The following is a 144,179-nucleotide window of genomic DNA, read 5'->3' on the forward strand; positions in this document are numbered from 1 at the left end:
ACACCGGCTTTGTAAGAAGGTGATGCCGGATTGTGCCTTGTCTGAGGGACCGGCTGCAGGAAACCCAACTGGACTAGCTTCGGGAACAAAGTAGAGTATGGTTCACCGATAGGCGTGAAAGTCCGCCTTCTAGGTGGTTCCTGAGGGCGGAAGTTATTTTGAGGAGGCTGTGGGTTATAGTGGTTGCAGTATGGAGGCTGATTTCTGGGAGGTGGAGCTTGGCCTCGGTTGGCTTGTTGTGGCGGATGGACATAAGGCTGGGTGTTCATAACCATGTATGGTTGAGGAGCATATGCCATGTTTTGGTGGGGGTAGTAGTGTTGTGGAGTCCTTTCTGAAAAACGGGGCCTAGGATTACGATATTCCCTTGCTTCTGATGCTGCCATGACCGTTTCCTCCTTTTTCTTTCCTCTTGCCATTCCTCCGGACCCGCTTTGGACGGCTTGGGAGGTTGCCCTTATGGCTGCTTGACTCAAAATCCTACCTGTTTTCAAACCATTCTCCACCATCTCTCCAATCTTAATCGCTTCTGCGAACGGCTTTCCCATGGCTGACATCATGTTTTGGAAATAGTCGGACTCTTGAGCCTGGAGAAAAGTAGTGACCATTTCTACCTCATCCATGGGAGGCTTCACCCTCGACGCCTGCTCGCGCCACTTAATAGCATATTCTCTGAAGCTTTCTGAAGGTTTCTTCTTCAAGTTCGACAGAGAATTTCGGTCTGGTGCAATGTCGATGTTATACTGGAATTGTCTCACAAAATCTCTAGCGAGATCATCCCATATATGTCATCGGGACATTTCCTTGTCCATATACCATTCTGAGGCTATCCCTACCAGACTTTCCCCAAAATATGCCATTAGTAGTTCCTCTTTTCCGCCGGATCCCCGCAATTGGTTGCAATATTTCTTGAGATGAGCAATGAGGTCACCGTGTCCATCGTACTTCTCAAACTTTGGGGTCTTGAAACCCACTGGTAGGTGCACGTGAGGGAACATGCATAGATCGGTGTAGGAGACGCTTTTCTGTCCGCTCAAACCTTGCATGTTCTTCAAACTCTGTTCAAGGCTTCTCATTCTTTTGGCCATCTCATTTTGTTCAGCAATTCTGGGGTTCTGATCCTGCCCAGGTGCAAGCTCGCATTGAGGCTGTGAAGGATGAGTGCTGGTGGCGAACCTAGTTGGTTCCATTGAGAAAGATGGTGCTTGGAATGTAAACGAGGACGAGTCAAAATTCGGCTTGTATGCAGCAGGTTGTGCCGTGATCGGGCAGGGTGGTGCAGTAAAGATGTTTGTGTTTACATCCGTTGTTGACACTCGGGGATAAGAATTAGAGGGCGATCCAGCAGAGAAGGCCGAAATGGCTGGGTACCCGAATGGGGTGGAAGGATAGCTTATGGGGACATTAGAAGTCCTGCTTGTCCTGGAGAATAACTCAGGGAATCCAGGGACGACGCTTGGTGGCTCTTTTCCGTTATTCCAGTCGTCCAGTATTTCCAACATGCGGAGCCGCAACATTCTATTTTCCTCCGCAGTTGCGGACTCGGGCGTGAGGACAGCCGAGATCGAACTCTCCTCGGAAACAAGAACTGTTGGTAAAGGAATTTTTGCAGACATTTCTATGCTTCCTTTGGACCTTGTGAAATAAGTGTGAGCACCGCCTCCTGACTTAATAATAGGTAATTGAACACTCCCTTTCGACCTCGTGAATTATGAGTGCGAGGCCAGACTTTCACCAAACCAACCGCCTTTTCCAAAAACCTGGAGGAACTCAACGACAAACGAACGGTTAATTCGAAACAAATAACAGATAGGCAATCTCACGTTGGGGCATGATGCACCTATACAGTTAAGTGGATTCCTACATGTTTGCGACGAAAGCATGCGTCATTCCAGCTTCCTTTTTAGGATTTATTATTATTTTTTATTATTTTTTTTATTATGTTTTTATTTTTCTTCCTTTCTCCTTTTGTTACTGTTTTCAATTTTTGTGGTTAAAATGCGACCGGATCCGATGAGGATTGCCTACGTATCACGATGCCACGTGAATCAAATCATTACGTAGTTCAAAACACAAATGAGCGTAAAAAGAAACACACCTTTTATTGCTGAAACGGTCTATTACAAACTACATTTTGCAAAAAGGAAGAGCAAACTTTGAAAATAAACCTAGACTCAAACAGACTAAAACACCTAGATGCGAAAGACAGACAGAAGATGCTAAGATACAGACTCGACTTATAAGTACAGTATGTTTTTGAAAAATGGTGCCCGCGGGACATCGTTCGGCCTCGCCGCGGTCCTAGGTGTGAGATCCCTTTCAAGTTGTTCCAACTCGTGCATGGTCTGCTTGACATAACCCATTACTGCCGAAAGAACGGTAACACTAGTCATGTTCTCACACCGTAGACACCGCCTGATGATGGCATGGGCAATGGTCCTGATCTTATCTCTCGTTTGCTTCTTCTCTATAAGCAGGCGTTTTATCTGATCACTGCACATCTTGAATACCTGAGAATTCTGTATATGCTGATTCTTTAGTTGCTGAACTTCTAACTTCATCTGGGCTAACAAGTCGTAACAGTATCTGCTCTCAATTTGGAAATCCTCGGCCTGATTAACTGCTTTAAACTCAAGTGTAGCCATCTCTCTCTTCATTTTGGCAACAGTTTTCTCGTGGTCGCCTTTCAATTGATTCAAGTATCGGCGATGTTTATCTGCTCTTGTATCCCACTGTGCCCTGAGCTCCGCCGTGATGTTTTCAGACTTCTCTAAACCATCTCGCCATTCCCTGACTTCACTTTTCAGCCTTTTTATCAACTGCTCGTCTGATCGACTCCTTGGCTGTTTATCAGCGTCCATCCTCATCTGTTTGATCTGGACTCTGAGCATTTCGTTTTCCTGAGTCAACCCGTTTCGCTCTCCCAGATCGGTAGCAACTTGCACGTTGTGCTCATATTTCAGGCTTTCCACTTGTTGCTTTAACCTGCTGATTTCGGCACAATAGCCTCTTTCTTTCGCCAACCAATCCCACTGTTTTTGCGACGACTCGGCGAAATTCAGGATGTGGGGTCTTTTAGCCGGCCTTTCATGTTCGAGTTCTCTTCTGTACCATGCAAGGTAGCCTGGTGCCATCTCACTTTTGGCCCAATCCCGCACGCAAATATCTGCTTTCAAATATTGACATTCATTCCAGATCTGGCGGATTTTTGCTTCAGGAAATTGTCCGTCAGGACTTATCTCAATTGTTTGAGCACTAAAATCCTCCTCGTGTGGTACTATCTGGTATCTTCCCAGCTGTCTCAAGACTCGGCAGGGCGCGTAAGGTTGAATGCTCCTAAGTCCCATTAGTAGGAAATGAGTTTTAGTTGCTGGCATATATATGACCTCATCAACAGGCAACCATCCCAGTGTCCACTGTATTTGACTGGCAGTAAGAGCTTGAAAGAATGAGGTCCATGCCATAACTCCTTTGGGCAGACTGATCTCTTTGGTTCTCATGTAAAATTCTTCTATGCAGGTTTTCTCCGAGGAACCATGGCCCAATAGCTCGGAACGATGGCAGAGATGTTCAGTCATCCACATTTGTAGCAGCAAGTTACAACCTTCGAAGAAATTCCCCCAGGCTTTGCAAGCTGTGAGAGCTCGAAAGATATCAGATACCACCATAGGCGCGAGAGTGCTATCGTTTTGAGTGAGCAAAGTACTGACTATCCCAGATATTTTCAGATCAATATTCTCATCTTTCCTTGGAAATATTAAAAGGCCCAAAAATGTTATCATGAAAGCCACCCGTCTGTGCTTATCCCACTTCTGACGACTACCTTTGCTGCATAGCTTGTTAATCGGATTGTTGAATCCTCCTACATGACCATACCTGTCGTATATGAAGCATGGATTACAAAAACCGGCGGCCAAATCTGGGTTGCGGACCGTCCTGGGTATTTTTAGTGAGTCCAGGAATCGATGTACCGTGACATCTCTTGGGGCGACCAGGTATTTTTGCCTTAACGGAAGTTCAGCATTTCCGATGTACCCAGCCATTTCTTCTAGAGTCGGGGTGAGTTCAAAATCAGAGAAGTGGAAAACATTGTGCGTCGGGTCCCAGTAGGTAACCAAAGCTCTTATGATATCTCCCCGAGGCTGGATTTCCAATAAACCCACGAGACCTTTCAGATATTTCTTGACCTCATCTTGTCCTTCAGCACCTAGATCATTTCACCATAGCCGTAACTTGACAGGGATTTTAGTCATTATCGAAAAGTGTTCATTTTGCATCGTGCTCATCCTGCACATTTATTAAGGTGACTTTTAAAATTTTTTAAAAAAAACAATAATAATATTTTGACTACTTTTCAAAAAAAAAAAGATTAGATTTTCGAACACGGCCTTTCAGCACTTCGGGGATGAAGATTTTAAGGCTGTGTGGGTCAATCGGACAAGAATCCTAAACATGACCCAAAGGTGGTTGTTTATGCAAAGTCAGCCTTCCGGCATCCCTTTTGGGAACATTCGACTATTTATGACAAAACATCATCACCTGACTTATTTTGACACACATATTTTTTTTGTTTATTGGTTTTGGCTATCTTAGCAAAAAGGTGGGGTTGAACCCGATGGGGGTTGCCTACGTATCTCACATCCGGTGAGAATCAAACCGGCGTAGTTCGGTACATCGCGAATAGAGTAAATCAATTAGACCCCCTTTTTTTTTGGAATACAATTTTTAAAGAAAAAGCAAGAATATGTTTTTTTTTGGATTTTTATATATTATTATTATTTTTTATTTTTCTTTCAAAAAGAGATAAAGAAAATATTCTTAAGGACTGCTAAATAGCATGTTTTTTTTGGATTTTTTATAAATCAAACTAAAAGACAATTTTTTTTTTTAGAAAATACCAGTGAGGTTTTGACATTACTTGGACATTTGTTTTCTTTTCAAAAATAAACAATCAATTCCCTAACCGCTATTTCTTTTTTTTCAATTTCAAAATATTATTCCTGATATTCACAAGTCAGTCAACACACAAGTCCGAATCAAATAAATGCGCAAGTAGTAGCAAGTAAGATGCATCAGGATGGTCATTTTCATTTTTTGGTACACCTGTCCTAGACAGACCCAACCCCTGTGTTGAGCCTCCAAAGTCAAATGCACGTGATGCAAACAAACGTTCCTACTAGGGATCCGGCATGAAGCTGAGTTATTCTAGGTTCATAACCTAGGTATTTGTTCTAGACTGTGTACCCGAGCGGACAACTCGAGTCGAGGAGGGGGCTACGTACCGGGGACCCGCGGCGTCGTCCGGCTTTGTAACTTGTCTGACCTCTTTCTTATTTCAGGTATTGACACTAACAGAATAGGGAGTCTCGACCAGCGAGTTTCTCCTCGGAGGTAAGAAGAGAAGGGTTTCGGCACAGTTTATATGTACAGTTCAAATAATATCAAAGCGGTAAAAGCAACATTTAGCACATTAGGCTCAAACATGTAAAAATCAGATAAAACCAAATATAACAATTTATCTGAGCTCGAATTTCTAACCCTGAACCAGTGGTTCTGGGTCATATTTATCCCCAGCAGAGTCGCCAGAACTGTCACACCTCCTTTTTGCGCGCCCGGCCCCAAAAGGTAAAAATGCGCGAGGGAGTTTCCAATTTAAGTGACAATATTCGAAATGAGATTATTTATTAATTCAGAGTCGCCACTTGGGAAAGGTTTGACTTTTGGTGTCCCAAGTCACCGGTTTATCTTGAATCCCGAATCGAGGAAAATATTCGACTTTTCCAAATGAAGTCTGCGAACCAGAAATTCTAAGTAAGGAATTCTGTTGACCCGAGGGAAGGTGTTAGGCACCCTCGAATCCCGTGGTTCTAGCACGGTCGCTTAAATTGTTATAATGGCTAAATATCTGATTTAAATACATGTTGTGACTTATGTGCTTTTATTAAGTTTAAACCGCTTTTATTATTATCATTTATTTTTTTATAGAATTGCAACGTCGTGAAAACGCATCTCGAACCACGTCACAATCAATGCACTCGTAGTTATTAACACATTTCGACTCCGTTGAGATTTGGATTTGGGTCACATAAATGCGCACCCGAATTTAAGAATGTAATTTAATTAATTCGCGCCTAAAGAGTCTAACGCGTTATTAACTTTGGGGGAAGACTGTGAAAGTTCACTAAACAGTCCCTCCCAAATTCTAAGTACTTATTGTGATCAATTATTGAGGGCCCCGCAATGTGCATCTTTATTTGACGAGACTCGTCTCATTATTTTTAAAAGGGATATCCTAAAGTGACTACATTTCTATTATGTTTGTCTCTAAAAAATAAAAAAAATACGTGCTAATTCAATTGCATGCTTTTGGCCAACTCCGGATTCCTGTTAATCATCTGATTAGTTGTTTACGAGATGAAGAATGCTATACCTCGTGGAACATGCTTTTAATTTGATAAAAATTGCATACAAGCTGATGAAACGCTACACTTACTCCAAACATTTCTTGAGTTGAATTTAACTAAACTTGTTTAGACTAGATTAAGGGAATTAACTACTAGAAATTGTTACTAATGGGATTCGAACGTGATCCTACATACTGCCTAACGGGACCCGATAAAAGACCTAAAAAATAAAACAGAATTGCTTTGTATTTAATAAAGTCGAAGCATTCTACCCTATACATACCATTATAGCTGAAAGGAATCTGGCTAGTCACTATGTCAACTATCCATGCATTCTGTGAATTGTACAATTACATCCCTCGTACCAACAAACGACTATAAACCATAACAAAAAAAAGACTAAAACTCAGTTAAGTATCAATTAACTGTCCTTTCATGCTATTGAATTACAAACTAGCCAGTTATACGAACCCATCAATATACCATGAGTATTACAAAAAGTATTTAAACTTCTTCAACATCTTTCATTTCATCTTTCAAATGTTACAGTTACACCAATATGAGACTCGAAATGTGTACCTGGGATGCTGAAAATGCAAAGGAGAAGAGGAAGAAGATAGGGAAAATCAGCAGCAGCAGGAACAAAATAGCAGCAACAACAAAGCGACACAACAGCAATGACAAACAAGTAACAGCAGAACAAGTTCCAGTGCAGAATGCAGTTATGGCCGATGGAAAAAGTAGCAAATGACAGCAATAACCAGTAACGTAGGATCAGAACTCAGACAGACCAAATCCAGGAATAAACTAAGGCAACACACAACCAGTAACCTCAATTAGGACTTGGAAGAATCAGTATTGATTAAACAGGTTGAAACAAGTGAAATCAGAACAACAATAGGAAGAACAATTTCTGATTTTTATCTGTATGTTTTCTATCTCTTGCTTTCTATCTCTCTCCTGTATATATCCTCTCTCAATGTGTATCTGTATATGCCTGTCTTTTTTTTTTCTCTCCCCTAACTAATGGAAGTTCTCCTCTTTTATAGCCTAACATCAGCCCTTTACAGCCTGTTGGACAAATCAGAACCCTCTCCTTTCCTGCTGTCTTTCCGCTCAAAAAAATTAAAAAGTAGAAACCCTCCCATGAGATTCCCTGACAGCCTTTACTTAGATATGGTTTATTATTTCTTAAACAAATCAGGGTGTGGGCAGCCTGAATATGCCCTGACAGCACATGCTGTCAAATTATTTTTAATCTCTAAAAGGGCCTTAATGCACATGTTGTGCACAAGTGCACATGCCACCAATTCAGACTGCAGCTAACAAACCAAATCCTTAAATTTCTGATTCAAATACAACAACTATAAGTAGTTATACTCGATTCTTAATTTGATTCAAACAAAGTTCAGCAGGAAAACAAATCAAATTGTTATCGTTCAAACAGCTGAAAACAATCGACGACACGTATCGAATCGACTATACTAGTTATAACCTATACAACCAATAGCCAATGATCGGAATCGAACAGTATTTAACAAGGGATTCATATTTGCACTGTCAAAATAGGAATGAACCTGAGAAATAATTAGTTGACCAATTTCAAATTCAGTCAATTATACAGTTTACATACACACACATTATCAGTGAATGAAAAAGGACTTGACCAAATGCAGAGGTCCGGGCAAGGTGGACAAGACAGTCGACCAAAATTCAAAAACAAAATCAACCAAACATTTGGGGCAATGAACAAACATTTAACTACAACAAACACACGAACTGATAAAGAAAAAAAAGGGAAAGCAAAAATACCTTAAAGTCTTGGAAAAATCAACAAACCCTGACTCGGATTTGAATCGACCTTTCTTGGGGTCGAACAGACTTTAATTGAAGTGTTCTCTACTGAGAACACTTCGATTAAGGTCCATTAGACCCTAATCATTTAGTTCAAACAGACACAGATTGGGCTCAGGGTTTCTAGGGTTCCTAAGGGGCAGATTTGGGATTTGTGTTTTCTCTAGTTAGATTCGGACCAAACCAAGTCTGGTTTGGTTACGAGGGAGGTCAGGGGAGTGTCTGGTATGAATCTGGGGTAGATCTGTGTGGATCGAGTTTTGCTCGAATCTTCAAATGAAGATTCGAGAACCTAGGGTTTGATTCGAGGCAAAAGGACAACAGATCTATGTTCAGGGTGGTGAAGCGGTCCTATGGTGTTAAGGTGGGGGTCACCGGCATTCATGCCGCCGGGATTAATGGTGAGGGGAAAGGGGGCGGCTAGGGTTCTAAAGGGTTTGGGTCTGTGGTGAGGACGATGAAGGGGGGGGGGGTGTTTGGATGGGGCGTGGGGTAAGGTTTTAGGTTTATATAGTTAATGAGTGAATAGATCCTGGCCGTCGGATGAGGCGAGATGAAATGCCAGGATCTTTCAATCGGTGGGGAACGGTGTCGTTTCAAACGCCAGGGGTTGGGTTGGTTTGGGGGTTGAATGAGTCGGGTTCATGGGCGTGACCTGAGGCCGTTGGATAGGATTGGATTTTAACGGTTGAGATGAGACGGCCTCATACGGCGTCGTTTGAGTAAAGGATTGGCCAGATCTAGGCCGTTCCTTTGAATCAATCAACGGCTCAAAGAGATGATGCCTATACGGTGTCGTTTGGGCGTCTTGTAGAGGGCCTAGTTGGACTGGGTCGTTTTGGTTTGGGCTTGTTCCTATTTAAATTGGATTGGCCCAATCCGAAAACCCTTTTCTTCTTAAATCTCTTAATTAATTTGTCAAATAATACTATAAAAACAAAAATTAACACATAATTAACATTTAATTAAAATAACAACACTTAATGACAAAAATGAAAGATGCATTTTTTGCGATTTTTCCTTTTAATAACCGGATTACGGTTCAACTACACACGATACATTTTTTTTGTATTTTGTTTTATAAAAATAAAAGTGGGCAAAATCACAAATAATTAACAAAATGCCACGTAAAAATCCAAAAATTGTACAGCAAGACCATTTGCTATTATTTTTTATTTTTTTTTGGAGTGATTATCGCGTAAACAAAAATCACGTGCTCACAAATACAACTATATTTTTTTTAAATTCAAGTGGCTCTTATTTATTCAAAACAGTGCACCTTTCTCCTGATTTAATTAGTTCCACTCAAAAGCCAAACCAACCACCCCACACTTTAACTTTTGCATAAATCATCACAATTCAAGTGCTCATGAGAGGTTAGAAGGTTCAAATAGATGATTAATTCAAACAAATGGGTAAGGCTTGTAATGTGGTTACCAAAGAAACAAGATTACAGGCTCAAAGGGGTTAACTACGATACATAACAATTAGGTGGATAAAATATACATATCTGGCTCAATAAGGAAACGCCTATATCACTTCCAAGACTGAACAACACTACTATTTCGCTTTGCAAACACACAAAGCAAGTTCTAGGCATCAAATACAATGCACTGAATAACGCAAAACCTTACACACACATGGCACATAACTCACTCAGGATTGGATTCATAGACACTCTAGTCAAAGCAGTTAAGCAAAGTTAAGATAATACAATTTAAGGTACTTCTACAAGAGTCAAAAACTGAGCCTAAACGTCACAACCAAAGTACTCACTATTCTCAAGGCATAACCAAGTCAAGAGATATTGCTTCAATTCAAAGCACAACACAATGGCTCCTACTCCCAAAAAAAACTAACTACACCCGGTTCAAATAAAACCCTTGGAATAGAACCGTGCTTTAAAGAAAAACCAAGGGGTAATTGCTATATTATCTAACAAAAGAAAATCTTTTTTTTTAACTTAAATCCCTCAAGAAAATTGTCTACGATATCCATCGTCGGGAAAAGTCCAATCTTTTTTTTTGTTTTTCTAAAAAAATAAAAAATAAAAATTCAATTAAACTAACACAACTAAAATAGCATAGAAAGTCACCCAGATAATCTCCTCACCCCACACTTAAAATTGTGCATTGTCCCCAATGCACACCATACTAATAAAAGGGTAAAAGAAACTTTCTAGTAGGCTAAAGGCCGAAGCACTAGCAACTCATGAGGTACTCAGACTTCTCTCAAGCTTGGTCCTTCATGCGGGTACCTCACACTTAGTTCCAACCAGTTGGTTTGCTGTTGCATCCTTCCAATACCTTTGTTTTCCATGCTCCTAGAAAATAAAAAATTAACACTACAAAAATAATACAATTAAAAAAAATAAAAAATAAATAAAAGAAAGTAATAAAGCTGGGTTGCCTCCCAACAAGCGCTTGATTTAACGTCGCGGTACGACGTGAATCACTTTCTGCCTCCACTTTGAACTTATGAATCGGAGCCCAAGTTTTGATTTTGCTCTATGATCATGCTCCTGGGATGGTAGAACGAATCTGACTGGCCCAATAAAATAATGTAGTATTCTGCACTTCTTGGCCTTTAGATTAGGTGTGTAATCCCGACTTTCTGGCAAGAAGAATTCCAGAATGTAAGCACTTTATACCTCATTCCTTGACTCCTCAAATGGCTCAGACGACTCTATTTCCATATTATCATCTAAACACAATGTGGAAAAATGCTTGGAGTGAGGACCAATGCGCTCAACTACATGAACATTGGGACTGTCTACATTCTCAACACTAATGACAATAGAGTCAAGTAAATATGTATCCTCAATATCCTTGGTTGACTCTAGTATCTCTTCTACAGCATCGACATCCTCAAAATCTAGTGCGATTGATTGTTGGTGTTCTACTCTAGCCTCCTCCTCTAGCTTATCCTCGTATTTTTTTAAATCCTACAGTATAATGGCAATTTCTACAGCCAATTCATGCTCATATTGGCTACTATCCACAATGTCAACTTGTTGCGCTTTACAAGGTTCAATTAATTTATTCGCTTGAGCCTCCAAGTTGTGAATAGTTGCCCCTTGCCTTTGTACCCGCAGTTGTATCTCATCATATTGTTCCGTAAGGCACTTTAGCATATCCTCGATCTCTTTCAGGTCCTCAGACCTGGGCTCTTTGTTACTATTAACTTCACAAGAAAAAGAAGAACCATCAAAGTAAGGGGTTGGGGGAAGATAAGAACTATAAGCACAACTATGAAAGTGACCATCTTGACCACCACACATATCGCACACATTTCACACATAAGATTGAGTTAGTGCACATAACTCGCTCTCGGGAATATTTTGATAATTTTGCTCTGGGTGGTTTCCTCCACTAAACGCATAAGAAGGATGAAAAGTAGAATTACCAATATCAAAACTCTCATAATTCCAAGATGCCATGTTTTTCAAATTAATAAGTAAAACAAAAATAAAAAAACAAAAATAAAAATCAAATACAAAAAAATAAAAGTTCAAACTTGAAACGTAGCAATATGTACACCTACAACTACACCGTTAGTTCCCCAGCAACGGCGCCAAAATTTGATCACGTCCAACTATGCCTTATAAAAAGGACTAAGCGGTCGTTGCAAATATAATCCGTTTTACAAGTCCGGAGTCGAATCCCACAGAGAACTAAGGCTTAGCTACAACTGTTCAATATTGCTAAGAAGACAAGTTCGAACAATTCCTAAGTTATAAATATTAAGATTCTTATATCTAATTAACTAACTAATTAAATTAGTAGATTAACAATTAAAGATGCTACGGGTTAGAGACAAGATTAAGGAGGTCTAGAGTTATGATTTCCCCAATTGTCGGAATCCTTTCCGTTATGTCTTCTATAATTTCGCCTAAGTATTCTCTACCGATCATGAGCGCTCTGCGTATTGTAATTCTCTCCCGAGTAATTACGACAATTTACTAGACATACTCTCCCAAGTTACGCTAGCTGGCTATAATTACAGCTCACTTAGTCGCACCCAAGGTTTCGTTATCCCTAATCCCACCTTTAAACCCTTGGTTATTGATTCCTCATATACGTCGGGAGTGATGTTGTTCAACAATTACCTAAATATGCACTCTCTCCCGAGTAATACATACTAAATAGGCACAGCTAATTGAGAGCTCTTCAACCAACCACAATATAAACGTAGTTGAACAAATAGAGAAAATACTACGGCTCAATTATATGAAAACATAACAAGAATTTATCCTACAAAAGGTTCCATCAAAACCCTAGATAACAAAATAGCTATTCATAATAGTATGTAAAACTACTATACTAAAAGTCATAACCAACAATGAAAAATAGGAAGAGGAAGGAAAAACTCGTAGAAGAATTCTCCGCCTTGCTCCTATTGTGTCTCTGCCTCCTTAGGTCGAATCTGTGTCAAAAATTGGTCTCCTCCCCTCAAAATACCGTTTTTCCATGTATATATATCAAGTAGGGTTGGACCCAAATAATTATACCTTCTCCAATGTGAAAAAGGACACTTTTCCCGGGTTTGACTAGCGCGGCCGCGCTCGTGACTGCGCTAGCGGCTGCGCATATTGCCTAGTATTCTGCCACACGAGCGCGGCCACGCTCTTGACGCACACTTTTCACCCTGTTCCTTTTGGAATTTGGAAAAACGTAAAACATGTAAGTTGTAACCCTTATAGTTAGCTTTCCAACCATATATTGTGGAGCCCAAATGTAGTTTTGAGCAGAAAGTTATGTGCATTTTACTAGACAGTGCGCAATATGCCTACTCAAGTCTTCGTTTGTTCTTAACTATCAAAGTTGACCCCTGATACGATCCCGACTTAATTCCTTGGACTTTTGCTCAGACTTCAAAGCTCCAAATCACTTGAATTCATTCCATTACATCTATATAGCTCGGAATCACTCCTACAAGGCATAAAACACACAGTTAGCGCAAGACACTAGCGATTAAAGTTCAAACTCAATTAAAGTGCAGTAAATTAGAGTGTAATAAGCGACTAAAATACGTAATTATAGCCTATCATCAGTTTTCCTCATGCTGGTTCTTATTTTGGGCAGTGGTAATTAATTTCTTGCGTCTCCCTTTAGTCTAGATTTGACATTTAGCTAACAACAACAATAACGTATCTAAGGTGATCTACATTACCCCTATTTTGTGCAGATAGAAAGGCTGTACCTGATAGACCCTAGGCTGAAACTTAGCTAGTACATTCATCTGGTATTCCAGGAGAGGGAGGGGGTTTGGGGGGGACGACACTTCAAAGCTAGATGTCTGCATTTTCATTTTCCAAGAATTTATTAACCAAGTCTTTTCCTTTTTCGGAATTAACTGTTATTTTTGGAGGTAGAAACTCCCAGGTACGTGCAAGGACACAATTAATTAAGCTCTATCCCAAGAGCATCCACATCCTAATTGACGTACATATATAGTTTGTTTTGATCCTACAAATTAAACATTTTATTAAGAGTATACATTTCCTTAAGGAACGTTCATAGGATCATGAATAAACTTAGCTCTCTTCTTTCCATCACATAAAAGTTTGAATTACAATGATATAACTCCATATTTTAAGTACAAGTATAATCAACACTTTAATTTCTATATTATAATGCGATATATTGGTTTCTTGGATGTGTGCAGCTATGAGACCAGAATTGGTGGAGGCAAAAAGATGCAAGAAGCGGAGCCAAAACTTCCATGGGCGGTGCCGCAGCCGGAAAAAATGTGCTGATATTTGCCACACTGAAGGCTTTGAAAGTGGCCACTGTAAAGGCTTCTTGAGTCGCCGCTGCATCTGCACCAATCCTTGCTAAATCGTTATAACCTCATGAAAATAATGAATGTGTTGCTCAGAATTGGAAACTTAAAAAAAAAAAAAAAAATGTTCACCTTTGCTTGTGGGAGTTAGGTGGACTCTTATATATGTTAATAATATGCAGAAATTCTTAAGTTGCTGTATACTCGAAGCTATCCAGCTTGTTATCATGAAGTGAATAAACCATCACATTGACAGTAAAAATCACTTCCATTATGTCTCTCTTCATAAGATTTGGTACGTCGGCGCTGCATCCTCAACTCCTCAATAGTCTCTAAAGTTTCTTCGGGGAGAATGATTATCTTATGACATTGTTTGGTCAATTCACTTGTAACACCTACCTACCTCCCCCTACCAACCAACCAAGTAGTGAAAGTGTATATAAAAAGTAATATTTGACCTATTATACACAATATTTTGGCAAAGGATGTTCAATTGGTCACCCTTCGTCGACTATAACTCCGCCGTACGCCCAACACACCCTTCGATCTCATATTAAGGAGATTTATGAACATAATAAAAGAAAAAGATACGGCAGAGTGCAAAAGAATGATTATCTCCTAGGCAATTAGAGAGAACGCACATTTGGTTATGGAAAAACACGCACAAAATCAGCAATTTGGCCAATATGAACAAAGAAAATGGAGAAAGACAAATGACCATTTATACACTGAATTTGTATTACCTTTTAAATAGCAGCACTAAAATAAAAGAGGGGAGAAATATTTACATTTTGGATCAACTGATAATGCGGAAAACGAAAATGTGACATTTACTGTCCGCATCTAGTGCATGCCTTTGATACATTTGTCAATTGTTGGCCCTAGTTTTGGAGAGTTTTCATGAGCAACAACTACTCTGTGTTGTTTGGTGTTCTTGTTTCTGTTTCAAGATATTTTTCTTCCCTGGAGCAGATCCTTCTTCTAGAAGACTAGGTACCTCCATTATCTGGGTACAGTAGAAGATTAACAAAAAGGTGAATCTTGAATATCTCGTCAACAATAACAAAAACAATATACCTAGTGTATTCCTACAATGTGAGGTTCGGGGAGGGTAATATGTACGTAGACCTTACCCTACCTTGTGGAGGTAGAGACACTGTTTACGATAGACCATCATCTTGAATATCTTGTCAACATCTAGAAATGCCCGGAAAACATGTTCTTTTGTGATTTTCAAGTAATATTTTATAGTTTCTTAAGTGTAAAAAGATGTCATGGGTTTTTGAATACTTGCGCCAACAGATTCTTAAAAAGTCAAGGTATTACCCTTGTGTCATGAAACAAAATGGGTGAATGTAAAATTAGGACAGGACACAGCAGCAACTCAAAGTTAGGGAGACAAAGGGAACAAAAGGGAAAGCAAAAGGAAGTGACTACAAGTTTACAAAGTGTCTAGACCAATCATCAGTTTGGACTTTGGTTGGGGTAATCAGGATTTTCCAAGCAGTATGAATAAACTTGCTTGTCATAATCTTCTGTCAAAGTCTATATAATGAAACCATCACCAAATATCTCATTAAGGTAACATTTTTGTAAAGGTTTTCCATCAAAGGTCAGTTAGAGCACCTATAAACTGATCTAATACCAATTACCAAACATCAAAATTTTTAGATCTGTATCCACCATGATATTAATTTGAATTTGATTCACATATGATGAATATAAAGAGATGGTAGCTACATTTGCTCATTCACAAAAGCGACTGATTTAACCTAAATCATAAAATAGGAGAAGATTCACAATCCAATTTTATATGCCTAAGTGACACTCGTATTCAAATCACGAGAATCAGTATCTGTTCATGAATATGTCTAGAATTAATTCTTGTATATCTACTTCTATTCATGTGGGAGAGGAGTACTAGAATTCTATTTGTTTTATGGGTTGGAAAGGTGAAGATTTTCAAGAAAGAGAATCATAAGTCCTCGGACTGTATTTGCAATTTATTTACATATTCGACCAAATTTATGAGGTGCAAATTCTGCAGATTTATATGTCAGCAACAGAAGTTCAAGCTTATGGAATCCTTTTTCCTTTTCTTTTTCTATTTTTTCTCTATTGATATCTCTGGGTTGATAAACCATTTTTCCCTTCAATGTGTGGAAAAGAGTATTGGGGCCATGACAACATCTCTTCTGACTCCTACGGAAAGAGTGAAGGAGTATTATTACCTTTAAGGTAAGCTCTTCAAAGCATTGCTCTACATTTGCTCGGGTTTTAGCACTGCACTCAAGAAATAAACTTCCAAGCTCTTTTGCTAGAGCAGCACCTTCCTCCCTGCTCACAACTCTCTCAGATTCCTGAAATTCCATACCAAAAAGAATCAGCTAAATAGGTCCTATAATTCATCTAGATTTATACAAGCATCAAATAATCTTATAGTGAATGGAATGAACGTAATTTCTAATGTTAATGTTAAAGATTCTAATTAACACATGGATAATGAGAGCAAGATACACCAAGGGTAGAATAATAGTTACGTTCACAAAGTGAGACAAGAGATGTAATTTATAGTTCATATTTGGTTTGCATATATAGGCAGAGAGTAGCCTACAACTCAGCTCCTAAACGGAAGAAATCCTGTATATTCATGTTTAAAAGGTAGTCTCATTATTAGTTTTTGCTAGAGCAGTATATCAATTGTCTATCAAGAGTGATGGTTTCCTATTCTAAGAACCTTCTAAAGCAGCTAGACGCTGCAGCAGGATAAAGTGCACTCCAAGCATTCAAGAGCATACACAAGCATATTCACTCTAGCAGGACTTACTCTGTCAACTTTGTTTCCAACCAGCATTTTGATACAATCCTCGTTAGTACAGCAAAGCTCCACCTCTTTTGCCCACACATCAGATAGGTTTGTGAATGTGTCTCGCCTTGTCACATCATAAACTGTGATTTACAGTAACAGCAATCAGATATTATGAACACAGAAAAGAAATGCAATGACAAATTTAGACAAGACATAGTATTGCACAACAAATAAGGCAGGAAAATGCTTCTTTTGCTGATGCAACTAGGAAAGCTTAATTTCGTTGACAAGTATTTGAAGATTATCCAGATGAAAAATGAAAATCCATCATTTGCATGTCTTCATATGTTACCGTTATGTGCTCGTAAGAGCCCATCAACATGGATACATGATGCTCTGATAAGGGGACTTAGGAAGACAACAGTCAGTTCACTTTTCTGTTGCAAAAAGCTTCTAAATGTTTGTGATGAAGAAAACTTTTTCAGTGTACTTTGCTGGACAGAATTCCAACAGGGGAATATAGAGAAAGACGAAGAGTTCTAAAATCATCCACTCTTAACAATGAAAGCATGCTCGATGTAGGTTCCTTAAGCACTAACATTTCATTAGAAGCATAAATAGAATTCTAAAGACAATAACATCCGTTTTCACCAGTATTATAACAAAAAAGAAAAATTCTCTATTCACAACATGCACATAAACTGAACACGAACAGAAATTTGGATGGCTCTCAACTCAAAGAACAAAATGGCATGTAGTCCCTCTAGAATGGTATGTAATATTTCTTCATCTATGACATACCAAGAATGATTCCCTGAGCACCTCTGAAGTAGGAGCTTGTCAATGTCCTGAACTTCTCCTGTCCAGCTGTAGAAAAATGCTAATAAAAGTTACAACCTGGCCATGGCATCTAGGTAAGCCTAAAAAGTACATGCCTTTATGATGTTGCTGAGGAAAAGATGATGCAAAAATTTGGGTTATTATGTTGGAGTAGAACAATGACAGAAGTTATGTCCATGATAAACTACTATCATCAATTCTGTTAGAATTTAAACTCTACCACTCTGATCAAAGCAGAGCATTATAGGTTTCATTCACTGGCAGTGTGATCACAGTGTTGCGTATTAACTCAATAACTTTATTTCAGAATCCAAAACTGTAGCAGCCTTTGGCGCGCCGAGTATAGGTAGAAGATCAATTCAGCAGGTCATTTTTGGCAAACAATCTTGCTATGGTGTATATTACTGGAAGACATGTGACCAAAATAAGCACATGAATTCACCATTGCATTGAAGTGGACAAGGTGATGATTCATTAACTTGGTTTCACTGTCTCTCAACACACAAGCAGCAGTGAATTCTTAGTTGCTACTATTAATTTGATCATATGTAATCGAGATATCATGATGGGTGATATCAAACTTAAATGTCTAGAAACAATTTAAAACTTCTATAGCCGGAAGTACTATGCTTTTGGCTTAGTCATCAAAAGTAACTTGAATTCAAAAAATACTGAAGACAACGAAGCGCCTTCCTATTGAATCACAGGACAATATTAGGAACATGGATACTTCACTAGGCAGACTTAACAAGCTCCCCTTATGTTTGCATTATTAAGCTTGATAGGTAAGATTTTGAGGCTATTAAGTGGAGAAGAGTGGTTTCTAGTCCACCTTAAATAGGAGAAAAGTTAGCTTTGTGTTCCGGATCATCATGTAGTAGAATGGCTTTGATCTCTCTGCCAACAAAAGATTCATAGGATCTGTTTACGATCTTCCCATTGCTTTGTTTGCTGGTTTTGTTTTGAGAAAGTATTTCAATCACTCTTATGATTTTATAATAAAGTTTCTCATTGCATGGCCACATGTTAACATATTTGGACATGGACAAAACTTCATTTTCTGTTGGATAATAATTTCACTGTGGGCGCAGATAGATTATGATGAACACAGGTAAAGCCTCAGCTATTAGAGAATACAGGAAAACCATTACCTGTGTCCCAAATGGTAAGCTTCAATCTATTCCCACCAACAGTGAGCGTCTTGATTTTAAAATCAACACCTAGCCATTAGGTCAAAGAAACAGAAAATCATTGGAAAGTCGATAATAAGAAATAGTATCATATGAGACCAATATCATAAAAATTCTTGAAAGTATTAGTATACCAGCAATCAGCAATACAGAGACAGACAGGAAGAATAATTAAGATTGGTTAGTTTAATTTCTAACTTGCTTCTCCTTCTTCATCTTCTTCTTTTTAAATTTATTTACTCTTACATTCTTTTGCCGATCAGAGGTTCTTTCCTGAAGATTTTGATACTAAAGTATCCTACTCCAAAATTGTATCATAAACAACTCAAACATGGCATATTCTAGGAGTAGGAGTCAATTCAACCCAAAGAAAGCTAAAAAATCTTTTTGGATGAAGTAAAAGTTTCATTGCTAGCATCAAGTAGATGCAAAAAGATAGTGCAAGGATATTACAATTGAGCTCACAGAAAATGAAAATTAGCTCCTTAAAGAGGTGGCTATTCTAAAACCAGGGAGCTAATAAACTGGATGAACAAGGAATCATTGGACTAAAATTATGAACGAAAACGGTGTAGTATAAATTCAGCATGAAGCAATGCAACAAGCAACCATTACAAACCACGGAGAAGGTTGATTTCTGCCTGAAGAATAGGATGAAAACTACTACAATATACTATAAATTTAGGGGTGGCAAATGGGCGGGTTGGGCTGAATTTGGGCGGGTCAAGATGGGTTAGGTGAATAAATGGGTCATTGCCCAACCCAGCCCAAAGTGTACTCAAGCTAAGATGGGCTGAGTCAAGATGAGCTAAACAATGGGTCATAACCCAACCCGCCCAACTTGACTCATGTTTTAGAACCATGCTCATCTTGCATAAAAAAGTCTTTTACCTTAAAATGTGTAAGTTGAAGGAGATGGGAGGGGGGTAGGTGGTGCAGAAAAACGAAAAAACAGAAAACAGAAAATTAAAAATACAAAAAGAAATTAAAAAAATTGTAAAAATTTTGAGGGGGTTTGCGCAGGGAGAGGGGGTGGTTGGTTGGTGAAGAAAAACAGAAATTAAAAATACAGAAAAAGGTAAAAATAAATAAATTGAGGGGGTTAGCGCGGGGGGTGGGGGTAAGGGGTAGGGGTGGATGAGTGGTGCAGAAAAACAAAAAAAAAACAAAAAATTAATTTGCAGTGATTAGCACGAGGGGGACGGGGTAGGGTGGGATGGGCGGTGCAGAAGAACAAAAAAAATAGAAAATTGAAAATATAAAAAAAAATTAAATTTTTTTTGAGGGAGGTTGGAGGTGAGTGGGTAGGGGTAGGTGGGTGGTGCAGAAAATTAAAAATACAAAAAAAAATGGAGCAACTAAGTAAATTTCTAGATAAGTTGGGTTGAGATCCCTTTATTTTGGGTGAGTTTCATGAGTTGTATTTAGGCTGCTCAATTGGTCGGAATGAGTTCTAAAAAATAATGAGTTAACTTGGGCTAAACTCAAATAGACCCATGAGCTAAAATGTGTAAATATAGCACGGTATAACCAGTTTTCGGACTGGTCATTCAAAAATAGTCAGCGTTTACCAAGTCAATAAAAAATAGCCACTATTTTGCTGCAACAGAGACTGGTCCAGCATAATATACTGGAGTTCGGTGCACCTGTGTATGAACTCCATCATATTATGTTGGACCGGTATACTTTGTTGGCTCCAGTATAATATACTGGAGACTAGAGCATCGGTGCTCCAAACTCTAGTATATTATGCTGGACCGGTATACTTGCTGGAACTCCAGTATATTGTGTTGGAGTTCTAGTGTCCCCAGAGTTCCAGCATACTTATCTTGGAACTCCAGTATAATATGCTGGAGTTCAAGTATACTTATGCTGTAACTCCAGCATAATATACTGGCGTATTTTTCGGGTTTTGAACACTGTTTTTGCTCAGATTTATCTTTACATGAAAAGTGACTAAATTTCGATTACTTTTGAAACTGGGCTATTTTTGAACGACCAATTGTAAATCTAGCTATTTTTGAATTTCTCCCCTAAAATGTTTGTAGTTCAACCCATTAATCTCTGGATGGGTTGGGCGAGTTGGATGGGTTTGGGCTCAAATTATCAGTCCAACGGTAACTACAAGAAAGAACCAGTATATGTAAAACCACTATAAATCACTCAAACAAATTACCAAAACCTATAATGAAATTAATCACAAGCATTCTTCTTCTTTTTTTTCCGAAGTTCAATTTAGATGCTTAAAAATAACAGCTAAAAATCCAGCAAAATCCAAGCACAGGATGGAGAGGAATTAGTTTCTATATAAGAACTAGTAACTTTTTAAGCACAAAAGTCAAACTTTGATGCCTCTGATTCCCCAAAAGAAACGCAGTATTTACTAAATTTAGATTAATCTGAAGATTAATGATAGTGCACACAAACTCAATTCCCTCTTAATTCAAACGCCGAGATTTAATGCACAGTTGATAATTGAAGATCGTATAATCCAAATCTAAGCGAAGCTCAAATCATGAAGTTAGACAAAATAAAATTTTCACAAGTTTAGACACCTAATTGAAACTATATGTTTATATAGATATAATAAATTGATACGGCAAAACATATGGTAACTCACCTATCACAACATGTCAAATACTACAGATACAGTGTTTGGAAACTTAAATCATTGAACATTAGATTGAGACAAGTTTAATCTGAGCGAGCGATGCTCATTTGAAAAGATTCATTCAGGCAACCCTAACTAGCTTGGATTGAGACGTAGTAGTAATAGTAATTGTGTAATGTTTCACAAATTGATGAAGAAGAATACCAATGGTAGGGGTAATATCGTCAATAGCATTAGAAATGAAACTGAGGAGCAAGCTGCTCTTGCCAACTCCTGAATCACCGATCAATAAGATCTTAAAAGACAAATCATAACTGCTGCTGCTCTGCGCCGCCGTTGATGATCTCATTCCCTGACACTATCTTTCTCTCTCAATAATGAAAAACTTTCTCTCTCTAGCTAGCTCCAAGTACGGTAAAAGCCTATGGCATGATTCACCCTTTCTGTAGCTATATGTATACTTCATAGAGAGAGAAAGGAATATAGATATCTATATGTATGTATAGGTTTTGGAGAGAGAAATTAAGAAAACGGCAAGCTGAAGAATGAGGACAATGTCATCATTGTCATGCAAGTTATGCTTTTATTCTTTCCTTTTCTTATTTCTATTCTGTTATTTTGCTGAGTAGCAAATGTAGAGATTCATTACAGAACATGATTCGGTTTCTGAGTGACACGCATTGCACCTGAGAGGTTGAGTGGCATTGAGATAAATAAAGAACGAACCAGGGGTGAAGAATTAGTGCGATTGGGCTCCAGCGTCGTCTTCTACTTTGGTGGTGGGTCAAATCAAAATATCTGTGGGCTTTTTCTACTGTGCTTAGGGATGGCAATATGGGGGCGGATGTGCGGCGGGGCGGCGCAAATGTACGCGGGTGCGGTGCGGGTTTGAGTTTTGCGGGTGCGGTGCGAGTTAAAATATTGTTATTTAAAATTCAGGCGGATATGAAGCATTGCGGGTTGAAGTCATGAATTGACTTCATACTGCAGCGGAACATAACAAACTTGTCCTAAACCCATTTATTTTGTTGTTTTGTCCTGCATTATAAAAAAACTCTAAATTGATGTACTTTTATTGAAGTTTTTTAATCCAATCTTTTAAGTATTACTGTAGTTTCTAAACATTTCATTTCTTTTTCTTGTTATACCCAAATCAAGCAATGAAAAGTAAACGATTTTCCTCCATCTTGGTAGATATTCTTCCTTCCTCTTCCTTTTTAGATTTCTAGTTTTCAAATAAAATAAAAGAAACTTAAACATGGAGGTTGCTGGAACTTTTGATTTCATAAGAATTTTTCCATGCCCTATGGAGATGTATGGAGGCTAGCGGTGTTCCGGTGGCGTACATTAGGGCGATTAAGGACATGTACGAGGGAGCAAAGGCTCGGGTGAGGAATGAGGGAGGACACTCGGATCATTTCCCATTGGAGATGGGGTTACATCAAGGATCGGCTCTTAGCCCGTTTTTATTTGCCTTAGCGTTAGATGTGTTGACGCGACACATACAAGGGGAGGTGCCACAGTGTATGCTATTTGCGGATGACATAGTCCTGATAGACGAGACGCGAGGTGGAATTAATGCTGAGTTGAAAGTTTGGAGACAAACGCTAGAGTCTAAAGGTTTCAAGTTGAGTAGGTCAAAAACTGAGTACTTGGAGTGCAAGTTCAGTGATAGGATGCATGAAGAAGAAGTAGAAGTGAGGATTGGTACTTGGGTCATCCCTAAAAGAGATAGTTTCAAGTATCTTGGGTCTATTATTCAAGGCAACGGGATGATTGACGATGATGTTACTCATCATATTGGAGTAGGGTGGATGAGATGGAGGCTCGCCTCGGGTTTTGTGTAATAAAAATGTGCCCCCTGGACTTAAGGGCAAGTTCTATAAAATGGTGGTTAGACCGACTATATTGTATGGAGCTGAGTGTTGGCCCATCAAGAAGTCCCGTGTCCAAAAGATGAAAGTAGCTGAAATGAGGATGTTGAGATGGATGTGTGGGCTTACTAGAAAAGACAGGATTAAGAATTAAGTTATTAGGGACAAGGTAGGAGTGACATCTGTGGAGGACAAGTTGCGGGAATTGAGGTTGAGATGGTTCGGGCATGTGAAGAGGAGAAACATAGATGATCCGATCATGAGGTGTGAGAGGTTATCCATGGCGGGTTTAAGGAAGGGAAGGGGTAGGCCTAAGAAGTTTTGGGAAGAGGTAATTAGGCAGGTCATGTCATTGCTTCAGCTTACAGAGGATATGACCCACGATAGGAAAGTATAGGGTTGTAAGTTGACAGATAGTAGTGTATTCCTCCTAGGCCGACCATTAGTACCAGGACTATTTTTGTAATTTTCTATTTATGGTTTTTTATTATGCATGTTGTGGCATTCACGCTCGTTACCATGTTACATTGTTGTTAATATTCTATGCTACTTGGTTGCTTTATCTTCACTGTTACTTGAGCCGAGGGTCTATCAGAAACAACATCTCTATCTCTATGAGGTAAGGGTAAAGTCTGCGTACACACTACCCTCCCTAGATTCCATTTATGGGATCAAACTAGGTTTGTTGTTGTTGTTGCAGTACATATGGAAGTCCATACTTCAATATAGTATTAATACTACAAATTTATGTTAATGGAATTAAAATTTGTTCTGTCCTTCCAATTCAATTATCCAAAATGTTTGAATTTTTTATTGATTTATTAGTAGTTAGATCATCTTATCATCTCTCCTATAGTTTAATGCATAAGAGTCCAAAATCCTGGGTATTTTGCACTTAATTTCATTTCCAACTGTATCAGAACTCAAAAGAATATTGTTTTGTGTCAATCGTATTTCTTGGGGAAGAGACTTGGTCCAAAATCTAACAAAATTCAATTAAAAAAAACTTAAGTTGGGCGGGTGGATGGGGCGTAGGTATGGGGTGGATGAACGCGAGTGCAAATGCTATGCGGGGTAGGGCGGGGTGGGTTAAAATTTTGCGGGTTAAGACAGAACACGCATCGCACCTGCACCGCTTGTCATCCCTAACTGTGGTATTGGGTTGGACCCAAGACGTTTAGTTGTGATGAAAATTATGTCGGATGGATTTTTTTTTCTAGAACAAGGTTTATATTTTGGCCCCATTAAGAAAACTTCAGTAAAATAGCCTTGTTATCAGAATTTTGAAGCCACTGTCAGAATATTTTCATATAAATAATTTTGATGATTGCCATATTTGTGTCGAATCCGTGTGATCACTATATGAAAATTTCTAGCAATTGCCTTTGCAAATCCTGGTGATGACCATATGAAAATTTCTGACAATTATCATGTTTTGTTGTAAATCTTGATGACCACTATATGAAAATAGTTTGCGATTGCAATGTTTTTGTAGCAAATCCTGATGATCACCATATAAAAAAATTCTAGCGATAGCTAAGAACACTTTCCAAAATTCTGGTGAAGGCTATTTTCTAAGACTTACTTATTAGGATCAAAAAATTAAGAGTGACAACGAAATATCTTATTGTTTCCATTCACCTTACTTGTTACTGAAGGATTGTGTATAGGTGTTCGTAACACGCAGCGGAAGACAATAACAATCCTAGGCAGATCTTTTCGTGTTTAAAATTTATTTACATGTCAATAGATCAGATCTAAGACGTACCTGGTGAAAAAGTCTTATTTCAAATTCTTCGATAGTGCGAAGACTCTATGCGTGTCCACACCGAGACTGATCCTTGCTATCAACTCTTTGATCAATGAAACCCGCGAACAAATTGAACGAAAAACTTGTGCTGAAATTTTTCTCAAAACTCCAGCAAATAATGCTTTCTTGTCAAGAATATATCTCCTAGTTTTTAGTTTCTTCAAAGAACTCCTTTTAATCACACTTTCACAAAGTGTATTTTTCCTAGACCACCTACGGCACTTTTCCACTACCTCTTTTATAACATCACCTAAACCTTTTCCTTTTGGTTAAGGTAGTCAATTACCTTAGGCTATAAATCTAGTTCCAAAAATAGACTTCATAAAAGGTTTTCATTGGAAATTCTTTATCCCATTCCTAATGGGATCACATGCACATCGGCGGCAGCTATTCCTTTATGAACTTTAATACGTGAATCCAATTTCACATTGGATTTCACAAATAAGTTTCCATCAACTTTTTATTAACAATTTATTCATATTTCATATACATTCTGATATGAAATATTAATTATATATCATATATATATTTCAACTAAGAGATATAATTTATTTTTCTATTCCAAATAGAAAACTTCAATTTGTTCACAACATTAATTATATCCTCTGTGCTAGCAAAGAATATAATAATATTTGATTTGGACTAATAATTTATTTATTTGACTAATTAAATTCTTTAATTTAATTATCAAAGACTAAAGCAATTAATCCTTTAGCAAAGATCAGAACACTTGTTAGTGTGCGATCCTATAGGTTCAATACTAAGTAGGTAGTAAATTGATCACATCAATATACTAATCAAGGGTGGCGTCTAGCAACACTCCTTAACGACCGGATAGCATGAAGTATACAATTTACTCTCAAGAACCAGTAGAAGAATAATGTAGTAATTTCTTTTGTCTTTATAGCCCTGGATCACCCTAGGATATGGTTCAACTGTCAAATCCTAATAGGCGACCAACTATGTGTTCATGTCTAATATAATCGACCATTGAATGACCTAAGAAACTCTTTTCTTCTTTCATTCAATTGCCCTGGCCAAGGTCTTAATTTGGTCATTTATAATTCATAATAATATGGAGCTTAAACTCATTACCAAGAGTTGACAGATTCCATCTTGATCAATCACTAATTCTACAAGTATTCAATTGTACCCACTATCCTTTCAATCGCCCTAGGGCCGTAGGTGTCTAGTATTAAAGCACAACAAATAACTTGTCAATTACTGTGACAATCTTAGGTCAAAGGAAATTCTTGCATCACATTCTTCAAGAGAATATCTTATTGACAGTTTATGGTAATTCTAACCATTAGGAAGTATGCAATGAGTCGGTTCAATGATCATATCTCTATATGCATCATCTATCTATGTGATTTAGTTAATGAGATCAACTAATCTTTATTCCATAAAGATGATCAGATAAATATTAATCTAACCGGATTACTAATGTCCAAATTAATAATCCTACAATCAAGAACAAATTTAGATTAAGTTGTAAGAGACTTTGCTCTCATTATCATGATCTCTATCACAATGACAAGTCTCAAAATTTAATCAAGGACCTTATCAAATTAATCAAACAATTAATAATAACTATGATAAAAGAATGCCATATATTTTTATATCGAATAACGTTCACAAAAATATGTTCAAATCATCAAATATGAGATTGGATCTAGGGCATATCTACTATATCCCTAACAATCTCCCACTTGCACTAGAGCCAATCGCTCTTGTACTTCATTCCCAATTTTCACTTGCGTTTGTCAAACTCCTTTGCACCAAGAGCTTTAGTGAATGGGTATGGAGCATTTTCCTTTCCATCAACCTTTTGAATCTAGACATCTCCACGTCCAATGATTTCTCTTATCAAGTGATCCCTTGGCAGAACGTGTTTGGATTTTTGGTGTGATTTTGGTTCTTTTGCTTGAGCAATGGCTCCAGTGTTGTCACACAACAATGGAATTGCACCTTCTATCGAAGGAACCACACCAAGTTCAGTTAAGAAATTTTTCATCCATACAGCTTCCTTAGCAGCTTCACTAGCTGCTATATATTCTGCTTCAGTCATTGAATCAGCTACTGTAGCTTGTTTGGAACTTTTCCAACTCACTACACCACCATTTAAGGTGAATACATAACCAGAAATAGATTTACTATCATCTCTATCTGAAGAGAAACTTGCATCAGTATAACCTTCAAGTTTCAACTCAGAATTTCCATAGATGAGGAATTGGTCTTTAGTCCTTCTTAAGTACTTAAGAATGGTCTTCACCACCTTCCAATGGTCCTCACCAGGATTTGCCGGATATCGGCTAGTCACTCCAAGTGCATAAGCCACATCAGGACGTGTACATGTCATGGTATACATGATATCTCCCACTGCACTAGCGTACGGGATCCTACTAATGCGTTCTTTCTCTTCAGGTGTTTTAGGACAATCCTCCCTACTGAGAGTAATTCCAGTGCCTATCGGTAGATAGCCTCTTTTGGAATTATCCATATTATACCTCTTTAAGATAGTATCAATGTACAAAGACTGGGAAAGTCCAAGCAGCTTCCTAGATCTATCTCTATAGATCTTTATTCTTAATATATAAGCTGCTTCTCCCAAGTCTTTCATGGAGAACTGTTCAGATAGCCAAATCTTGGTATTTTGCAATGCCGGTATGTCATTCTCTATGAGCAATATATCATCAGCATACAACACTAAGAATATAATTGTGCTCCCACTAACCTTTTTGTACACACAAGGTTCTTCTTCGCATCTAACAAAATTGAACTTTTCAATTGTCTTGTTAAAGCAAATATTCCAACTTCGAGAAGCTTGCTTTAGTCCATAAATAGATCTTTGTAGCTGTAACAACCCGACCGGTCGTTTTGAACTTTTGCACTTTGATCCCCAGTTCCCAGGTATGACTTGCCCCGTGTAATGTATTATGACTGATGTAGATCGTTGGTTTTGGTTTTCAGGAAAAATCAGAATGAATTTGAAAGAACAGTCTCAGTTGAAAGCTTTGAATTTGAAAGGTTTGACTAAGAGTTAAATTATTTGTATATGAGCTCGGATCAGAAATTTTATGATTTGGATAGCTTTGTTGGGTGATTTATGACTTAGAAGCGCGATTGGAATGCATTTTGGAAGTCCGTGGAAGGATTTGGCTTGAATTGGCAAAGTTAATATTTTGGCAAATTCCGGTTGATAGGTGAGATTTTGATCCGAGGGTCGGAATGGAATTCCGAGAGTTGTTGTAGCTTCGTTATGTCATTTGTGATGTGTGTGCAAAATTTCAGGTCATTTGGACGTCGTTTGGTCGACTTTTTGATAAAATTCGAATTTCGGAAGTTTTAGAATTCTTAGGCTTGAATCCGAGGGTGATTTGATGTTTTGAGCGTTCCAAAGGTTGGAACAAGTTTGAATTATGTTATGGGGTGTGTTGGCATGTTTGGTCGGGGTCCCATAAGGCTCGGATATGTTTTGGAAGAGTTTTTGGAAGATTTTGCCGTTTTGAGCATAAGAATGTAATGATCCAAAGGTCCATTTTTAGTTCTAGAGATAGAAATTTGATTTCGAGACTTCCTAAATTTTGATAATGAATTATAGGACTGATCTGGAAAGTTTGGTCTAATTTCATCAAGTCGCAATTGGTTTTTTGACACAAAACATGAGTTAATTGTTTAACGAGGGAAATGGGTATTAAACTAAGCAAATGAGCTCCGAATTGAGTTTTGACTGAAGGGATATGTTCGTATTATTATTTTTGACTCATAGGAACAAGAATCATCGAATTCCGAGTTCGTATGATGGAGTTATAGCCTTTTTAGTGAAAAGAAAAACTGCTACAATTTTCTGGGCAGTTTCTGCATTTTTTGCACGTGTGAACAGAAACCGCACCTGCGTGAACAATATCCGTGTACAGTACCATATACAGTAAACATGAACAGTATCCGTGAACAGTACCCCTGTATACAGTACCCATGAACAGTATCCATGAATAGTAAAATGTGTGAACAATATTTTCCATTTTTACCAAATTGGAGCTCGGGGAGAGGCAATTTTCGAGAGATTTTCAGAGAAAACCACGGGGTAAGTGTTCTTAATTTAATTTTGGTTAGATTAGCCGAATCTATTACTAGTTTTGGCAGTTAATTGGTCATTTTAATTGGGAAAATCTTGAAAACCCTCTTGGTTTAATTTGAAGATTTGAGGGTCGAGTTGATGTCGGATTTTAGTAAAATTGGTATGGTTGGACTCGTGGTTGGATGAGGTTTCATATTCCGTAATTTTGTCGGGTTCCGAGACATTGGCCCCACGGGCGAATTTTGAGTGCAATTTCGGATTTTTAATGGAAAATATAGAATTTCATATGGAATTAATTCCTATAATTTTTTATTAATTGAATTGAATTATTGTGGCTAGATTCGAGGCATTCTGAGGTTGATTTGAGAGACAAAGGCATCGCGAACTAGAGGATTAGCCGGTTCGAGGTGAGTAATGATTGTAAATAATGTCCTGAGGATTTGAAACCCCGGATTTGCACATCGTAGTGCTATATTGAGGTGAGGCACGCGCTGGATGATGAGCGCAGGGTCTTTTACTACCGGGGATTGTGACTTGGTCCATCCTTATTGATGATTTTACCGCATATTTGATTGAAACTTATATCATCATGATTTGGGCTGATTGCCATACTTGGGTTTCGTGCCAATTATTTGAATCCTTTGGAAATTTTTATACTATTTCCTCACTGTTTTGACTTATATTTAAACTCAGTCATGTTGATAATTATTGTTTTACAAACTCAGTCGCTTTTATGCAGATTTAAAAACTCAAATGATATTTCTAAATGGTATTTTGGGCTGAGAACTACTATTTTACAAATGCTCGAGGGGCTTATGATGATTTCGAGACTGAGTGAGGCCGAGGGCCATATGTGAGGATATGCTGAGTGATATGAGGTCGAGGGCCTGCGATACTATTTATGCCACGAGGTGGCTTGAGTGATGTGAGGTCGAGTGATATGAGGCCGAGGGCCTGAGATACTTTATATGCCACGCGGTGGCTTGAGTGATGCGAGGATATGCGGAGTGATGATGCCACGAGGTGGCTTGATATAGCGCTTGGGCCGTAAGGGGCCCCTTCGGAGTCTGCACACCCACAGTGAACGCGAGTACCCATTGTTCTGAGTGATTGATACAATACCCGAGGGGCTGATATGAGTGATTGTGAGGTAGCCCGAGGGGCTAATACTATTCTGAGAGTGAGCCCAAGGGGCTGTTACTGATCTGATATTGAGCCCGAGGGGCTGTTACTGTTCTGATATTGAGCCCGAGGGGCTGTTACTGTTCTGATATTGAGCCCGAGGGTCTGGCACTGTTCTGATATTGAGCCCGAGGGGCTGGTTCTGTTGATATTATGCCCGAGGGGCGGTTTGTTGTACATGTTTTGCCCGAGGGGCTGTTTATATTTCTATCATTTTTGTTACTCACTTGTAAACTACTTGTTTTACTTGTTGGAAAAAGGGATTTTCACTTGATTTCTCACTGCTTTACTGTTTAAAGTTATTTTACTGCTTCAGTATGGAATACCTTGGGTTTTTGCGTGATTTCTTGCCTTCAGTCTTTATTTATTATTATTACTCACTAAGTCAGAGTACTCACATTACTCCGTGCACCTTGTGTGCAGATTCAGGTATGTTTTGGCTGATTGGAGGCAGAGTCATCAGGGTTTAGCAAGGTAACTGCCGGCGTTCACATCACTATTTTTCTCTCTCCTCATTTCATTAGTCTGTATTTGTACACTCCAGGCTTTCAGTTGTATTTATACCCTAGTAGATGCTCGTGACTTGTGACACCCCAGTTAGGGCTGTGTCGGGTTGTGCTTCCGTTAATTATATCATTAAATCATATTTAAATTGTTTATTAATGTTTAACTATTTTTGAAAAGGCGATATGAGTTTGTTGGCTGGCCTTGTCTTCACGAGAGGCGCCATCACGAATGGAGTGGGGTTTGGGTCGTGACAAGTTGGTATGAGAGCCTAGGTTACTTAGGTCTCACGAGTCATGAGCAGGTTTAGTAGAGTCTCGCGGATCGGTACAGAGACATCTATATTTATCCTCGAGAGGCTACAGAACCTTTAGGAAAACTTCACATTCTTGAATTTTTATCGTGCGTCCTTTGATTCAGCTTGAAATGTAACTCTTTGAATTCCTTCCACGCGTTCGTATGCGTGCATGAGCGTTCAGTATCAGATGTGCCTTGATGGTTTGTGATTTCCCGATCGAGGGGCGATGTGTGATCTCTGTAAGTTGATTTTGGGCCAGTCTAAAGGACTTGATGCCGGATATTTGCCTATGGCTTGAGCACCGAGGTGCTGATTATGTAAGCAAGTGTTTTGAACTTATATGTTCGATATTGTCCCTATTAGTGGAAGTGACGGTTGAGTAACTATGTTATGAGTATGTTAGTACAACGAGATGTATTCATATGATTTGGAAATGACAAGAAGGGTTTGCTGGAGGATAGAAGAACTATTAGGTGCTTGAATTCCATCTTGATTCGAGGTATAGCCCCGAGTTATAAGCGTGCGAAGAATCTTTTCATGTTTTCCAGTTGTGAGTGAAGTAAAAAAAAATCATGTTGCGGTATGAGTTCAGACTTAGGAAGGCTAAGTGACTGCGTTCAGTTTATGATGGTGGAAGGTATACATAAATGTTAGTTAAGGCGAAGCAAGTGGGTTATCTCCTGCAAAGTGTTCTGGAGTTGTGTGATCTTTATGTTGTCTGTTAGAAGATCCCATTTACAAGTGAAATATATATATGAATTTAATTTGGGTCGCTTAAGAGAGTGGGTTTAATTGTTATGAGAGTAAATACGAGATTTGTAGAAGATATGAAGTACTAGATGGTCTGTGTTCCACGAGCTTATGAAAGATTAAGTTAATCTCACTATGGTATTATGGCAACAATAAAACGTATGTGTTATGAGTTATGGTGCGTGTTTGACCTATGGCTTTGAGCAAGTGGGGGAGTCCGCTATTGAATAGTTGATTGCACGGTTATGTGCTCTAATGGTCCCAGTTCGAGGCGCATTTGTGAATCAGTTATGGCTCGAGTAAAGGAAATTTCAATAAAGGCTATCTTATGCTTTATGGGTGTACGAGAATCGGGGAATGACTTGAGTTATGGTTGGTAAGGAATGCTCGGTGCATAGGGCAAGAAGTTGCTTGGTTATATTGGAATGAGGTCACATTCTGCAGTGTCGGAGTGCTAATGAAGCACATGTTGTTCGGTTCATTTAATCAATCTAACTACGGTTTGAGTAGTGTGGATGACTCTAGAGAATGGTCCTATTGTGTTCAAAACTCTACATGTAATAATTGGAGGCTTCTAAGTTGTACTTATGGATAGAAACTGAGTTTTCAGTGGAAGATGGAAAGACTTGTGGTATTTTCTATGGGATTCTATATATCAGTATCGGGAAGGTGAAGGTAATGGCTTTGGGGAAAACTTAAAGAGTATTCAGCGGCTTAGGAGCCCTAGACGGTGTAGCTTTATGCTTGGGTTTCATGTGATAAGCCTAGGTTGAGGAAATTGTGGTGCTACAACAAGAAGGAATATTAAGTTGAAGATGAATTAGAAGGAATTTAGATAGATGGGGTATCTTGATAGTAGACCAAATCGGTATGGTAAGGATATGATTAATTTCTTATGTGTGTTCGAGGTAATGAGTTCCTACAGCTATTTTGCAACAATGCTCTTGGGTTTTGATGGCTTGTTTAGCTTGGTCTAGTTAGAAGGATTCAGTCCTGGCAGTTGAATTTGTGCAAATGGAATTGGGAGAGTTCTTATTGATTTCTACCGTGGTTAGAGAGGTGCAATTTCTCCGAGTGTGAGAAGCATATGATATGTAATGATTTTTCTTCTAGATAGGATCAATGGAAGTTCTTGGCTAGATGAGTTACAGTTCAGTTCTGAAAGGAAGTTCATAAAACTCTTAGGCAGCGGGTAGCCTCAGATGATTAAGGAAGTGGTACTGCTAATTTGAAATGATTTGACGAGAGTCTATGTTTTAGTAAAAAGGCAATGTTATTAAGTTGATAGCACTTCGGTAGTATTGCAGCACCTTCTTTTTAGATCGACTGGTGATATTCAGGTTTGCTTGGTGGCACAGGAAAATTTTAGAGTATCTATAGTAGAATGATTGGGTATTGTAGGTGTGGCATATATTCGGACGGTGAAATTGGGATAGGATTTGGTGATTCATGTGTCGTATGGACGTGGAGATGGAAGTTCTCTTATATAGGCTATGTTGTGATTGTAGATCGTGTGTATCAGCACTGTTTAGTGACTACCGAGATTTGGAGGCCCGAGTGGATATTTCTTTGCTTGGTATGTTAGATTTGGATGTGATGTTGGGGATTTAGACTGATCGTCTCAGTGTTGGGTTATTCTAGACTATTGCATTATGGGCTAGGTTGGAAATGCCAAAGGTTGAGTGGCGATGTGTGTCGGGTTATGTTCTAGTGGAGTGGTTTATATTTCATAGACCCAGTGGACGACTGGGAAGGATTTCTTTTCTTAATTGGGCCTTCGTGATGGATGTCAGTGCAGAGGTTTCTACCATTGATTCAGTTTTGGTGTTGAGGGACTTTCCAAAAGCGTTTCTTGTGGTCGGGCATGTCGTCGGGCGAGGTTGTGGATTTCGGTATTTATGTGATGTCGGGCACCGTATCGTATGGCTCCAGCATGAGTTATGGTATTTGAAGGAGCAGCTTTAGGCTTCCTTGGTAAGGAGTTTGTTGGCAGGCCAATGTGGATGCGTGTTCTAGCTCGAGTCGGATTGGTTGGCCTCGAATTGTATTGTTGAGGGATATGTTGATTCAAATGTTATTGAGCTTATTAGTGATCTGGGGAGATCTATGAGTTGCCTTTCTATGTTGCGAGACATTATGATTTATTGGTTATGGGCACATATGGTGCGGTTCTAATGGGGTTCATAGTGGAAGTTGAGCGGGAAGAGTAATCGGGTGTTGCTCGGTGAATGGTGTAACGGTTACGTCCTATCGGGTTTGCGTGGTATATGTTACTTGTTTCACCATTGGGGTAATGATTTGCTTTGGTTCCAGATGTCAAATTGTGCGTGGTTGTCAATTTCGAGCATAGTGACTTGAGGTGTCCCATGCGGAGCAGTGTTTGGATAGGATCGCGCATTGTAGCGAAGCAATGTGGAGATATGACCTTGCGGGTTAGATTCGTGTGCCCTATTCTATGATGTGATACGGGTTCTCAGCCCTGCATTGTGGTGGTACTGGTGAGCTTGAGGTACAACTCTTTCATTTGACTCATTTTCATGATTTGAGTATGTTCGGACCGTTGCTTATTGGTGCGCGTATTATGCTAGATGTGGCTTATGCCTCTATTGGTGTGACATGTCACCAGGGTAGTGTGTTGGGTCAGAGGAGATCGTTGGGATCATTAATGAAAATAAACGGATTTGATTTCAGCATGTTTGATGGGTAAACATCGAGGTTCGGTTCAAAAAAAAATTGATATGGTAATTGCCAGAGGAGAAATAGCTTCATGAATGGTTGATCTGAGAAATTGTTATGGTTTATTGCGTGTTTCATTTATCGTTGGCAGTATATGAAAGTGTTAGAATGAGACTTTAGCTAATAAGAGGTTTTCTATCGGTATTTGGTTGTTATGGGCAGCTGTTGTGAATAGAAGTTATTGCTGCGAGCGTTAGAGTTATATGGTATATCATGGGATTGCTCCCGAGGTTGCAGGCATGGGTTACTACAGCTAGTTCGGGTCTATTCAAAGTATAGGTGTGAGGTTTTGATCGTATTGATGGTTTCAGAAGTGAAAATGTGGTTCTATGGTTTATGGGCTAGATTGGATTGTGTAATTTTAGTTAAATGGTGTTATCAGACCTATATGAGATAGGGTGACGTGGGATCACCCCCGACTATATGCATGGTAAGGTTATTCAGCGATTGGTGGGCTTTTAGAACAACTCTAGGTACGTTCGAGGACGAACGTGTGTTTAAGTGGGGGAGGATGTAACGACCCGACCGGTCGTTTTGAACTTTTGCACTTTGATCGCCAGTTCCCGGGCATGAATTGCCCCGTGTAACGTATTATGACTGATGTAGATCGTTGGTTTTGGTTTTCAAGAAAAATCAGAATGAATTTGAAGGAACAGTCTCAGTTGAAAGCTTTGAATTTGAAAGGTTTGACTAAAAGTTGACTTATTTTTATATGAGTTCGGATCGGAAATTTTATGATTTGGATAGCTTCGTTGGGTAATTTATGACTTAGGAGCGCGATCGGAATGCATTTTGGAAGTCCGTGGAAGGATTTGGCTTGAATTGGCAAAGTTAATATTTTGGCAAATTCCGGTTGATAGGTGAGATTTTGATCTGAGGGTCGGAATGGAATTCCGAGAGTTTATGTAGCTTCGTTATGTCATTTGTGATGTGTGTGCAAAATTTCAGGTCACTTGGACGTCGTTTGGTCGACTTTTTGATCGAATTCGGATTTCGAAAGTTTTGGAATTCTTAGGCTTGAATCCGAGGGTGATTTGATGTTTTGATGTTGTTTTGAGCATTCTGAAGGTTGGAACAAGTTTGAATTATGTTATGGGGTGTGTTGGCATGTTTTATCGGGGTCCCATGAGGCTCGGATATGTTTTGGAAGAGTTTTTGGAAGATTTTGCCATTTTGAGCATAAGCATGTAATGATCCAAAGGTCCATTTTTAGTTCTAGAGATCGAAATTTGATTTCGAGACTTCCGAAATTTTGATAATGAATTATAGGACTGATCTGGAATGTTTGGTCTAATTTCATTAAGTCGCGATTGGGTTTTTGACACGAAACATGAGTTAATTGTTTAACGAGCGAAATGGGTATTGAACTGAGCAAATGAGCTCCGAATTGAGTTTCGACTGAAGGGCTATGTTCGTATTATTATTTGTGACTCATAGGAACAAGAATCATCGAATTCCGAGCTGGTATAATGGAGTTAGAGCCTTTTTAGTGAAAAGAAAAGCTGCTGCAATTTTCTGGGCAGTTTTTGCATTTTTCGCACGTGTGAACAGTAACCGCACATGCATGTACAATATCCGTGTACAGTACCATGTACAGTATCTGTGTACAGTACATATGCACAGTACCCCGTATACAGTCCCCATGAACAGTAAAATGCGTGAACAGTAACCACGGAAATTCTGGACAGAATGTTGAGTTCTGTCCCATTTTCCATTTTTACCAAATTGGAGCTCGGGGAGAGACAATTTTCGGGTGATTTTTAGAGAAAACAATGGGGTAAGTGTTCTTAACTTAATTTTGGTTAGATTACCCGAATCTATTACTAGTTTTGGCATTTAATTGGTGATTTTAGTTGGGAAAATCTTGAAAACCCTCTTGGTTTAATTTGAAGATTTGAGGGTCGAGTTGATATCGGATTTTAGTAAAATTGGTATGGTAGGACTCGTGGTTGGATGAGGTTTCATATTCCATAATTTTTTTCGGGTTCCGAGATATGGGCCCCACGGGCGAATTTTGAGTGCAATTTCGGATTTTTAATGGAAAATATAGAATTTCATATGGAATTAATTCCTATAATTTTTATTAACTGAATCGAATTATTGTGGCTAGATTCGAGGCATTCGGAGGTCGATTTCAGAGACAAAGGCATCGCGAACTAGAGGATTAGCCGGTTCGAGGTGAGTAATGATTGTAAATGATGTCCTGAGGGTTTGAAACCCCGGATTTGCACATCGTAATGCTATATTGAGGTGAGACACGTGCTGGATGATGAGCGCGGGGTCTTTTACTACCGGGGATTGTGACTTGGTCCATCCCTATTGATGATTTTACCGCATATTTGATTGAAACTTATTTGTTATCATCATGATTTGGGCTGATTGCCATACTTGGGCTTCGTACCAATTATTTGAATCCTTTGGGAATTTTTATCACTATTTCCTCATTGTTTTGACTTATATTTAAACTCAGTCGTGTTGATAATTATTGTTTTACAAACTCAGCTGCTTTTATGCAGATTTGAAAACTCAAATGATATTTCTAAATGGTATTTTGGGCTGAGAACTACTGTTTTACAAATGTCCGAGGGGCTTATGATGATTTCCGGACTGAGTGAGGCCGACGGCCATATGTGAAGATATGCTGAGTGATATGAGGCCGAGGGACTGAGATACTAATTAAGTCACGAGGTGGCTTGAGTGATGTGAGGCCAAGGGCCTGAGATACTAATTAAGCCACGAGGTGGCTTGAGTGATGTGAGGCCGAGTGATATGAGGCCGAGGGCCTGAGATACTTTATATGCCACGCGGTGGCTTGAGTGATGTGAGGATATGCTGAGTGATGATGCCATGAGGTGGCTTGATATAGCGCTTGGGCCGTAAGGGGCCCCTCCGGAGTCTGCACACCCACAGTGAGCGCGGGTACCCATTGTTCTAAGTGATTGATACTATGCCCGAGGGGCTGATATGAGTGATTGTGAGGTAGCCCGAGGGGCTGATACTATTCTGAGAGTGAGCCCGAGGGGCTGTTACTGATCTGATATTGAGCCCGAGGGGCTGTTACTGTTCTGATATTGAGCCCGAGGGGCTGTTACTGTTCTGATATTGAGCCCGAGGGGCTGGCACTGTTTTGATATTGAGCCCGAGGGGCTGGTTCTATTGATATTATGCCCGAGGGGCGGTTTGTTGTACATGTTTTGCCCGAGGGGCTGTTTACATTTCTATCATTTTTGTTACTCACTCGTAAACTACTTGCTTTACTTGTTGAAAAAAAAAACGGATTTTCACTTGATTTCTCACTACTTTACTATTTAAAGTGATTTTACTGCTTCAGTATGGAATACCTTGGGTTTTTGCGGGATTTCTTTCCTTCAGTCTTTATTTATTATTATTACTCACTGAGTCGGAGTACTCACATTATTCCCTGCACCTTGTGTGCAGATTCAGGTATGTTTTGGCTGATCGGAGGCAGAGTCATCAGGGTTTAGCAAGGTAGCTGCCGGCGTTCGCAGCACTACTTTTCTCTCTCCTTATTTCATTAGTCTGTATTTGCATACTCCAGGCTTTCAGTTGTATTTATACCCTAGTAGATGCTCGTGACTTGTGACACCCCGGGTAGGGCTATGTCGGGTTGTGCTTCCGTTAATTATATCATTAAATCATATTTAAACTGTTTATTAATGTTTAAATATTTTTGAAAAGGCGATATGGGTTTGTTGGCTGGCCTTGTCTTCAGGAGAGGCGACATCATGACTGGAGCGAGGTTTGGGTCGTGACAGTAGCTTGCAAATTTTATTATGATTAGACGAAGATGTGAAACCTTCAGGTTGTGTCATGTACACATCCTCTTCTAGCTCACCATTAAGGAAGGTTGTTTTCATATCCATTTGCCATATTTCATAATCATAGTATGCTGCTATAGCAAGCAAAATCCAAATTGATTTGAGCATTGCCACGGGAGATAAAGTCTCGTCATAGTCGACTCCTTCTTTCTGACGATATCCCTTGGCAACAAGACGGGCTTTATAGGTCTCCACCTTTCCGTATGCTCCAATATTTTTCTTAAAAACCCATTTACAACCTATAGGTTTTATATCCTTTGAAGGTTCAACTAAAGTCCATACTTTATTTTCCTTCATGGATTCCATTTTGGATTCCATGGCCTTTAGCCATTTCTCATAATCAGAACTTTGTATAGCCCCTTCATAGGTCTTAGGGTCATCATCATTATGATCAACCTCATTTTATACATCATTTTGTACCATTAAATTTAATCTAGTTGGTACATGACGTTCTCGTGTAGACCTTCTAAGAGGTACTTATACAACATGTTCACCTTGTGCTGGAATTGGTTGTTGTTCAATTTGGATTGGAACTGGTTCATTAACCTGTTCTTGAACTTCTTTAGTTCTTGAACTTCAACCGTTGAAGATGGCAACTTCCTTGGTAACTTCAAAACATCCAATAAAGGTTCTTCAACTTGGGTCTCATGATCTTTACCTTGTGTTGATTCATTAGTTTCTTGAACTTCATTAAGTTCTATTTCTCCATTATAATTTCCTTCTAAAAGAAATTCCCTTTTTAAAAAGGTTGCTCCTATTTCCACAAACACTTTATGGTCAGAAGGGTGATAGAAATAATATCCCATTATTTTCTTGGGATACCCAATGAACCTACACTTATCAGATCTTGAGTCAAGTTTATCAGACTGTAGTCTCTTAACATAAGCTGGACAACCCCAAACTTTAATATGTTTAAGGTTAGGCTTACATCCTTTCCATATCTCATATGGTGTTGTAGAGACTGACTTAGTGGAAACTTTATTAAGTAAGTATGTTGCTGCTTCCAAAGCATATCCCCATAAATTTATTGGAAGATCACTGAACCTCATCATAGATCTCACCATATCTAATAAGGTTTGATTTCTCCTTTCAGGTACACCATTGTGTTGTGGTGTTCCTAGAGGTGTCCACTGTGAGAGAATCTCATTCTCTTTGAGATATCTGGTAAAATCTTCACTAAAATATTCTCCACATCTATCAGACCTTAGTATTTTGATACTTTTACCATTCTTCTTCTCAACTTCACTACGGAACCTTTTGAACATTTCAAAAGATTCAGACTTCTGTTTCATAAGATACACAAATCTATATCTTGACATATCATCAGTGAAGGTGATGAAGTAAGAATATCCACCTCTAGCTTGAATTTCATGGGCCCACAAACATCTGTATGAATTAGTCCCAATAATTCAGAAGGTCCTTCTCCAATTCCAGTAAATGGAGATTTGGTCATTTTTCCTTTGAGACAAGATTCACAAGTTGGATATGATTCAAAATCATACTTGTCAAGGTACCCTTCTTTGTACAACTTGTTAATTCTTTTCTCTCCAATATGACCAAGCCTACAATGTCAAAGGTATATATGATTTACATGATCATATCTTTTCCTCTTAAGACTTGAAACATGCATAATCGAATTAGCATTCACATTAGGTAAGACATAAACATCATGTTGGAGATAGCCATTCACATATAAATTATCACCATAATTATAGAGCAAATACCATTCCCTATAATAATGCGAAAACCATGTTTGTCTAACATAGAAGCTGAAATTATGTTCGAAACAAATTTAGGAACGTAATAACAATCATCCAACATAAGTACTTTTCCCGTAGGCATTATTAAAGAAATTGATCCTACAGCTACGACCGCAATTTTTGCACCACTTCCAACTTGTAGATTAACTTCTCATTTCTTTAGTTTCCTACTTATCTTGAACCCTTACAACATATTTTAGATGTTATAACCACTGCCAGTATCTAATACACACAGTGAACAATTAGTAGTAGCTAAAGAAACCTTGAAAACATTTTTCATTAATGCTCACTTTGTTTTTGTCCTTTAGAGTTGCAAGATACTCCTTGCAGTTTCTCTTCCAATGACCTTTCTTCTTACAGTGAAAACATTCAGCATCATATACTGACCGCAAGATCAAATCTTTAGAAAGCTCTTTACCAAGCTTGTCCCCCAACTTCTCGTGTTCTTCGATAAGAACAATCATATCATTGACAAGGGGTTCAACTGTGTATCAACCATCTTATTAAGATATTCAATGATTGCAGTTGAATCCATATTCTGATGTTTCCTATGGAGTTCAGAACTCGTAGAAGCGAGAATGATGTGTTTAATAGCAAGGCAGTTTTCCAAATGTTTTTGATAAACCTTGGTGCCTTGAACATCATTCTCTGGTGGGGTTATCTTTGCAGGCTTATCGATCACTTCAATGAGCTTTTCATACATGAGAATAATTCTCAAATTTCTATACCAGTCATCAAAGTTTGGTCCTGCCAACTTGTTGGTCTCAAGTATTTCACACAGTGATATAACAGACATATTGAGAAATCTAAAATATAGAAAAGAAAAGGCAATAATATAAGAACATATTTGCATATATCATAAAGACATGGACTTTATCTAAATGATATTTCCACTAATTATTTTAAACTATTTACCCTCATTATAGTTTACGAAATCTTTATTTCTATTAGTGGAGTAAAGGAATCCTTTAACAATATGTATGAGCCCTTGGAAGTCAAGTCGTTTCTCACATATATTTTAAAAGTAGGTACTCTTACCAACTGTATCCCCATACAATTTCCTTAAATAGCTCTATGTCAAATAGTCCCTTGGTAGTCAGGTCGATCCTATTGGCATAGTTGAGTTCAACAATCATGATAGCAAAGAACTTATTAAATTTTATACTCCCCGGGTAGTCCAGGCATCTAGTAAAAATTGAATAATTCTTTCAATCCATGCATCTAATACAACAAATAATTTTAACATATTCTTGAACTATAAGTCTCCTGGTAGTCAGGCCGCTCCTTATAAACAAGAAATAAGTAAAATTATTTACTTTGATGGATGGATCTATAATAAAATATCTTATATTTTATTATTTAAGAACTCAAATTTTAGTAAGAGGGAATTGTTACTAAAACAGTTTTTAATAACATGAAGATCAAATCTTTTATAGCATGTGAAGTTAGTTCAAATTGTCTACATGCTTAGTCCTAAAATAATTTACATCACATGTAATAAATAATTCAAAATTATATAATGAACAAGCACGTGGCATAAAAACGAAATTCAACATCTTCTAACATGTTTATCTTATATATCACATATATCACAAAAAAATAATCCATGGCAGAATATTATTATTAATTAACATCTCATGAACTAATAACAATTAAAATAACAGTAGATTCCAATAACTTATTATAGGTTACAATCGTATCCAATACAAAATTTCAAACTCAAGTTACGAACTTCTCAATAGTTTAACTTATATGAATGCATATTTTATTCACAATAAAGTAATATCAATCCATATGTATTCAAACAATTTGACTATTGCACAAGACACATGTATTATGGTTTGAACTCTTAAAATATAATCTTAAAATATTTCGTAAATAAAATTTAGACACAAGAAACCATGACTCTGATACCACTGAAGGATTGCGTATAGGTGTTCGTAGCATACAACGGAAGACAATAATAATCCTAGGCAGATCTTTTCGTGTTTAAAATTTATTTACATGTTAATAGATCGGATCTAAGACGTACCTGGTGAAAAAAATCTCGTTTCAAATTCTTCAATAGTGCGAGGACTCTATGCGTATCCACACCGAGACTGATCCTTGATATCAACTCTTTGATCAATGAAACCCGCGAACAAATCGAACGAAAAACTTGTGCTGAAAAGTTTCTCAAAACTCCAGCAAATAATGCGACAAGAAAATTAATTTTCTTGTCAAGAAAATATCTCTTAGTTTTTAGTTTCTTCAAACAACTCCTTTTAATCACACACTTTCACAAAGTGTATTTTTCCTAGACCACCTACGACACTTTTTCACTACTCCTTTTATAACATTACCTAAACCTTTTCCTATTAGTTAAGGTAGTCAATTACCTTGGCTACAAGTCTAGTTCCAAAAATAGACTTTGTAAAAGGTTTTTATTGGAAATTTTTTATCCCATTCCTAATGGGATCATATGCACATCGGCGGCAGCTAGTCCTTTATGGACTTTAATATGTGAATCCAATTTCACATTGGATTTCGGGAAAAATTCAAAAATAGCCAGATTTGCAATTGGTCGTTCAAAAATAGCCCAATTTCAAAAGTATTCGAAATTTAGCTACTTTTCATGTAATTTGAGTGAAAACATTGTTTAAAACCCGGAAAATACGTCAGTATATTATACTGGAGTTCCAGCATAAGTATGCCTGAACTCCAGCATATTATACTGGAGTTCCAGGATAAGTATGCTGGAGCTCCAGCATAATATGATGGAGTTTCAGCATAAGTATACTAGAACTCCAACATCATATACTGGAGTTCCACCAAGTATAATTATCCAGTATAATATACTGGAGTTTGGAGCACCGGTGCTCCAGTTTCCAGTATATTATACTGGAGTCAGCAAAGTATACCGGTCCAGCATAATATGCTAGAGTTCATACACAGGTGCACCAAACTCCAGTATATTATGCTGGATCGGTCTTTGTTGCAGCAAAATAGTGGCTATTTTTCATTGACTTCGTAAACGCTGTATATTTTTGAATGACTAGTACGCAAACTGGCTATACCGTGCTAATCATAAAAATAGCACGGTATAGCCAGTTTTCGGATTGGTCATTCAAAAATAGCCAGCATTTACGAAGTCAATAAAAAATAGCCACTATTTTGCTGCAACAGAGACCGGTCCAGCATAATATACTGGAGTTCGGTGCACCTGTGTTTGAACTCCAGCATATTATATTGGCCCGGTATACTTTGCTGACTCCAGTATAATATACTGGAGACTGGAGCACCGGTGCTCCAAACTCCAGTATATTATACTTGACAATTATACTTGCTGGAACTCCAGTATATTATGCTGGGGTTCTAGTGTATTTATGCTGGAACTCCATCATATTATGTTGGAGTTCCAGCATACTTATCCTGGAACTCCAGTATAATATGCTGGAGTTCAAGCATACTTATGCTGGAACTCCAGTATAATATACTGGCATATTTTTCGGGTTTTGAACAGTGTTTTCGCTCAGATTTATCTTTACATAAAAAGTGGCTAAATTTCGATTACTTTTGAAACTGGACTATTTTTGAACGACCAGTTGTAAATCTGGCTATTGTTGAGTTTCTCCCTTGGATTTCACAAATAAGTTTCCATCAACTTTTTATTAACAATTTATTCATATTTCATATACATTCTTATATGAAATATTAATTATATATATCACATATATATTTCAACTAAGAGATATAATTTATTTTTCTATCCAAATAGAAAACTTCAATTTGTTCACAATATTAATTATATCCTCTGTGCTAGCAAAGAATATAATAATATTTTATTTGGACTAATAATTTATTTATTTGACTAATTAAATTCTTTAATTTAATTATCAAATACTAAAGTAATTAATCCTTTAGCAAAGATCAGAACACTCGTTAGTGTGCGGCCCCATAGGTTCAATACTGAGCTGGTAGTAAATTGATCACATCAATATACTAATCAAGGGTGGCGTCTAGCAACACTCCTTAACGACCGGATAGCATGAAGTATACAATTTACTATCAAGAACCAGTAGAAGAATAATATAGTAATTCCTTCTGTCCTTATAGCTCTAGATCACCCTAGGATATGGTTCAACTATCAAATCCTAATAGGCGACCAACTATGTGTTCATGTCTAATATAATCGACCATTGAATGACCTAAGAAACTCTTTCCTTCTTTCATTCAATTGCCCTAGCCAATGTCTTAATTTGGTCGTTTATAATTCATGATAACATGGAGCTTAAACTCATTACCAAGAGTTGACAGATTCCATCTTGATCAATCACTAAGTCTACAAGTATTCAATCGTATCCAGTATCCTTTCAACTATCGCCCTAGGGCCATAGGTGTCTAGTATTAAAGCACAACAAATAACTTGTTAATTACCATGATGATCTCAGGTCAAAGGAAATTCTTACATCATATTCTTCAAGAGAATATCCTATTGACAGTTTATGGTAATTCTAACCATTAGGAATTATCCAATGAGTCAGTTCAATGATCATATCTCTATATGCATCATCTATCTATGTGATTTAGTTAATGAGATCAACTAATCTTTATCCCATAAAGACGATCACATAAATATTGATCTAACCGGATTACTAATGTCCAAATTAATAATCCTACGATCAAGAACAAATTTATATTAAATTGTAAGAGACTTTGCTCTCATTATCATGATCTCTATCATGATGACAAGTCTCAAAATTTAATTAAGGACCTTATCAAATTAATCAAATAATTAATAATAACTATGATAAAAGAATGCCATATATTTTTATATCGAATAACGTTTACAAAAATATGTTCAAATCATCAAATATGAAATTGGATCTAGGGCATATCTACTATATTCCTAACCGTCATTTGTGAGGGGCCATTTTAACGATTTTTTTTAGAGGAAAACAGAGTACTCGCTTCTTGGGTTGCTACTTGTTAGGCACAAACCAACGAACAACTAATTCAAGTTATTAGTCTTCCTAATAGTGCGATTGCAATAGTGATAGAATGAATAGGGCTCTTTCATCTTTAATCAAAGAGATCTCAGTTTCGAACTCCGAACATAAAATTATAGTTGTCGTGACATTCATTGCCACCACCGGAATGATCCTCTATGTGAATTGTGAGTCTCTTAGGTTTAAAAATGTTTAGGATTGTAACTAGGATTAAGGTTTTTAAATGTAATTACTCACTATTCACATAATTAATTAGTAGGAGTAATTTTTTAAAAGGTAAAGTTGAAACGAAGAGATGGGGTTGTTGGTTGTGAGAAGGGGCGAGGTGATTGATAAGGTTAATGAGATTACACTCCTAACTTCCTCGGAGGATAATCTACTAAGCTAATTATTCCACGACCAGACTCTAATCTAAACCTTCAAAAGCAAACCAAAGAGAATAGTTCTACCGAATTAAAGCAGAGCCAATATTGTTCAACTACATTTTTTCGTCGAAAATTTATACTGTATAGTTAAATAAAATAAAAATTGTATATATACGTTGTATGTTAAATTTCTTTACTCATATATACTCTTTTTTTTTCTTTAGTGAAATTCTAGTTCAGTCTCTGTCTCGCCCAATTAATGCACAATAAATAATGTATTGTATAGTGTATTTTAATGTTTCTAGAAAACCATCTTATTTCTCGCATAAGTTTTGGAAGACATTTGATGCTAATACCATTTCATGCATTACGAAAACTAATATCATTGAGTAGATCCAATGCTATCATCCGTTTTAATTACTTGACCCTTCAAAAGCATTGGTTAAAAGATTTTGGCAGTCGTAGCTTTTCTATCACTTTTGTTAGCTTATTTTTACTTACTGTAAAACACTAATTAATGCCAACCCATGGCAAAGACAAATGCGAAAAAGAATATCTTATCAAATGTATTGAACCCTACCAAGTACAACGTGACTATGTTTGCATTTTCTTTTTCGTCTCATGTTTAGCTGTTTGTATAGTTTAAACGTGCTTCCTCTCACCATTACAGTATCAACCAAGCTATAAATAAAGTAATTTAAAGATTCTAAGTATTTAAAAAAAGAAGATAAAACATAAAAATAATAATAAATAGAAAAGGGTTGACGAGCGAAAAACACAACACAAAATTGATGCTCGCTAATCAAAGATAGTATAGTAAAATATCGTCTTCACAGGGATTGGATTTAAACAATATTCGAATAATTTCTGGGTTAATTGCTATTCAGGAGGATTAACACTTGAGTCAAATGATTATGAACTACATTTAACTACTAAAATAAAGTAATTGACAATTGACAACAAGGAATTAGAGATTCGCAGAGTTGGTTTCTTATCAACGTGAGGAATAAGGGTTTTGACATAATAGGTGCAAGGTTGTTATTGTGTATATGATATTGTTATATTTCACTCTTGAGGTTCTATCAATTCTCACAAATTCAATAGGTGATTAGCTTATGCTTCCGATTCAATCTCCTCTCTCGATTAAATCTAAATCTTTGAAATAAACTAATGTGAGGTGCGATGAAACTTGCAAGAATCTATTGGTAAGAATGGTCTAAGAGAAACTTCTCTCGAATATTTCTCAATCTTAATTTAAGGGGTAGATCACAAAACTTATTCGGTTACTTTAAGGAGTACCAAAATAAATTAAGGCATGCATTACAATAATATTCAATATTATGCTTCTCTTTCGATTAAACGAGATAATAAATAAAATCACAACTAGAGTTAAATCTCTTCCAATAGATTCAAGCAATTAACTAGTAATCAAATCCATAAACAATAACCAAGTCACCAAATCATGTCAAACCCTAAGGTAAACTACTCCATAATTACGGAGGAAGTCATCACAAAAAAAGTTAAAGAATAAGAAAGTATCAATCTAATATTACAATCCAAAACTCCCGTATTTAATTGTTGGAAAGATAATAAAATCATGTGTCTTGTAGACTTTAATGCTCTCCCAAAGCTTCCAAGGTCAAAAGTCCCTTTAAATATATCTTTTTGGTGTATTTATACCTTGTAGGAGTGAGCCCAGGCGAAATTATCTTTTCCAAGCTGAAATAAGAAAATACTCTAAAAAAATCACACAGGCATGCCTCCCCATGCACCGCCTCATGCGGGGCGCTAGTGGAAAAGTTTAGAGAGCAACTTCTGACGGACAGCAGCAAAAAGCACCGTCGCGCCGCATGGAGCAGCGCAGCAGTGTAAGTTTTATAGAGCACCCCGTTTCTTCACGTTTGGACATTTAGATGTGGCTCTCGACCCTCGAACGACAATCCCCATTTAATCCTTTGGGATTTTACTCAAACTTCAAAGCTCCAACTTGTTTGATTTTGCTCTCGAATATCTTTTAACTCGAGATCACTTCCTGCAACGTATAAAATACATAATAAGTACATTACACTATGTCACGACCCGAATTTCCCACCTTCGAGGCCGTGATGGCACATAACATTTAACTCACTAGGCAAGCCAACGTCACAGTTTATTACACCTTTTCCCTTTATCTTTTAGATATAAGTGACAGCGCAAGATGAATTAACAGAAATAAATACGGAAGAACAATTTAAAAGCTTAACTTGAACATTAACAGAATCCGAAATAACATCTACCTAGAACTGGAGTCACAATTCACGAACTGTCTACGATTACTACAAATAATGATCTGAAAGAAAATATACATCTGTTTCGAAGGAAAAGTAAAAACAAAATACAGTAAAGATAGAAGGGGATGCCAGGGCCTGCGGACGCTTGCAGGACTACCTTGGGTCTCCTGAACTGAAGGTAGCACCCTCGCTCTCGAATCAATCACTAGCTCCAAAAGCTACACAGGAAGTGAAGAGTACAGTATCAGTACAACCGACCCCATGTATTGGTTAGTGTCGAGCCTAACATCGACAAAGTAGTGACGAGGCTACGGCGGGGAATACAACCTACAACAGTTTATACTAAACGGAAAGGAAATATAGAATGTACATAAATAATAATTGACAGTAAATAAATCTGGAATCCAACTGTACCACTACTACTTTTCAGCTATAACCAATCCTTAGGAGTTTTTCAATATCTCAGTAATAGACTTTCAACATAAACACATGCTCAGAAACATAACTGATGTGGCGCGCATCCCGATCCTACCATATAAACGACAGTAGTATCATAAATCCAACAATAACAGTATCAATATTCAACAACAACAATATCAACATTCTCCCTTATTCCTCCTTATTGCGGCGCACAACCCGATCTCACCTATCCTCCCTTATTACTCCTTGTTGTGGTGTACAACCCGATTCCAACATATAAATATATCAACATCAATCACAAAGAGAAAATACCAAGAATTTCACAAGTTGACTCAATTTTCACATTTCTACACTTCAACTCGAATAAAGGGGTTATCACTACGATTACGGACTTCACCCATGAAGGCTAAATAGCAAGACCAACCAAAGTGCATCATAAGGCACCAACAACTCAACACAAGCTAATAATAACTAAACAGACCCATGAAACAATTAGACACTCCAAGTACGAGGACAACAATTAATATAAAGCAATTAGGCATGGAGACATTTATGGCAAATAACAATTAAAGCATAGAACAGTTAAGCAGGCAGCAATTAAGATGAGGAATGATATAATAGGAAACGGGGAAGGGAAACAGCTAAACATGATAATTTTGGTGGCGCATAGGTACTCGTCACCACACCTATACGCCACACACATGAAATTTCACATAGCAAATAAGTCGGGGATTATTATTCCCTCAAGTCAAGGTTAGACCAAACACTTACCCCAAGCCAACGGGTAATTCAACGCTCAACCACCGCTTTACCTCTCGATTCCACCACCAATTCAATCGTATCTAACCATAATTAATTTAATAACATCAATAAATGCTAAATAAACCAATTCTAATGCATGAATATGAATTCTCAAATGTTTCCCCCAAAAAGTCAAAAATCAACCCCGGGCCTGCTTGGTCAAAACCCAAAGTTCGAGCCACAACCCAATCACCCATTCACTCACGAACTCAAATATGTAATTAGTTTTGAAATCGGACCTCAAATCGAGGTCCAAATCTCCAAAATTTGAAAATCCTAACTTCTACCCAAAAACACCCAATTTCCCATGAAAAACCCTTGATTTTGAGATAAAATCATGTAGAAAGATGTTATAGATTGAAGAAAATAAGTTAGAAATTACTTACTAATGATTTGGAGAAGAATCTTTCTTTGGAAAATCGCCCAAGAGAGTTTAGGGTTTTAAAGAATTTGAAAAATGGATAAAATCCCGTAAAAAATCCCACTTATCAGGTGCAGATGTCGTAATTATGACCAAGGGTTCGCAATTGCGAACCCTGAGAATTTTTGCTACCTTTGCATTTGCAAAGAAATCGTCGCATTTGCGACTGCTAGGAATTTCTGAGAACTTCGTAATTGCGAAGAAATGCTCGCAAATACGAACAAGGCTGGCCAAGGCATTTTTCGCAATTGCTATCAGCTCCTCGCAATTGCCAAGCCTGTTGGTCTCACAATTGCGGGGCCAGGAGAAATTACCTTTTCCAAGCTGAAACAAGAAAATACTCTAAGAAAATAACACGGGCGCGCCACCTCATGCGGGGTGCTAGTGGAAAGGTTCAGAGAGCAACTTCTGACGAACATCAGCAAAAAGCATTATCGCGCCGCGTGGAGCGGTGCGACAGTGTAAGTTTTAAAGAGTACTCCATTTGTTCATGTTTTGACATCCAAACGTGGCTCCCGACCCCCGAACGCGATCCCCATTTAATCCTTTGGGTTTTTACTCAAACTTCAAAGCTCCAACTTGTTTGATTTTGCTCTCGAATATCATTTTAACTCGAGATCACTTCCTGCAAGGTATAAAACACATAATAAGTGCAATACATTAACATTCAAGCACAAATACAAGTAAAATGCAGTAATTAGAGTGCAAACTATGACTAAAATACGGGTTTCTAGCCTACCATAAATACTACACACTTAAATTATTGCTCGTCCTCGAGCAATCAAACCGCACTTCACATAGAGACGACCTTCTTATCAGACAACTTCCCTAATGCATCATGCCAAGAATATTTAAAACATACTAAGCACCATACCATAACATCCTCACCTCAAGACTCAACTCACAAGCACCATGCGTTTTTCACAACCTACTCACTTACTCTAACACAGAGGTCAAAGACATTACATTTTCTTCACAAATCATGTGCTCTCATACTAAAGATAGAGAATAGTTCCACACACAATAAAATTCAAGAACAAATAGGAATTCAAGATAGAAAGAATTAACTCACTCTCAGAAATAGAATTCATGTGCCACAGAAGACGTGTCATAGGCTTGCCCGTAATGTAATACTCTACTAATTTGTCCTCAGTCGATCAAGGATCAAGTAGGACTTAATTTGGTTGTAATATAGGCTGTAGGACGGGTAGGATAGATTTGGATATAGTGACTATACCTCCCATAAGCACTTTAATACATATACATTATCAATTTAAACCTCACATTTATGTTGAGCAAAACCCCAACCTTCATTCATAATAGCATCAAGCTCTCAATATCTTTTAGCACAAACAAGATGAGAACTAACGCTAGCATGGAATCCATTTTTTCTTTTCTAAGTTCTGATTTATTTTATTTTATTTTTTTCAATTCTCTACAAGTGGCTCTCATAATTTTTCAAACAATGCACCTTCTTCCTTTTTCTATAGTTCCACTCAAAACCCGACCATACCTCACTTAGCTTTTACAAGCTCACAACAAAATCAAGTACTCAAGAGAGGTAAAAGGTTCAAACAAATAGACAAATCAAATTAAGGGATCAAAGTTGTAGTGTGATTGCCAAAGAAATAGGATTATAAGCTCAACGTGGCTAACTAAGATGCATCACATTTAGATGGGAAAAATATATATCTGGCTCAACAAAGAAATGTCTATATCACTTTCTAGACTGAACAAGACTACTATTTCTCTTTGCAAACACACGAAACAAGTTCTAGACATCAACCGACATGCACAAAATATCACAAAACCTCATACATATTGGCATATAACTCACTTAGGATCAGATCTATTCCGAATCTCTAATCAAAGCAGCTAAGAATGTTACCATCACACAATTTAAGGTACTTATTTAGGAGTCAAAAACTGATCCTACGCGTCACAAATCAGGCACTCACTGCTCTCAAGGCACAACAAAGTCTAGAAAAGTCATCTCCCTTTAACACCTACCACAAGACTTCATTACTCCTACTAAAACAAAAAGTAACTAAACCCAGTTCAAGCAAAACCCTTGAAAAAGAACCGCGACACAAAGAAAACCCAAGTTTGAATTTTTACACTACCTAAGAAAACAAAACACAAATAAACAAAGTTTTTCTAAAGTTTTTTTCTTTAACTTTAAGCCCTCAAGAAGACAGCCGAGGAAATCCATCGTCGGGAAAAGTCAAAAAAGATCAATTAAAAAAAAAGATTACAAACATACATATACATATATACATTCCCCTCCCAACACTTTAAATGATGGCATGTCCCTATGACATGCAAATAAAAAGTAAGAGGTAAAGAAATTTTTCCTGATTCATCTAGTCGGAGTCTGAAATCGAAGTAGGGATCTCCTTTGCACGCCCAACCCAGTGCACACATCCATGCTGAGAGCTTATTTTCCACCTTCTTTAGGTACGCCCACACTTACCCGTTTTACTCTTTCCAATTTGCTCTTTCACAACCCCCTTTTCTCCTTCCATTGATCAATCTTTCATCACCCACTCTGAGCATGAGCTACCTTTCCTGAATATCTAGAATTGTCTGCTTGTAGCTAAGAAGGGTCTTCCTAAAATCAGAGGGATCTCCTTATTTTCCTCCATGTTCATCGCAATGAATTCCACAGGGAACACAATTTTATCACCCGAACTAGCATATCTTCCACTACTCCTTCAAGTATAATTGTGGTCTGATTTGCCAGTTGCAAGGACACAGGTATCGACCTGATTTATCCAATCTCTCCCTCTAATTTCATGAAAATATACAAAGGCAAGAAGCCTCAGAGTCACACAAAAGATTTTTGAAATTTAGTACTTCCTAAAAAAGCAATGTATAGTAAAACTCCCTGGATCTCCACATTTTTTAGGGAGCCTATTTTGCAAAATGGCACTACAATGCTCTGTCCGCTTGACAACTGATGTCTCTTCCACTTTCTGCTTCTTGGACAATATCTCTTTCATGAATTTAGCATAAGCTGGCATCTGTGAAAGTACCTCGGTGAAACGTATATTCACATGCACCTGCTTGAACACTTCTAGAAAGCGTTCGTATTGTTTGTCTAACTTCTCTCTTCTTTGCTTTTGGGGGAAAAGGTAGAGTAATCATGTCTCTCTTCATTCTCATTATTTGTTGCATTATCATCCTTCTTTTTTTTCTGAGATCTGGTCTTCCCTTTCTTCTTCAGACCATCATCTACCATCCTTGCACCTTTTTGAATGTTATCATTTTTTTGCTCTTCCACAATCTCCACCTGTCTTTCAATCGAATCCTCCTTTTGCTTTGCTATGGGATCCTCCAACTCGTGCTCACTCCTCAAAGACACTATATTTATTGTCTCTTTTAGATTTCTTTTAGTATCAGCAGGGAGCGTTCTTGGAACCCTCTCAGTCAACAGAGTAGCTAGTTGCCCAACCTATCTTTCCAGGTTTCGAAAAGTCATGCTCAGTTCTTTGATAGTTGCTCCATATTCTTGTATAGCTGAGCTATGGGCTTCAAGCCTCTCCTATGTCTTAATAATAAAGGCCTTCATCAGATCTTTCATGCTAGACTGATTAGATTATGGAGGCTGATATTGCTGCCTCTACTGATTTTGAAAACCTGGAGCTCCTTGTCCCTGGTGTCTAGAGTTATTCTGATGCCATGAATTCAGGCCACCACTTGGTGAACTCCAAAAAAAGCTTGAGTGCCTCTGTCCCATAAAGTTAAAATTATTACCACTCTGGTAGTTGCCTCTGTCAAAGCTTCCCACAACATTTACCACTTCATCTATAACTAAGGCCTGAAACTCATACGTTTAATGACCCATTCCATAGGAATCACAAACAGGTGATGGTTGGCTCTGGACCTTGGCTAAGTTCAAGTTTCTTATCTCTTTGGTCATGACGTCTAGCTGGGCTTGCACTATTGTGTTAGAATCTACTTGATGAACCCCGACTAATTTTCTTCTATCGTTACTCTCAGCAAGCCACTGATTAGCATCTTCAGAGAGCTCATCAAGAATTGCCACAATCTCCTCAGACGTCTTCTTTATTAAAAGGCCCCCAACTGCAGTGTTCAGAGTTCGTCTTGACGGAGGTGTCATTCCATCCCAAAAGTCCTAGAGTTGTATTGAAAATTTAATCCCATTATGCTAACACTTCCTCACTATCACCTTGAATCTTTCCCAAGCCTGGAAAACTATTTTGGTGTCCGTCTAGCAGAAGTTGTGAATTTCCCTTCTAAATTTCACTGTTTTTGTAGCTGAGAAATATTTGTCACAAAAGTTTTTAGCCATATATTCCCATGTCCTGATCAACCTCGTTGGTAAGTTACGAAGCCAGTGCTTCACTTCATACTTTAGTGAAAAGGGGAATGCCCTTAAGTATACTGCATCTTTTGACACTCCGTTGTACTAGAAGGTGTTCATGATTTCCTCAAAATCCATCAAGTGAGTGTTAGGATCTTCATTCACCTTCCCTCTGATAATACAGTTGTTCTGGATAGTTTGAAGCAAGCATTGCTTCAACTCGAATTATTGGTTGTTACTGGTAGAGGTCTGACACTCGACAGTCCCCAATTGTAGACTGGACTGGCATAATATCCCAATGCTCTACCACGTCTGGGTACCGCATTCTCGAGCTGGTATTCAACCAAGGGTCAATTTATATTGAATCTACGACCCCCATTATCTTTGACGGTATCCTCAACAGCTCTACGGGCTGCCTCAGCTACTATCCTTACAGCTTCTTCCCTATGTTGTGCTCCCTCTCTTATAGCTAAATCTACCTCGTTTTCACCGTTATTAGTTATGTGTTCTTGGGTTGAAGGTTGCCCTAAGAACTTTCCGGTGAACTCTTTCTCTTTCCTCAGTTACCGCAGGTGTTTTTCCAACTCTGATTTGTAGGGTATTACTTCTTTTAAAGAGGATCGAGTCATACACCACGAACTTAACCTGTTGCCTGCACATGGAAGAGAAACCCATGAAGAACAAAATAAAATAAATTCCTGAATTAGCACCCAAAAACTATTTTGAACACTATTGATTGCCAATCCCCGTCAACGGTGCCAAATTTTGATGAGCGCAAAACACAACATGAAATTGAGGCTCACTAATCAAAGATAGAATAGTAAAATATCGTCTTGACAGGGATTGGATTTAAATAATGTTCGAATAATTTCTAGGTTAATTTTTATTCAGGAGGATCAACACTTGAGTTAAATGATTATGAACTACGTTTAACTACTAAATAAAGCAATTGACAATTGACAATTGACAACAAGGAATTAGAGACTCGTAGAGTTGGTTTCTTATCAATGTGAGGAACAAGGGTTTTGACGTGATAGGTGCAAGGTTATTATTCTGGATATGATACTGTTATATTTCACTCTTGAGGTTCAATCGGTTCTCACAAATTCAATTGGTGTATCTTATGCTTCCGATTCAGACTCCTCTCTCGATTAAATCTAAATCTTTCAAATAAACTAATGTGAGGTGCGATGAAACTTGCAAGAATCTATTGGTAAGAATGGTCTAAGAGAAACTTCTCTCGAATATTTTTCAATCTTAATTTAAGGGGTAGATCATAAAGCTCTTTTGATTACTTTAAGAAGTACCGAAATAAATTGAGGCATACGTTGCAACAATATTTAATATTATGCTCCTCTTCCGATTAAACAAGATAATAAATAAAATCACAACTAGAGTTAAAGCTCTTCCAATAGATTCAAGAAATTAACCAGTAATCAAATCCATAAACAATAACCAAGTCACCAAATCATGTCAAACCCTAAGGTAAACTACTCCATAATTATGGAGTAATTCATCAAAAAAAGAATTAAAGAATAAGTGTGGTGATCCAAAAGGTCATCACTTGTTTTAAAATAAAATTCTGCGTTCCGAGGCCTTAAAACCTCTTTTAGCATAACCTCGATTTGCGTGCGCAGTCTGGGCGTGTAATCGGAAAGCTATTATGTGAAAATCTGTGAAAAATGATAAATTTTGACTATAAAATGAACTAATTTGACTTCGGTCAACGTTTAGGGTAAACGGACCCGACCCCGTGATTTGACGGTCCCGGAGGGTCCATAGAAAAATATGGGGCTTGGGCGTATGCCCGGAATCGAATTCCAAGGTCCCAAGTCCGAGAAATGAATTTTTTTTTAAAGAAATTATTTTCTGAAAAATATAAAGGTTTTTGGAAGTGAAATATTATGTGAAACCTGTGGTATCGGGCCCGTATTATAGTTTCGAAGCCCGGTACAGGTTCAATATGATTTATATGTGTTGTCGGTAAAGTTTGTTAAGAAATGCAATCCATTTGACGTGATTTGGACCTTAAATGCAAAATTTGATGTTTAAAGAAGTTTTGAGAAATTTCATAGATTTTGAGGTTTAATTCGATGTTCATGATGCTGTTTTGGTGATTTGATTACACGAATAAGTCTGTAGGATGTTTTTGAGGTTGTGTGTATGTTTGGTTTGGAGCCCCGAGGGCTCGGGTGAGTTTGGATAGGCCACGGGGTGTATTGTAGACTTAGAAAATTGCAGGATTTTGCTGGTGTGATCAGGCCTGCAGGCTTCGCATTTGTGAAGCCTAGCTCGCAAATGCGAAATCGCAAATGCGAGGGCTTGGTCGCAAATGCGAACCAGCCCAGGCCTGCCCTTCCTCGCAAATGCGAGATAATTCTTCGCAATTCCGACCTCGCAAATGCGAGTGTCCCTTCGCAAATGCAAAGTCTGCTTGTAGTGCTTGAGGTCGCAAATGCGACCTATGTGTCGGAAAAGCGAAGTCGCAAATGTGACATTTTTGTCCGCAAATGCGAAAGTCCAAATTTCCAGAAGGGTTCGCAAGTGCGAGCCCTGTTTCACAATTCCCAACTTAGCAGAGGTCGGGGTTCGCAATTGCGAACCCCTGTTCGCATTTCCCATATCTGCAACCTGCAACTTTTATACTTAGACGGATTTTTAAACCATTTTCATATCCTCTCAAAACATAAACACTCTAGGGCGATTTTTCAAAGGCTTCTTCTTCTCCAAAGCAGTTGTAAGTCGTTTTTAACTAGTTTTCTTCAACCCTTAACATCTTCTAACATGATTTCAACTCAAAATCAATGATTTTCATGGGGGAAATTGGGTGATTTAGGTAGAATATAGGTTTTTCAAAAATTGGGGATTTGGACCTCGATTTGAGGTCCGATTTCAAAACAAATTATATATTTGGGTTCGTGGAGGAATGTGTAATCGGGTTTTGGTTCGAACCTCGGGTTTGACCATGTGGGCCCGGGGCAATTTTTGACTTTTTGGGTAAAACTTTGGAAAACTCATTTTCATGCATTGGGTTGATTCATTTAGCATTTATTGATGTAATTAAGTAACTTGTGGCTAGATTCGAGCGAATTGGTGGTGGAATCAAGGGGTAAAGCTATAATTGAAACGTAAATTGTGTTCGTGGCATCGAGGTAAGTGTTTGGTCTAACCTTAGCTTGAGGGATTAAGAGTTGTGTCTTATTTGCTACGTGTTAATTGTGGAGTACGACATATAGGCATGGTGACGAGTATCTATACGTCGGTGTCAAACATGCCCGTGAGTCTTGTATTGTAATTGTTATGACTCCATTGTGAATTATTGCACTTCACATGTTATTGAAATATTATTGTTCCCTTGTCGGGATGTTATTGAGTTATTATTGTTCCCTTGCTGGGATGTTATTGAATTATTATTGTTTCCTTGCCAGGATGTTGTTATATTGCTCTTGTGCCCTTGCCGAGATTCTTTGTGATTGTTGTTGATTTGTAACTGGGATCGGGTGGCACGCCTGCCACAAGATAAATGAAATGGGAGCGGGTGGCACGCCTGTCACAAGATATATGAGATGGGAGCGGGTGGCACACCTACCACAAGATAAATGAAATGGGAGCGGGTGGCACGCTTGTCATGAGATAAACGAAATGGGAGCGGGTGGCACACCTGCCACGAGATACAAGAAACGGGAGCGGGTGGCACGCCTGCCACGAGATATAGAAAATGGGATCGGGTTGCATGCCTGCAACAAGATGTGAAATAAAAGTGAAATCTGTCTTTGTTTTCCTTATCCTTGTTAGTAGTTGGATTTTGGTTCCTTTGTAATTCTCTTGATATTCTGTTTTTACCTGCTATTCCCCGAAGCATGTGTTCCCCTCCCCTCTTTACTTGTTTATTCTTGTTTTACTTTCCGCTGTATATTATATAACTGCACAGGTTTACTTGGAAGTCTGGTCCTAGCCTCGTCACTACTTCGCCGAGGGTAGGCTAGGCATTTACCAGCACATGGGGTCGATTGTGCTGATACTACACTCTGCACGATGTGCAAATCTCGGGACAGCTCTTGGACCTTAGTTTGGAGGCTACCTTCAGTCCACGCGGAGATCCAAGATAGACCTGCAGACGTTCACAGGCCCTGGCGTCTCCTCTATCTTTTATTTCCTATTTCATCTTTCTGCTTCAGAATGTGTCTTTTATTTTCAGACATTGTATTTAGCAGTCTTAGACCGTCTATGGTACTGTGACACCAAGTTTTGGGTGATTAAGGCTTAAGCAGTTGTAATAGATATAGATTCCAGATATTTTATTGTTTTCTTCCGCTTAATTTAAATTTTTGTTGTTTTTACGTTATCGCTTTACGTATGTAAAAAGAAATAAATGGATAATGAAGTAATTAGTTTAAAGGATTGGCTTGCCTAGCTCATATTAGTAAGCGCCATCACGACTCCCGAGGGTGGAAAATCCAGGTCGTGACAATAAGAAAGCATCACAACACGAAATTTATAGAGGAAAGTTTACAGAGCGACTTTTGACGGACAGCAACAAAAAGCACTGTTGCCCTGCCCCATGCGACGCGGAAGTGTAAGTTTTACAGAGTAGTCCATTTCTTCACATTTTGACATCAGACTTGGCTCCCGACCCCCGAACGCGATTCTGGTTTAATCTTTTGGGCTTTTACTCAGACTTTAAAGTTCTAACTCATTCGATTTTGCTCCCAAGTATCTTTTTAACTCGAGATCACTTCCTGCAAGGCATAAACATATAATAAGTGCAATACACTAATATTCAAGCCCAACCACAAGTAAAATACAATAATTAGAGTACAAATTATGACTAAAATACGAGTTTCTAGCCTACCATCAAGAGTCACGTGGGATGTGAAGTGAAATGACTGCATTTGTAAATTAAGCAGCTCAGAAAGTTCCCCTTTCATTCATTTTGGATATCTCCACCTTCTACTCTTCCATCCAAATGCAAAATGGTCGAGCGAGATGTATAAATAGTTGCTTTTAGAACCCTTATTTAAAGAATAGCCGAAGTTTCATTTACAAGAATTTTAAAATTTAGCCGCTTCAAAAGCAAACTTCAAAGCATCGAGTCTAATGTTTCAATCGTGGGTTTGAAATTTCAAATGTCAGAAAATCGGATTTGAAATTGAATATAGTTCGGTCTTAAATTTTGATTTTAACAGTTTGAACTTTAGACATTTCAAGTATAAAGCTAAATAATTATGGAAAACAAGCATAATAAGTAGCAACGACACGAGCAATCTGAAGTTTGTCAAAAACGGCTAAATATTTAAATAATTTTAACAACTGACTATGTTTTAAATAGGACTGCTAAAAGCGACCATTTCGTAAAAATGCTCGCATTCCATTCATGGTTTGTAGAAAGGAATTTTTACCTCCTATAGCAAATGTTAACACCTTATTTATTTTAAATAAATTATATTCTACAGATACCTTTTAAGGTTTATAGCAAAATATTTAATTTTGGTTACCTCCTAACCCTAAGCCACTAAATATGCTAATCAGTTACAATATTTTATTTCTCTCTCTACTTTGATACATCCCATTCTCCTCCCCCATCCCATTAAAATTTTCGATTCCGCTTCTTTGTCTAGCCAACGGTTCTTTCCCTTTCATAAAACAACCAAATTCCTTACGAAATATTCGAAGACCAAGAGGAGTAAACGAAGCTGTTCAACTGAAGCTGTTTAAGCCAATATCTTTCAGCGTTGATTTGGGAATACAGAAGTGAGACAAGGCAAGGAAAACCCTACATCTAAACTTGAATTAGAATTGAAAGGCTTAAGGCTAGGGCACAAATGAGTAGAAATAGTGATTTTCTCCATTTTGGAGTAGAAATTGAGAGGAAAAGAGGGAATCTAGGGAAAAAGGGACCTTTTCTTTTTTGGGTTCTTGATTTGGTTCTACTTATCCTCCAGCTTGACGAGACGACATTAGGGTTGTTCTTGAACAAAGACGATGGAGTTTGGTGCTGAGCAACTTGAATTTTCTGTTAATATATTTCAATATATTTCAATGTATCTCGTTTTATTTTCATGTATTTCACTGTATTCATTGTCTTTTTTTCATTGTATTTCAGTGTATCCCGCTGTATTCTATGTATTTCATTGTATTCACTATCTCGCTATATGCCATGAATGTATTCATAAGTTTTTTATAATTAATATAATTTATGTATTCAGATGTATTATATAATTTCTCTGAAGATTGCTATGTTTTTGGGGTATTTTTCGGTTGAGAATCTTTTTTATAACTGAAAATACAAAATTTGTGTGTTATAATTGAGTTTGTTGAGTTATATTAGGAGTCTATTATGTTAATTAATTCACTTTCCGTTTTAAAAACAGTGTAATCCCCTATTTCACGCCGTGAATACTGTCGAATACAATAATCTGTCCAGATGTAATCCCATGTTTCACTACATGAATACAGTCGAATACTCTCGAATACAACAACTGATTAGCTGGACTTCTCTGATTCACGCCTATTTTTGTTGTTGTATTCATGAATACAATAGCTTAAATACATCAAATACATCTTATAACCACAAAAAAGGTATTTATAATCCGTAATATAGCAAATGGTATCTATAGATGGTCAATTACTACTAAAAGATGGTGCTTTATGAAAATTTCTCTTGTAGAAATGACATGAGGTAATTACTCTAAAGGTCTGTTGTTTAATTAAAGAAAAATATTAGTCATGTCCATTTATAAGTAGCTTATTACAAAAATTGGTTAATTTATAAAATATTACTAATATTAGCTAATTAGCTATTTGTGGCAAAAAAAAGTCAAAATTTTGCTCTCTTTTGAGTGAGTGTTCTTAGAATAGATTAGGTATATCTTAAGGAGCTTGAATCTCAGGTTTGGGATGATTTGGTGGAGGTTTGAGGTGGTTTGAATTGAAAATTCGAAGTAGAAGATGAACATGAAAAAATGATATGTGTATCACACTGTGTATCATATATATATATATATATATATATATATATATATATATATATATATATATATATATATGTATGTATGTATGTATGTATGTATGTATGTATGTATGTATGTATGTATGTATATATGCGTGTGAGATACATGCGTGATACATGTTTGATACATGTGTCGCAGAAGAACTTTTTGAACTCGATTTTAACTACGATTTTTTATACCAATTCGGTCCAAATCACCTCCAATCTTTCTCAAATTTTGTACATTGACTCATCTATATATATTCAATGAATCTCAACCATACCCATTGAAAATGTGTGTGTGTGTGTGTGTGTGTGTGTGTGTGTGTATATATATATATATATATATATATATATATATATATATATATATATATATATATATATATATATATATATTATATTTCATCACCTTATTTGCTACCTCATCCATAAAATTTCATTTTCGTCTTGTATCTAATGTTTCTAATTACACCTAAAAATATGGAAGGAGATTTTTGTGTGTGATTATTGGAGAGAAAGAACCTTATTTCTTTGGGTTTTCAATTTTTATATGTGTCTGGCTAGTTTTGGTAAGTCTATGATTAATGGCTAGAGGTTGGTAAGTTGGAACTTTTTTGGGACATTTCTGTAAGATTCCCTTTAATTAATTAATGTATTTTGAATTTCAGTTTTTAGGTGAAAATAGCACGGGCTAGCCAGTTTTTGACTGATAATTTAAAAGTAGCCAGTATTTATAAAGTCATTGAAAAATAACCATTATTTTGCTGAAACACGGAAAATTTTAGCATAATATGCTGGATTATGGAGCTCCTACGGATAAACTTTCGATATATTATGTTGGAACTCCATCACACGGAAAGTTTCAGCATAATATGCTAGATTATGGAGCTCCAACGTATAAACTTTCAGCATATTATGTTGGAACTCCAGCACATTATGTTGTAATCTCAATGTAAAAAATTCAAACTCTAGTATATCATGCTGGAATTTTTCGGATTTTTATGGGTATTTTTGTTAAGTTTTTATCTTTGGATGAAAATGGGCTAAATTTAGCTACTTTTCAATTACCTATTGTAAATCTAGCTATTTTTTCCCTGTTTTCTAATTTAATTTTTTGGAATACAGGTGTCCTGAGTTATCTTGAATTAAAAATTTTGGCTTAAATTTTTGGGATAAAATAAGTACCGAATAATCTCTTAATAACATTCTTAAGAATGACTATACGTGCACTTTCCCACTGTAAATAGCATAGAATGGCTATCTGTGCACTTTCCTGCTTTTATTTGATGTTTAGGCCGGTCCAATTATATTGACACGACCCATTATAACGAACCGCCTTTCTCTTTTCCGTTTCATCTACTCCCTTAAAGAACAAAACTCAAGTTAACCGTTAGTTCTGTGAACAAAACAATTGAACCAACAATATGGACAGAGAGTGGGGCTCGAAGCGGGAAAGTGGTGGCGCCGCCTCTGCACAATATGAAGCCATCGACCGGCGCGAGCGGTTACGGCGGCTTGCCCTTGAGACAATTGATCTGGCTAAAGATCCATATTTCATGCGAAACCATTTGGGAAGCTACGAGTGTAAACTTTGCTTAACGCTCCACAATAACGAAGGGAATTACTTGGCCCATACGCAAGGGAAGTGCCATCAGACCAATTTAGCAAAGCAAGCTGCTCATGAAGCTAAGGATGCGCCAGCTCAGCCGCAGCCTCATAAGCGCAAAGTCGCTCTCAAAAGGAATGGTAATTGGTAGCACATTGGTTTGGATACATGACACATGCCTTCAAATTAGGGGTGGACATCAGTCGGTTCAGTTCGTTTATGAATATTATTGGTTTAGCATATCGGTTATCAGTTTATAAATTTGATAAACAGATAACTGAACCGATAAGATATCGGTTATGGGTTATCGATCATTATCGGTTCGGTTACGGTTATCTGTTTGCCCGATAAGATAACTCAATCTAGAGTTAAGCAAAAAAGAGAAGACAATTCACTGGAATAGTATAATACCCATTTCTGCTTTATGTCCAGTGACCACAACTAGAATAGTATTAATTCTTCATCAACAGTTGTCCAAACACATTAATAATAATACAAAATACTAGCAATTTCACCTTAAAATTAACAAGTCCAAACATATAGTACTAACCGTCCAAGATAAACTAGATGTTGTTTGTCAAATGCCTAACCTGAAAAAAGAAACCATAGAGCAAAACCTTGATTCGTGCATGGGCAATACTAACACATAAATGAAAAACACCTAGAAGGCAAGAAAATGTTGTCCTGTTGTCAAAGCTCACCGTACTGTACAGAAGAATAATATTTAAAAATATACCCGAAACTGACGAAGATTGTCGATTGAGAATTGATAAGTGCGAAGAGAAATTGGTAGTAGGTATAGGCTGCACAATGTGAGCTCACAAAATTAAGAAACAAAAATAAGACAATAAAGAACCATTAACAGTCAAAAATACCAATATGAAGATGAATTTTGTTATAGAAATTAAAAGCCTAATGTATAAGACTAAAGACTTACGCTAGGAGTAACTAGTAAGATCTATGAAGAATGAAGATGAAGCAACTGAAGAGTGCGGCTGAGAAAGAATAGGAGAGAATGAACTGAAGCCCTATCATATGTATATACTTAAGGTAAAGTCGTAACTTTATTAATTCTTATTGGCTTATTGGTTAACCCATTAACAAAATTGGCAAACCGAGGCCCGAACCGATAACACAATAGTGAAAAAATTCTAAACCGTTAACCCAATAACCCGATACCGATAACCCAATAAATAATTAACGGGTTGGGTTATCGGTTTTACCCGATATACGCCCAACCCTACTTCAAATACGCTCTTATCGTTAAACCACGGTTAATTAGCCTACATTCTCACCTTAATTTGGGACTTACCACGGTAAATTAGTATGATTTGGTAGAAACACCAGGTGCGGATAAGTTGTGATAGAGATGGTTTTAAGTAGGAAGGATAGAGGGGCAAAATCATTATCCACCGACTGGAAACTGTGGATATGTTGATTTCTCTATTATAAAAGATATAGTCTTTTTGTTGTTTAGTTGAATAGGGTTCCAGAAAAGAAATTTAGGGTTAAAAGGGTTTACTCTATATAATTTGATACGATTTAAAATGGAAGGGGTTGGAGTTATTGGTGGAGCTTGTACAATGGGCTTGCAATGTTGTGCTATGAAGTTAGTGAGAGGAGTTGGCGGAGTAGCTAACAAGTCTTACTATTTGCAATTGAGTCCACTTAGCTAATTTACGTTATTATTTTTACTACCCCTTGTAAGTTTCTCTTATTTCTTTTTAGTCCTTACGTCTTTACTCACGTTTGGGGCTATATGTACTGAGCATCAACTCATTTTCATGGCATGAATGAAATCTGTTATTTTCTTTTCCTTAGCTTAGCTTAATTCTTAGCTTTAGTTTCTTCTTAAATTTTCAAATCGTAACAGTGGTATCAAAGCATCGATTCTCTGACCTTTATGGCAATGGAGATGGATCGATTTCTCCCACCATATGGTTGTTATAATGACCCACGAGCTAGGCATCCATGGCTTGCTATAGTGAATGCCCAGGTTCTATGTCACGACCCTAAACCCGGACCCAGTCGTGATGGCGTCTCTCGTGAAGACAAGGCCAGCCGACACTTTCCCATTTAAATTTTAAGCAATTAAACAATAAGAATTTAAGTCTAATACGTAATAAATAATCCAACAGTGAGCAGTGAACATTACAGTTTGCGGAAATAAAATTTAACACAGCCCGATACCGGGGTGTTGCTAGTAATGAGCATCTAGTAAAACGGAATACTCTCAATCAAACTACAGAGTTTATTACAGAAAACCAAGAACATGAGGAAGTAAGATAGGGGAGAGCTCCGAGCTGCGAACGTCAACAACTACCTAGAGACTCCTTAGATCCGCCTGAGCCGGAAATGATTAGCACTCGGGAGCGGGACCAGATATGCCTGAATCTGCACACAGGGTGCAGGGAGTAAAGTGAGTACCCCAACTCAGTGAGTAATAATCATAAATAAAGACTGAAAGCAGGAAATCACGTAAGGCACAAAACATGCTATAATGAAGCAGTAAAACCATTAAAATAGCAAACCAGTGAAAGATAGGTAAAAATCCTTTAACTCAAATTTAACTTCATGAAAAGCCTTTTTCAACAATTAAGCATGGTAATTGACAGGCAATTAAGAAAATATAAACACATAAAGGTTCGCCCCTCGGGCACCGTATCAACAAATCTGCCCCTCGGGAAACATCTCAGAACAATACCAGCCCATCGGGCTCAATCTCATATCACAATGGGTACCTGCACTCACTAGGGGTGTGCAAACTCCTAGAAGGGCCCCTTACGGCCCAAGCACAATATCAAGCCATCTCGTGGCATCATCATTAGGCTCTCGACCTCATATCAATCAAGCACCTCGTGGCATACATACCTCAGGCCCTCGGCCTCATAATCAATATCAAATGTTTCCTCACAACATAGGCCCTCGGCCTTACTCAGTCAAAATCCTTACATGCCATTCAGGCAATAGTAAAACATGATTCTCAGCCCAAAATATCATTTAAAAGATCATGTTAAAATAGAGTAAACATGGTTGAGTACGAAAATAGTGAAATATAACATGACTGAGTTCAAGTATAAAGTCAAAACAGTGAGGAATTATCAATAAAAGTCCCCTAATGGTTCAAATAGTTGGCACGAAGCCCGAATATGGCATTCAGCCCAAATAATGATGATATCAAATAGATTTCAGTCAAATATGCAGTAAAATAGTCATTTAGGACGGACTAAGTCACAATCCCCAATAGTACACGACCCCACGCTCATCATCAAGGGTGTGTGTCACCTCAATATAGCACAACGATGTGCAAGTCCGGGGTTTCATACCCTTAGAATATCATTTACAATAATTATCACCTCGAGCCGGTCAAATCTTTATCTCGCGACGCCTTTGCCCCTCGAATCGGCCTCCACTCGCGTCGAATCTATCCAAAATCAGAACCATGAAGTCAAAATATGCTAAGGGAACGAAGCTCAAGCAAAAATAATCAATTTACAACATAAATCCCGAAATTACCAAAACCCGACCCCCGGGCCCACGTCTCGGAATTTGATATTTCTAATATCAGTAGATTCCTTATCTCCCCACGAGTTCAAACATGACAAAAGTTCTGAAATCCGACCTCAAATGGCCCTTCAAATCCTCAAGCAAAGGTCTAAGTTTCCAAGCCTTAGTTTCCCCAATTTTAGCCCTTAAATTCCATTAATTATAGCTCTAATCCGTAAAATAATAGCATAGGAATGAGTTTTAGGTCCAAATTCCTTACCTCAATGAAGTTCCCTTGAAATCCCTCTTCAAAATCGTCCAAAAAGCTCCCAAACCAAATTAGAAATGGTGAAAATAGCTCAAAATCGTGAAGGACACAATTTATACCTTCTGCCTAGACATTTTCGCATTTGCGGCCCTATAACCGCTTTTGCGGTATCGCATTCGCGGCCAATCAACCGCTTCTATGGTTTTCACTTATGTTCCTCTATTCCGCATCTGCGATCCCTTATCCGCATATGCGACATCGCAGATGCGGTCCTCCTTACCGCCTTTGCGGTTTCCTGCGTACATCCCAACTTCCTCTTCTGCGACCTTTTTCCCGCATATGCGGCATCGCAACTGCGGTCCCCAATCCGCAGGTACGGAAATACCAGAAGCAGAACAATATCCCAAAACCTTATTCAAACTTCTACCAATCTTCAAAACACCTCAAACGACATCAAATCAACCAAAACACACCGGATTCAAGCCTAAGTTCCCAAAATCTTTCGAATTCCGCTTTTGATCAAAAACCCAACCAAACCACGTCCGAATGACCTGAAATTTGGCACACACATCCCAAATGACACAACGGAGCTAATGCAACTCTCAGAATTCCATTCCTACCCCTATATCAAAATCTTGCCTACCAACCGGAAACCGTCAAAATATCAACTTTGCCAATTCAAGCCTAAATCTACTCTGAGCCTCCAAAACTCATTTCGATCACTCTCCTAAGTCCCAAATTACCTTCCGAAGCTATCCGAACCATCGAAACTCACATCCGAGTCCTCTAATACATAAGTCAACATCCAGTTGACTTTTCCAACTTAAGCAACCTCAAAAGAGACTAAGTGTCCCAAACCTTACCAAAATTATTCCGGATTCGATCCGACCAACCTAATACCACATAACACGGATACACAAAGCATAAAGATGAAGAAATTGGGGAAACGGAATAACTCATGAGACGACTGGTCGGGTCGTAACATTCTAGCTTTGCAAATCTTCGACAAGATTTCAACTATGCACCCTACCAAGGTCATAATTCTTCCGATTATTGTAATAGCGGGTATGGAGCTTACTATATGGGGTATCAGCAGCAATTCAAACCAACAAACCCTTTATACACCTCTAATTTCAATTCACATCAACCTTGGCAAGCTGGGAGTTCCCCATCGGTCCCTTATGCCTACCAGCCATCAGAGTTCACTGCGGCCTTTGCGGGTTTTCAACTGTCAGTGTGGCTTCAAATAGAGGCGCCACAATGGGTTTCCAATCTAATAACATGGGTTTCCTTTCTAGCATGGAAATGGTGGGGACTTATCACATCTCGGAGTATAATCCTCCACATTTGTTATTTGAGCAGCAGCAATAGCAGGTCAACGATTCTGTTCCAGTTTTCTGATGGACGAGGCGATTCCAACTACTGTTGATAATTCCAACCACATATCTGAATATTCCATTCCCCTTTTGCCATTTCAGCAGCAACATTTTTGTTTTGATACCATCGTCGAGAGCTCTCTTCCATCCGAAATTTTGATGGATGAGGGGATTTTGATGGGTTGCAACAGCAACACTTATTCACACAGATGAAAGACTAAGAAGTTTAATCGATGTTGTTATTCCAAAAGCTACTTTGAGGAAAGAGATGTTGGAAAACTTTGAGTCAATGGAAAAGGAACAGCATCCCGCTCGTGAGCACTAGATGTTTGATGAAATGCTAATAGATAAGGAGGTCAAGAAGAAGTAAGTTGATGAGAATAACATTCCCTTGATCGATGAGAAGCTTGAGGAATTTGCCGTTGTGGTGAACAACAATGATAGAAGTCACATTATTCAGGTTCATATAGCTGCCACTATCGCGAGTGCTGAAAAGAACCACTATGCTATGAGGGATTATGTGACAAACTTGAAGAAGTATATGTTTGAGAACAACCTGGCCATTGAAGTGGAGTTGAAGGTCACAGATAAGAAGATTGACAAATTGGTTGAAGAAGTTGTTGAGTTTGCAGATACAAGCCCTGTTCCGGATCATAGCCTGCTGCTAGAACATGTATTTGCTGATCCTAGGAGCTTTAGAATTGGGCCTGATCGAAGGCATGTGGATGCTCCATATTCACTTATGGTGAATGGTGTAATATGCAAAACTGGAGCAACTTCCAAGTCTGTCAAGGAAAATTCTTCTGCTGAGTTCGTAGGGAAACATCGGTTCCTTCTACTTAGCACCATGATAGTTTTTGCAATTAGTGAGATGTTGAGAAAAGAAACTCACATATGCAATGAAGAGAAACATACTACTTACAGATTGATGTATGAGTTATTAACTGCTACTTTGACTTCTCGAGTAAAGAAAAAATGAAAGAGAAGTGGAGACGAGAAAAATTTAGAAGCAGTAGCTTATGTCATGAAGCATCTTGATGAATTTGATAAGAGACATATTACGATTGAATATATGACCTTTAAGAGGGCCTGTGAACAGCTCCAAATCAGAGGTGTTATTCGATGCGACCAAGTAGATAGCTACAACAGAGAGGAAACTGTTAGTTGTAGTATTGTGTGGCATAATGGAGAATTGTGGAGAGGCAATTTAAACACTCAGTGTCTTGAAGTCTTTCTTTCTATAGAGATCACAAAGAACCTTACTCTTGCAGGACCTGAGATACATCGAGAGTTTTTGGCAAAGGAACTTGCTCACTTCCCCAGAGCTAAGCTATTTTTCCTTGATAGCCATTTCCTTCTTGGTGGTCTATTAGTGAAGGATGTTGAATTGCTGAAAGAGAGGTTTCCGAGGTCGCTCGAGCATGACATGGTCTTAGCACTGGCAGTTGTACTTTTTGCTCAAGCTTGTGTTGGAAAAAACCCTCATATCATCCAGGAAGTTTATAACCATTTTGAGCAACTTCACCAGAGTAAAGTAACATCTCTTGATATTTTTTTGTTGGTGTGCACTGTTGGAGAAAATTGTGAAATAGATTTTCCATTGAAAAAGGGGTTGTGGCAACTTTTGGTTGGAGAAGCTGATGATTGCCACTCTTGATTGGGTCTAGACAGTGAGTATCTTCTTCATAAAAGTCTATCTTGTATGACCTTTGTTGTAGTGCACTCCGAGGATGACAATGTATTGGGAAAAATTGAGTTTACATATTAAAGTGGTGTAAAGATGACATGTCATGACATATAGATTGGTCAAGGAGTTACAACTGGCAAAGAGACACGAGTTGCAATAGATACGAGCAGAGGCAAAGGAAGAGACACGAGCGGTTATCCAAAAGACTCAGCGCTCATACTTATTTAAGTCCAAGAATCAAGGGGAATGAATCTGATACTACATGGGAGTACAGATATAGTATTTAATGCGCCTTAAATACTAAAAAAGTTAGAGAATCTGTATTAAATACAATGATTATGTAACGTAGCATTTAATGTCTTTAATTGTCCATAATGGCCTTATTATGACAAAAGCAAAACGCATATCTCCAAAATAGCTATAAAAGGGAGAGAACGGATCAATTGTAGGGACACGAAATACTATCTGAATATACCGATTTACTTTCTTTTCTTTTGATTATCTTATTGCTAGCCAAATTACTTTCTTTCATATATTCTTTTGATTATCAGTAACCCGAGTTCTTCTAAATTAAAGCTTTGACTGAAATCCCATTTTTTGGTTAAACAAATTGGTTCTGTTACCAGGAATCTGATAATCTATCCGCTTTTAGCTTAACTTTCCTTGTTGCATCAACCATGTCGAACAACACTGACAACATTCAAGGAAACCAACAACTTTAGAGAAATCCACAGGGTAATCAAACCTCGGTCCCTTCTCCACGAGGCTCTCCTCGGCGGTCTCGTGAAGGCTCTCCTGATGGATCTCATACAAATGGAAACGCTCAATTTGAAAATGTTGAAGCTATCGATGAAGCTTTGCAGAAACTAATTGATGCACAAGTCAATAAAGCTCTTGAGGCTTTTGCTAGCCAGTTACCTGCTGCACCACCCACACCCACTCCAAATAACAACACTTTGGAGAACCCTCGTTCCGGGCTTGTTAATTCAGGTAGTGGTGGAACCCCCAGTGAATCACAGGAAGGAGAACCAGGTAACTTAGTCAATTCTGATTTACAAAACTTAGTACTAACGTTGCAGAAACAGCTCAAGGAACAAAGTGACCGCATAGAGCAAATACCCGGGGTGCCGCCCGTAATCAAAGGGATAGATACGGATAAATATTTGTGAGCACATGATTTTTGCCCTATAAGAATTATTCCCATAAATTCAAAAAAAATAATTTTTTTCCATTGTTTGCAATTTCGTGGATTTTTGTAGCACTTTTCTGTTAATTGCTTGCACTTGTCTGCACATTTTAAATTTTGTTTAATTCATAAAAGATACAAAAATATGTTGTATTTGTATTTAGGATTTAATTTTACATTTTTAGATTAATTAGTAAATTAGTATGTTTTACAAAAATGGAAAAATCACAAAAAATAACTCATTTTTGCATTTAGCTTCGAATTTTATAGTTTTCTTTTAATTTGGTAATTAATTAGTTGTGGTAAAAATTATTTTGAGTAATTAATCTAATTTGGTAGGATAATCTGGTTTAGGAATTAATTTAGGTTTTAATTTTGGGAAAAAAAAAGAAGAAAAGAATTTTGACATAAAAGGAAAAGGAAAAGAAGTGGAAAAAGCCTGATTTTGGGCCAAATCCGTTAAATTCCCCAAACCCAAACAAATTATGCCCATTACCCATCGAAACCGGCCCAAACCCACGTCCCTTAACCATGTCTGCCCCATTCAATTACCAAACGACCCCGTTCAGTCACCAAATGACCCCGTCTTAGTCATTTTCCATCTGGACTATTGATCTCAGTCGATCAAACGGTCCGGAACTAGGACCCCTTATAGTATAAAAGTGTCCGAACGTTCCCCCCTAACTCGTCTCTCACCCCTCACATCCATCTTCAGAGATTGAATAGAAACCCTAGGGCCGCCCTAGTTTTCCACCGCCTCAGCCGGCGGCGCCATCTCTGAACGACCCCAAGTTGATATCATAAAACCCTTACCTCATCCTTTTTCCCAATCCACAACTCGTTTTCCTCGAAACTTGCTAGAACCCCTCGAATCTTAAATCTAAGCTCGAGCCCTAAAGTTCAAAGATCAATTTCCAATTGAATCCGGTGGCGTGCATCGACCCAAGCCTTTGTTTTCCACGATTAGGAGGCTGATGCACTACAAAACTGATGTTGTTCATCTGTTCTTGATAGAGAACAAATGAGTAGCATCAGTTTCGTGTGAATCAGGATATCAAGTGTAATTTCGAGTTTAATCGGTGAGTGTCTATTCATCTCTGTGTCCATTTTTGGTTTTATTTCACCTTTTGTCCTTCTTCTTTTCTTCTCCTATTTCTTTGGTTGAAAACTTGACCAATTTTTTGAGTTTTGTTTTATGTTCGATTGTTCCCTCTATCTCTTTTTCAAATCGTAAAAAAACTTGTTCTCCGATTTTCTTGGCTTGTTGAGTTTTGTTAATGTCATAGTTAAATCTTTGATCTCTCCTTTTGGTTTTAGTCTCATTAGTTTAATTTAATTAGTTTTGTTCCCTGCCTATTTGTATTATTAATCAGTCATGTAGTTAAAATTTTAGTTTTCAAATCATGTAAATGTTTGTTTTCTCCTGCTCTTGATAAAATCACAGAAGCTAGTTTGGATAAGTGGTTGTTTGGGCTTTGGGTCATTTCTGACCCATTTGCAAGAGAAGCCCGTTCAGTTGGGTTTAATTTACTGGGTCGACTTGACCCATGAGGTAAGCTAGGGTAATTGACCGGGGTTTTAAGGGTAGTCTAGGGAATTTAGGTTAGGGAATCTATTATAACTGATTTAGGAAGCTCCTAGAAGCTGGCCTTAGGACTAATGTGAAAATCTAGTTTTTGAGCTAAGGGCACTTGAGCAAAAATAAAAATTCTGAAAGGTTTTATGAGCAAAATTTAGCTTATTTCTGATTCCCTAACAGCTTGCCTATAAAGACACTCTTACTTCATTAACAAGGCAGAGGGATTGGAGATCAAAATTCGGAAAAAAACTTAAAAACGGCTGAGTTGCCTTCTTTCAAGAAAAATACTAAAAAATAGCTAAAATTTCTGTTTGATTTTGAGTTTTAAATTCCTAGGATAAGTCAGAATTCCAAGGCTCAGTAGAAATAATACATTTGGGGTTTTTGAATGTTGGAATGGGTTCAAGAATTTGAAGTTTGTTTTTGGTTTTAGTACTGTTTTATCGCTAAATCTGGGCTCTGCTCTACTGTTGTTGGCTATTGATTCCCTCACTTCTTTTATTTTTCCTTATTCTCAGGTACATGTTTCTGAATTCTATCTCATGTGAGGCTCGACTTGAAGTGTGAAATGAAATCTGGAGTTTTAAACAAGGCCTCAATATGTTCTGATTCATAGTTCAGCTTCATTCCTCCTGAATTACATGGTTTTGAGTTTATTAGATGCACTATATGTTGTTGTTTGCTCGTAATACTCTTCTAAAAACAGTATTTGGTTTGTATCTGGTAGGACTTTATTTTTCTATCAAACACTTATAGTTAGATGTTGGTTTGTGGCAATTGAGTTCTTATTATTGTAGATGTTGGTAGTAAAAAGGAGGGGTAGTTAGATTTTGTGTTCCACTATGTTAAGTGGGAGTATGCTGTATCAGATCTCTTTTGCTATGCAATTCATTTGGATGTTATAACATAGTGTTATGTTCATGCAATGGGCATGAATTAGTGAAACATCTTCTCATGGTGTTTAGTTGGGATTTCTGATTTTTCAGTACAAGGGATTTTAGTGTTATAATACTCAGACCATAGTCAAAATTGTTGGGGTCGAACGTCTGCCCGTCAGTGCCTGAATTGTTCTGTTTTTCTTTGAAATCATATAGCAATTTGTGCTTAGATTCTTTCACTTTCAAGAGTGATCATATGTTCTGGGAAGTGAAATAACCAGCTGCATGTCTTTAGTTTTTCAGGAGATGCATTATTCTGTTTTGGAGAGCTTCTTACACAAGTTGCCAACAACCTTTGAGATAACTTTGTTGTATGAATTTGTGTCACTGCTTATTACATACGTTCCATGTATATGGGTAGAGATTCGACCAAGTACATCTGTTTAAGTTCATTCAATTAACTCTGTTAGCTTCGAATTACATCTTTGTTTATTCTGGCCATCGGCATATGTTGATTCAATTAACTGAACAATGACTTTTCTTTGAATTTTATTGTAATGCATGAGCTTCCACCACCCGTGCAATCTAGAATTTTTTTAAAAGGCGTAAACGTGTGCTTATTTGAATTTGGTGGGATTTGTTAATGAGGTTTTTTGTCTCATTAGTTGGATCTTGCTGGCGACGAGAGGTTCATTTCTGAAAAAGACAAATTGTGAAATTCTTTGGTTGCTAAAAGGGGTAGTACTGTGCTTAAAAGAAGTTAATTCATGAGTCTAACTTTATGTTTAACTGCTAGTTTCTTAGTCATGGCATTGCAGCTTCTTTTCTGTTGTCTTAAAGGCGAAATTGTTGGCTAATATTTATTTGGGGTCATGCAAATTTTATGCAAGTCATTGGTGAAAGAACTTTCTATGCAAAGAGAAGAGTCATTTGCAAATAAGGGTAACATGTAGGCCCTTTAATTAGAATCGAGGTGCGCCATTAGTTGAACTTTCCATGGCCCTCACAAACTTGAAAGTGTGTAGTTGTTTTAGGCGCGTAATTTTAAATTAACTTCCTTAAACTCGGGTGTGCATTTCATGTGACCCAAATCCAAATCTCAATAACTTTAGATAAAATATGTCGCCGACCGCGGGTGCATATCATGTGGCGTGGTCCAAGGCATATTTTAAATATTGTTGAATCTTCTTAAAAATGATTAAAACGGTTAAAATCTACCTTAGACTAAAACATGTTTTAAAATCAGATAAATAGGCCGATTATAACAGTTGAGCGACCGTGCTAGAACCACGGAACTCGGGAATACCTAACACCTTCTCCCGGGTTAACAAAATTCCTTACTTAGAATTTCTAGATCGCGTACTGTAAAACAGAGTCAATCTTTTCCTCGGTTCGGGATTTGAACCGGTGACTTGGGACACCCTAAATCTCCCAAGTGGCGACTCTGAACTTGATTTTTAATAATAAATAATCACGTTTCGATTGTCACTTTAAGTTGGATAAAACTCCCTTATATATACCCTTCTGGGGGTGTAGAAAAAAGGAGGTGTGACAATATTCGCAACAACCCTGGAAGCCAAGTGCTGCTCCCCACCCAATTCCAAAAAAATTCAAAATGCCTGATATTCCAAAATTTGATGGAACAATAGACCCACGAGACCACGTGACTGCATTCACAACAGGCGTAAAAGGCAACAACTTGACCAAGCAGGAGATTGAATCAGTATTAGTCAAAAAATTCGGTGAAACACTCACCAAGGGTGCATTAACATGATATTCTCTTTTACCTGAAAATTTTATAAATTCTTTTGCTGAGCTTGCAGATTCTTTCATCAAAGCACACTCGGGAGCTCAAAAAGTCAAAAAAAGAATGGAAGATATTTTCAAGATCAAGCAAGGGGACTCAGAATTGCTTAGGGAGTTCGTGGACAGATTCCAACGTGAAAGAATGACATTACCATGTGTACCTGATAATTGGGTAGCTATAGATTTCACAAGTAATTTGAATGAAAAGAGCACAGAAGCTACGAGGTGACTCAAGGAAAGTCTTCGTGAATTCCCAGCTACAATATGGAATGACGTTTACAATAGGTATAACACGAAGTTAAGGATAGAAGAAGATACTGTTCCACGATTCCAAAAAGAAGAAAAAGTAAGTTCGAGACGGGCAGAAACCGAAAAAGGTCCAGTAAAAATAGGTACGAGCCATACATGGGACCTGCGGGAAAAGATTCATGGTCAAAACAGGACAATCAAAAGTATGATCATAGAACAAGGAATAGAGAGTCAGGCTCTTCATCAAGGTTTAGGAATGATCGAAACACCCATGAGTCATGAGATGATGATAGAAATTTGAAGGCGAAATTTGGCGGTTACAATTTCAATGAGAGCACTTCCGCGCTCGTAGCTGTTTCGAGAAGCATGGGTGACAAGGTACGGTGGCCAAAAGAGATGAGATCGAATCCAAACAGGTGCAACCCTGATCATTGGTGTGAGTTTCATAATGATCACGGGCATAAAACAACAGACTGTAGATTTTTACAAAGTGAAGTTGATCATTTATTAAAACAAGGGTATCTCACCGAGTTATTCAGTGAGAAAGTTAAGCAAGCTTACATGAAGAATAAGTAGGAACCCCCTAAACCACCTTCTCCCAAAAGGACCGTCAACGTTATAAGCGAGGGTGAAGACATCAATGGCGTAATGTACACTGCAGCTAATAAAATTTCCAAAGTCACAATTACCCAAGGGAAACGGGTGTGACATGTATTAGAGGAAGACATCATTACATTTGATGATGTTGATGCGGATGGCGTATTATCTCCTCATAATGATGCCTTGGTAATATCTTTAATTGACATGATACTAATGTGAAACGAGTTTTGATTGATCCATGTAGTTCTGTGAACATTATTTTACTAAGAGTATTACGTGAGATGCAAGCTGAGGATAAATTAATACCAAAGGCGCATACTTTATCTAGATTTGACAATTCTAGTGTTGTGACGAAAGGAGAGGTAACACTCACTACATTCGCAGAAGGAGTTGTCAAAGATACAAAGTTTCAAGTAGTAGATATGGAGATGGCTTACAATATGATCCTTGGGAGACCATGGATCCACGAAATGGATGTCGTTCCTTCAACCTTGCATCAAGTTATTAAATTTCCATCACCATGGGGAATATGTCAAATCCGCGGGGATCAATATACATCTAGGAGCATCAACTCTATAGCAGATTCAAGTACGAAAAAAGAAGAAAAATAGCAATCATAGAAGACAGTTGAGGGCACCACAGCACAAACCGCAACTGAACAAGGGCGGACAGATGTGGATTCAAGGCCTGATACCATTCAAGAACCAGAAGAAAACGAAAATATCAAAATAACAATTGAAAAACTGAAGGTTGTGGTGTTATTTGCACAATGGCCTAATAAGAAAGTCTACGTAGGGGCCAATCTAAGCCAAGGCATGAGAGGTAAGTTAATTGAATTTTTGAAAACTAACATGGACTATTTTGCTTGGTCCTACTCTGACATGACAGGAATACCACCGGAGGTAATGACTCACAAATTGAATGAAGACCCAACGTACCCTCCTGTCAAACAAAAGAAAAGAAAGCAAGGAAACTTCAAGAATCAGGTGATTCAAGAAGAGATTCAAAAATTACTAAAGATTGGATCCATCCACGAGGTAAAGTAACCTAATTGGTTAGCCAATACTGTTGTAGTTCCAAAGAAGAATGGTAAGTGGCAAGTTTGTGTGGATTACACAGACCTTAATAAAGCTTGTCCTAAAGATTCTTTTCCACTACCGCATATAGATCAGCTAATTGATGCTACTGCAGGGCATGAACTACTAAGTTTTTTAGATACATATTCAGGGTACAATCAGATCAAAATGGATCCGGTAGATGAGGAAAAAACTTCATTCATAACAGACAGGGGGACTTACTATTATAAAGTAATGCCTTTTGGTCTCAAAAATGCTGGTGCAACATATCAAAGGCTGATTACTAAAATGTTTCAAGAACATCTGGGAAAAACTATGGAGGTTTATATAACAATATGCTCGTTAAAACTCAGCATTCGAAAGATCATATATCACACTTGTCTGATACATTTCAGATTTTGTGCAAATTTAATATGAAATTAAATCCGGAGAAATGTGCATTTGGTGTCGCATCAGGTAAGTTTTTGGGTTTTCTTGTTTCTAACTGTGGTATTAAAGTGAATCCCGCACAGATTAAGGCTATTGAAGAAATTCCTGATATACTTTCAAGCAAAAAAGAAGTGCAGAGGTTGATAGGAAGAATTGCAGCCTTGGGAAGATTCATTTTTAAATCATCAAAAAAGTGCTTTAAATTATTTTCAACTCTTAAAAAGCAAGATCACTTTGAATGGAACGAGGAATGTCAGCATGCACTCAAAAATTTGAAGACATACTTATAAAATCCACCATTGCTCGCAAAACCAAAGGCTGGGGAAAGACTGCTCATCTACCTTGCTGTTTCAGAAGTAGCGGTAAGTGTTGTTTTAGTCCGTGAGGACCAAGGTAAAAAATCTCCGATCTATTATGTTAGCAAATCTGTGTTAGATGCGGAGACATGGTACCCTCAATTGGAAAAACCTGCGCTTGCACTAATCATGGCATCTAGAAAATTAAGGCCTTATTTTCAATGTCATCCTATTGATGTAGTAACTGCTTATCCATTACGCAATATATTACATAAGCATGAATTGTCAGGTAGGTTAGCTAAATGGGCTATAGAATTAAGTGAATATGATATCACCAACCAACCTAGAACTGCTATAAAATCTCAAGTGTTAGCTGATTTCGTGGCTGATTTTAGCCAGGGGATGCAATTAGAAGCAGAAAAAGAGTTGCAGGTGTTCAACGGAGCTAACCCAGGAACTTGGACCTTGTTTATTGATGGTTCATCTAACGTAAAGGGTGCTGATTTAGGGATTGTTTTGGTACCACCTACGGGTGAAACCATTCGACAAGGCATAAAATATCATTCTATAACTAACAATGAGGCAGAGTATGAAGCTGTGATTGCAGGTTTAGAACTGGCATGAAAACTTGGCATAAATCAGATTATAATCAAAAGTGATTCACAACTCGTAGTTAATCAAATGCTGGGGACTTATACGGCCAGGGAAGCAAGGATGCAGCAATACTTAGAGAAGGTACGGGATTTGATAAAGCAATTTCAAACCTAGAAAGTAACACAAATATCAAGGGATGAAAATGTTGAAGCCGATGCCCTAGCTAATCTTGCATCTGCGGCAGATGTGGCAAGCAATGAAAATGCTTCAGTTATTCATTTGTTTCATTCAGTTCTCGATCTCGATAAGAATGAGGTAAATTTTAATAACTTAACTTGGGATTGGAGGAACGAGATTGTTGCTTTTTTGCAGTATGGTATCGTCCCTGAAGATAAGAGAAAAGTTCATGCGCTTCGAAAAAAGGCTACTCGGTGTTGCTTAAAGCAAGACAATCTTTACCGAAAAATGTTCGGTGGTCCTTTAGCAAGATGCCTCAGACCTTCTCAGATGGAATACGTAATGAGAGAAATACACGAGGGTCATTGTGGGCATCACGCAAGAGGAAGGTCATTGGTAAGAACCTTAATTAGTGTAGGTTATTATTGGCCCAAAATGGAAAAAGAAGCGGAAAGTTTCGTGGCTAAATGTGATAAATGCGAAAGGTACGGTAATAATATGTATAGGCCTCCAGAGTTATTACATCCGGTCATTGCACTATGGCCATTTATGAAATGGGGGATAGATATCGTGGGTCCACTATCGCAAGCAAAAGGACAGGTAAATTTTTTGCTTGTACTCACTGATTATTTTACTAAATGGGTAGAGGTAGGAGCATTTAAACAGGTGCGAGAAAAGGAAGTTAAAGATTTCATTTGGCGGAATATCATATGCCGATTCGGTGTGCCAAAGGAGATCGTGTGTGGTAATAGTCCTTAGTTTGTAGGCACTCAAATCACAGAATTCTTTCAAAGTTGGCAGATTAAAAGGATTACGTCTACACCTTATCATCCGGTGGGTAATAGGCAAGCTGAGTCAACAAACAAAGTCATTATCAACAATTTAAAAAAGCGTTTAGAGGAATCCAAAGGTAGTTTGCCAGAAGTGTTACCTGGTGTTTTATAGGCATATCGCACAACAGCAAAAACAAGTACAGGAGAAACACCATTTTCATTGGTTTATGGGGCTGAAGCTTTAATTCTAGTTGATATAGGAGAGCCGAGTACGCAATTCACACATGCGACAGAAGAATCTAATGACGAGGAAATGCGTGTAAATCTTGATTTACTTGAAGGAAGAAGAGAAACTGCACTAATAAGAATGGAAGCATAGAAGCAAGTCATAGAACGATACTACAACCGAAAAGCACGCCTCAGATTCTTCAAAATTGGGGACTTCATGCTCAAAAAGGTTTTTCAATATACGAAGGCAGCTAACTCGGGGAAATTAAGTCCAACATGGGAAGGACCCTATATAATTCATGATATTTCAGGTAAAGGAGCATACGAGCTGGAAACAATGGATGGCAAGATACTACCGTCACATTGGAATGTTGTTCATCTGAAGAGATATTATTTCTGAAGAATACCCATGGTCAGGTATCCATATTTTAAAATTTAATTTTTGAAATGTTAAAATTTTACTAACGATTTTAGATGATAGGCAAAATGCTGACCCGTACTAAATGATGAGTCACGACCTGCAAGGCACGTGGAATAAATTAAACTTCCTGGCCTAGGGTTATAATTATTCTGATAGAAATTCAAACGGGTTAAGCAGTCTTCATCTATAATCGTATCTCTGAGTCCCGTATGTTTTTCCTTTACAGGGAAATGACCAAATGAGAGGAACAATCAAGTGCTTGAGGCTTCATACTTCAACGCTCAAATACTTGGGGGACTACATAATATACACGGGCATATGTATAAGGAAGGGAAAGAAGATCAAGCCCTGAAAAGTTCACTCATTGAATGAGTCAAGTGCAGAGCAAAGTCACGAGTTAAGGCCAAAGAAAAACCTTATCATAGTTAGAGTAAAGGCTATGTACTGAAATGGGTTATAGATAAAAACCTCGTGTTTATTTTTCTTTTTTAAATCTGTTACAAGAAAAACAGTTACGAGAAAGTTATAGATGTAATTCAAATACGTGTAAAGTGTTATTCAAAACTAGACAAAGTTCAAATAAAAACTTGTCAAAGTTATTTCAAAGAAACATGTGTATTCCTATTTCTTTTATCGTATGTTAACACCATTATGAAGTTGAGACGTCTTCTTCATTAAGTGTCGAATATAAAAGGGCCCTCTTTTATAAAATTCATGATTAATGTAAATATTCATGAAGTTAATAGAAGCATTTTTAAAGAATAAAAATGCAAATTATTCTATAAGTCCTTAGAAATAAAAGCAAGAATAAACAAAACGGAAGTTTAAGATAGTAATGAGAAAACTTCTTAATATTAAAAAGCTTAAGACTAAGTACGAACTTAGTCATAAACTGCGAATTGTTTATACAAACTGCCCCATGAAAGGTCCGGGGACTTGAATTTCCAAAATAAACCCTCAAATGAGACCAAGGTTTTTACCACAATTTTCCCAAAAAACAAAATAACACAAAGAAATTCAAATGACTTAAACTTATCACTAAGAAGATATAGGAACTGAAGTAGGTGCATCAACAGCAGCGGGATCAACTTGGTTTACAACAGTGGGCTCAACTAGGCTTGAAGGAGTTGGGATACCCGTATCAACTTCAACATTCACGGAAGCTTCAGTCACGGGAGAAGGAAAATCTTGAGTTTGATGAGCCTTCTCAATAGTTTCATTGATTTTAGCTAACTCAGATTCCAAGTTAAAAGTCTCTTGGCTAGCTTCAACTAGGGTATCACGACGAGAATTCAAAAATGCCCAACTCACTTCAATGGCAGATTTATCCTCAAGGATTTCATAATCCCTTTCCTAGTCAGCAATTTCATTCTTTATATTCTCATTTTCAGCCAAGGCAGAAGTGTAAGAAGCTTGAAAATAGGCATGGGAACTTTCCAAGGCACAAACCTTATCAGAAGAAGCTCGGAGGTCTTTTTGTGCTTGAGTCAGATTCTGCACGAGCTCTCCAGCATAAGCCTCTTTCTCACCCAAGAGAGCCTTCAACTCTCTAATATCTTCACTTGCCTTGGACAGCTGCTCGGAGAAAGAGGTTTCAAGGCGAGCCTTTTCTTTATCTTCTTGACTTGAGGAAGCCTTTTCAACTGCCAACTCTGAAGTCAAGGCCCGTACCTGCTGCTCCAATGTACTCTTACTTTCTTCTAAGTACTCCACATCAATCTGAAAGCTTTCATACTATTCCTTCCAATTGCACGCCTCTAATAGGGAATCACGCACTAATTGCTCTGAGAGGGAAACCCTTTTCATCATCTCTGTGCCGATAAGATTGGCCTATAAAAAAAGAAAAGGAAGGGAAATGAGAATCTCAAAGATAGAAAAATTTTAAAGCGCAGGAAAGGAAAAAAGAGAAGGGGAATACCTTTAAAGAAGCGTGCATAATATCATTCATCAAAGTCAAGGAGCTATGGCTATCTAGCTTGGCTATTTCAATTGGTCCAATTAAGGGCTTTAGCCATACATCTGCTTGACCCGATTTCCTTAAGAGATTGCCCTTAGCGGGGACTTCAATGATCACTTGCCTCATAGCACCACTCCTACTTGAGGAGCCAACTTCAGCACGGTGAATGATTGGGGGAGGAATTGTTGAAGGAGGAACAATACAAGTAGGAACAGTAGAAGTAGTAAAGACAGTCTGGGGAGGAACGGAAATAGCCGAGATCGGCAAAGAAGGAGTCACAGACACAGGTGTAGAAAAAGAAGCCAGAGGTGCTTCATCCAAAACTGGACCTAAGCTTTCACCACCAAACCCACTGATAAAAAGCTGCTCAATAGAGTCATGAGCAGCAGCAGGAGCAACATCATCGTCAGGAATCACTATCGGGGCCTCAACAGACTTGGTAAGGGGAATAGAACGGCAGGGGGATGCTTCTTATTCATCATCAGAAATGATGCGTCTTCGAGCCCGTGGCCTTGTTACTAAAGAGCCCTCGCCTTCCTCTTCTTCAGAATCTTGTTCATCAACGGCTTTTCTCTTCGATGAAGAACTCAAGATTATTTCTTGGGCCCTTTCCAAAGAGATACGAGAAGCCGCGACTACCTCGGCAGTAACTCCTCGAATAGCAAATCCTGATAGAAAGAAGGATTGAAATTAGTTCAGAGAAATTAAAAATATATGTAAGGTAAAATAAAATAAAAGTTCTTACCATGAGTTTTTACTTTCCAAACAAATTGTTGGGAAAGGGTCTTCCAAGATATACCATCCATTGGAGCAATCTTCAATAGCTTGTCTACCCAATCACGAAAATTGGGAACATCTTCCACAACTCCCATGGTTGCTGGAAAAGAAAAGCAAAATTAGAAGAAAAATCAACAAACTTGAAGAAAAAGGTAAGAGAAAGTCAGAAGACTCACGTGCAAAATTTCACTTCTCAGGGAAGGGAACGTTCTCATCACCCACTAAACCAACAGTGGGGGCAGCAACAAACCTGACATACCAGCCACGGTCTTTGTCATCTTCAGGGCTCACTAAAACTCTTTTGCTCCTGGCTACTAGTGTAAAAACACCATTGCGAAAGAGTCTAGGGGAGTAAAGGTGGATCAGATGTGGGAAAGTAAAAGTCACACTAGCTGTGTTGGCCAAATGCCTCAAACAGGCAACAACCCTCCATATTATTGGGCCAATTTGACCTAAGCAAACATCAAAGAAACGACAGAACTCAAGGATAATATGGTCAATAGCTGGTTTAAATCCTAAAGTGGAAGGGAATGTTTAAATAAAGGAAAATCTGGTTAAGTAGGAAGTAATTCTTTGATTCAGATTGGGAATGATAATAGGAAAATCATGACTCCAATGGCAGTCTCTGTGAACTATAGAAATTAAACCTTCAGTAATTTGAGTGGGATAGATATCAGCACGATCTAAAGAAGATACTTGGTTTCTAAGAGAATTTTTGTCATGATAAAAAGACAGTTTCGCAGGAACTATCTCTTCTACTGAAGGCTCACGAAGAGTTTCAGAAGGTTCTTTACACCTAAAAGAAGATCTTTGTAAAAGAGAACCTCTAGTTCTAGAAGAAGGTCCAGAACTAGGTGAAGGAATAGAAGAACCACGTGCAGATCCTAAACTACGGAGTCTACCTCCTCTTCTGCTCCTACTGGGGGAATTAGGGAAGGTATCAACAATGGGAACCCTTCTAGGGTTAGGGTTTGATGAAGACATGATGATACGATGAAGAAGCAAACAGAGATTTGAGAAAATTGGGTGTTCAGAAAACTTTATGTTTTAAAGACAAAGAAGGAAGTTATATTCATACTGATAAGCAACCGCCAAAGGAAAAGGTGCAATGATGGAAGGACCATAATAATGATAATTGACGCTTCGTGAATAGTGAAGCTGTGAAAAAGCCTTAAAAACTGCTGCAAAACTACAGAACTAATGAAAAGGTGACACGTGTGAAGAGCATTAAATGGAAGTGACAATTGAAGCATCGATTCTGTCATAGCATTAATGGTGACAAAAATCCTCATTTTAATGAAATCCACTTCCCAAATATTCAATCGATGAATAAATGGCAAGTGGGGGGACTATCTGTATTGGGAAAATTGAGTTTACATATTAAAGTGGTGTAAAGATGACGTGACATGACACATAGATTGGTCAAAGAATTAAAACTGGCAAAGAGGCACCAGTTGCAACAGATACGAGAAGAGGCAAAGGAAGAGGCACGGGCGGTTATACAAAAGACTCAGCGCTCGTACTTTTAAGTCCAAGAATCAAGGGGAATGAATCTGACACTACATGGGAGTACAGATACAGTATTTAATGAGCCTTAAATACTAAAAACGTTAGAGAATCTGTATTAAATACAATGATTATGTAACATAGCATTTAATGTTTTAAATTGTCCATAATGGCCTTATTATGACAAAGGCAAAACGCATATCTCCAAAATAGCTATAAAAGGGAGAGAACAGATCAATTGTAGGGACACGAAATACTATCTGAATATACCGATTTACTTGCTTTTCTTCTAATTATCTTATTGCTAACCAAATTACTTTCTTTCATATATTTTTTTGATTATCAGTAACCCGAGTTCTTCTAAATTAAAGCTTTGACCGAAATTTCATTTTTTGGTTAAACAAATAACGAGATTGATCTGCTATTTAGACCTTGTAAGCTTTTGCACACCTTGTTATTAAAAGGGAACTTCTCCAAATTTAGGAAGACACTGCACATCAGTGTCAAACTTAGAAACTATTACAAGGACATTACCAGTTTGATAGCTTTAGCAAGGATAAGAGGTGGGCATATTTCACCTTTAGTTGTTGTTGCGGCTAGTGCAAGGAATGAAGCTAAAACTACAAATGTGGTTGATAATGCTAAGACTAGTGTAGTTCATGCATTGCAAATTGCAAGAAATCTAGATTGGAAGTGGCAGAATATGAATTCCTTTTCTTTTGGACTTGATCACTGTCATAAGAATAACAACAACAACAACAACAACAACAACAATAGTCTAGTGTAATCTCACTAGTGGGGTCTGAGGAGGGTAATGTGTACGCAGACCTTACCCACTAAAAATGCCTAGAACTTCAGCTTTAATGAAAGCAAGTGAGAGCTGGTTCTTTTTAAAAAAAGAACCAGCTCTCACTTGCTTTCATTAAAGCTGAAGTTCTAGGCATTTTTAGTAAATTGTTCTGTGACATGGATGCTGAAATTATAGTTGAAGATGCTGGTAGTAAAGTGTTGAAGTTATTTCCTTTGTTGTCGAAGTTGGCGTGCCGATATTATGGAAACTTTGTTCCTTATTTACTGTTGCATTTTGAAGGGAAGTGTGATGGTGCTAATTCATAGTAATGTTATGGAATATTTATATTTTAAAGTGGTTATGTCACGACCCAATTTCTCCCTCCGTGAGTTGTCATGACGGCACCTAGTCTCTACGATCAAGTAAGCCTAACACTTTGCGGAAATGAAATAAAAGCATGAACGTTAACTATTAACAGTAACAAATATCTAATAAGCAACTGAATGCCACTCGGCATATACAATTATCACCTCTAAAATGTACCAAACAATTCCCAAAACTCGGAATACCGTAAGTCACAAGCTACTAAGAAGTCTTAACTGTTATGTACATCATTTCTATAGAAAGAAGGAAAAATGAACATGGGAGGATAGAGGGGGACTTTGAGGATCTGCGGGCGCGGGCAATGTACCTTGAAGTCTCCAATAAGCAGCAGCGATTGCATCTAATGATGAGGCTGATAAGATGAACCTAGATCTGCACACAAGAAAATATGTGTAGGAAAGGGTGCGAGTACTCTACAATGGTACCCAGTAAGTGCCGAGCCTAACCTCGGTCGAGTAGTGACGAGATCATGTCAGGGCCCTACTGGAATAAATATATTGAAATAAGACAAAATGAAATATCACAGTCAAAATAAATACAGAAATCTAACAGGAATAGAATCATATAAAGATAACAACTCACAACACAGAGATAACAACAAGGGATCTCCTAGGATACCGTCCCACAGTCCCAAACATAAATGTGTAGGGAATCTCCTGGAATACCGTTCTGTAATCCCAAAGTAAGTATACAGTGCTGGGGATCTCCCGGAATACCGTTCCGTAGTCCCAAAGTAAAAATGCAGTACAGGTGAATCTCCCTGAATACCATTCCGTAGTCCCAAAGTAAATATGCAGCTTAAACAATAGAATTTCAACTACAACACGAAAATTCTACAACTTAGACTAAGTACAAGTCAATGAAGAAGCAGAAATTTCACTAAGCATGTTGCACAGAATTCAGGTAAGCAGCTAAGACACGTAGACATGCTATTCTAGACTAACCATGATAATTACATATATTAGTGTAGCTCAGTTAAAGGAAAACAAATATTTTACTTAATGGAAATGGAGTTTTTAAACAATTAGCTCGTGTATGCACTCGTCATCTCACATACACGATGCTCATATATCAAACAGTACCAAATCCTAAGGGGAGTTCCCACACACAAGGTTAGGCAAGCCACTTACCTCGAATCAAGCTCAAATCAATCTGTCACAATGCTCTTTCCACGAATATCCAACTCTGAATGGCCCAAATCTAGCCAAAATGAATTACCTAGCATAAATATAACTACCAGAAACTAATCTAGCTAATGAAATCAAAGCTAAGGTAAAAAATTGGAAAATCGTCCAAAATGCCTCCCCGGATCCACGTCTCGAAATCGGGTAAAAGTCACAAATTATGAACACACATTCACTCACGAGTTCACTCGTACCAAAATTATCCAAATCCGATGTCAAAATCTCAACCAAAACTTGAAATCTTAATTGAAGAACTTCTTTCCATTTTCCCCAATTTTTCACCCCAAAGCCGAAATTAAATGATAAAATTAATGATAGATTAGTGGAATATAACCAAATCAAGTTAAGAATCTTTACCCAATTGATATCTCTGAAAATCCCTCAAAATCTCATCCAAATTCGAGCTCCCAAACTCAAGTTTTGATAAAAATGGCTAACCCTCCATTTTGAAATGTTTAAGTACTGCTCAGTGATTCCTTCTTCGCGAACGCGGTCAAAGCCTCGCGAACGCAATGTACTAGTCGCAAACACGAAGCTCAACTAGCCCGACCCTACGCGAATGCGGGACCCTCATCGCTAACGCATAGGCTATTATGCCTGGAACCCATCTGTCAGTGACTCTACGCGAACGTGAGGTCCTTATCGCGAACGCGTAGCCTTAGTATTTCATACCTTCACGAATGCGGGAACAACTTCACAAACGCGAAGAGAAAACTCAGTCGGTCTCTCAGATGACCTACGCAAGCGCGAGACCTCTCTTGCGAACGCGATGAAGAAGAGGTATGCAACAAAATGCCAGAAATCTGCCAACTCCCAAAGTCCAAAAATGACCTGTTAACCACCCGAAACTCACCTCGAAGACCTTGGGACCAAAACCAAACATACCAACCAATCCTAAAACATCATACGATATCAAACCACAATGCTGATGCCGAAACTTCCAAATTCGACAACCGATGCCAAAACCAACCAAACCACGTCCAATTAACCCCAAATTTTGCACACAAGTCATATTCAACACTGCAGACCTACTCCAACTTCCGGAATAGGAAACCGACCCCGATATCAAAAATTCGACTACCGGTCTAAATCTCAAAAAATTCGACTTTTGCCATTTCAAGCCTAAATGAGCTACGGACCTCCAAAACACAATCCGGACATGCCCCTAAGCCCAAAATCACCCAACGAAGCTAACGATCTCAGAACCATGATGTGAACCCAAAGCATGCTGTACGGCTCTCCAGAACCATGATGTGAACTGTGTACCTCAGTCAAAGATGATAGATACTAGCATGCCATGAAGTCTGACAATCTCACGGATGTAAACTCAAGCCAATTGCTCGGAAGAATAGGTAGTCATCACAGGAAGAAAATGAGCTGACTTGGTCAGCCTATCCACAATCACCCAAACTGCATCAAACTTCTGCTAAGTCCGTGGGAATCCAACAACGAAAATAGTGATCTGATCCTATTTCCACTCCGGAATCTCTAACTCCTGAAGCAGACCACTCAGTCATTGATGCTCATACTTCACCTGCTGGAAATTTAGACACCAAGCAACATACTACACTATGTCCTTCTTTATCCTCATCCCCCAGTAATGCCGCCTCAAGTCCTGGTATATTTTTGCGGCACCCAGATGAATAGAGTACCGCGAGATATGATCCTCCTAAAGAATTAACTCACACGAACCATCTACATTCCCTACACATAGCATACCCTTCATCCCCATTGCTGCATCATCACCAATAGTGACCTCCTTAGCATCACCGTGCTGGACCGTGTCCCTAAGGACAAGCAGATGGTGGTCATCATATTGACGATCCGTAATACAATCATAAAGAGAAGACCGAGAGGCCACACAAGCCAATACTCAACTAGGCTTAGAAATATCCAATCTCACAAACTGGCTGGCTAAGGCCTGAACATCCAACGCCATGGGCCTCTCTGCTGCTGGTAGATATGCTAAACTCCCCAAATTCTCTGTCTGGCGACTCAAAGCATCGACCACCACATTGACCTTCCTAGGGTGGTACAAAATGGTGATATCATAATCCTTAAGTAGCTTTAACCACCTCCTCTGATGCAAATTAAGATCCTTCTGCTTGAACAGATGTTGCAAACTCCGGTGCTCAGTGTAGATCTCACAAGGGACACCATACAAATAGTGCCTCCAAATCTTTAAGGCATGAACAATAGCAGCTAACTCAAGGTCGTGGACAAGATAGTTCTTTTCATGTACCTTCAGCTGTTTGGACGCATAGGTAATTACCCTACCGTCCCGCATTAACACCACGTCGAGGCCAACTCGTGACGCATCATAATAAACTGTATAAGACCCCGAACCTGAAGGCAATACCAATACTGAGGCTGTAGTCAAAGTTGTCTTGATCTTCTGAAAGCTCTCCTCACACTCCTCCGTCCACCTGAACGGAGCACCCTTCTGGGTCAGCCTGGTTATAGTTGCTGCAATAGATGAAAATCCCTCAACAAATTGACGGTAATACCCCTGCCAAACCAAGGAAGTTCCGAATCTCTGTAGCTGAGGATAGTTTGGGCCAACTCTGCACTGCTTCCACTTTCTTCGGATCCACCTTGATACCTTCACTCGATACCACATGACCCAAGAATGCTACGGAATCTAACCAGAACTCGCATTTAGAGAACTTTGCATATAACTTCTTTTCTCTTAAGGTCTGAAGTACTGTCCTCAGGTGCTGCTCATAATCTTCCCAAATCCGGGAGTACATCAGAATGTCATCAATAAAGACAATGACGAACAAGTCAAGATAAGGTTGAAATACACTGTGCATCAAATGCATAAATGCTGCTGGGGCATTGGTCAGCCCAAATGACACGACAAAGAACTCGTAATGACCATACCGAGTCCTAAAAGCAGTCTTCGGGATATCTGGCTCCCAAATCTTCAAAATTGATAATAACCTGAATGCAATTCAATCTTGGAAAATACCCTGGCACCCTGTAACTGATCGAATAAGCCATCAATACGAGGCAAAAGATACCGGTTCTTCACTATAACTTTGTTCAACTGGCGATAATCAATGCCAAACGCATAGAACCATCCTTTTTCTTCACAAACAAGACAGGAGCACCCCAATGTGACACACTAGGCTGAATGAAGCCTTTCTCAAGCAATTCCTGCAATTGTTCCTTCAACTCCTTCAACTCAGGACGGGACATACGGTAAGGAGGAATAGAGATAGGCTGAGTGCTCGGTAACAAATTAATGCCAAAATCAATATCTTTGTCGGGCGGCATACCCGGAAGATCAATTAAAAACACATCAGGTAAATCCCTCACTATTGGGACTAACTCAACTGTAGGTATATCAATACTGACATCTCTCACATAAGCTAGATACACATCATACCCCTTCTTAACCATTCATGAGCTTTAAGAAATGAAATAACTCTGCTGGGAGTGTAATCTAAGGTACCCCTCCACTCTAATCGCGATGAACCTGGCATAGTCAGCGTCACGGTCTTGGCGTGACAATCAAGAATAGCATAATAGGGCGGCAACCAGTCCATGCCCAAGATAACATCAAAATCTACTATGCTGAGTAATAATAAATTGGCTCTGGTCTCAAAACCACTATTAACAATCAAACATAACTGGTACATGCGATCCACAATAAGAGAATCTCCCATAGGAGTAGACACATAAATAGGAGAACTCAAAAAATCCCGAGATACTCCCAAATATGGGGTAAAATAAGATGACACATAAGAATAAGTGGAGCTTGGATCGAATAGAATCGATGCATCTCTATGATAGACCAGAACAATACTTATAATGACAAAATCGGAAGCAACAGTCTCTGTACTAGCAGGAAGAGCATAGTATCTAGCATGGCCTCCCCCTCTAGGGAAACCTCTACCTCCCAGACCTCCACCCCGAGCTGGCTGAGCAGGTGGAGTGGCAGCTGGTGTTGTAATCATAGCCTGAGAACCCTGTGGAACACGATGTGGCTAAGAAGTGTGTGGAGGTGCACCCCTCCTAAGTCGGGGCAATCCATCACCATATGACGAGCATCACCACACTCAAAACAAGCTTTGGAAGGACGTGGCGGCCGTGGCTAGCTCGGGCCAGGTATGCTGGACTGACCGCTGATAACACCCTGTGTAGGTGGCACACTAGATATTGGAGGTGCATAATAAGGCTCCTGAGGTCTAGGAGGAGCTGGAACACCACTGGCGGCTGGAAGAGCTGGATGAACGGGGCGACTCACATAATCCCTACCATGGCGAACTGCAGTTGGGGCACGGGTACTAGAAAAATGGCTAGACTCTTAAGACCTCTTGGCCCCTCTCTCCTCCCTATCCCCGAGCAAGCATTCCGTCCACTCTCCTAGCAATACTCACCACCTGCTGATACGAGATATCTATCTCTAACTCCCGGGCCATGCTGGTCTCTCGCGAACGCGATGAAGAGGAGGTTTGCAACAAAATACCAGAAATCTACCAACTCCCAAAGTCCAAAAATGACCCGTTAACCACCCGAAACTCACCCGAGGTCCCCGGGACCTCAACCAAACATACCAACCAATCGTAAAATACCATACAAACTTAGTCGAGTCCTCAAACCACATCAAACAAAGCTATAAACATAAATCATCTCCGATTCAAACTTAAGGAACTTGAACCTTCCAAATTCGACAACTGATGTCGAAACCAACCAAACCACGTTCGATTGACCCCAAATTTTGTACACAAGTCATATTCAATACTATGGAACTACTCCAACTTTTGGAATCTGAATTCATCCTCGATATCAAAAGTTCCACTACCGGTCCAAATCTCTAAAAATTTGACTTTCGCCATTTCAAGCCTAAATGAGCTACAGACCTCCAAAATACAATCCGGACATGCCTCTAAGCCCAAAATCACCCAGGTAGCTAACGAAATCAACAGAATTCCATTCCAGAGTCGTCTTCCAAAACTCTCCCGAGCCCTCGGGGCTCCAAACCAAACATGCACACAAGTCCAAAAATATCATACGGACTTGCTCGTGCGATCAAATCAACAAAATAACATCAACAATTCATATAGTTCCGACTATGGTCCAAATTTTATGACTTAATCCGTTTAGGGACTAAGTGTCCCAAAACACTCCAAAAACTAAAACGAAACCTCCTGGCAAGTCACAATAGCATAAATAGATATGAGGAAAGCAGTTAATAGGGTATCGGGACTATAACTCTCAAAACGACCGGCCGGATCGTTACAGGTTAATACCAATTTTGAGTATGACAGAGGAAGGGTCTCTATTAGTGTTACCCCACAAGGTAAAATAGAAAATTGCAAGAAAGTTATGTATGATCCTTCCCATTTGCTTAACAAGATTATCCTACCTCAAAAGAAATTGGATTGCATATCAGATGTGTATTTGTTTTGCTGGTCTAACACTCATAATGTTGCCCCAAAAGGAAAATTAAGTGAAAGTGCTGAATATGATACTATTACTTCACACATGGAATTCTGGGGTGTACTTGAAGTAGTCACAGTCTCATTCTCGAGACAAATCCAGCAGGTTCTTTGTTTTAGTGAAGGAGCAAAGGTGATGTTTTGCAAGGAATTCTTCTCCCTCTTTCAACAAGTTCACTTGCAAAAGTGTGATCACTGATGGTGAGAATTTTGAATCATGGATTCGACTTCCTAATGATAGCACTTGCACTGTTGTAGCAGTAAAGCTTATGAACATTGATCCAAAGAAGCTGGCAGAGTATGGGGGCTATATTCGGGACTTAAACAAGCTATTCTTTTCATTGTTGAAACTCTTCAAAGCCAAGAGGAAAACAAGATCATCAAGCTAGTCCTTCTCAATTACAAAGATCGTTGGATGTTTCTTAAGGCACGAAAGAAAAATATCAAACTAACTGATTTGAGGACTTCAATAATATATAATGCTTGCACAGGGCTGACAGTCATTGATCTGGAAAGATACAAATGCTTCCAGAGTAAATTTTTCCATCTCTCCTTCCTTGAGGGCAAGGAAGTTCTTAAGGGGGGAGAACTGATACGATTTAAAATGAAAGGGGTTGGAGTTATTGGTGGAGCTTGTACAATGGGCTTGCAATGATGTGCTATGAAGTTAGTGAGAGGAGTTGGTGGAGTAGCTAACAAGTCTTACTATTTGCAATTGAGTCCATTTAGCTAATTTACTTTATTATTTTATTACCCCTTGTAAGTTTCTCTTATTTCTTTTTGGTCCTTACGTCTTTACTTACGTTTACAGCTATATGTACTGAGCATCGGCTCATTTTCATGGCATGAATGAAATCTGTCATTTTCTTTTCCTTAGCTTAGCTTAATTCTTAGCTTTAGTTCTTCTTAAATTCTCAAATCGTAACACAATTGATCACGCTATAGTGTTTTTTTCCTGGGCATGTGATGAAGTGGATTTTATTATTAAATGGAAAGAAAGTTTGCCATTTTATTTATTATAGTAATCTGAGATCGTGAAGACTACAAATCCGATACCTTTTTGATTTTATTGCGGGAAACAAGATTTGAAATGGTGGAACGCAGAATATATTTCAATGCTGCTTTCAAATCTTTTGACGTTACCAGATAGTATTCCAACAAAAACACATGGTTTAACTGGGTGGAGAGAAGACAAAACATGATAAGACGATCAACAATGAGTAAAAAGATTATGGAATGGATCTGCTTTGTACTCAAAGAGGCTTCGAAAGACCAAAAGAATGTGGTAAGGAGATGGAAAACAAGAGATAAGAGTTCAGAATACTTCTGTACTAGGAAGTATAATGAGCACGGAAGGTATATGAGCATCTTGTCTCTACAAGGGGAAGCTAGATCAGTTATTATCATACCTGAGTCAGTCATAAATACAGGATGGAAGGATGTAGCATTTCAGATAGAAAGTTTTATTAAATGTGAATCTCAATTAAACACACTGATACCCACCAGAATATCTAAATCAAACTACCCATATGCTAGAGCAGTCAAAGAGAGTTAAATGGCAACCTAACATTACTCATGAGGTAAAGAGCAACCCATTAAATGGAGTCATTAAAATTACCGAAATACCTGGAGCAAAGGACACAGGACTGATGAGCAGGTGTGTCGTTGGATATTTTAGAAAGGAGGCCAATGAGAGACCCACTTTAGCAGATATCAAGAGATGGGCCTCTGCATCTTGGCGTAAAGCCTTTGGGGTGAATGTGTACGACATGGCTCGAAATTTGTACCTTTTTGAATTCCCAAACAGGTACATGGCTGAGCAAATTATCCAAGGAGAATGGAGATGGAAGAACCAAAGGTTTTGTCTGGAATGGTGGAACCTCATTGTTTGATGTATACCCAACTCCCTCACAATTAAAACCACCTAGATAAGAGCCATGGGAGTTCCTCAGCATCTGTGGTCACAAAAAAAATTCAAAGAAATTGGAGATTTTTGTGGCGGGTGGATAGCCACTGAGGAAGAGACAGAATTGAGGAACCATCTGAAATGGGCTAGGATTGAAGTAGAACGAGATGGTCGAAATATACCTTCAGAGGTTATCATTGAGAGAGACGGGGTTAAAATCTTTATCCTAATCTGGGTGGAAAATCAAACTCGATTCGAGCTAGGTTTGTCGGAGAAGACAGAGTTACCGGAGTTGCTGAAGTCCAACGAAGAACCCATCAATTTGAAGCTTCTGAAAAACCCTAGGGTAAAGACCTCCTATGTAATAAATGAGAAGGACGGTCAGAAGTCAGTCTTGCAGGTGTGAATTAATGAAAGCTGCTCTACATTTATGGTAGAAGCATGTTTGGGCCTAATTATTAGGGGTTGAATTAATGTTTGCAGGTGTTGTAAACAAGCTTTAGGGGAAGGGAAATTATTAGGCCATACTAGTGGAACAATAACTGGATCTGAACCAAAGTTTGGGCCTAATTTTTCGGCCCAAGTCATTTTTAATGATTTCGAACAAAGGCCCACAGAAGACATTAGAGTCGAATATTGCCTAGAAGAATTGAAGGCAGTATCAATCTCTAAACAGAAGGAAATAGAGGACCAAAATTTAAACCTCGAGGAAACTGGCAAAATGGACAGCTATTCTGGGAATTCAATAATTTACATGGGAACAATAGAAGAAATTGGGGTAGGGATTTAGGAGAAAAAAAGGCAGAAGATACTATGGCCATAATCAAAGTGGGAGAAGATCAATCAAGGGTAAATCCTGGGCAACATCAGCAATTAAGTCGTATCAATTCGGAGATCAATGAGGAAGATTGGATAGTTGAAGATGTCAGCCCTATTTCCGTTCAGCATCATAATTCACTCACGGATAAAGAGATGAATGCAACACTTTGGGTACATTAGAACTTAGTCAGATTGAGCAAGATGTTTGGGGTGGATTTTCAGGGTCACGAAGAAGAAGTTTTGGATCTGCTATTGCAAATCGATAGCTGCAGACAAATTAGAAGGATGGAATCAGAATCAGATATCAAAAAGAATAGATTTAAAGGTAAGAAAGAGTTGAAAGATCTAGTCTCTTTTGATGTCAAATTCAAAAGTAATGGAAAAAGAAGTAGGGGGAACCTCATGCCAGTTATTGATTTATGTTGATCAAATTAGTATCATGGAATGTTAGGGGTTTGAACGATTTGGCTAAGAGGAGAATTATAAAAAATTTGGTGAGGGAATGGATGGCAGATATTATCTGCTTTCAGGAAACAAAATTAGAGGGAGATATTAAGGAGGTTATTAGTCAGATTTGGGGAGGAGATGGGTAAGGTATGCATGTCTGAAAGCTAGTGGTACCAGAGAGGGGATTGCAATACTTTGGGATTGCAGAGTTTAGGAAGGAGAGGTGTTACAAATAGGAGCCTACACTTTGACATGTAGATTCAAGGCTCTATTGTAGAATTTCACATGCCATATCATAGGTGTATACGCCCCTAATTGTGTCATTGAAAGGAGAGTTGTTTGGGGAGAAATAGGGACAGTAAGAGGCTTGATGGAAGGGCTTTGGGCTTTATGTGGCGATTTCAATGTCACTAGATTTCCTTCCGAAAAGATGAATTGCAACATAAGGCCTAGAGCTATGGTGGAGTCTCAGACTTTATAGAAGACATGGAGCTTATCGACCTTCAACTAGAAGGAGGAACTTTTACTTGGTTCAAAGGAGATAATAAGGTCATTGCTTCCAGAATTGATAGAATCTTAATCTCCAAAGATTGGGATGATAGATTCAGAAACATCAAACAAGTTCTCCTTCAAAGATTGATATCAGACCATGTTCATGTTTCATTACAATGTGGGTCTTGGGAGCAAACCAAATCATACTTTAAGTTTGATAATTGATGGCTGAATACTGAAGATTTTGTAGACAGGGTCAGAGAATAGTGGAACTCATTTGAATTCCATGGGAGGCCAGACTATGTATTAGCATGCAAACTCAAAGCTTTAAAAGGAAAACTTAGAGAATGGAGCAGAAGCAGCCAAGGAAACTTGGGAGTTCAAAGATCAGAATTGTTAAAACAAATGGCAGTCTTTGATTCTATTCAAGAAACAAGGGCACTGACAGAGGAGGAATCAGTGAGGAAGATGTCTATCCTCATGGAATATGAGGAACACCTCAAGAATGAAGAAGTTGCATGGAGGCAAAGATCCAGGGCTCTCTGGCTTAAGGAAGGAGACAGGAACACAAAGTTCTTCCACCAAACTGCTAATGCACATAAAAGATGAAACCACATTGATCAACTAGTGGTGAATGATGAAACAATTGAGGAACCAGGGAGAATCAAGTCAGTGATCATTGAATTTTATAAAAACCTTTATACAGAGACTTTGGAATGGAGACCTATAGCTAACTTCGACAATTGCCCCACAATATCAGAAGAAGAAAAGGAATTTTTACAAAACAGCTTTGAAGAACAAGAAGTTTTGACTTGTCTGAAGCTATGTGCAGTAGATAAGGCTCCAGGGCCTGATGACTACACTATAGGTTTTTTCATCAAATGCTGGAATATATTGAAGTAAGACATCATGGAAGCTCTCCACAACTTTCACTCCCAAGAACTATTTGAAAGAAGTTTCAATGCAACATACATAGCCTTGATTCCCAAGAAGACGGGAGCCAAGGAATTAAGGGACTTTAGGCCTATAAGCTTAATAGGCAGCTTTTATAAACTGCTTTAAAGGTTCTAACAGAGAGACTCAAGAGGGTGATAAACAAATTGGTGGATGCAAAGCAGATGACCTTCATCAAAGGAAGACAAATAATGGATGATGTTCTAATAGCCAATGAAGCAGTGGATTCTAGGAACAAACTAAAAAAGCCAAGAATTTTGTGCAAACTAGACATTGAGAAGGCATACGATCATGTTAATTGGAGTTTCTTGCTGAAAATGCTGGAACTAATGGGTTTTGGGAAGAAATGGATCAACTGAATGACTGCTTGTATCTCCATAGTTAGATTCTCCATTCTCATTAACGGGTCCCCTGAAGGCTTCTTCCCTGCACATAGAGGGTTAAGACAAAGAGATCCCTTATCTCCTTTTTTTTCATAATAGTTATGGAGGGTCTGAACAACATGGTCAAAACTGTACAACTCAATGGATGGATCAAAGGCTTTGAGGTAGCAAGAATTGGGAACAACAACCTAGAAATTACACATCTCCAATATGCTGATGACACCTTAATTTTTTGTGATGCAAAAGAGGAGCAGTTGTGGTATTTGATAATTATCCTGGTTTTGTTTGAAGGTATATCAGGATTACACATTAACTGGAAAAAGAGCCTTTCATAATTAATGATGTGCTTGAGATGGAGCATCTATCACTAATTATGGGAGGTGAAGTAGGATCTCTTCCTGCGATCTATATTGGTTTGCCATTAGATGCTAAGTCTAAGTCTAAGGAAATATGGAACACAGTCATTGAAAAATGTGAGAGGAAGCTATCTAGATGGAAAGCACAATATCTATCTATGGGAGGAAGATTGACTCTGATAAATTCTGTACTTGACACACTTCCAACCTATATGATGTCATTCTTTTCCATCCCTGTAAGTGTCACTCAGAGACTGGATAGGCTCAGAAGATCTTTCTTGTGGTAAGGAAACAAAAAAAGAGGGGTTTTCACTTAGTAAAACGGAAATCTCTCATTATTGGCAAGAACAAAGGTGGGCTAGGTATCAGGAATTTAAAGAATCAAAGTAAGGCCCTAAAAATGAAGTGGTTATGGAGATACTCTCAAGACCCTCAATCCCTATGGAGTAATGTCATTAAATCTAAATATGGAGAAGAAAACAACTGGGTTCAAAGGAAGTCAACACAGCATATGGGGTTAGCTTATGGAGATCTATCAGAACACTTTGGCTTGCAGTGAAGAGCCAATCTTACGTCAGAGTGAAAAATGGTACCAAAACTTCCTTCTGGAAGGATAATTGGTTGGGATCTGGAATGTTGATGGAACTATTCCCTGATATGTATGGCCTAGCTCAACACAAACAAAAGACAATTGCTGAAATGTAGACTCCTTAAGGTTGGGATCTAATACTTAGAAGAAGGCTGAGTGACTGGGAACTAAGTAGGATGACTGAGCTCTACAAGCAACTGGAAGTATTCAAAGGCCTATAGAATGGAAGGGATACTTTTTGGTGGAAGGGCCACAACAATGGCATACATAAGGTGAATAAAGCGTACAAGATGTTTAATCATTCAAATATACAGATCACTAATTGTCCATGGAAACATATTTGGAAAGTCAAGATACCTTACAAGGTATCTTGCTTCACTTGGTTACTTGCAAAGGAGGCAGTTCTGACACAGGACAATCTTATAAAGAGGGGGATCCCACTGTGCTCTAGGTGCTTTTATGTGGGAAAACAACTGAGACAATTAGCCATCTATTTCTACAATGCAGGATCACAGATCAACTATGGAAGATATTTATTAATCTCAGAGGTATCTCATGGACAATGCCCTCTAAGATTACTGAAGTGCTCACTAGTTGGGATGAAGCTCGAACTGGAGCTGGTAGCAGAGATGATGGAGGACTATCCCAGCATGTATATGGTGGACAATCTGTAAAGAGAGAAACTCTAGATGTTTTGAGGACAACAGCAATTCAGTGCAGAAGATCAAAATGAATTGTGTCCTACTTTTTTATTTTTGGTGTAAACAAAAGTGGCCAGAAGATACTGTATCAATCCTAGAAGTTTTAGAATACTGCTAGGACTGTAGTTCAGTAGTCTTCTTTTTTTGTTTTAATGTAACTATGGTTTCGGTACAACCTATGTACCATTATATAAATATACACAAATGTTACCTTCTCAACAAAAAAAGTAATTTGAGTCGGATTTCAAATAAAGATTTTGACGTTGCCATTTTTCATTGGCAAAATTTCTGAAAATATTAGATTTTGTAATAATTCAGAACTTCGGTAGTACCTTCTGTACTTTATTTTATCGAGAAAGTGGTGTAATGGTAAGAATTCACCACTCTTAACTAGAGGTGTCGAGTTCAAGCATCGAGAATGGACAACCTTTTGATAGATAGCGGTTTACCTTCTTAGTGGGCCTTCCCAGTGGATCCAAATATAATATGGCCAATGGACTTCCAATACTGGATGCTTTAAAAATTAATTCTATTAAGCATTAGATCTTCAGAGTGAGAAATGAATAGTTTGATGATAGTTATCAAGGTATTCTAGTTGATTGGTTAACCTATACTAAGTTGTTCGTCTGTTGCAATTGCAGTTAAAATTGGTCGGCCTGGATATCGAGTAACCAAGCAGTTTGATCTAGAGACAAAACAAAGATCTCTTCTATTTCAGGTACGCCATGTCTTTTGGTGTCCTTTTTTTTCTTTTTGATCTTGATGACATATCTGTTGTTAACTGACGTTCGATGGCACTATCTCATCTCATATGACATTAAGTGTTGAAATAAGATCAATATAATGTTATTTTTGCAATGAGTAAGAGATGATGAGGAATATCGATAAGCTTTTTTGACTTACTACGAAATTAGATGTGTAAAGTGTGACTTTAATCCTTTTTGGAATAGCATTAGTATTCAGTCTAAATAATTGAAGCACTAGGCAGTAGAAAACCTAGTCCAAAAAAAAGGCAATTGGCTATACAGTAAAGGAAAAACTAAAAAGCACTTCTAGTCTCATTGGTGTGATAAGTTAGTTATAAACACATATCCAATTGGAGTGGATGCCATATTCGATTTGGTGTAGATAGTGCGAGAAAATAGAATATAGTTCAAATATAACAGAATAAAGCTATACGTGAAGGACAAAAAAGTCGGTGACGTCTTTTATGTTGAAGATGAACAAGGAGGTGTTAGGACCACTCAGTGAAGGAGGTGGCAACCTCATAATGTGAAAGCACTTGGGCATGTAGATGTGTGCCACACCTTGTCATGTTATTTAGAGAACGAAATAAGGAAAAATAATTTTAGTGTCTTTCAAAACCATTAAAAATGTGAAAGTGTTACTAGAAACTTAATGTATTGGCAAAAGGGCTTCTTGAATCTTAATGATTGCGTGACGAATGAGAAAGAGGGCAGTAGTAGGATTTTGTCCACATTAAAAGTGGTTTACTAGATGCTCTAAAGAAGAGAAATGCACAAATATCATAGATTAGAGGTAGGTTGCAGGCGATAACGTGGATCAGTTTCTTGAGTTTGTATACTAAGTTGGGATTGATAGGAAACAGAATCTTAGGGTTGGCCGAGGTAGAAAGGATAGGGAAGGGCTGGCCTTCCTTCGAGCTAAGTTGCTAGTTCAGTAATAGAGTATAGTACTAAAACCTCAGACTTTTCGCTGATTTTTTTAGTGCAGTTGTTCACCTTTTGATCTTTGCCAATACAGCCTCCTACTTTCCTTCTGAGATATCCTTTTGCTCATTGTTCCCAAGGATTTTTTGGAATCCTTCTTCCTAACCCCCTAGGAAGTCAATGGTGTTACATATTGAGATATATGAAATAAATTTGAGAGCACATTTCTACGGGTGCTAATCAAGTGCCTTTTTGGGTGATTTTAGCTACCTGCCTATGATCACATACTCAAAGTATGTACTATGTTAGCATAAACTCTAATTGCACAAAATGCATGTTTCTAAAAAATTGTATTTGCCCATCAATAGTTTCATGACTTTCAATGTTGTTGTAGATTGAATATCCTGAGATTGAAGATAATACAAAGCCAAGGCATTGATTCATGTCCTCATTTGAGCAGGTTTGTTATGTCCTACAATTATCTTTTCTCAAGTATTCTATTGCTATATAAGAATCATTTCAAATATTAACAGGATATTCATCCTTATGTATTTTCTTTTATTTTACCTTTTGTGCAGAAAGTTCAACCTTTTGATAAAAGATGTCAGTTTCTTTTGTTCGCTGCTGAATCGTATGAGATCATTGCGTTCAAGGTAGTTTGGTTCTAAAGTAGAAATATTCTTGTCATGGTGCAGCACTTATGCTTCTTAGTTTTTTTTTAATGAGAGATCTGTTTCAAAACTGAAAACGTGCATTCTTTAGGTTCCGAGCGTCGAGATTGATAAATCTACACCAAAGTTCTTCTCTCGTTGGGATCCAGACTCAAAAATGTTGACTGTAAGTCGTTTGAAGGTTTCAAACTCCAATGAGTTTGGACTATAATGCCTACTTGGGAGGTTTATATTTCTTTGCCAAGTTTCACTAATTTTCCTCATGGTAAATCTGACATTTCACCTGGTCAAATTGATTTTAGTTGCAATTATACTTCAAGATTAAGCCGCAAGAGACCAACAAACAGCAACCTGCTCCTATAGCTAACGGAACAACACCTGATGCCCCACCTAGAACTTTGCCTCCGCCGCCACCACCACCGCAAGGACCCACCCCCCCCCCCCCCCCGGAGCGCCAGCCCCGCCTAGAGGCCCACCATCTTCCCCGGGGTCTATGTTGTCGCCTCCTCCTCTGCCTATGGCTAATAGACCTAGGCATATGCCTCCAGGTGCTAACTTGACTACCCCACCCCCTCCATGTGGGGTCCATCCCCATAAATGAAGAATAAGAAAAATAGATGTAATAAAGACTTCTAAGTCTTTTTTGGTAGCCACCGTTTTTGTTGAATTGCTCAAATTGAAGAGTTTGAATATTTCTTTCTTTTGATGTCACTGATGACATCTGTAGGGATATAGAATCTCTACAAATAGAGAGCTTCTGAGCCATTTGTAATAAACCAACAAAAGAGAGAAAAGAGAGAGAGCAAGGTATTCCATAGACTATAAGAAAATAATCTGTGAAGAAAAATAGAGTGTGAAAGATATTGTAGTGAGGTGAAAAAGCAAAAGAGTATTTTTTTCTTTTGAGGGTGTAGTGGTCTTAGGAGTATTCGTACTCGTTACTACACAGTGTAAAATCCTCGCTATAGTGATATCAGTTGCTCTTCTTGGCCGTGGTTTTTCCCTTATTTAGAAGGGTTTCCACGTAAAATCTTGGTGTCATTTTTGCTGCATTTTTATTCTTGCTGATTTAACCATAACTTAGTGATCCGCGTTTATCACTAATACCGTGAATATTATTTTTACGGGGTTTATTCCCAACAAGCGGTATCAAAGCCAAGGTTCTGTCTGAATATGCTCTGTTGTTGCAGCAGAGTCTAAACTTCCACATCAGAAAAGAATTACTTTGGTCTCCTAATAAATAGTATTTATATTTGTGATAAACAATGGAAGTCAACACTAGTAGAATGGTTACTTTAAATGGCACAAATTATGTCATTTGGAAGGGCAAAATGGAAGATTTGCTCTATGTCAAGAATTTTCATCAACATGTCTTCACCACTATAAAGCCTGATAATAAATCAGATGAAGAGTGAAATTTGTTATACAGGCAAGTTTGCGGCTTTATTAGATAGTGGGTTGACGATAATATTTTGAACCATATTTCTGGGGAGACACATGCTCGGACCCTATGGGAGAACCTTAAAAGTTTGTATGCTTGGAAAACTAGAAACAACAAGATGTTTCTGATAAAGCAGATGTTGGGTTTAAATACCATGATGGTTCCACGATGACAGATCATCTAAATAATTTTCAGGGGATTATGAACCAGTTATCTGCTATGGGCCTTAAATTTGATAAAGAAATTCAATGCATGTTTCTACTTGGTTCCCTACCAGATTCTTGGGAAATTCTTAGAACTTCATTATCAAATTCTGCTCCGGATGGTGTGATCTTTATAGATCTTGCCAAGAGCAGCCTTTTAACTGAAGAGTTGAGAAGAAAATCTAAGGGTTCCTCCTTGTCAGATGTCTTAGTGACTGACTCTAGGGGGAGAAGCAAGAATCGGGGTTCTCAAAATAGAGAACATAATAGAAGCAAATTCAGAAGCAGACTTAAAGATATTGAGTGCTATCATTGCGGGAAGAAAGGGCACACAAAGAAGTTCTACCGGATTTTGAAAAAGGAAAATAGAGACAAAGAAGAACAGAAAGAAGATGGCAATTGTATGGCCACTGTCACTACAGGAGATCTTGTTATTGTTTGATGCGGATCTGATAAATATTGCTTATGATGAGTCAAGCTGGGTTGTGGACAGTGGTGCCGCATATCATGTGATATCAAGGAAGGAATTTTTTTCATCTTATACTCAGGGTGACTTTGGAACTTTGAGTATGGGTAATGAGACTGTATCTAGGGTGGCTGGTGTTGGAACAATTTGTTTAGAAATTAGTATTGGAACTAAACTAGTTTTAAACAATGTAAAACATGCACCTGATGTTCGTTTGCACTTGATATCTAGTGGTGTTTTGGATGATGAGGGATATGTCAGTACCAATGGTGCTGGAAAGTGGAAGCTCACTAAGGGCTCCATGATTGTGGCTCGTGGGGAAAAGCGTCGTGGTCTATATTGGACTACGGCCTCTACCTGTGTTGATATGGTGAATGCCGTTGAGAGCCATAACTCTTCAACGTTATGGCATAAGAGGCTTAGCCACATTAGCGAGAAAGGACTAAATGTTCTGGCCAAGAAGAAATTGTTGTCAAATTTTGAAAGTGCAAAATTAGAAAAATGTGAGCACTGCTTGGCTGGAAAACAAAAAAGAGTTTCTTTCTAGTCTCATCCTCCTTCAAGAAAAACAGAGTTGCTTGAGTTGGTGCATTCATATTTATATGGTCCAATGAAGACAAGGACTTTGGGTGGTACACTTTATTTTGCTACCTTTATTGATAATTGCTCAAGGAAACTTTGGGTCTACATCTTGAAGACTAAAGACCAAGTGTTGGGTGTCTTTAAGTAGTTTTAGGCTTCAGTTGAAAGAGAAACAGGAAAGAAGCTGAAGTGTATTCGTACTAATAACGGTGGGGAATATTGTGGACCGTTTGACGAATACTGCAAGCAATAGGGTATCAAACACCAGAAGACTCCTCCTAAGACTCCTCAGCTTAATGGTTTAGCAGAAAGGATGAACAGGACCTTGATGGAAAGAGTCAGATGTTTGCTTTCTGAAGCAAAGTTGTCGAATTCCTTTTGGGGTGAGGCTTTGTTGACCGCAGCACATGTTATTAATCTATCCCCTGTGGTTGCTTTGCAAAGTGATGTTCCAAACAGAGTTTGGTATGGCAAGGATGTTTCCTATGACCACTTGAAAGTGTTTGGTTGCAAAGCTTTTGTACATGTACCTAAAGATGAGAGATAAAAATTAACTGCCAAGACAAGGCAGCGCATCTTCATTGGTTATGGACTTGATGAGTTGGGTTACAGGCTATATGATCTAATTGAGAAGAAAGTCATGAGAATCCGTGATGTTATCTTCGTGGAGGATCAAATCATTGAAGACATTAATAAAGCGGAGAAGCTAAAATCTCCAAGTTCTGAAGGTTTAGTTAATCTTGATCAAGTTCCTCATACAAATGCGAATGACGTTGGTGGGCTCAATGATGATGGTGATACCCAGCACCATATTCCAGATCAGCATATTGATGGTGATGGTGATAATAATGCTAAAGCTGATGAGGTAAATGCTCCTACTCACGAAGCTGTGGATGAGTTAGATATTCCACTCAGGAGGTCTTCTAGACGTCGTACTTCTTCCTCCCGTTATTGACCCAATGAGTATGTATTACTCACTGATGGGGAGAACCTGAATGTTATGTGGAGGCCATAGAAGATGAGCACAAAGATCAATGGATTGAAGTCATGTAAGATGAGATGAAATCTCTGCATGAGAACCATACTTATGAGTTGGTAAAATTGCCTAAGGGCATGAGAGCTTTGAAGAACAAGTGGGTATTCAAAGTTAAAGTTGAAGAACATAGTTTGAAGCCCAGATACAAAGCTAGATTGGTTGTCAAGGGATTTGGTCAAAGGAAAGGTATTGACTTTGACGAAATATTTTCTCCTGTCGTGAAAATGTCCTCCATTCGGACAGTTCTTGGTTTGACTGCCAGTCTTGATTTGGAGATTGAGCAGATGGATGTGAAGACTGTTTTTTCTTCACGGTGACTTAGAAGAGGAGATTTATATGGAACAACCTGAAGGTTTCAAGGAAAAAGGTAAAGAAAATTTTGTATGCAAACTTAAGAAGAGTCTATATGGATTGAAGCAAACTCCCAGACAGTGGTACAAGAAGTTTGAGTCTGTTATGGCGGAGCAAGGCTACAAGAAGACTTCTTCAGTTCACTGTGTGTTTGTACAAAGATTTTCTGATGATGATTTTATCATCCTCTTACTATATGTGGATGATATGTTGATTGTGGGCAGGAATGCTTTCAAGATTTACGAGTTGAAGAAACAGTTAAATAAGTCTTTTGCAATGAAAGACTTGGGTCATGCTAAGCAGATTTTGGGCATGAGAATTACTCGTTCGAGAAACGAAAGAAAGCTTTACTTGTCACAGGAGAAGTACATAGAACGTGTACTGGAGCACTTTAATATGAAAAGTGCTAAGTTGGTTCCCACACCCCTTCCTGGTCATCTGAAGTTGAGCAAGAAGATGTGTCCTACAATAACGGAGGAAAAAAAAGAGAATGGCCAAGATTCCTTATTCCTTTGCTGTCGGAAGTTTGATGTATGTAATGGTATGCACTCGACCTAATATTGCTCATGCAGTTGGTGTTGTTAGCAGGTTTCTTGAAAATCCCGGAAAGGAACATTTGGAAGCAGTCAAGTGGATACTCAGGTATATAAGAGGTACTGTAGGAGATTGTTTGTGCTTTGCAGGATCTGATCCAATCTTGAAAGGCTATACAGATGTTGATATGGCAGGTGACATTGATAACAGAAAATCCACTACTGGATATTTGTTTACATTTTCAAGGGGAGCTATATCATGGAAATCTAAGTTGCAGAAGTGTGTTGCACTTTCAACAACTGAAGCAGAGTACATTGTCGCTACAGAAGCTGGCAAGGAGATGGTATGGCTCAAGCGGTTTCTTCAAGAGCTGGAATTGCATCAAAAGGAGTATGTTGTCTATTGTGATAGTCAAAGTGCAATAAATTTGAGCAAGAACTCCATGTACCATGCAAGAACAAAGCATATAGATGTGAGATATCATTGGATTCGTGAGCAAGTGGAGAATGAATCACTTCAAGTCAAAAAGATTCACACGAGTGAAAATCCTGCAGATATGTTGACCAAGGTAGTACCAAGATACAAGTTTGAGTTTTGCAAAGAACTTGCCGGCATGCGCTCAAACTAGAAGTCCGGTATTACTTCCTTCAGGTGAATGGTTCTGGAGAGGGAGATTTGTAGGGTCCATCCCCATAAATGAAGAAGAAGAAAAATAGATGTGATAAAGACTTCTAAGTCTTTTTTGGCAGCCACCATTTTTGTTGAATTGCTCAAATTGAAGAGTTTGAATATTTCTTTCTTTTGATGTCACTGGTGACATCTGTAGGGATATAGAATCTTTATAAATAGAAAGCTTCTCGGCCATTTGTAGTACACCAACAAAAGAGAGAAAAGAGAGAGAGCAAGGTATTCCATAGACTATAAGAAAATAGTTTGTGAAGAAAAATAGAGTGTGAGAGATATTGTAGTGAGGTGAAAAAGCAAAAGAGTATTTATTCTTTTGAGGATGTAGTGGTCTTAGGAGTATTCGTACTCGTTACTACACAGTGTAAAATCCTCGCTATAGTGATATCAGTTGTTCTTCTTGGCCGTGGTTTTTCCCTTATTCAGAAGGGTTTCCACGTAAAATCTTGGACTCATTTTTGCTGCATTTTTATTCTTGCTGATTTAACCATAACTTAGTGGTCCGCATTTATCACTGATACCGTGAATATTATTTTTACGGGGTTTATTCCCAACACTCCAATTGGTGGTGTTACAATGGCTAATTTCACTCCTGGTGCACACATGGGGAGACCACCAATGATGTCTCCACAAGTTTTCCCGGGGCAACAGATGCAAGGCCAAGGAATGCACCCACCACCTCCGCCACCCAACATGGGACGATGAACATAGGCCATGATACAATTTGCATGGATGCATCAGTCAAGTTCACTCTTCTGGTGATGAGTTTTGTAGATATGCTTTGTTTGAAGAGTCAGAAGGTAATTGTAGCATAGGCTTGAAATCGTGACTGCGTGTTGCTCTGCCTAATATTGCTTTAGGGCAGAGAATGTAATTAATATATACGGACTTCAAATATCATAAGTGGCCTGGTGCATTAGCTGCTGCTCCACTGAAATGAAGGCTTATACGTGTGTAAATTTAATCTTCTCAATTTTCAGGAGCCAAATCTGAGTTAATAAGATACATTGGTACTTAAATTGTCATCAATCTATCTTCTTGGCAGATTCTTTTTATTTATTTATATTTTTCATTGGTGTCTTGGGAAATTAGCCTGACATCTTCAGGCATATCCAGGTTGCCAACCTCCATCTCAACTTGATTGTTGCCTCTCTACTAAATTGAAATTCAAGTCAGTGTGTTGGTGGTATCTTCAATAGTAATGATGTACAAAAATGCAGAAATGTTGTTGATAAAATCAAATGACAGCAAAGAAAATTTTTTCCATTGTTGCCAGAAGAGTTTATATTTACTTTTTCCCAGAAAAAAAAAAGGAAATCAATAGATACACTATAAACCCCTGTAAGCCGTCTAGTGTATTCTCAATAAGTGCAAATAGTAGATACATATCTGTCAACCCATGAGGACGCTACAAACAAGTCATGGGACCAGTTGTTTAAGGGAAAAGATGAGGCATAAATGATAATATACAAACTCTTCTAATTTACTACTGATTTTGCAGGAAACACCTTTCGGATGAACTGTAAGAAACGCTGGGAATAAAATGTTGGCTCCACAGCAGAAATGGACATAGAATCAAACTGAATAGATTTGTATGCATGTTCTATCTTCTTACGTAGGTTGTATTCTTGCAATATGTCAATGATCCCGAGATATAATACAACATCGTATACTTTGAGAAACATCCGTGCTTCATCTTTCCTGGGTATATATTCTGCTCTTGCCGGCATATTCACTCCAAGCTGAATCTGGAGTCTGCATGGGGATAGAGGGAAGCTACTTTTAGAAAAAATCAACAGAAAAAGTAAAACAGAAAAAGGGATCAAAACTAATCGACAGATTACATGAAATATATAGCATAAATATGCATTCCTTTGGGCGAACATATATAGTCATGAACTTTCTTGCCTGTATAATTTCTAATTCTGTTTTTATACTGTGATTTGAGCATCAGAAACCCCTATTCATACTTGAACCTATTTGATGCACTGTGGTTCTAGACTTCTAGCAACTGAATCCTGCACGTTATCCCGGAATGAAACTTTTAAGTGAGCTGAAAGTACCATGTTCAAGATTTTTGAAGATACCTTGCAGTCCCAGGAAGGAGGAGATCCACTTCCTCGTCACCTGTAGCGGATGCTGCTCGCAATCGGCTGCCTCTGACATGAGGTCCTACGGCTACACTATTATCATCTGCACCACGAGGGACTAAAACAAGGCCCTGGGGTGATATTTCATCCTCCAGAGACTCTGTAATAAATAAAATAATAAAGTTTCAGAAACAGTGATCAAGCACGCTCATTGATTAGAAAGGGGGATCAGTAATATTTTACATTAAAGAAATGATCACATGAAACAAACAAACATACCATCTTCTGCAACATTTCCTAATCCTTCTGCTGTTGTACGTCCACTGCACGAGATGGGAGATCGTAGGTGCTGGGGTGCTCTATAATGAACGCCTAACAAGAGGCTGTAATCCATTATGTGCTGCTCCTCCAAAAATTTACTATCGATCTCTATCTGCCTGTACAAGTACATGAATATCCACAAACAAAATGAGAGCATTTAAAAGGATCTCTGCTGAAATGAAAAAGGAAATTTTATTCCAAATCAATTATTTTCAGTTGGGACACTATTGAAAAATGGTATCTCCTTAAAGAAACATCAGACAATGCAGGTTACTTCTACATTAGTGACATTCTACTCTTTCTATGGCATCTTAAGTTCAAAAATTCTTTCCCCTCTTGATCTCTTTAAATTAACAAAATAGGGATCTATCATATCATTAAACTACGGAATGAGAAAAGCTATTTACACATACCATTGTTTACTTGTTACCACAGAAATGCGCATGAATTCAAGAAGATTCTAGTATCATTTTTAGAGTGAAGTCTGTGACCATATAAAAGAGAAACACTGTCTTGTTTCCAGTGCCAGTGCCAGTATTACTTGATTCCAGGTTAAAGCACCAGATAAATGCACACGAAACATTACTCGGTCTTATTAAACATGCATAAATACTTGAAGTAATTTGCATGAATACGTAAAGGTTCTAGTGAAGTCAGTGATCATCAAACAGAAACACTCTCGAACAGTTTTTGAATGCCAGTTGTAACTGCTTCCAGGAAAAGTACTAAATAGATCCATGCACTCTAAGCCTTACTCTTTATCTTATTAAACTTGCAAAAATAACAGACTGGTATGAGCACAGCAAGAAATTTCCACCATATTTACATAGATGAATCATGTGGAACTGTTACAAAAGAAATACGACTATGGTGGCTGAGAATCGTTAATAGCCTGATACAAGGAAACAGAAAATGTCAAACCAGTAAGTCATGAAATTATTCAACTGACTGCAATATATTGGAGTTTTTCCTTTGTTACAGAATGAATTGCTACATCCATCAAAATCCCTCGAAAGTATCATGCTAATGAGATAGGCGTTAACTGAAGGGCTAACTGAATCACTTTGTTCAGTACAGCAATATTACCAGTAACGGAAGGCTGTTGCTGTTTAAATCCTTGAATATCTAACAGCACAAGGTACCTTCTGGTTTAAATGCTAAATAATTAAAGGACTTGGATCAAACTTAAGAATGAATTTTTTTTTAAAGGTAGAAAAAAGATTTTAAGAAAGGAAGAAGTCCTAGCAGAACGTTCACTAATGTTTACAAGAAGCTCTATGGAAGATCAACCATTACGGGATAGCAAGTAAACCTTCACATATTACTATAGAGATAAAGTGAAGACCTACGAAGATAAGGAGGTAAGAAGCAAAGAAAAAGTTATGTGCATAAACATCATAGGAAATACATGCAAAATAAGGAATATTTTACCAAAACTCACTTTAGTAAAGCTTCCTGCCAAGAAGGCTCCAGATAAAAACAGTAGTTCAAATCTAGATCCTTAAGAATTGTGTTCTCGTCAATTTCGACCTTGTCTGCAGATCGTCCAAGTGAAGAACCTTTAAGATCAAATCGTCGGTGGATTCTTAACTCTGTGCAGAACATATTTCCCATTACTACAAAGCAGAACTGCAAATGTTATTGGGAAAAAAAAAGAGTTAGTTTTTATATGCAAAAGTCTATATGTTCTTTCTTCAAATGATAGCATGCACGTAAGGAAAAATGTTCTGGAACCAAACCACTTGTCAAAAATTTTACTCAGATAAACATATACTTGTCATTGATGTGACTAATTAAATATCTAAACATGTAAGTCTCTACGTATCAATTTATAGTATTTTGAGATGTGTTATACAATATTTTATGATTAATCATTTTTATGTCAGTGAGAAGCCAACTTCCTACTTAATTTTGTAAAAAAAAAAAGTTTTTTCTTTCATTATTAAACAGTATACATGTTTGATGTCAAATAGCTTCTCAAGTTATTCTAACTTTACCTTTCGCAGCTTGTAGAAACTCATAAGTACAACAAAGGAATGATGAAATAATGTGATTGTTTTACAGTTTATACCTTTTGTCCACTTGAAGGCTTTATCCTGTGAAGGCCAAAAAATTTGGTGATGAGAGTATTCTCATAGGCTTTGACATGACGATGATAATCTGGAAGCATCCGCAGCAAAACCTACAAATGAGATGAACGTTAATAAGAATTATAACCGACACTAATTGAAATAGTGCTCTTTTCATATACCTATCTTGCAAATATCAGAGGAACGCTAATAAATTAGTCAGAGGTTTACAAAAATGAGATGTTTTGAGAAGTTATTGTAAGCACTATCTTAGTGCTTCTACGCAACAAAATTACTTATCAAAAGAGGGTCTTTGTAACTATAACGAAAACAAGAACACATGCCAAGGATTAGGAGGCATAGCTCTTCAAAAGGAATGTTGAAAGAGAAGGAAACAGAAAATCCAGGTTAGCTATTTCCAACGCAATCTAATGAGATAAGAGAAACTACAGATGAGGAAGTACTTCAGTTAACCCCCACTCAGCCTCTTAAATGATCTTTTCCCATTACATGCAGCTGCTTTCCCCGAACTGAACAATCATGACTACCACCCTGGTAAAATAGTTTAAGAGGCGGTGTGATCATTTAAGCTGAGATTTCACACCTTAACTTCTGACTTCCGTAATGTCTTAATCATGAAACGATCATCTTGAGACAGGAAAAACACACTGCCACTTTTCCCAGGAGAAGAAAGTTCTCTAAGTGCAGCATTTCCACAGATGGACATCATGTAGTCAGCAGTATCAATTTTAAACATTTCCCTCAGATTCCTACAAGAAGGTCAATCTGTTTCAGTTAGTCCATATATATGCATATATTAAATAAACAAACAAAATGCCAATAATTAGCTTAGACTTCTATGACACCATTAATTTCACCCAGAAAATGAATATACTAAGGGATACAGGGGGGTCAGCTCAGTTGATCGATGGTTGAGATCAATGACTATCAGAAGATTCTCTTTCTTAACTAATCAGCAAAGGAGAAGTAGGGCTGAGAGAAGGCATAAAAGATATGAAGCAATGATTTACAGATATATCCTATATATTAATTCACTTGGGAGATGTACATTTACTGATCAGAATTCCGTCGGAATAGATCAAGCTATTTCCTCACTGTTAGACATAATGACATGCCTTCAAGAATAAAAAACAATGGAATTGACAACTGAAAATTATATCTAGCGGACAGAAATTGTAATTGACTTTGCAGGTAGAAGATGGTAAATGACCAACCTGAAAACCACTGGACAATAATCTTTCCACTTGAAATCTTCTGATTGATGAGAAGGTGTCAGTTGAGATCCTTCTTTAGGAAAATACATCCAAAAGCTCGAACAGGCACCAAAATCAGAGGCTCCAACTTCTCGTCTTTGTACCGGTGTAATTTTCCCCACAGAGTATCTGCTCACATTTCATAACCTTTCAACATTCATAAACTAGAAGCTTAACTGGTCATAAAGGTTGACATAAGATAAACAGGAGGGCAGAAACTTGTCTTTTTTTTTAGACCTCACATATATGGACCATGGTTTCTGTTATGTTCAATATTTCATGGGAGTTACCAAGAACCGTGGATGAAGCAATGTCAATATGCTATAAACAGGATGGAGAGAAACAAGGGAAACAAATTGCTGTAAGTAGTGTACCTGATCCCAAGCTGCAAACTAAGCATTACATCATAACGCCTATGACCCTTAATAATTGCTTCACCTGGCCTCTTTGATTCCCTTGCAATTTTTCTTTGTCTCCTTTTTGCTGCTCTTCTAGATTGTGGTGAGAATCGATCATTTAGGACAACCTCACTTATTAGTACACCTTGCATGTATTCTCTTTCCAAAATTGGAGAATTCATATTGTTCCCAATGTCAACACCATCTATATCATTTCCAATTACCTTCTCAATAGCTACTTCAAGACTCCATCGTCTTTCCAGAGAAACATTACTGGGCTGTGACTGCTCATGCCTTAATATGTTCCCCTTAGAGAGCCTATTGTATGAATGGTTTCCACTTACTTTGACATTTCCCATATCTACTGAAGAGGCGTGAGAAATATGTGAGACTCGTTTTTGTTTTTTCAAATCTGGAAGTAATCCTCGTTTTCTCAAAGCATTGAGGTACAATTCCTGACCAGCTGTAAGTCTGCTACCACTAGGATAAAATGTTCCTTTTCCATCTTTTATTCCATGTGTCCACGTTCCAATATAACAGCTACCATCACTCCATGTATATGCACCAACACCATGCATTGTACCATTTAACCAGCTTCCTTCATATGAATCTCCACTCATCCAAGTGAGAGTTCCTTTTCCAGAAAAGTTCCCTCCCTTCATATTGCCCGAGTAGACATTCCCATTCGCCCATGTATACTTACCAGGTCCTTCAGGGGTTCCTTGGATCCAGGATCCTTCAAAAATATCTCCGTTGGGATACACTTGATACCCTAGACCATGTTTGAGGTTCAACCGCCAGCGTCCCCTATATGTCACTTTATCAGGTGCAATATATGTCCCCTCACCATGCATATAACCACCTGAAAATTGACCATCATAGACAGCAGAAGTAGGCCATTCTAGTTTCCCGTGTCCATGCCTCATCCCATGTCTCCACTCACCCTCGTACCGACAACCATCTGACCAGATATACTTTCCTGAACCCTCAGGTATGTTTCCAAGCAGGGATCCAGAATATGATTCCCCATTTGGTAAGAAGATATCCCTAACTCTAAAGCTGGTGCTTTCAGAAGTATGACAGACATCACCATTTGTCCATTTGCTAGAGCGGTTATTGTCATTAATTAACAGGGCGTCCAGCGACTTTGTCCTATCTGACAAAGAAAGTGTTTTTCCAATATTATCAACAATGGCCACAAGACCAGACATGCAAAATCCCGAGAAGTTTCAGTTTTATATTGGATGAGGAAAGGCCAAGATTATCTCACTAGCTAAAGCACACACCCCGAGTGTAAAATGATTTGATGAATTTCCCCTGCTTTGACCTGAAAGAAAGAAAAGCACAGTAATTGAACCTACTGATAGACAAATTCGTCTTATAGAACAAAATATAAAGTAAAAGAAGAAAAAGATTGAAATTCTTTCTGAGTCCACAAATAAGAATAGGAAGCTAGACTAGAATTCCAATCATCCGTGCACTGTGTTAACTCTTATTTCAAGAAATAATAGCCTTAAAGGTCATACTCAAACACGATACATGCCATAAAAGGTCCATGAATTGAATATTCAAGAAAGATCGGTAAATCAGACCATTTGACTCAATCATAGTATAACATCCTAACCTCTAGTAGTGGCCGCGCCAGGAATTCATGCAAGGGAATTCAAGGAAATTACTAGACTGTCACGCTTAGGATATAAACTTGTGACCAAAAGCAATATTTGAACCCCATTGCCACTACACTGGAATCCCTTATGTCAAGGGATTCAAAAGTTTATATACAAACCAATAATAACAACATACCCAATCTATTCCTACAAGTAGGGTCTGGGGAGGGTAGAGCGTACGTTGACAAAAAAACTCTTTTTTGCCCGATTTGCACAGTATTATTTTCTAATGAAGGGGATTCAATTGATTCGTTGGCTCTACACAGCTCTGCCTCTGGCCTCCAGGAAATCCAAATAACGAGCTAACACTATCTTAACTGTCAAGATTTAACACAAGGAGAGTAGACAAAAAATCATAAGCTCAGAAACATGAAACAATCAATCAGCTCACATGGAATTGCTGTTCTCAAGTTATTACCCAAAAGATGCTATCAATTTACATGTCATAACTACTGATAGCCCTATACTGCTATTAAAAAAAAAACGGTGCACAAAGCATCCTGATTTTTAGCAGGGTCCGGGGAGGGTCACACCCACGGGAGTGCATACCATGATGCAAGCACCGGTGGCTAATTCCACGGCTCTAACACCTTACCTATACAACTTAACCGTGACCTATACTGCTATAGAATTTGGAAAAAGAAACACGTGAGTCAGACCACTTAAGGATTGTATAAAAAAATGCCTAATTACTCAAATGATACTAATATCGAATACTTTATGCTCCTCTAGACCATAAGAAAAAAGAAGAAAAATTTGTCTTTCAGCATTTAACACCATTTCTATTCATCAAATGCAAATGATCAAAAAGGCTGCTTGTACACAATTACAAAAGGATTGTAAAATGAAACATACACTAAAAAGCAAAACTTCACAGAGATTTCTCTGCAAATATTTCAATTTATTCGCCTTCGAGCCTTAAGCGTGTTGATTTCAAGTTCTCACGACAAACCATATCCAAACGAAAACAAGCAAAACTTCAACTCTCAAACGCAAAAATACAACACAACAATCTACATTATACTATCCAAATATTTGTTTTCCAAAGAAAATAAGATTATATTCAAACATAATCATCATCAATAATCATAGGTTTGAAAAAAAAAATAGTGTGTGGCGCGTGATATACACACTTTAGTAGAGAGAGAAAGTACCGCCAATGTATAGAGAGAGAGAGCGCGCAAGCGGAAAGGTAAGTTGGAAGAAGTGAAAAAGGTGCCTTTCAGTTTCAGTTTATGTTTCGCTTTCTGAAGATGAAATTCCGTTTTGTTGCTATGAATCACAAAAGAGCAATAAAAATACTGGGAGCAGAAAATTTTAGAAATCGAGGCATATGATTTAAATTTTAAAAAAAATTACATTTGAACCAAAATAATATAATAATAATGACAATAGCAGTTTACTTCCTCTGTGAGTTAGTTTGATTTGAGATGGAGTTTAGTTTAGGAGAAAAAATAAGACTTTTAACGCTTGTTATTTGGAAAGTTTAAGGGGCAAAAGTATTATGAGGCCATGATATTTGTGCGGTTATAAAAACTTCTCGGTAAGGAAAAATATGTAGAATGAAGAGTTTAAACTGGAATTATTTTCCGAGCATAGAAATATATCATTCTTTATCTAATTGGAACAGAGGAAGTAAAAATTAAAAGAAGAATGTAAGTTATTTAATCATGATTGAGAGGATGTTTGGATTGGCTTTTAAGCTGGTTAGCTTTTAAAATCTTTTTAGTTTTTTGCAGTATTTGACAGTTAAAAATTGCTTAAAATAAATTAAAAACTGCTTAAAACAAGCCAAAAGTGAGAAGTTGCTTTTTGGCTTAAAAGTTATTTTTGTTGAAAAAACACTTTTTTAAGCCAATTCAAACGGATTATAAATAATATATAAGAAAATAAAGAACACATATTTGATAATTATTTGATGTAAACATCAAGTAAAGATGAATTCTCACCATCCTTTTACTATGATTTTGTATCATTAATTTTCACCTTCCTTTTACTTGTTTTTTTAATGAGACCAGATTAAATAATATATTTTAGAATTAACTAGTTAAATAAATATTTAAAAAAAGAGATGTAACGTATAATGCAAGCTAAATAGCCTCTATGAAAGTGAAATACTTTATTTAAGATAATTTAAAGGTAAGTTGTGATAGGTGTTAAAAATCGAAAGAGTAGACCTAAGGATGCCGACCAAGATATTGATATTTGATAGGAGTATTTTGTGTTTACGGCAAAGGGCTAAATATACTTGCGTATGAGAAAATATTTAAATATATTTTTCGTTATTTTTTGGGTCCACATCTATCTATGCCGTAATATTATTGGTTTAAATATACCATTCTTCTATTAAGTTTGTCCAAGGTAGACATCCAGTCATACGTGGACTGACATTTGATAAAGTGGAATGTCACATGGCATGCCATTTTAGTACCCCTAATCTATATATAAAAGACTAAAATTTGAAATGCAATATTTTTTTATGGTAGCGGTAATGATGGCAATAGTGGTGGAGGAAAATAGAAGGGATGGATAAAATGGGTTAGGGGCGCTGAGGTGGCAAGACATGTGGCATCCACCTCATCAAATGTTAGTGCCACGTAGGATTGGATGTCCACTTTGGACAAACTTAATAGAAAAGGGGTATATTTAAACCAATAGTATAACGACAAGAGTATATATGGACCCAAAATATAACGAATGATCTATTTAAACCTTTTCTTATAGTACAAGGATATATTTGGCTCTTTTCCGTTGTTTTTAAAAGTGCATGATGTAAAGAAGTAACTAAAAAATTACCAAATTGAGAATCATATTAGTAATACTCTCTTCGGTCCACTTTAATTGATTTTTTGACTTTTTTTATGGTCCACGATATTTAAATTTTTCAGATATCAATAAGGAATTAATTTTTTTTCCAAAGTTGCCCTTGAACTAAAGATCCTTGGAGTATTTATTGTATTTTTAATGAACAAATTAAGGTTAATATGATTAATTTCATTATTAATTATGCTAAAACGTAATTTTTGAAACCGTGACTATTTTTCAATTATCAGTTATAAATATGACTTTTTTAAAAAAAAATCCTAAATTAACTATCTTCAAAGTATACAAAAATATACAAAATCTGTGCGATCCGATAACTTCTCAAAATTACACATAGATTTGCCTCGGCTTGCAGTCTTGCTATGAAACTCTTTGCTTCATTTTGTTTAACACACATTTATTTGATTTATATAATTATGGACTAAGTTCGATGTTTTTTTATGAACTTTGCTTGTAAAAAAAGGAATCGACTCTTTAAAGTAAAGGATATGAGTTTGTCGTTGAAGAACTAGCAAAGCTTGAATTCTACATTAACGCAAATTGCATCATTATTGAGCTTAAGATATATGCCACATAATCATTGCTAAAGAATTAGTGCTTCTGATCCATTTTAATTAATTTTTTTTGTTGTTTTTACATATATTAAGGATCAAAATTTAGCCACTTTTTCGTGTAAAGATAAAATTTGAACAAAAACATCCTTAAAAATCTGGAAAAATTCCGGCACCATATGCTAGAGTTCGAATTTTTTACATATGAGATTCCAATATAATGTGTAGGAGTTCCAACATAATATGCTGAAAGTTTATAAGCAGGAGCTCCATAATCCAGCATATTTTGTTGGAACTTTTCGTGTTTTAGCAAACCAGTGATTATTTTTCAATGGCTTTGCAAACACTAATTAATTTCAATTACAACAACAACAACAACAACCCAGTATAATCCCACTAGTAATTAATTTCAATTACTAGTCAAAAAAATTGGATAGCCTGTACTATTTCCATGCTAATTTATGAATACTAAAAGCCTTTAAAAAGCTTTTGATTACGAATATTATGGTCCTATCGCGTTAAAATTTTGCGTCCGTCCCTGACTATGAGAGTAAGGAATGGGTCATTATACACATACTGGAAAGGAACATTTATAATGACTTTAATTGGTAAAATGGCTTTCGGACTACCTAAACTTGCACCAGATTTTAAAGTCGGTATATGAACTTTTGATTTTCCCATTTTAGCACTTCAACTCAATAAAAATACTTATTATAAACCCCTCCCACAGAGCGTGTATCTCAATTGCCTGACATAAATACCACGTCAGATGCTAAGACCATTTATTGTCGGCCATTTGTAATTTGTGGGTCCCGTCTTTTTTTAAAACCAATACCAATTATTTAATTTTTCTCCTCTTTCCTTTCTTCTTCGCTATATCTCTGTTATAACCTTGCCCCGACCATCCACCATTTTTAATAGTAAAAGTCCAATTGATTGTACAAATTAGGGCATAGCAGATTTAATAACTTTTTTACATAAGATAATTCGAACCACGCGCTTTTTTGCGTGATTAGCACGGTTTGACCATGTCAGCTGTACCACTTCCACATAAGCATAATCAAAGGTCAAATATGAGTTGAGGTGCAAAAATGTGAAAATCAAAAATTCATGTACCAGCTTTAAAATCTGATATATGCAAGTTTAGGTAGTCGGAAGATATTTTGTGCGACTTTAAAACTATTTTATATTTGTAAATGAACCTCCTTGGCCTGTCACTAGTCAACTCAATGTAATTTAATCACTAAATTTTATTAATTATTAAGTTAAATTTCGTAGCATAGAGCTCCATATTTTTTATTACACTATTACCTTTAGTGTTTTGAAAGTTTACTTAATTTTTTTTCTTTTTTTGTTTTTAGGTTACTTTTGAGCTCATTGTAGGCTAATACGTCGTGATGTTTCATTAAATTATATTATTAATTTTGCAAACTGCATTAACTCATCAACCTAACTTCAGTAAACAAAAAATTTCGAAGAAATAGTCCAATATCTTGAAAATATTTACTTACACTATATCATTGAAAAGTTTAAATTAGGATTATACTATTTATTTGAAAGGACATGCTTATGTGGCCCGTAATCGTGTTTAGACTAAATATTAATTTAAGTTATTCGTCAACCAAATTATATTAATTTTTTAGTACTCTATCAACTAATTAGCACTCCCTTTACAGAGAAATGTTATCATCGGGAAGTGGAAGTCAATTATTAGCTTTTTTGGGTAGTTAAACTCATAAGAAAATGTTATTTTAGTTACCTAAAAGTTTCTACCACTACCATTACGTTTATGTGGCCCAATATTTCACTTCCTGTATCTCTCTTAAATTTTTTCTATCTTTTTTTTTTTTTTTTAAGAATTATTCCCAATAACTGCTCATCTAATCGCTTACACTAAAAATAATTACTTGAGGTACAATATATGCATAATTTATGTATTATATATGTATAATTGTGTATAATTAATTTATATGTATATGGCTAGAAAAGTAAACAATGATTATGACCGACTATCTATATTATATTAAAAAGAGAGTAGTGAAGTTAGAGCTGTCAATATGGGCCGGGCTAGCCTAGCCCAGGCCACGTGGGCTTTAGCAATTGACAGGCTGGGCTGGGCTAGCCCACCATTTTGATGGGCCTTATAATGGTCAGCCCACCCCAGCCCTATGCGGGTCGCGAGCCCCCACGGGTCGGCCCATCATTTTAAAAAAATATAATTTTATATTTTTTTCTTTAAGTTCTTACCTAAAAAAAGATAATTATTTAAAAGTTCAAAAATATCTTATTGGAAAAAATTCGCAAAACTTAATAACTTTTTACATTGTTCGAATATATCACAATAAACACTACAAAAAAGTAAAAGACAAGAATATATTTCATTCACCAAAAGTCAAAACTCAAAACAAACTATTCAAGAGAACGTTCATGATGTTTATGAGATATCTAACACATCATCTTCATCAAACACATTTGAATATGTTTGTGACAATGTTGTCTTAACATCTTCACTTTCATCTACATCTACAATTCATACGCAATATTAATTAGTTAAATATTAAGAATAATTAAATTTTAAAAATTAATAATATTTAAATTCACATAAAAAATATTACCAGTTTGAGTTTGGGAAAAGGTGTGCAGCCAATTTCGAGTAGTAACAAGTGTTTGGACATTTTCATAATAAATGCAACTTCTGTACTTTGTAAGAACACGCCACCAATGCTAAATGTTGATTCTGATGCTACAATGGTAATAGAAATACTAAGTACATCACGCACCATCATTGAAAGATCGGGATATTTTCTAGAATGATCCTTCCAATACATGACAACATCCATCTCTTGAAGCTTCTCAAGATCAAGTTTTGGTTCCTCTTAGTAAATATCCAATTCTGACTTTCCATCTCTAGAGGCAGTATACTTTTTATTTTTTAGATATTTTAAATAAATATTTTATTAGGCCCACGGGCCGGCCCAACCCAGCCTCAGTCAAGCCTCACGGGCCACGGGCCTACTCGGGCCTGACTTAAAAGCCTCATTTTTAAATGGGCTCCAAAAATTCTAGCCCAACCCTGCTAAATCACGGGTTGGGCTGGGCTAGCCCAACGGGCCAAGCCCATATTGACGGCTCTAAGTGAAGCATGAGGTTAAGTCAAGTGGCAAGCTAAAATGAAGTCAGTTGGCAATTTTAAGACAATTAATAATTATGAATTATAAATAGAAATATAATTAATGGAAGTAGTTGAATGAATCTTATACATGATCTAAATAGATCTTAGATAAATCTTATTTATATGTCAATATTTATATTTATGTGTAATTTTGTATCTATATATATAATTATATCTATATATTGATCCACTCATAGATTTATATTTTATATTAATATAGAATAATATAATTTAGTTAGCCTTTTGTGTATAATTCAATCATGGTAGATCTCTTTTTTTTTTACAAGGAATCAATTGAAATATACGTTTAGTATATTACATATTCTTTTTTATTTGCAACAATAATTATTTATTTTGTACAAGCTTTGTATCTGACCTTATTTGTATATAATATAATTATTATAGGTATCTTTAGTTAAACTTTTGTGTATAATTCAGTTATGGTATGTCTTTTTTTTTTGTTGACAAAGAATCAATCAAAATTTTAATTTTGTAGCTTATACATTCCTTTTGAGTTTAAATAATAATTCTTTATTTGGAAAATAAATATTGCAATAAAGAGTAGTACAAGCTTTGATGTATCTAACCTGATCTGTGTACAATATAATTACTATATGTATCTTTTTGACAAGAAATATCAAATTAATAATTGAAAAAAATATATGTTGGGAAATTGTATGGCTATTCTTGATTTATATTACCATATTTGAAATAATATTATATGGCAAAGAGTATTTAAATTTCAAATGCACAACAATACACTTGTATAAATAATGCTACAGAAAGGAATGAAAGACGTCTATTTTTATTCTTCTCTTTGTTTTAATTTGCTTTGCATTGATAATTTATCTATTATATGTCATACTTTAGTTTAATCATGGTGGATTTTTTATTAGACAATTAAGTTCATGTGTTTCCTCTATGCATCCATATTTGATGAGCTAAACTAAAGATGAAGAAAGAAGCATTATGATTCTATAAAAAGAAATTTAGGTGGCCTTATAAATTTTCATTTGTGCTTCATTGTTGAATCTAGAGAGCTGGATCTCTTTTTATTAAGAAAAATTTGTAAATATGTAAATATAGTAACTGTATATTGTGTATCTATATTTGTTAGAGATGTGGTATTCTATAAGATATTATAAGAATATGATATTTTGAGAATATTCTTAGGAGAAATTTTAGGGAGTATGAGCTTAAACTCATGTATATATACTCTTCTTTCTGGAAATGAGAAAGCATGTCAGATCCATCTAAAAGTTGTGCAAACTCTTCTGTATTGCCTTTCCCGTTTGTGCATTCTCTTTTTCTTTCTTATTTTTGATACTTTGAATTTTTTTTAACCTTTATATGTCATTATTCTAAATTTTCATTCAATTTTTTCTTTGTTGTACTTAGAACTTTATTGATATTCTTTTTGTTTTCAAATGTTTTGCTATTTAAATGTAGCCATATCTTTAACTAAGAAAGTTAAGGAAGGAGGTGCTAATTTCTGAGTCATTTTCTCATTAGTGTATGCCTCAAAAGAATATAACTTGAAATGGTAAGCATATCTAAAAAGGATGTCGAATTGAGTTGCACTTCGTCTTTACTATGGATTAATTCTCATTGCTTATCTTCAAAACTTCTTATGCACTTTTCTGCTTTTGCAAATAACAAAAGATGTTATTTCTTTGGTATATCTGGAGTATAATTGTAAGAAAATATATATATATAATAGAGTAGTGGACAACAATATTAAGACATGGCACTTTTAGGACAAAATCTAATAAGATTTAGGGTAAAGTCCAATAATATTTAGAATAAAATATAATAGAATTAGCAAAAATCTCCTAAAAATATAAAAATATTATATATATATATAATACCAAGTGGCAAGCTAATAAAAAGCCACTTGATAATTTTGAGATAATATCTATTAGATTATGTAATTAAATTAAATTTGAATTAAAAGATAAGTATTTGAATCTATAGATGAAGATTTTGAATTGAATTGGAACCCATTTGGATTGACTTATTTTAAGTTCGTTTAAGCCAAAATAGCTTTTAAATTATTTTGTAGCGTTTGGACAAAGTAAAAAAGTACTTTTAAGCACTTATTTTTAAGCTAAAATGATAAAAATAAGTCAAAAGCCAAAAACTAGAATTCCTAACTCATAGCTTTTGGCTTAAAAGTCACTTAAAACAAGTCCATCCAAACTAGCTCTTGAAATATAAAAATAATTGTGTTGAATTAAAAGATAAACATCTTCTTAAAAAACAGTAAAAATAATGGTGAAGATATTATTTAAACAAAGTTTTCAATTAGTAAACTTAATACTTTCAATATATAAAGTTTTCGAATTTGTAGGGGAATATAAAAAAAATTATTTTAAATTGAAAGATAAACAATTTTATGAAAAGAATAAATAATAATGGTAAAGGACATTATTTTAAACAAAAATTTCAATTAATAAACGTAATGTTCTTCTAAAATTATGAATACAGTATTAAACTTATAAGTAAAAATGTTTAAGAATATCTTATAAAGCAATTAACTAAAATTTATTTGATTTCTCCAACAATAACGTAATATCATTTTTTGACAAATTTTTTTATAGGATTATCATTTTCTTTGATGCCCGAATAGTATAACTACAAGTCGTTGCGATTGATGGTAAAGAACATTATTTTAATTTGTTTGTGCTTCTCTTCAAAACCATTTTCTTTCCAAAAGTTTGGTCAAACACCTTAGTTTTAGAAAACAAACATTGTTGCCTCAAAAGAAGTTGGCTAAACACCCTAATAATGTGGTTTTAGTACTAGTTTATGTAATAATATGTCATTTTCCAGGTATTTGATTTGGATAAGATTTTGAAGCATAAATCATTAAAGTTAAGAAATGGCTGTTATTTAATTATCCCTTCGAAGCTTATAATATTGCTCTAACGTTGTTCTTACATTTCCCTTTGTTTTTTTTTTTTGTTACGAAAGACAATAATATTATTAATTATGCATTATCACAAAATACAAGTTATTGCGATTTGAAGGGAGCCTTGGAGCAACGGTAAAGTTGTCTCTGTGTGAGCTATAGGTCATGGGTTCAAGTCGTGGAGCAGCCACTAATACTTGCATTAGGGTAAGATGTTTACATCATACTCTTTGGGGTGCGGCCTTCTCAAACTCTGGGTGAATTGGAAATGCCTATATGCCCCGGGCCATCTTTTTTTTTTTTTTTTTTTACCGCGAATATCATGTCCTTACTTCTCAGTACTATGCCTAGTTTCTTACAAAGTATTTCTAGTTTTGCACTTGTAATATCTTTTTTTTTTCTTATTCGGCGTTCGCTGCTCGCATTAATAGTTATAAAGACAGTCCCAGTATTCAGGGTAATTTCTGCGGTACCCAAATTTGCATGTTAGTACTCCAAGTATCTTGTATTTAGAAGAGAAAGTCGAGCTACAACAGGTTGATCTTTTCTTCCGTGATATGTTAAAGCATTCGGATAGCACCAAAATGGATATGGATAAAACCATGATCGCTCCATTGTCTGGGAAAATCATCTGGGATTTGAAGAGTGATAAATTGTTCCTCTCGAGTGGCAAGAATAGGATGAAAAATTTTATATTGGGAATAGAGCGCTCCCTAACAAAAACGACTTTATACCTATGGTTCGAACCCGAAACCTCTTGTTAACATTTATAATATCATGAAAAATCAACGAAGGAATTGCTAGGACGAACGATTAAAGAAGAAACGGTTAGAAACACAAAATTGTCAACAAAAAAAACTTTTTCCTTGCTCCTTTAGCTTGAATAGTTGCAAATTAAATTACTTTTCCCTTTTTTTTCTTCAATTAAATGGTTGCATGTATCTAGATATTGTGAATTTAAATGTTGTGGCCAATATGCATCAATCTTTTTATAATGGAAAATCCACAACATGCACCCACAATCACATTCTCATAAAAGAATTTTGGTCGGTGTTTCCTGAAAAAGACTACTCAATTTGTATCGTTGCTTCCACTATGTATTGAACAACACTTTTTTTTCTTTTTTTAAATGAAGGTATGAGAATTAAAAATTTGTAGTCCTTGGTCAAGAAAGTTACTCATTCGATTAATTTTATATCTTTTAACTGGAATGAAAATGACTGGTGTTCATAAAAAACAATTTGTCGGTAAATTAAATACTAAAATTAGAGGCGGAGTTAGGATTTGAAGCTTATTTAGAATTTTTAAAATATGAGTGTATTATTAAAAAAATAAGAAGAAAAAAAAAGGTATTAAATTGGAATCGATCCTTGTTCTTTTGGGTTAATAACTCACCATTCAACCAAGTGCACGATCTAGTGTTTTTGGAGCATTCGTGCCAACAGATAATATTTGACCAATTTTAGAAAATATATACATAAAATACTTAGTTTGGCAGAGAGATCATGACTTCATGTGCCCTGTGATTTAACCTATAAATCCACCCTGAGCTTATGAATTCGGAATTTTAATCAGTCTAAGTTATTAAAATTAGTAATTTGTATATATTCAATAAATTTTTAAAATAAATATAGAATTTGTACCAAAGTTACAGAATTCGACTGAACCCGCAACCACGAGGCTAGTCACCCCGACTAAAACTATATTATAAACGGAATACATAATTTTAAGAAACATATTTTCCTACTGAGTTGTTGTTATTTTTTTCTTTTTTTTTCTTTTTTTTTGTTGTTGTTGTTGTAGAGCTGTGATATTGTCATGATTTTGGAATTTTTCAGCACTAAGCTATATTCCAATTTGACTTTGCATGTTTTATAGCAGCCATAGCCGCCCCTTATCACCGCCGTGAATTAAATAATAATTTTTTCCCGGTTTCTAATTAATTTTAAATGTTATCATGTTTTTTTGGTTTGTACTTTATGAGAGATATTTGTACGAAAATTACATTTTAATTATGCCCTTGTGGTTGATTTTTTGTAGAAGATGACAAACTTTTTTTGTTCTCTCTCATAATTTTCTTTTCTTTTCAGTCTCTGTTTATTTTTTCAATGAGTTACATATTTTACTAAAATAGGGATTTAATTTTGTTTCTAAATGGAGGGTTTCCTGTCATTTTGCCACGTTGATAAGAGTAAAATATATCACCAATAAAAGGTAGAAAAGAGTATTTGGTTATTGTCTTTAATGATTTTGTTGATGTTATTCATTGGTTGTGTCTTAACTCATAAATGAAGACAACTAAAAGAATCTAATGTTAATAAGTTAGCACCGTTGTCTGACTTACTTTTAGTGATTATAGCTTATGTATATATATTCTACAATTTGTCATTTCGGATGTGTTTGGTACAAAAGAAAAAATATTTTTCTAAAATTATTTTTTAATTTTCTCAAATATTTTTCTTATCAACTCATTTTCCTCCAACTGGAGGAAAATGTTTTCCTTATCAAGAGAAGGAAAAATATTTTCCAAAACTCTTTTTCAACCTTCCCCACCCTCACCAATCCAACCCACCCCCTCTCTCCAAAAAAGGCTTTTTTTTAAAAAAAATTCAGTTTTTCTATGAGATATAGAAAGTAAAAGGGGACGCCAGGGCCTACGGACGCCTGCAGGTCTACCTTGGGACTCCTGAACGCAGTAACAACAACCAATCTCTCGATCAGCCACTAGCTCCGAAATCTGCACAGAAAGTGCAGAGTGCAGTATCAGTACAACCGACCCCATGTACTGGTAAGTGCCAAATCTAACCTCGACGAGGTAGTGACGAGGCTACGACGGGGCAATTACAATATAACTTGTATACAATGTGAAATAAAGCAGAAAGAAATACGAAACAAAATGAAACAGTAACTTGCAAGGAACGAGTATAGAACTCAAGTATTTCATTAGTATCCAGCTATAATCAATCCTTAAGTGAAATGTAAAATCGCAGAATAACTTGCACAGTAGAGAAAAAATACATAAACACATAACTGATGCGGCGCGCATTCCGATCCCACCATATAATCAGTAACACTATGAATATTCACCTTTATTACTTCGTATTAATCCATCCTTATTCCTCTTGTTGCGGCGTGCAACCCGATCCCACCGTACTATAGTAATTCACCCTTATTACTCCTCAATATATCACTCTTATTCCTTTTGTTGCGGCGCGCAACCCGATCCCACCATATAATAACATTTCACCCTTATTTCTCCTCAACATATCACCCTTACTCCTGTTGCGGCGTGCAACCTAATCCCACCTTATCAGTACCAATCACACAATAAAAATAGAAATTTCACAACTTGGCTCAACTCCCCACAATATTTAAGCCTCAAACCAAAGTAAACATAAAGCTACGCAATTCTGAAACTTCACTCAATTGATACTACACAGTGAGACCAACCCAACACGTACTATAAAGCACCGATAAACCAACTTAAACCAATAATGTAATACAATAAACTACGGAATAGTTAATACCTTCAATAAAGAAAAACAACATCTAATAAGTAGCAATTAAGCATGAAAATACTAATAAGCATGTAGCAGTTAAGACAGGAAGATAATATATTAAGAACGGGGAAAGAAACAGGCTAAATGGATAATTTGGCGGTGCATAGTGTGATGACCCAAAATGTCATCTTTAATTTAAATAATTATCTCGGTATTTTAAGACCTTGAAAAGTGCTATCAATAAATCCTCGACTTGCGTGCGCAGTCCGTATGATTTTTCGGAAGGTTCTTATGTGAAAAATGGATTAAATTGTGAACTAGAACTTTAAAACTCAACTGAGTTGACTTCGGTCAATATTTTGAGCAGACAAACCCGGATAAAAGCTTTAACCATTCCGGTAGTTCCGTATCGTGATTTGGAACTTGGTCATATGCCCGAAATCGAATTCGGAGGTCCCTAGATCAAATTATCGCCATTTAACGGAATCTAGAAATCTAAGGCTAAAGATTTCTTAAGTTTGACCGGAGATTTGACTTTTGGATATCAGGGTTGAAATTCAGTTCTAAAAATTTTCATAGCTTCGTTATGTCATTTATGACTTGTGTGCAAAATTTGAAGTTAATCGGATTTGATTTGGTAGGTTTTTGCATCGAATATAGAAGTTGGACGTTCCTAGTTTCATTAGGCTTGAATTGGGGTGTGATTCATGATTTTAGCATTATTTGATGTGATTTGAGGTTTCGACTAAGTCTGTATCATGTTTTAGGACTGGTTGATGCATTTTGTTGAAGTCCTGAGGGCCTCGGGTGGATTTCGTAAGGTTAACGGATAAAAAAAAGCTGTTGAATTTTTCTCTTTGGACAGTTGCTGATTTTTCTACAGCATGTGAATAGTGACTGTAAACAGTACCCGTGAATAGTACCCGTGAACATTGCCGGTGAACAGTACCCCGTGAATAGTTTAGTGAACAGTACCCAAATGCGTGAACAGTGCCCCCGACATTTTCTGGGCAGATTCTTAAGTTCTGAAAATGGGACTCGTCCCATTTTCCATTTTTATCAAATTCGAGCTCGGGGAGAGGCGATTTTTGGGCTATTTTCAGAGAAAACAATGGGGTAAGTGTTCTTAACTTAATTTTGGTTAGATTACCCGAATCTATTACTAGTTTTGGCATTAAATTTGTGAATTTAGTTGGAAGAGTTTGAAAACCCTCTCGGATAGATTTGAGGATTTGAGGGTCGAAATATTATCGAAATTTAGTAATTTTGGTATGGTTAGACTCGGGGTTGGATGAGGTTCATATTTCGCAACTTTCGTCGAATTCCGAGATGTGGGCCCCACAGGCGAATTTTTAGTGCAATTTCGAATTTTTAATAGAAAATGTAGAATTTCATATGGAATTAATTCCTATAATTTTTATTGACTGAATCGAATTGTTTATGACTAGATTTCAAAATTTCGGGCACGAATTCGCGAGGCAAAGACTTGTTGGAATTTTGAATTGGTTGCAAAGCGAGGTAAGTGTTTGGTCTAACCTTAGCTTGAGGTGTTAGGAGTTGTGTCCTATTTGTTATATGTTATTTTTTTAGTACGACGTATAGGCATGGTGACGAGTATCTATACGTTGGTGTCAAGCATGCCCGTGAGTCTTATACTTTCATTAATGTGACTCCGTTTCGTATTGTATATGCTCTATATGATAATTTCTATTGAGGAATATGACTTGTGGAAGTATTATTGTTAATTAAACATGGTAGAGCATTGACTCAAGTTGAGAATTGAATTGTTGAACATTGTAGAGCATTGGTTCAAGTTGAGAATTGAATTGTTGAACATTGTAGAACATTGGCTCAAGTAGAGAATTGAATTGTTGAACATTGTAGAGCATTGGCTCAAGTTGTGAATTGAGTTGTTAAGTAAACGTGAAAGAAGAAAGGAGAGAGAGAGAGAGAGAGAGAATCATGATATTGTCTCCCTTGCCAGGATGTTATTGTTTTGATGTTGTTTCCCTTGCCGGGATTTGATTGTGGTACTATTGTTCCCTTACCGGGATTTTATTGTGATTTCGTTTAATTCCTTACTCTTATTCCTTGTGATTGTTGTTTGGGTAAGGAAGAGTGTTAAAGCACGAAGGGTGATGCCGTGTATGATTTGGTGAGGAAGAGTGTTAAAGCACGAAGGGTGATGCCGTGTATGATTTTGTGAGGAAGAGTGTAAAGCATGAAGGGTGATGTCGTGCAACACGATGTACAATTCTGTGCCGATTATATTGATTTTATGGTGAGGATGAGAGTAAAAGCACGAAGGGTGATACCGTGCAGTTTATATTGATTCTTATGGTGAGGACGAGAGTAAAAGCACGAAGGGTGATGTCGTGCACTTGTACTTGATTTTTCCTAATTCTAATTGAGTTAAGTTGTCCTTTACGTTTATTACTGATTTTCTATTGTTACTTGATTTTATTTCGATGTTATAGATTCCCTTACCCTTATTTCTTGTGATTATTGCTTGGGTGAGGAAGAGTGTAAAGCACGAAGGGTGATGCCGTGTATGAGAATGTTAAAGCACGAAGGGTGATGCCGTGCACTTTCTATTTGCTGTGTTTACTTGTTATTAACAATTCAAGTGTATTAACTGTTTAGATCCCTTTACTGTTGTGATCCTTTGTGTTGGAATCCATAGTGTCTACAATACCTCGCCTTATTTTTTTTTTATATGTTCAATACTTCAAATTTCAGAATTTGTTACATTTTTAACTCAATTGATTTCTCAATTAAATTTTTCTTAAACCGTTTGAGGTTGTACTTTACTTAAAAGGGAATTTCTACTATATTCTGATTTATTGATTTCTCGTATTGAAGGTAATGATTCATTCGATATTGTACTTTAATTGAAAGGGGTATTTTCTTTATCAAATGATTTCTAAAAATAACTTCATCTTTTCTTGTTGGTTTCCTAATTGGGTTGAAGTTGTACTCTACTTTATGTTAAGTGAATGAGGCTCTTTGAACATTCTTAATTGTATTGGGTTATGGAACCTATGAACTGAGTAACATGAGGATATTGTTGTGCAATGTGAGGCAGAAATATGTGGGCACGTGGTGCCGGGGAAAATATTATGTTTTTATTTAATGGCACGTGAGTTGTCCGTACGATTGTGATATAAATATGGGCACGAGGTGTCGTGAAAATATGAAAGTGGGCGGAGACCTATATTATTTATGATTATGAAATGAGGCGTCACAAGGTGACCTTTACTCGAAAGAATTATATTCGAAAGATGCTTATTTGAAAGATATTTATTTAAAGGAAATATATTCATTGAAAAGCATATTATCTTAGAGATTTATATTTGAAGGACTTGATTAATTGATTGCACTTGTATCTTTTATTTGTTGAGAAACATTTATGGTGTTCTTGTTGCCTGCTATCTATATCACTGGTTGATCATTGTTGCCATCATTATTATCTGCTTCGTATTATTTTTGTACGCCATAACCCACAGGTTTATTTGGTAGTCTGGTCCTAGCCTCGTCACTACTTCACTGAGGTTAGGCTAGGCACTTACCAGCACATGGGGTCAGTTGTGCTGATACTACATTCTGCACTGTGTGCAGATACTGATACCGAAGTGCTTGGACCGCAGTGAGGGTGATGTCTTTAGCCCACACAGGCGACACGAGGTAGTCCTGCAGACGTCCGCGGGCCTTGGCGTCACCTCCTATCTTTTCCTTTATCCTGCTTCCTTTACTCATTTCAGAAATAGTGTATATTTTATCTTTTAGACTTTGTATGTAATATTCTTAGACCGTCTATGAAACTGTGATACCAAATTCTGGGTAGAGTTGTATTTAGACTTCCGCAATTTTGTATTAAGATAAATTGTCAGATTTTGTCTTCCGCTTAATTATTTTTCGCTATTTGCATGATATCTATTCATCACTGATAATGGTTTAAAATTGGGAAAGGTTAAGTAATTAGGATAATTTGGCTTCCCTAGCTTTTACCAGTAGGCGCCATCACGGCTCTCGAGGGTATGAAATCCGGGTCGTGACACATAGGTACTCGTCACCCCACCTATACGCCAACACATGGATTTTCACATAGCAATTAAGTCGGGGATCCGTAATCCCTCAAGTCAAAGTTAGACTCAATCCAACAGCCAACTCAACGCGCAATTACCGTTTTTCCTCTAGTTTCCACCTCCGAACCACTCGTATCTAGTCATAATTAACTTAATAACATCAATTATAGCTAAAGATCCCTAGTTTCTACCCAAAAAATCCCCATTTATACCATGAAAATCCTAGATTCTAGGTTGAAATCTTGTTAAAAGAAGTGAAAGATTGAAAGAAATGAGTTAAGATGTGATGACCCAAAAGGTTATCACTTGTTTTAAAACGAAACTCCGTGTTCCGAGGTTTGCAGTCAGGGCGCGTAGCTGGAAAGCTTACATACGATAGTCTGTGAAAAATGATAAGTTTTGATTATAAAATGAGCTAATTTGACTCCGGTCAATGTTTTGGGTAAACGAACCCGGACCCGTAATTTGACGGTCCCGGAGGATCCGTAGGAAAATATGGGACTTGGCGTATGCCCGGAATCGAATTCTGAGGTCCCAAGCCCGAGAAATGAATTTTCAAAGAAAATTGTTTTTTGAAATTGTTTAAGGAAATTTGAAATAAAATTTGAGTAGAACATGATGGTATCGGGCCCGTATTTTGGTTTCGGCACCCGGTATAGGTCTTATATATGATTTAAGACGTTTCTGTGAAATTTGGTGAAAATGAAGTTTATTTGACGTGAATTGAACTTCCAGTTGAGGAGTTATGAATATTGAGAGTTCTTGATGAAAATATTGAGTTTTGAGGTTTAATTCATGATTTTACATGTTATTTTGATGATGTGATCGCACGAGTAGGTCCATACGATGTTTTTGAGTTAGTATGCACACTTGGTTTGGAGTTCTGAGGGCTCGGGTGAGTTTCGGGTAGGTTCGAGATGTTTTAGACTTAAAACCAGAAGTTGCAGGTCTCTGAAGCCAAGCTTCGCGGTCCGCGGTGGGGGCTCCGCGACCGCGGTGGGATTTGTGCGGTCCGCGGTGAGCAAGGCCAAGCCTTCGCGGCCGCGCTCAATTTCTTGCGGTCTGCGGTGGGCTCCTGTGCGGTTGCGGTCCATTTTGTGCGGTCCGCACAAGGCACTGGGCCGCAGTACCTCAGGAAGACCTGTGCGGCCGCAGTCCATTTTGTGCGGTCCGCACAGGGGTCTGAAAGGGGTATAAATAGACGGGATTTTCAGCCATTTTTCGTTTTTCAAAACCCCAAAAACATAAGAGGCGATTTTTCAAACAACCTTTCTTCTCCAAATCAATTGTAAGTCATTTTTAACTAGTTTTTTTCAATCATTAACATCTTTAACATGATTTCAACTTCAAATCAATGATTTTCATGGGGGAAATAGGGTGTTTTGGGTAGAACCTAGGTTTTTCAAAAATTGGGGATTTGGACCTCGATTTTAGGTCCGATTTCAAAACAAATTACATATTTGAGCTCGTGGGGGAATGGGTAATCGGGTTTTGGTTCGAACCTCGGGTTTTGACCACGTGGGCCCGGGGGAAATTTTGACTTTTTGGGTAAAACTTTGGAAAACTCATTTTTCATGCATTCAAATTGATTCATTTAGTGTTTATTGATATAATTAAGTAACTTGTGGCTAGATACGAGCGAATTGGCGGAGGAATCGAGGGGTAAAGCTATAATTGAAGCTTTAGTTGTGTTCGAGGCATCGAGATAAGTGTTTGGTTTAACATTATCTTGAGGGATTAGGAGTTGTGCCATATTTGCTATTTGATTCTTGTCGAGTACGACGTATAGGCATGGTGACGAATATCTATACGTTTGTATCAAACATGACCATGAGTCTTATCTTGTGATTTTCATGATCTCGTTGTATTATTCATGCCTTGGTGAAGATTTCTATTTATTGTTTAAAGTTGTGGAAAGAATTGTGACCTATGAACATTGAGGAGCGTTGGCACCAATTGTATAATGAATTGTGAAAGTATGAGTGATAATCAAAACCTTAGAGCATTGGCTCGAGTTATGAAGTGAATTGTTAAGTAAAAATGAGAAAGAGAAGAGATCAGTATGTTGCCCCCTTGCCGGGCTATTGTTGAGTTGAGGTTCCCTTGCATTGTTTTCTTAATTGATTTTATAGAAGTTTAGGTTGATGATTCTTCATGTTAGATGTTGTAACAAGTTTGGTTATAGCTGGGTAGCTAGGTATTGTAACAAGTTTAGTTATAGCTGAGGTAGTTAGATGTTGAAACTAGTTGAGTTATAGTTGAGATAGTTAGATGTTGGAACAAGTTTGGTTATGGATGCTTCTCCCTTGCCGGGACGTATATACTTGTACTGTTGAGTTCCTTTGCCGGGATAGTGTAGTCTATTGTTGATCCATTGCCGAGACGGTTAATTATGATTATTGTTGACAGATATTATATTGGATCGGGTTGCACGCCGCAACAGATATTATATTGGATCAGGTTGCACGCTGCAATAGATATTATATTAGATTGGGTTGCACGCCGCAACAGATATTATATTGGATCGGGTTGCATGCCACAACAGTTACATATGTGGATCGGATTGCACGCCACAGCAATGTTAAAGGATAAGGGATTGGGTTGTGCGCCGCAGCAGTATTGTCGTTGTATTGATTGTAGACATCGAGTGTTCTTTCATATTTTATTAAGTTTCCGATAGAATTGATATGTTTCCCTGAAGCATGTTTCCCCCTTCCTTTTAAACTGTTATTACTAGTTTATATTTCCGCTGTATATTATATAACTGCACAGGTTTATCTGGAGTCTGGTCCTAGCCTCGTCACTACCTCGCCGGGGTTAGGCCAGGCACTTACCAGCACATGGGGTCGGTTGTGCTGATACTACACTCTACACTCTGTGCAGATACCAGAGCGACATTTGATCAGCAGCAGTAGGGGAGCCAGCCTTCAGTCCACCGAGACACTGAGGTAGCCTTGCAGGCGTCCGCATGCCCGGCGTATCCTCTATCTTATTTTATATTCTGTTATCTCATGTATTCGAGACAAACAGTGTTATATTTCTTTCAAACGGTTGTATTTAGTACTCTTAGTAGTCCGTGGATGTTGTGACACCAGGTTCTGATTAGAGGCACGTGATGGTCTTTGAGACATTTTCGTTTTCTATTTATTTATGACTTCCGCTAAATTTCATATTCCGCTGTTATTTAACTATTTATTCCCTTGTTAATATAATTGGTAAGAAGTTTTAAAATAAAGGAGTTAATGATTTCTAAGTTCATGGCTTGCCTAGCTTCTACGAGTAGGTGCCATCATGACTCCCGAGGGTGGGGAATCTGGGTCGTGACAAGTTGGTATCAGAGCTCTAGGTTAAGGTCTCACAATTCACGGACAAGCTCAGTAGAGTTTGAGGGATCGGTACGGAGACGTCTGTATTTATCCCCTAGAGGCTACAGAGTTAGGAAAACTTCACATTTGTTCTTTCTCATTGTGCGGTTTGGTTTCTCAATGCTAATTGAACTTCTACTCTGTTCTTTCGTAGATGGAAAGAACACGTGCTTCTTCATCTACATCTCAACAGCCCCAGCCCCCAGCAGTAGCTCCCACAAGGGGCAAAGGGCGAGGCTGAGGTTGTGCCAGAAGGCGAGGCCGAGGCTGTGCCAGAGGCCGAGGTAGGGGTAGAGCTCAGCCCCTAGCAGCAGCCCCAGTAGCGGAGCCTTAGGTTGACTTTGATGATGAGGTTCCGACCCCAGCAACTCCGGTGGGCCCAGCTCAGGTCCCAAAGGGGTTTATTGCTACCCTAGTCCTTCAGGATGCTCTTGTTCGATTAGTAGGCCTCATGGAAAGTGTCACCGAGCAGGCTTGCTTCTTGTAGCACCAGCCGTCTTTCAGGCTGGAGGAGGGGCCTAGACTCCTGATACTCGCACTCCGGAGCAGGTAGCTCCTTAGATTCAGACTCCAGCGGTTCAGCCAGTTGGAGCAGTTCAGCCGGGTATGGTAGCTCAGACCGGTGATGGAGCGGCTATGTCTGTCGATGCTTTGTGGAGGTTGGATAGGTTCACCAAGCTCTTCACTTCCACTTTCAGCGGTGCATCTACTGCCCGGGATTATCTAGATAGTTGCCACGAGGTTCTCGGGAACATGGGTATTGTTGAGACAAATGGGGTTGATTTTGCTACATTTCGCTTGTCTGGATCTGCCAAGACTTGGTGGAGGGATTATTGCCTAGTTAGACCAGCCGGATCGCCAGCCTTGACTTGGGAGCAGTTCACACAGCTATTTCTGGAGAAATTTCTCCCCATTACTCAGCGAGAGGCTTATCGGAGGCAGTTTGAGCACCTCCAGCAGGGTTCCATGATAGTTACCCAGTATGAGACCAAGTTCATCGACTTAGCTTGCCATGTTCTTGTCATACTTCCTACCTAGAGACAGAGAGGGTGAGGAGGTTTATTGATGGTTTTATTCAGCCGATTCGCCTTTAGATGGCTAGGGAGGCTGGGAATGAGATCACTTTTCAGGAGGCGGCCAATGTGGCCCGTAGAGTGGAGATGGTCTTATCGTAGGGAGGTGGTCATGGGTCGGATAAGAGGCCCCGCCATTCAGGAAGATTTAGTGGTGCCTCGTTTGGAGGTATGGATTCATATGGTAGAGGCCATCCTCCTAGGACCTTTCAGTCAACTCTTCATGTCTCTCACGGTGCTTTAGGTAGCTGTGGTCGGCAGATACGGTATTCCGATCAGCAGTCCTACAGTGCACCACCAGCTCCTATCAGTGCACCGCCGCTCTAGAGTTTTTGGGGTGGTCATTCGGGTCGCTAAGGTCAGTCTTAGTTTCCTCGGCCATAACACTCAGCTGGATGTTTTGAGTGTGGTGAGTATGGTCATATCAGGAGAACTTGTCCAAGGTTGGTGGGTACTCAGTCATAGCAGCAGGGTTCCCGTGCTATGGTCCAAGCACCAGGTGTTCCACAGACCGCCCAGCCAGCTAGGGGGTAGAGGTGCTAGAGGTGGAGGTAAAGGATTTAGAGGTGGAGCTTAGGCCGCTAGAGGTGGAGGCCAGCCAGCTGCAGGCCATCCCAGAGATGGAGCCCAGGGTGGTGGGGCCCAACCTCGATGTTATGCTCTTCCAGCCAGGCCCGAGGCTGAGGCTTTAGATGCGATTATCACAGGTACTATTCTGGTTTGTGATAGAGATGCTTTAGTGTTATTTGATTCAGGGTCCACCTACTCGTATATGTCATCTTATTTTGCACCGTACCTGGTTATGCCTAGCGATTCATTCAGTGTTCCCATTTATATGTCTACACCGGTGGGTGACTCTATTGTAGTTGATCGAGTCCATCGTTCTTGTATTGTGGTGATTGGGGGTCTTGAGACTCGTGTAGATTTGTTGCTTTTAGACATGGTCGATTTCGATGTTATATTGGGGATGGACTGGTTATCACCTTATCACGCTAACTTGGACTATCATGCCAAGACTGTGACCTTAGCCTTACCGGATATGCCTCGTTTAGAGTGGAGAGGGACTTTTGGTCATTTTACTCGTAGTGTCATCTCTTATGTGAAGGCTCGGTGTATGGTCGAGAAGGGGTATTTGGCCTATTTGGCATATGTTCGTGATTCTAGTGCCGAGGTTCCCTCTATTGATTTTGTGCCCGTTGTTTGAGAGTTTCCTAATGTTTTCCCTTCAGACCTGTCGGGTATGCCACCCGACAGGGATATTGACTTTTGCATTGATTTGGCTCCGGGCACTCAGCCCATTTCTATCCCGTCGTATCATATGGCCCCGCCTGAGTTAAAAGAGTTGAAGGAGCAATTGCAAGACTTGCTTGAGAAGGGTTTCATTAGGCCGAGTGTTTCACCTTGGGGTGCGCCGGTGTTGTTTGTTAAGAAGAAGGACGGATCGATGAGAATGTGTATTGATTACCGGCAGCTGAACAAGGTTACAATCAAGAATAAGTATCCATTGCCGAGGATTGATGATTTGTTTGATCATCTCCAGGGTGCCAGGGTACTTTCGAAGATTGACTTGAGATTTGGCTACCATCAGTTGAGGATTAGGTCATACGATGTCCCTAAGACAACTTTCCAATCTCGGTACGCGCATTATGAGTTCTTGGTTATGTCATTCGGGTTGACAAATGCCCCCACAGCTTTTATGGATTTGATGAACCGAGTGTTCAGGATTTATTTGGATTTGTTTGTGATAGTCTTTATTGATGATATTTTGATATATTCCCGCAGCTGGGAGGAGCATGAGCAGCATCCCAGAGTGGTTCTTCAGACTCTAAGGGATAGTCAGCTATATGCTAAGTTCTCGAAGTGTGAGTTCTGGCTTAGTTCAGTTGCATTCCTGGGTCATGTTGTATCAGCAGAGGGTATTCAAGTGGATCCGAAGAAGATTGAGGCAGTCAAGAACTGGCCTAGACCAACAGCAGCTACAGAGATTCGGAGTTTCTTGGGATTGGCAGGTTACAATCGCCGGTTCGTGGAGTGGTTTTCATCTATCGCAACCCCGATAACTAGGTTGAACCAGGACGATGCCTAGTTCAGATGGTCAGACGAGTGTGAGGCGAGCTTTCAGAAGCTCAAGACAGCTCTGACTACGGCACCGGTGTTGGTTTTGCCCACAGGTTCAGGGCCTTATACAGTTTATTGTGATGCTTCTCGTATTGGGCTTGGTGCAGTGTTGATGTAGGATGGCAAGGTCATTGCCTATGCCTCATGGTAGTTGAAGATTCATGAGAAGAACTATCCAGTTCATGATTTAAAGTTGTCAGCCATAGTTCACGCATTGAAGAATTGGAGGCATTATTTGTATGGCGTGGCATGTGAGGTGTTCACAGATCACAAGAATCTTCAGTATTTGTTTAAGCAAAAGGCATTGAATTTAAGGCAGAGGAGGTGGTTGGAGTTGTTGAAGGATTATGATATCACTATCTTATATCACCCAGGAAAGGCCAATGTGGTGGATGATGCCTTGAGTAGGAAGTCAACCAGTATGGGCAGCCTTGCTTATTTTTTGGTCGGTGTGAGGCCGCTTACTTTGGATGTTCAGGCCTTGGCCAATCGGTTCGTGAGGTTGGATATTTCTGAGCCTAGTCGGTTATTAGCTTGCACAGTCGCTCATTCTTCTTTATTGGAGCTTATCCGTGATCGACAGTATGATGATCCCCATTTGTGCGTCCTTAGATGCACAGTGCAGCGTGGAGGTGCCAAGCAGGTTACCCTAGATGATGATGGAGTTTTGAGATTGCAGGGTCGAGTGTGTATGCAAAATGTGGACGTGCTTCGGGAGTTGATTTTAGAGGAGGCCCATAGTTCCCGGTACTCTATTCAACCCGGCGCCGCGAAGATGTATCAGGATTTGCAGCAACATTATTGGTGGCGGAGAATGAAGAAGGATATCGTTGCATAAGTAGATCGATGTTTGAATTGTCAGCAAGTTAAGTACGAGCATCAGAGGCTTGGTGGTTTATTTCAGAGGATTGAGCTTCCCGAGTGGAAGTGGGAGCGGATTACTATGGATTTCGTTATTGGACTCCCGCAGACTGGGAGGAAGTTCGACGCAGTATGGGTCATTATTGATAGGCTGACCAAGTCAGCGCATTTCATTCCTGTGGCAGTCTCCTATTCATCCGAGAGGTTAGATGAGATCGATATCCGGGAGATTGTTCGTCTTTATGGTGTGCCTGTATCTATCATTTCGGACTGAGGTACGCAGTTTACCTCGCTTTTCTGGAGAGCAGTTCAACGAGAGTTGGGCACCCAAGTTGAGTTGAGTACAACATTTCATCCTCAGACGGACGGACAGTCCGAGCGGACTATTCAGATTTTGGAGGATATGCTCCGAGCTTGTGTCATTGACTTTGGAGGCTCGTGGGATCAGTTTTTGCCTTTAGCAGAGTTTGCCTACAACAACAGCTACCAGTCGAGTACCAGATGGCTCCTTATGAGGCATTATATGGTAGGCGGTGTCGGTCTCCGGTTGGATGGTTTGAGCCGGGAGAGGCTCGGTTGTTGGGTACGGAGCTGGTTTAGGAGGCTTTGGACAAGGTTAGGATCATTCAGGATAGGCTTCGTACAACTCAGTCCAGGCAAAAGAGTTATGCAGACCGCAAGGTTCGAGATATGACTTTTATGGTTGAAGAGATGGTATTGCTCTAAGTGTCGCCTATGAAGGGCGTGATGAGATTTGGGAAGAAGGGCAAGCATAGCTCTAGGTTCATCGATCCGTTTGAGATTCTTGATCGAGTGGGAGAGATGGCTTATAGACTTGCATTGCCTCCGAGCTTATCAGTCGTGCATCCAGTGTTTCATGTATCCATGCTCCGGAAATATCACGGCGATCCATCCTACGTGTTAGATTTCAGCACTGTCCAGTTTGACAAGGACTTGTCTTATAAGGAGGAGCCGGTAGCTATTCTAGACCGGCAGGTTCGTCAGTTGAGGTTGAAGAGTTTTCCTTCTGTTCGTGTTCAGTGGAGAGGTCAGCCTCCTGAGGCATCGACCTGGGAGTCCGAGTCCGATATGCGGAGCTGTTATCCCCATCTTTTCCCTGACTCAGGTACTTCCTTCTTCTGTCCGATTGAGGATGAACGGTTGTTTTAGAGGTGGAGAGTGTGGGTCATCACTTGTTTTAAAATGAAACTCCATGTTTCAAGGCCTTGAAAACCTCATTTAGAGTCACCTCGATATGCGTGCACAATCCGGGCACGTAGCCGGAAAGCTTAAATACGATAATCTGTGAAAAATAATAAGTTTTGATTAAAAAATGAGATAATTTGACTTCGGTCAACGTTTTGGATAAACGGACCCGAACCCGTGATTTGACGGTCCCGGAGGGTCCGTAGAAAAATATGGGACTTAGGCATATGCCCAGAATCGAATTCCGAGGTACCAAGCCTGAGAAATGAATTTTCAAAGAAAATTGTCTTCTGAAATTGTTTAAGGAAATTTGAAATGAAATTTGAGTAGAACATGATGGTATCGGGCCCGTATTTTGGTTCCGGTGCCCGGTATAAGTCTTATATATGATTTAAGATGTTTCTATGAAATTTGGTGAAAACGGAGTTTATTTGACGTGAATTGAACTTCCGGTTGAGGAGTTATGAACTTTGAGAGTTCTTGATGAAAATGTTGAGTTTTGAGGTTTAATTCATGATTTTACATGTTATTTTGATGATGTGATCGCACGGGTAGGTCCATACGACGTTTTTGAGTTATTATGCACACTTGGTTTGGAGTTCCGAGGGATCGGGTGAGTTTTGGGTAGGTTTGGGATGTTTTAGACTTAAAACCAGAAGTTGCAGGTCTCTAAAGCCAGGCTTCGCGGTCCGCGGTGGAAACTTTGCGGCCGCGGTGGGGGCTTCGTGACTGAGGTGGGATTTGTGCGGTCCGCAGTGAGCAAGGCCAAGCCTTCGCGGCCGCGCTCGATTTCTTGCGGTCCGCGGTGGGCTCCTGTGCGGCCTCGGTCCATTTCGTGCGGTCCGCACAGGGCACTGGACCGCAGTACCTCAAGAAGACCTGTGCGGCCGCAGTCCATTTTGTGCGGTCCGCATAGGGGGTCTGAGAGGGGTATAAATAGACGGGATTTTTAGCCATTTTTCATTTTTCAAAACCCCGAAAACATAAGAGGCGATTTTTCAAAACAACATTTCTTCTCCAAATCAATTGTAAGTCATTTTTAACTAGTTTTCTTCAATCATTAACATCTTTTAACATGATTTCAACTTCAAATCAATGATTTTCATGGGGGAAATTGGGTGTTTTGGGTAGAACCTAGATTTTTCAAAAATTGGGAATTTGGATCTCTATTTGAGGTCCGATTTCAAAACAAATTACATATTTGAGCTCGTGGGGGAATGGGTAATCGGGTTTTGGTTCGAACCTCGGGTTTTGACCACGTGGGCCCGAGGGCGATTTTGACTTTTTGGGTAAAACTTTGGAAAACTCATTTTTCATGCATTCAAATTGATTCATTTAGTGTTTATTGATATAATTAAGTAACTTGTGGCTAGATACGAGCGAATTGGCGGAGGAATCGAGGGGTAAAGCTATAATTGAAGCTTTAGTTGTGTTCGAGGCATCGAGATAAGTGTTTGGTTTAACATTAGCTTGAGGATTAGGAGTTGTGCCATATTTACTATTTGCTTCTTGTCGAGTACGACGTATAGGCATGGTGACGAGTATCTATACGTTGGTGTCAAACATGACCGTGAGTCTTATCTTGTGATTTTCATGATCTCGTTGTATTATTCATGCCTTGGTGAAGATTTCTATTTATTGTGTAAAGTTGTGGAAAGAATTGTGACCTATGAACATTGAGGAGCGTTGGCTCCAGTTGTATAACGAATTGTGAAAGTATGAGTGATAATCGAAACCTTAGAGCATTGGCTCAAGTTGTGAAGTGAATTGTGAAGTAAAAGTGAGAAAGAGAAGAGATCATTATGTTGCTCCCTTGCCGGGATATTGTTGAGTTGAGGTTCCCTTGCATTGTGTTCTTAATTGATTTTACGGACGTTTAGGTTGATGATTCTTCGTTTTAGGTGTTATAACAAGTTTGGTTATAGCTAGGTAGCTAGGTGTTGTAACAAGTTTAGTTATAACTGAGGTAGTTAGATGTTGAAACTAGTTGAGTTATAGTTGAGATAGTTAGATGTTGGAACAAGTTTGGTTATGGCTTTTTCTCCCTTGTCGGGGCGTATATACTTGTAGTGTTGAGTTCCCTTGCCGGGATAGTGTAGTCTATTGGTGATCTCTTGCTGAGACGGTTAATTATGATTATTGTTGATAGATATTATATTGGATCAGGTTGCACGCCGCAACAGATATTATATTGGATCGGGTTGCACGTCGCAATAGATATTATATTGGATCGGGTTGCACGCCGCAACAACTATATATATGTGGATCGGGTTGCACACCGCAACAGATATTATATTGGATCGGGTTGCACGTCGCAACAGTTACATATGTGGATCGGGTTGCACGCCGCAACAATGTTAAAGGATAAGGGATCGGGTTGCGCGTCGCAACAGTATTGTCGTTGTATTGATTGTAGACATCTAGTGTTCTTTCATACTTTATTAAGTTTCTGATAGAATTGATATGTTTCCCCAAAGCATGTTTCCCCGTTCCTTTTAAACTGTTATTACCTATTGATATTTCTGCTGTATATTATATAACTGCGCAGGTTTATCTGGAGTCTGGTCCTAGCCTCGTCACTACCTCGCCGGGGGTTAGGCCAGGCACTTACCAGCACATGGGGTCGGTTGTGCTGATACTACACTCTGCACTCTGTGCAGATACAGGAGTAGCCTTTGTTCAGTAGCAGTAGCTCAGGAGCCAGCCTTCAGTCCACCGAGACACCGAGGTAGCCTTGCAGGCGGCCGCAGGCCCGACGTCTCCTCTATCTTATTTTATATTCTTTTATCTCATGTATTCGAGATAAACAGTGTTATATTTCTTTCAAATGGTTGTATTTAGTACTCTTAGTAGTCCGTAGATATTGTGACACTAGGCTCTGGTTAGAGGCACGTGATGGTCTTTGAGACATTTTTGTTTTTTATTTATTTAAGACTTCCGCTAAATTTCATATTCCGTTGTTATTTAACTGTTTATTCCCTTGATAATATAATTGATAAGAAGTTTTAAAATAAAGGAGTTAATAATTTCTAAGTTCATAGCTTGCCTAGCTTCTACGAGTAAACGCCATCACGACTCCCGAGGGTGGGGAATCCGGGTCGTGACAAGTGAATCACTTACCTATGATTTAGATAAGAAAAAGTCTTTGGAAAATCGCCTCTTGTGTTCTGGGTTTTGAAAAATGGGAGAATGAATGAAAAATCTCGTCTAAATCCTTTTTACACATTTGTAGATGTCGTATTTGCGACCAGAGCTTCGCAATTGCGAAGCTCGCAAATGTGAATCAGTCGCCTTTCTGTTTCTGTCGCAAATGCGAACTAATTGTTCGCAATTGCAAAGGACCCCTTCCCCAGACATTCTTCGCAAATGCGAAGGGTTGTTCGCATTTGCGAACATAGGTTGGCCCAGCTTCTCTTCACATTTGCGATGAGAAGCTCACAAATGCGACCTCAACAGTAATCGCAAATGCGAACCTTGACCTCGCATTTACGAGGTCTGAGGCCTGCAACACAGCTGAAGAACACCAACAACTTTTCTAAGTTCCAAATCACTCTATAGCCTATCCGAAACTCACCCGAGCCATCTGGGCTCCAAATCAAACATGCACACAAGTCTTAAAACATTATACGAACTTGTTCGTGCGATCAAATCGCCAAAATAACATCTAAAACTATGTATCTAACACCAAAACACATGAAATTCTTAAGAACATTTGAAATCCCTCTTTTCTCAACCGGATGGCAGAATCACGTCAAATAAAGTCCGTTTTTACCCAAATTTCGCAAACATGACTTAAATGTTATATTAAATCTGTATCGGGTTCCGAAACTAAAATACAGGCCTGATACCAATGAGATCAATCATTCATCAAATTCTTTAAATCATTAGAATTTCATGCTTATAATTTTTATCAAAAATTCATATCTCGGGCTAGGGACCTCGGAATTCGATTTCGGGTATACGCCCAGGTCCCATATTTTACTATGGACCCACCGGGACCGTCAAAACACGAGTGCGGGTCTATTTACCTAAAACGCTGACCGAAGTCAGCTAAAATCAACTTTTTAGGCCAAAAATAATTATTTCATCAATTTTCCACATAAAAGCTTTTGGGAAATACGTCCGGATCGCACATGCAAATCGAGGAGAGTTAAAATGAGGTTTTTAAGGCCTCGAAATATGGAATCGAGTTCTAAAACATAAGATGACCTTTTGGGTCATCACAATTTAATAATAAGAAAGGGTTGGATGAGAGAGAGAGAGAGAGAGAGAGAGAGAAGAAGAAGAAGAAGAAGAAGAAGAAGGAAACGACACCACCACACCAAATTCATCATTTCATAAAGCGACACTTTTCGTCGTTATGTGATAATGGATTTAACAATACGATACAATAAAATTTAAGTAACAATCAAAATAAATATTTTATTTAAAATAATAATACAATATAATATAATAGGTAACAACCATCCAAACAAGAGGTTAATGCAATAGGGTCGATAATATACTTAATAGAGAAAATTTGATTAGTTATCACAAGAATGCACCAAATATAAGTACATATACAACAAAGACCCCACACTTCTATCATTGTTAACATTAAAAAGACAGCCTCTCGTTTTCGATATATGGTCAATTTGACACGTTTTGAAAACAACAAGTTTCTGCATCCTTGTGGAGAATGGAAAAAAAAAAAAATTAACCACTAAACATCAGCCTATGGTTCCATTGTTTACTGAAAACT

At 37.9% G+C, this 144,179-nt stretch overlaps 2 protein-coding genes and 1 pseudogene across 4 annotated transcripts; 1 reads left to right on the forward strand and 2 right to left on the reverse strand.

The window, feature by feature from the left end:
* Nucleotides 1-14,742: 14,742 nt before the first annotated feature.
* On the reverse strand, nt 14,743-22,174 carry LOC107770475 (ras-related protein RABC2a). The gene is made up of 6 exons (XM_016589790.2): nt 21,697-22,174; nt 18,843-18,911; nt 17,653-17,718; nt 16,870-16,991; nt 16,274-16,402; nt 14,743-15,048 (listed from the first exon to the last, which is right to left on the reverse strand). The coding sequence occupies exons 1-6, from the start codon at nt 21,839-21,841 to the stop codon at nt 14,941-14,943; spliced, it is 639 nt and encodes a 212-aa protein (XP_016445276.1). The 5' UTR covers nt 21,842-22,174; the 3' UTR covers nt 14,743-14,940.
* Nucleotides 22,175-62,333: 40,159 nt separating this feature from the next.
* On the forward strand, nt 62,334-106,711 carry LOC107771405 (uncharacterized; annotated as a pseudogene).
* Nucleotides 106,712-107,211: 500 nt separating this feature from the next.
* LOC107771403 (phosphatidylinositol 4-phosphate 5-kinase 9) lies at nt 107,212-115,066 on the reverse strand. 3 transcript variants are annotated; one of them, XM_016590757.2, is made up of 9 exons: nt 114,928-115,066; nt 112,083-113,433; nt 111,670-111,837; nt 111,039-111,204; nt 110,437-110,547; nt 109,807-109,994; nt 108,324-108,481; nt 108,042-108,204; nt 107,212-107,709 (listed from the first exon to the last, which is right to left on the reverse strand). In XM_016590757.2, exons 2-9 carry the CDS (start codon nt 113,315-113,317, stop codon nt 107,433-107,435), a joined length of 2,466 nt encoding a protein of 821 aa, XP_016446243.2. In that variant the 5' UTR covers nt 113,318-113,433; nt 114,928-115,066; the 3' UTR covers nt 107,212-107,432. The 3 variants fall into 3 exon arrangements, with proteins under 3 accessions (XP_016446243.2, XP_016446245.2, XP_016446244.2); XM_016590759.2 differs by lacking the exon at nt 114,928-115,066 and adding an exon at nt 113,954-114,869; XM_016590758.2 differs by lacking the exon at nt 114,928-115,066 and adding an exon at nt 114,629-114,768.
* Between the last annotated feature and the right edge of the window lie 29,113 nt (nt 115,067-144,179).

The sequence above is a fragment of the Nicotiana tabacum genome, chromosome 5 (assembly GCF_000715075.1).
Source record: "Nicotiana tabacum cultivar K326 chromosome 5, ASM71507v2, whole genome shotgun sequence".
Lineage (NCBI taxonomy): Eukaryota > Viridiplantae > Streptophyta > Magnoliopsida > Solanales > Solanaceae > Nicotiana > Nicotiana tabacum.

Excerpts from the sequence above, each read along its gene's own strand:
- LOC107771403 (XM_016590757.2), bottom strand. The coding sequence starts at position 113,317 with ATGTCTGGTCTTGTGGCCATTGTTGATAATATTGGAAAAACACTTTCT. Across the intron at positions 111,838-112,082 it reads AGTTTGCAGCTTGGGATCAG|ATACTCTGTGGGGAAAATTA; the intron begins GTACACTACTTA and ends AAATGTGAGCAG. Across the intron at positions 109,995-110,436 it reads AGCCTTCAAGTGGACAAAAG|TTCTGCTTTGTAGTAATGGG; the intron begins GTATAAACTGTA and ends TAACATTTGCAG.
- LOC107770475 (XM_016589790.2), bottom strand. The coding sequence starts at position 21,841 with ATGAGATCATCAACGGCGGCGCAGAGCAGCAGCAGTTATGATTTGTCT. Across the intron at positions 17,719-18,842 it reads GCTTACCATTTGGGACACAG|CTGGACAGGAGAAGTTCAGG; the intron begins GTAATGGTTTTC and ends ATTTTTCTACAG. Across the intron at positions 15,049-16,273 it reads TTGAAGAGCTTACCTTAAAG|ATAATGGAGGTACCTAGTCT; the intron begins GTAATAATACTC and ends TACTGTACCCAG.